This window comes from Diospyros lotus, chromosome 10, assembly GCF_014633365.1.
Source record: "Diospyros lotus cultivar Yz01 chromosome 10, ASM1463336v1, whole genome shotgun sequence".
Classification (NCBI taxonomy): Eukaryota; Viridiplantae; Streptophyta; class Magnoliopsida; order Ericales; family Ebenaceae; genus Diospyros; species Diospyros lotus.
The window spans coordinates 183,091-303,026 of NC_068347.1; the positions used below are offsets into that span (position 1 = coordinate 183,091).

The 119,936-nt window shown below is 37.7% G+C and overlaps 6 protein-coding genes and 1 long non-coding RNA gene across 12 annotated transcripts; 4 read left to right on the forward strand and 3 right to left on the reverse strand.

Annotated features, from left to right (window-relative positions):
- Nucleotides 1-14,515: 14,515 nt before the first annotated feature.
- Nucleotides 14,516-15,953, reverse strand: LOC127810842 (uncharacterized). The gene is made up of 5 exons (XR_008025598.1): nucleotides 15,876-15,953; nucleotides 15,593-15,769; nucleotides 15,362-15,480; nucleotides 14,980-15,278; nucleotides 14,516-14,813 (listed from the first exon to the last, which is right to left on the reverse strand). It is a non-coding gene; the product is annotated as an uncharacterized LOC127810842 (long non-coding RNA).
- A 3,407-nt stretch (nucleotides 15,954-19,360) lies between these two features.
- LOC127810843 (gamma aminobutyrate transaminase 3, chloroplastic) lies at nucleotides 19,361-38,637 on the forward strand. Its single transcript, XM_052350411.1, has 19 exons — nucleotides 19,361-19,543; nucleotides 27,001-27,143; nucleotides 27,365-27,449; nucleotides 27,583-27,655; nucleotides 32,503-32,600; nucleotides 32,687-32,779; nucleotides 33,534-33,607; nucleotides 33,697-33,735; nucleotides 33,819-33,907; nucleotides 33,992-34,068; nucleotides 34,160-34,234; nucleotides 35,235-35,282; nucleotides 35,380-35,463; nucleotides 35,547-35,634; nucleotides 35,736-35,814; nucleotides 36,160-36,250; nucleotides 36,348-36,426; nucleotides 36,522-36,637; nucleotides 38,349-38,637. Exons 1-19 carry the CDS (start codon nucleotides 19,481-19,483, stop codon nucleotides 38,421-38,423), a joined length of 1,569 nt encoding a protein of 522 aa, XP_052206371.1. The 5' UTR covers nucleotides 19,361-19,480; the 3' UTR covers nucleotides 38,424-38,637.
- Nucleotides 38,596-39,310, reverse strand: LOC127810845 (uncharacterized). Its single transcript, XM_052350412.1, has 2 exons — nucleotides 39,127-39,310; nucleotides 38,596-38,999 (listed from the first exon to the last, which is right to left on the reverse strand). Exons 1-2 carry the CDS (start codon nucleotides 39,220-39,222, stop codon nucleotides 38,883-38,885), a joined length of 213 nt encoding a protein of 70 aa, XP_052206372.1. The 5' UTR covers nucleotides 39,223-39,310; the 3' UTR covers nucleotides 38,596-38,882.
- Nucleotides 39,311-39,791: 481 nt separating this feature from the next.
- LOC127810846 (OVARIAN TUMOR DOMAIN-containing deubiquitinating enzyme 11) lies at nucleotides 39,792-79,880 on the forward strand. Of its 2 annotated transcripts, none has more exons than XM_052350413.1 (10): nucleotides 39,792-39,945; nucleotides 40,420-40,608; nucleotides 64,131-64,204; nucleotides 64,664-64,718; nucleotides 64,928-65,002; nucleotides 69,662-69,735; nucleotides 69,818-69,866; nucleotides 77,403-77,487; nucleotides 79,390-79,446; nucleotides 79,554-79,880. In XM_052350413.1, exons 2-10 carry the CDS (start codon nucleotides 40,441-40,443, stop codon nucleotides 79,595-79,597), a joined length of 681 nt encoding a protein of 226 aa, XP_052206373.1. In that variant the 5' UTR covers nucleotides 39,792-39,945; nucleotides 40,420-40,440; the 3' UTR covers nucleotides 79,598-79,880. The 2 variants fall into 2 exon arrangements, with proteins under 2 accessions (XP_052206373.1, XP_052206374.1); XM_052350414.1 differs by lacking the exon at nucleotides 39,792-39,945 and adding an exon at nucleotides 39,994-40,236.
- LOC127810847 (uncharacterized) lies at nucleotides 57,260-59,400 on the forward strand. The gene is made up of 2 exons (XM_052350416.1): nucleotides 57,260-58,826; nucleotides 58,919-59,400. The coding sequence occupies exons 1-2, from the start codon at nucleotides 58,232-58,234 to the stop codon at nucleotides 58,924-58,926; spliced, it is 603 nt and encodes a 200-aa protein (XP_052206376.1). The 5' UTR covers nucleotides 57,260-58,231; the 3' UTR covers nucleotides 58,927-59,400.
- A 2,879-nt stretch (nucleotides 79,881-82,759) lies between the features above and the next one.
- LOC127811622 (pentatricopeptide repeat-containing protein At4g02750-like) lies at nucleotides 82,760-86,075 on the forward strand. The gene has a single exon (XM_052351640.1). The coding sequence runs from the start codon at nucleotides 82,964-82,966 to the stop codon at nucleotides 85,205-85,207; it is 2,244 nt and encodes a 747-aa protein (XP_052207600.1). The 5' UTR covers nucleotides 82,760-82,963; the 3' UTR covers nucleotides 85,208-86,075.
- Nucleotides 85,428-117,282, reverse strand: LOC127811623 (uncharacterized). 5 transcript variants are annotated; one of them, XM_052351642.1, is made up of 8 exons: nucleotides 116,976-117,282; nucleotides 112,671-112,734; nucleotides 110,437-110,666; nucleotides 89,660-89,908; nucleotides 87,841-88,089; nucleotides 87,350-87,456; nucleotides 86,156-86,360; nucleotides 85,428-85,950 (listed from the first exon to the last, which is right to left on the reverse strand). In XM_052351642.1, exons 3-8 carry the CDS (start codon nucleotides 110,563-110,565, stop codon nucleotides 85,600-85,602), a joined length of 1,290 nt encoding a protein of 429 aa, XP_052207602.1. In that variant the 5' UTR covers nucleotides 110,566-110,666; nucleotides 112,671-112,734; nucleotides 116,976-117,282; the 3' UTR covers nucleotides 85,428-85,599. The 5 variants fall into 5 exon arrangements, with proteins under 5 accessions (XP_052207602.1, XP_052207603.1, XP_052207601.1 ...); XM_052351643.1 differs by lacking the exon at nucleotides 112,671-112,734 and having other exon boundaries at nucleotides 85,428-85,947; XM_052351641.1 differs by lacking the exon at nucleotides 112,671-112,734.
- Nucleotides 117,283-119,936: the final 2,654 nt, after the last annotated feature.

Here is a 119,936-nt window from a genome sequence, read left to right on the forward strand (position 1 = left end):
ACGACCTCCCAAAGATCTTGCCCTTGCATGTAAGACGTCATACATGTCGCCCATGTGTTGTAGTTTTGGTTGTTGAGTTTCTTCATTCCTTCAATTGCTTGAAGATCACTCATCATGTTGATAGTACCTCAGTAATACCAAACAGGCTTTATCTTAGATAACAAACTTTCAAAGTTCCTGACTACTCATGACACAAAGAAACTTCTTCAATAACTTTCTGAAGAAATCTTTTCTGATGTGGAAGTTTAGTCAAGGTTGCAACCATAGAGCATACTAAGAATTTCAAGAGAATTTACAACCAAAGCTTTAATACCAAATGTTGGAAATGAAGTATACAACTCTAATTTTACCACTCAAAGAAGAATAAATTTACAAAAAATTAATAGTAAATAGTGAATATTTCTAATGCACAAGTTCCACCTAAGTGGTAAGTACAAAACGTACTATATATCACTAAATTACTACTAACTTTTATACTATAAACTATTGCAACATTTGCTAGAACACTTCTAGCTCTCACTTAGAACTCTTCACTAATGAGTTCTCACACTCACTTGAATTGATAAAACTAGCAAACTAAACACACATATTTATACTAGTTCTTAAGCAATTACGTGTTAGTGTATGCCCTACAACTTAAGTATTAAGTTGTACTTGATACATTAAGATATGGTATATTTGTTGAGTAATATATCTAGTTGTTTTATGTTCATGTTATTTATTGGCAAGTTTTATTTTTTGTATTTATTTGTTTATTTAGTAATTATTTAAATACAAGATACCTAAAGATAAAGTTACTAGATTTACTTTGTGTAGAAAGGAATTGAGGTGTGACTTCAATTGTAAGGTCCTTAATACACCTAAGAGTACAACCTTAAACCTATCCCTAATCAAAAGTGTCATCGAGACGGGACATCAATGACACAAAGAAACCGATGTGTGCTATGTTGTTACCTTTAGGAAATGTAGTAGTTGATCTTATAAACTATGGGTATGAGATACCTAAGCTAGCACACGGGTGAGTACGACAGTGATTGGGTAGGCCATGAAGCATGTGAAGGCTGTGTGTAAGCCAAGACAGGATTCATCAACCCTTAATTTGAGGAGATATGTCTCATAGGCCATTTGGGGAAATATAACTTCTAAGTCTATGGTCATAGCATGATAGAGATCCTATGAAGATATACTTTCTGGGAACTAAAGAAATACCATAATCAGGCACTAAATGGGGATTGACGCACAATCTATGTCCCTGCTTGATTAAGACACTTGAAATCGATGAAATGATTGAATTGCATGAGAAGACCATCACTGAAAGGCAATGATCATAAATTGATCTTTCTACCAATTGGGGGCCATGATGGGTTGCTAGACCCCGCTCATGGTCTATGGCTTTATTTGATAAAGTCATGATCAACATATGTAGAAGCCTAATGGGTCACACACAAAGGGTTTTCAATTACAAGGTAATGGCGGGCTCGATTAGGATTGGGGAATCCTAATGAGAAGCTAGAGTTTTTAAATATTAATAGTTAATATTTTAGAATTTATAATAAATAAGTCTTTTAATTAAGTTTGTCATAATTCACCTAAAACCCTAGTTAGACTAGGCTACCCAAATTGAGGGGTTGGGTCTTGGTGGATTGTTACTTAATTAATATATGAGCTTATTTATGAAACTAACCTAAGGACATTGGGTGGATTAGGGAGCTTAATGGGCTTTTTTAAAGTGTTTAAAACTAAGGCCCAATGGGTTATTTTAAAGTGTTTAAAACATGGACTTAAAATACCATGTGGCCCAAAACCTCAATTAGGATTTTGTGCCTAAGGGTTAGAAATAGCTCTTATGTGGTTCCTTTTGGAATGAACCGTGTGCCTTTTCTAGCCATTTATGCCGTTTGACATGCATGAGAGAAAGCTCCCACGCTGCCCTCTTGAGCTAGCGCTCTTTTGTCCTTGCAGAAGCCGCGCCTGCAAAATTCTTGGATTGTAAGCTCGCATGGATATCGTTAGAGGCCAGACATTTGAACGGGTTCGTGATCACCACTTTTTAGAATTGGATCTTCACGTCAAGAGATAATCATTTGCCTTTCATTTGTAATCTATTCCTTTTTGGAGAGATCCTAAAGGTATTTACGGTTAAAATTTTTTATTTTCCGTTGTGTTATGATCTGTAAATACCTTCATTACAACCACACAATTTAAACCAAATATAGACCACACATTTAGCTAATGGTGTAAACTTAAAGATGATGACTACTTGGTGTCCCATAAATCAATTAGTGATGACTTTGAACACATAGCTGGAAGCAAAAGGAAATGTGCATTAGCTGGAAGCAATTAGGTAATTGTCTACAGTAATCACCTTTCGTGCAAAGAAAATGTACATAGCTGGAAGTAAAAAGAATACGAATTCTATAAAAATAACCAAGCAATTTGAATCTTGGGCTATGTTTACGAATTCTTCGGGCTGCATTTCGTTTGTCCTATGTTTGTCACGATTTATGATTCTGAACTACCACTGGGCTTTGCCGCGTCTACACTACTCGTAGTCATAAAAGATTCTCCACAGCCACACTGCCATTTAGAGTTTGAATTAATGAATATAAACTCGGATTTGCTCGGAGACCAAATATGTATCAGTGAGCAGTGAGAGACTGGAATCGCAAGAAGATCAAGCTGTAAGTAAAGCATCCAATGTTTCATTTGTGGCAGTGAAAGGCTTACAAGAATAATGTAGAAAAGAATAAGAAATACAAAATGCAAATGAAAGACACAATACAAAGGTGTACAAAGTGCATGTACAAGAATATTGATTCTATATCAATTATTATTATGAAACTACCATCTTCGGCAATGGTCCCTCACTGTAACCCATAGATATATAGATAACCAAATTCCACCACAGTTCATAGCCACAACCACCACTTCAACAATTACCTTCACCATTGGAACACCAATGTCTCTACTTAATCACATAAGAATTTCAACACAAAATCAGAACCAATGAAATGAAATTTAAATGCAAGAGGTAGAAGTAGAAATTAGATATAGGTATATGTGTGTGCAGGAATGTATAATTGAAAAGCAAAGGATTTTACCCGTGTGGTATGTGCAAACAACCTCTTGATGCAACTAAAGCCTTTTCCACAATCTATGGAGAGTTATCAAAATAACAAAATCAGTAGGTTCCAACACATTTCCAGGGATAGAAATTATATGCAATATATATATATATATCACTAAATTATAAAATTATGAGAGTAAATAAAAGAAATTAAGTAATGTACACGCATATATATATATACAAAATATATATACACATATAGTTACAGCAGACAGCCATAGTGATGGCAATGAAATTGAGTAACAAAAATATTTATCGCTAATTATTTAGCGACAAGCCAATTAGAGACGGATTTTAGTGACAGAATAATTTAGAGATAAAATGTTATAGATTTAGTGACGGGTTTTGTATATCTCTAAATTTAATTTTTTTTATTTTTTATTTTTTGTTATACCTTCACCTTATCAAAACCAATAACCTTTGTATTTATCACCTGAAAAAAACTAACTACTCGGCTAGGGGCATCAATTATATATTTTGTATTTATCAGACACTATTGATGTTGAATACTGTAAAATAAAATTGACATTAATATCAAAGACATACATTTTTTAAAATGAGTGATTGATTATTTATCAAAGGACATGGAACAATTCTAAATAGGTCAAGATTATAATTCTTACAGATAACGTTCATTTCTTACATAAAACGTTTATCCTCTTATAGAATTTTCGGATGTTGGAGGTTTTTCTTGTTGGGGATCTTTGATAAATTATAATTTTTTTCCATATTGGTATATTTTGTTTATTTCAGAACATGTTGAATAAAAATTGATTGAATATTTATTACAAGAATAGGAAAAGAAAATAATTTCTTTAATCAATATTATAATTTTTTTTTTTTTACTTTTGTTAATGGATTACATATCAAAATGAGTAAAAGTTTCAAAAAAATTTATTAGATTAATATGTAGATAATTAATTAAGTTTACAAAATATATGTCAATCTATATATATATAATTAAATAATAAACAAATGTATGTATAAATTAATTAAAAATTTAAACTTTAAAATGTGAAATTTCAAATGATTAACATTGACGCTGCCATCCCCAACCAAACGCAATCTTTACTAAATGGAAAGATAATAATAATTATGATCTTCTAATTACGTAAGAAAATAATTATGTATGCGTGGGGCGGGGTGGCAGTGGCTCATTATTTATTTATTTATTAATTTAGTTAGATGATTTCATTTTAACCATTTAAGTCAAGTACGATTTTGTTCACCCTCAAAAATGGGGGTGATGGTCACCCTCGTTATTTTTAGACTTAAAGATGACGGAGGGCAGGGCAGACAAATATTATCGCCCAAAATTTTACCCCCAGGCAGCCAAATATTACCACCCCCCTTCCCTCCATCTGGGTCTCTCTTTCTCACTCACTCTCCCGCTCCCCAGCAATAGCACCGGCGTCCTCACCAGCATCACCACCGACGTCGGACCTCCGACGTCCCCCTAGCAGCGGCGTCTCTCTGTTCTCGCCCTTCTTCAGGTAAATGTTACTTTAGTTTTTTGTTTGGAAATGCTCCGACGTCTCCCTGTTCTCTTTTAATGATTTGCTTTCGTGCATCTTTGATTTTTTGACGTTGTTTCACTCGTTTTTGTGCATCTCCGAAGTCCTATTCAATATTTAAGTTTACAGTTAAGAACATTGATTCAATTGGCTTACCAGTAGAATATTACTGAATATTTAGTTTTCATGTTTATTGGAGCAATTTCTCGGAGATGGAAGCCACTGTCTTTATATGTATAGCTCAAACTACTACTTATACTTTTGTCCGCTAAACTTGAACCATTATTTTCTGTTTGAAAAATTTTGTGGTTATTATGATTTTTTACTCTTTCTTGAAATATGATATATGTACCCTTAAAATTTTCAATTAATATATATTTAATAGGGAATGTAATGTTACAATTAAGACTCTAACCGTATAAAACTAATGTTACAATTAATGTTGATTAGTTGTTTGCTTTTGTGTTTTTGTTTCTTTTGTAATCAGAGATGGTCTTTTTCAAAACTAATTAGAACTATAATGAGAGAATAGATGGTGAGATAACAGGATCAGCAACTTTACATTTTCATACTTTCCACATTGTGAGATTCTTGATATGTTGTTAGTTACATGTTTATACTTGACAGGAGAGTTTCACCAAAGCAATCCAAACTTTTCTTGAACTACAGTAATGCAGAATTCACCATAATTTTATCTACCCTCACTTGAAAACAGGCAATCTGCATTATTCTTCACAAATGGGTAAAAGAGCATGTCAATAAGAGCTACTCCAACCTTGTTATAAATGAATGACCTTATTTTTAGTTTTATCTTTTCTTGTATTGCTACACCCCTACCGTAACATCTTCTTCTCTATTACGTTTATATTTTGCACATATGGATGCTTTACTGCTCAAAATGATGTTCAATATAACATAGCTGGCCTTGTAAGCATCTTATAAAATTTTCCTTTTAAAGGGTTTCTTTATTGAAATTTTTTGATAGCAATGATAATAACGCATAATTGATGGCTAAGATTGCCGATAAAAGTTTACTTTATTAGGGTACCCTACCATCACACATATTAAGTAGATGAAAACCTAGCAAAATTTTATTGCAAGTCAATCTAGTAATGCAATGATCTTCACTCAACCCTATTGACTTATGAAAGGATATTATAGATCATAGATTTATTTTACAAACAAACAGTAAAAAGAAATGCATGGGTAAAAATGCAAACACCTACCCAAAACTTGGAAATTATGCACAATTGGTTGTTACCTATGAACTGCATAGCACTGTTAACTAAAATAAAAGTGCAACTTACTTCTAAGGATGCAGTTCATATGAAGAACACATGTGCATCATCTGTCATTATTCTATTTTTGTAATCAGGATTCACTTGCACTTTGGTATGGAATTATTCTATTTTTTTATTCATTTGTCAGTAAAATTAGAACTTACTTCTAAGGAAATAAATTCAGACCAACTTTTATCTAATAAATCCACAAGATTAGCTTATTCACTTGTGAGTTAACTATATATGATTCGTCAACTATACATATTAACTGCTTTTAAGACCTAAAATTGATGTATTTATTTATTTATTTTTTTGTGTTCTGCAGAACATAAAGATGGAGTATGTAGTTGATGTTAAAGACAGGGTACGTGGCAAAATAACCAACCGATGTAGGATACAAATGATTCATGATGTGTATTGCAGTTTAGATGCCGAACACAAAGACCTTTTTACAAAATCATGCTTTGGACACTTATTAAATGTTGCAAACATGAAAATAGCTCTGCAAATGGTTCACCAGTTGATTCTTAGGTCGGTCAAGACCTCCAAACAGAATGAAGTATGGTTCAAATTTGGGAACCAGCTTGCAAGATTTGGGCTCGAAGAGTTCACTTTAGTTACAGGCCTTAAAGCTGGAGAATTGGAATTTGAGGATGAGAGCTTAGGACTACAATGCCATCTTTTGCAGAATCACTTCAAGAAGAATAAAGGAAAAATAACGAGAAAACAATTGTTGAGTGCGTTCTAAAAATGTAGTGATCAGCCTGACAAGTTCAAGCTGGGCCTTCTTTTAATTTTGGCATATGTTTTGTTGGCCACTGAAGAGAATACAAATTTGAACTTGTGGTGGTTTTATTTGGTTGATGATCTAAATCGATTCAACAACTACGCCTGGGGAAAGAGATCGTATAAATATACAATTGCGATATTCAAAAGTGATTTGGGGAAAAAGTTGAAGCAATGTGGAAAAAATGATCGATATCCATACAACTTTCACGAATTTCCATTTGCAATCATGGTAATGGTTTTCAAAATTCTTTTCTTGTATAATGTTCTAATTAACTTGTAAACTGTAAGAAATGTTTTCCTTTCTACAGATTTGGGCATTGGAAGCAATTCCCGGTCTTGGGGAGGAGTTTGCTCACAAACTAGAAGGTGATAGAATTCCAAGAATGTTGGGGTGGGAATTTGAGCAGCCTATGCGAGAGGGAGAAAAAGTTAATAGGTTTTTGGAATATGAAATTACAATGAGGAAGGTCAAGGTAAATCGCACATTAGTTCCTACATTGAAAGAAGCTGACGAAGAATTTTGGCAGGGAATGACCCCTCTTGATGATGTAGAAGATTCCAGAGTGGATAACAGCTTGAATGAAGATGGAGGAAAAGAGTCTAAGAAAGATGCACCATCTATTTCCATGCATCATCAGCCATGCGATCGACCATCCTCTTCTCATAATAATAATGTAACTCAGGTTGATAGACAAGAAATGAAAGAACTTGAGAGGAGGCTACTACGTGTGATAACAGATCGATTTGATCAGTTAACAGGCCGATGTGATCGGATAGAGACCAAAATTCATAGGTTACTCCAGTTGGTTGAAAAAGATGGGTTTCAGTCAGAAAGAGGCAATGTCCGTGAAGATTACAAGGGCCAAGAGGAAGAACGTGTGTTTGAGGGTTGGTTTATTTTTTCGTTTTGCAAAGTCTTGAAAATAATTAAATTTTGATTGATCTCATTTCACAAGCAAGCTCTCAAACCCTTCAACTGCCATAATTGTTTACTAACGAATGCCTCGTATGTTGATCACAGATTTTGAGCACAATTTGGATGAGCAAGTTCCTGTTGAGTTTGTGACGCCAAATCAACCAGAGTAGCCTGTAGAAAGCTGCACTAAATGTATGTAATTTGTAAATTGAATATGAAAGCAACTATTGATGTATGAAATGATTGTCGACTGAATATTGTTTTACCCAATTTATAGGTGAAGTGGGAGAATGTTGTGCTATTTTTGTTGAGGATGATATGGATGATAAATCACCTAAAGGAAGAGGGCATAGGAGAAAGAGGAGAGCACGTGCATTGTGTTCCCCATTCACCAATCCCTTAAAGAGAAGGAAGTTGTTGAATATGAAGGTGTTTGAACTGTTTCGAGAAGTGGATCCTGCAAAAGTCAGTGATCTCACAAAGTGGTTGGAAAAAGCTTCACCAAGGTAATGTATTCTCTTCTTAACCTTCTCCTAGTGCTCTTCGGTCTTCACTGAAGTTTTGATTTTTCTATTGTCTCTATTATATAGTGACAATATGCCATTAGCAATCTGTGACGTTAGGAGGAATTTTTTTGATGATTTGCTTAATGAGAACGGGTGGCTTATTGATGACGTAAGCAGAATTTTGTAAGTTTTATATGTTAATATTTGATTTCAAATTATTAATTGTGCTTTTACGTACAGCATGTGGATTCGGCATTATTTCATATAAGAGAGCGAGCAATGAAGTATGAAAAACTCTTTCGACAAGATTGTGCCATTATGGACTCTAGATTTTGGCAATTTGTGAAGAAGGCCTACCATGAAATGGGGAATCCTGGCAGGAAAAATTTGGAGTATGAATTTGGCAAAGAGTTGGTTAATTATGTCAAAGGGGTAATTCCTAGTCTAGGAAAACCTTGGAGTATTTGTCGTTATCTTTATCTTCCATATTGTATCCCGAGATCACATTGGTTTGCAATCGAGGTCTACCTGCAAGAGCGACAAATCAACATCTTGGATAGCTTACCGAGTAGTGTACATGATGCCCAGCTTAGCAATTACATGAAGCCCGTACGGATGGTCATACCATGGCTTATGAAACTACACGTAAATGAGAACTACAACACATCAATGCTAAAGTATAAAAGGGTTAGACCACTTCCTGAACAAAATAATGGGTAAGTATTTTTAGCGAAACATTGGTTTGTGTGCGTTGATTGTTTGACTAAAAATATCTCTCAATTGCTTTGCAGATCTGATTGTGGGCTTTTTACAGTGAAGTTCATCGAATTTTCGTTAGCAGGACTAGATCTGAGTCTTGTTCAGGCTGAACATATGATGATGTGGAGGGTAAAAATGGCAGCTGAAATTTTTGCATGGCATTTTGACCCTTAGCTCAGATAGTATGGTTGAATTTCTTTTGTAAAATTGCTTCTATCATTGCTAATGTAAAATTTGTCACATTGCTAGCCTTTTTTTGCCATAACTTAGCTGTTTTGTGGGTAATTTTGTGGATATATTTTTGGCACTTTGTTACATATTTATTTTGTAAAAAGTGAGAAGTAAGCTATATATATGACAATAATGGCACATAAGTCATTCTTGACGCTATCCTCGACGTGGGAAATGCATGTTTATGTATGGTACATAAGCTATATACATCATTTATTTTGTCTTATAAGTTATTTTGTAACTCATGTTTATGCATGGTTAAATGATAATGAATGCAATATCATTTGTGAAATGCATTATCTCAATTTTTGTTATGTCTAAAAAATAATAATAATGCATAGTTTTTGTTGTCTCAAAAATAATAATAATAATAATTTTTTTTTATAATATTTTTATTTGTCTCTTATGATATAATATGGGGTCTCCACTAGTGAAATGACTACATTTATGCCACTTAAGCAAGATATGATTGTTACAGCAGATAAGCCGTTTTAGTTTTATCATAACGTTGTCTATGTCGTTATGCGTCAAAACACTGTTAGAGGGGTTCTACATTGACAAAATCAGTAAATTTATTCCACTTAAGCAAAAGTTAGATGTCTTTAGGTGATGGAATCGAGTTGAAGGCTAGATATGACAATAACGGTACATAAGTCGTTTTAGTTTCACCATAACGCCGTCTATGTCGTAAGAGGCCGAAATGAGTGTTCTCGAGATCATGATCACGACTAAGCATCCAAACTCTATTAAAGATGTTATTATAACCAAATTAATATTTCTGGGGCAATGAATAATCGGAAACAACCAAGATATGACCATAACAGTAGATAAGCTGTTTTAGTTTGTAATAACGCCGTATGTGTCATTATGCATCAAAACACTATCGGATCGGTTCTACACTGGCAAAATCAGTACATTTATTCCACTAAGGCAAAAGTTAGATGTTTTCAGGTGATGGAATCGAGTAGAAGGCTATATATGACAATAACGGTACATAAGTCGTTTTAGTTTCACTATAACGCCGCCTATGTCGTAAGAGGCCGAAATGAGTGTTCTCGAGGTCATGATCACAACTAAGCATCTAAACTCCATTAAAGATGTTATTATAACCAAATTAATATTTTTTGGGGCAACGAATAATCGGAGACAAGGAAGATATGACCATAACAGCAGATAAGCCGTTTTAGTTTGTAATAACGCCGTATGTGTCATTATGCATCAAAACACTATCGGATCGGTTCTACACTGGAAAAATCAGTACATTTATTCCAATTAAGCAAAATTTAGATGTTTTCAGGTGATGGAATGGAGAAGAAGGCTAGATATGACAATAACGGTACATAAGTTGTTTTAGTTTCACCATAACGCCGCTTATGTCGTAAAAGGCCGAAATGAGTGTTGTCGAGATCATGATCACAACTAAGCATCCAAACTCCATTAAAGATGTTATTATAACCAAATTAATATTTTTAAAGGCAACAGATAATTGGAGACAAGCAAGATATGACCATAACAGCAGATAAGCCGTTTTAGTTTATAATAACGCCATATGTGTCATTACGCGTGAAAACACTATCGGATTGACCAACGAAAAATCGGAGCCCCTTCATAAATAAAATTTTGAATTCTTTAGAAGTTAATTATGATTAATTATGTCATGACTGATGGTCTCTAAGTTTGTATACTCTTCCAAAAATCATTTTTTTAAATGTTATATGTATTTAAATTGTTCCACGGCCAATTATCATAATTTGTCGTCAAAATAAGATAATTTGTCGACAAAGTGTTCATTGTCCAAGATTTTATATGATAAAACCATCTCTATGTGTCAACAAAACTTATAAGTTAGTCGACTAAATGTCATCTATCGGTCGACCAAGCATATGTTTTCTTTTCTGTTGGTCGACAAATAGCCTAGCATCGGTCGATCAAACGTGCGTTTTTTATTCTGTTGGTCGACAAAGACAGCATTGGTCGACCAAGTCTATATTTTGTATTCTGTTGGTCGACAAAGACAGCATTGGTCGACCAAGTCTATATTTTGTATTCTGTTGGTCGACAAAGAGCCTAGCATCGGTCGACCAAGTCTATATTTTTTATTCTGTTGGTCGACAGAATCCTAGCATCGGTCGACCAAGTCTATATTTTGTATTCTGTTGGTCAACAAAGAGCCTAGCATCGGTCAACCAAGTCTATATTTTTTATTCTGTTGGTCGACAAAATCCTAGCATCGGTCGACCAAGTCTATATTTTGTATTCTGTTGGTCGACAAAGAGTCTAGCATCGGTCGACCAAGTCTAAATTTTGTATTCTGTTGGTCGACAAAATCATAGCATCGGTCGACCATGTGTGCATTTTTAATGCTGTTGGTCGACAAAGCACTCGATATCGGTCGACCAAATGGGTCGATCTATTTAAGGGTTAGGCGACCATTCGCATTTGAAACCCTAGTTTTTCTTTTAAATTCGGCCGATTTTTCCTCTATCTGGCTCCCTTGATCGAACTCTGCCCACCCTTGTGTGATTTCTCTCCATTCTCGGCCATTTCATTTTCTTTGATTCCTTCTCCTTTCCCCTTCATCCTTCATCTCATCGGTGTTCCTTCGTACGATTGTCTCCGACAATCTGACGACACGTGCATCTATTTCATTTGTCATGGCCAGAACAAAGAATTCGGGCAAGGACAAACGGAAAGGCAAGGAAACTGCATCCTCGAGCCATCCACCGCCTCCATTTATGCCTCAAATCCATCCTTTCATCTCAGTAAGTCAACAAGAAAGGTATTCAATTAATTTTGAATCCAGGGAAATTATGGCAGGACGATATTTGGATATAGGGTTTTTGCAATCAACTGGTTTTCCATATATTGAAACCCTTAAGGAATTTGGTTGGTGGAATTTCTTGATTATCCATAGAAGTATATATGAGGATTTAGTTAGGGTTTTTTATTCAAATGCCAGCAATTCGTATCATAAACGTCAATCAGATAACAAATTCAAGACAAATATAGGGGATACGAAATTTGAAATTACTACTCTTGTGATCCATAACAAGTTTGGAATTCCTTTGGATGGTGAAGATTATGCTTCTTGGACCCAGGATTATGTCAAGGCTAGTCAAGAAGTCACTGGAGATGACACTCTCACTACTAGAATCACTGACACAAACCTGATGGATTTGAACACTAGGCTCTTACATCTTATTTGTTGCCAGATGATATATCCTAGAAATGGCAATTTTTCATTTGTCACTAGAATGGATTTATGGCTGTTACAATGCATTAAGGCAAAGAAAAGGCCAAATTTGTGTCTGTTAATGATCCATTTGATGATAGAATCATTTTCGAGAAAAAATAGAACTTTGCCCTATGGTATGGCTATTAGTGAATTGTTGGATAAAGATGTAGGCAATCTGGACAATGAGAGAAAAACCTACTTATCTCCATTTCAACACATCACCGGAAACACAGCTATTAGAATTGGATATCACAGGGTGAAAGAGGACTGGGTAAGATATGAGAAGGCAAAGAATAATGAGAAAAAGAAGAGAAAAACATCTGAAGGACCATCAGTGGATTCTCAAGATGAGACAGTCATTCAGGGGCTAGCAGATCTCAAATTGGATATTGTGAGAGTGGACCATAACTTCTCAGAATTCAGGGACGAAGTCAGAGCTAATTTGCAAAGCTTGCATCAGCAGCAGTAGGAGATGTCATCCCAGTTGGGCAGTTTAGTGCAAATGATGCACAGGCAGTTTCCTCATCCTACTTCATCCGCATCTCTACCGTCTGCTTCTCCTCATCCATCAGATTCATCCTCTCCTTCTTCCATTTCCCCTGATCCTTAGATATTGCTTTTGTCAGACATTTAGCTCTCGAGTATTTCTCTTTGGTACTTCAGCTTAATGTGTAATCTTAGAAATATTTTATTTTGTATGCATGTCTTCTGACTTTACATCATGCATAGTGCCTGTTTTCTATTTCATGCAATGAAGCATCTCTTGTTACCTTTATCCAGCCTTATCGTAAGGGGGAGTCTTTTCATTCATAGTTCTTGTTGATCATGACAAAAAGGGGGAGACACATTTAATTATGTGAAAAATGTAAATTGATTTTTTTTTTTGTGTTTTGTCATGACACATTTTTTGTTCTTGTTGATCATGACAAAAATGTAAAAGGGGGAAACACATTTAAGCTATATACATCTATAATCAATTTCATGAAGTTGTGAAAAACGAAATGAAGTTGACTTGGTCAACCAACAAGTTGAAAAGATCTCAAGTGTTTCTTAACAAGTGTGGTTTTCTAAGCATTATGATTATTTTCTGAAGAGGTTGACTTGGTCGACCAACATCAAGCCTTGGTCGACTAACAGTGTGTTTGTTTTTGTCTTGGTCGACTGATTATAAGCATTGGTCGACTAACAGTATATATGTTGCGGTCTTGGTCGACTAACCTTAAATCTTGGTCGACTAACCTTAACCCTTGGTCGACTAACTCTTTGAGTCTGTCGACAGATGGGTTCCCTTGGTCGACTAATTGCTTTCCCTATTATGGTCTTTGTTGACTAAGTGACATGTTCTCTTTATGACTTGGTCGACCAACATGTTTTATTTGTCGACCAATCAGAATGGGCAGGAAGCCCTTCAAAATTAAGATGGTTACGAGCAATCCAAATCTGATAAATGGTGCTGCCCAACACAATGCATTTAAGCCTGCTATGCCATATGTATTGTATTTTTTATTTTTTTTTGATCAACAGGTAAATATATAGATCAAAATGTACAATGTACACCGGGCATACCCGGGAAACAAAGCAATTGCCTCAAACTGAACTAAAACCTGAGGATACAAGGTAAACATGGCCCTGTATTGTATGTTTTTATTCACTGCGTCTTGCTGGCCATTGGCTTTTGCGTTGGGTCTTGTCATTGTATCAATACTCCTAGGTATGCCCAGTGATATCTTGTACACTTTTTGATCCATACACATTTACCTTTGATAAAAAAAAAAATTACACCATATGTCAAATTACTAATAATAAAGCAAAAAAGAAAGTTAACTCAATGTACACAAAATATTATATGAGATTTCAATTAACACGCTCAATGTTAACTTCCTTTTTGGGGCTATTGGCTTTGAAGGATCAACATCAGTTCCACTACAAATATTCTTACCCAAGTATTGGGAAGACAGATAACCAACTGTATCAGATTCTTGTTTTCTCCTTTTGGAGTTTGTAATTCCCCTGTTCTGTTCCAATAGAGGAAATAGAACACCAAAGTCACATTATAGATGAAAAAACACAGTGAATGCAGCATATTTTGTTTCTAAACCAAAGGTAGAAATGATCATCAATCTTATGCTTACTATATACATGGATAGTCCACCGAAAAAAGAAACTACAGTAGAGTAAAAGGAGTCCTCCCACCCCCATTTTTGGGTGAGTGGGGGCATACATTAATTAAACAAATAACTGGTTACACATATCTTAGTATCTTTTACAACCTCAAAAGAAAAAACTGAAAAACCTAAACTGTCCAAGAAAATTCACCATCAAGCTTCAAGGGCTTCTGCTTGTTCAGCATCAGGGTTTGGTTTATTTGACGCATTCGCCAATTGAGTACTCATTTTCGTTGCTTGTCTCAAAAATCTTCTGCTAGGAGCCACTCAAATTGGTCTTCCTATACATAACTGTTATAAAACAGGTGCTCAAGAATAAAGTTTTGCACAACAGACAAAGTCTAATATGCTTTGAACCGACAAATAAATAAATAAAAGAAGATAAGGAGCACAATATAGGGAAATGACATCTTATAGAACAAATTAGGCAAGCACGAGTAACTTCTCCAAAACATACCTTTCCTTCAAAAGCAGTGAGAGTAGCTTCAGCCTCCTTGGAATTGGAGAATACAAATCCATACCCAACAGACCTTGGATTTTCATGAAATATAATTTCCGCAAAAACAACATTGGCATTATCAGAATTGAAAAACTCCTTAAGATCCTCATCCGTGATTTCGTATGAAAAATTTGCAACAAACAAGTTGCGGATAGGCACGGACTTACGCTGCATGGCAGAAGAAGGTTTCTTTTTCCGTGGCCTCGCCCAATTAAGCTTAGGATGCGTTGTTTAGTTCACACTAGCAACTTCAAAATCTGAACAAAACCAAAGCTAAAGAAAGATTTTCCAAGGAATTTTTGAGTTTTCAAACAAACTAACCTTACACTTAGTAACTTACACTTAGTGAACCACTGCTTTTTACAATGTCGATTACTTCATAATGTTTGATGTTGACGAACTCACAACTTGTTGGCTTGTAGTTATTGTCGGAGATGCAAACATTTGTAATGAAGAAGCCTATATATGTATATATATCATGGGTTATGTTAACAAGTCTATTAGAAAAGTGTTCTCAATATAAAGACCTACAAGTTAAAATAGGTTATTAATACATCTAGAATTGATGTACCTCCTGTGACATTAAGAAATCATTTGAGAGGAATTCCCTTTGTTGAGACGTTGTAACATTCCACGGTTGAAACATGCCTTGAAGTGGTAAGCTCGCATGTGGATGTGTGTCTCTTAGATGCATCCATTGCCAACTATTATTGTTACAATATCCTTGTTGCGCCATTCCAAACACTCCCTACATAAATATAAAAGAAAAATATTGATCATTCACAAAAAATAGCATAATTAAAAGGAGAATTAACAACAAACATTTTCTTTATAAAAATAAGATCGTTGTTTACCGCCTCTACAACATGATTAGAGTTTAAGGCTCCTCCAGTCATGACATGGCCTGCATCCCTATTACCTGTCATGCCATCTTCAAAAGACATCGTGTTATTTTTCTTTATCACATACATAAATGAGTGTAAATGAATATATTAATGCAAGTATACAAGTAGGTTTGGTTAGCAACTGACCCATTACTTTTGGTGAATTATTCTTTCATGATTTGCTTTCCAATGGACCTTTAATTCTTTTGCTAGATTGGCCTTTCAAGCGTCTTTTTGTTGGCTCTCTCAATTGTGCCTCCTGCTGCATGTTTGATACCGATTTATGATGTGTGTCGATTCGAATACTCTTGTTCACATCTTCATCGGAGGCTATAAAGGCGTCAATCTTTGCTTCTACTTCTACCAATAGTGATTTGCTTAATGAAAAAACATCAATACACCTTGAACCCTTGGACACAATTCTTTGTGAAATATGTGATAACTCACTATAATGAGCTGTTAGCATTGGATCGTTGTCATTTGGAATTATCTCTCTCATGGGATCACAAATAACTTCATATGTAGCTGCCCGTGTCCATCTTTTCAAATAGTATTTAGGAGGTAAACTTTTGAACTCTAAGTGGCGGAACAACTTCAATGCATGCGAATAAAGGATTCCATCGAACTCAAATTTTTTACATGTGCATGACACTTTTTGTTCCAAGTGGTTGTATGTAAGTGTGCAAATCCTTTTTCGACCTTCAATCTCTTTAGCTTTATAGGTACGAATAGTTCTATCATCATTCTCCAATTCCAATGACAAATCAATGGTTTGCTTAATACATTCTTGAAACCAGTAAAATATTTTTTTTGTATATTTTTTTGCTACTTCACGCTCTACAGACCAATTACAAATAAAATTAGGTGTTGTTTGTTGTGTTAAATGTTTAGCCTCCCTTTCTTTTTCACGGCGATTATCCATGGCCCTAGAGTATAGACTTACAAACTCCCGAAGAACGATTCTACCATGATTAAAATAATCCTTCAAAAACTTATTGATACTTTCACTTCTCTATGAAGTAGTCATACCAGCACAAAAGTGAGCATGACTATACACTTGAGCCCATTTCTTTCTCAACTTATATGTTCTTTGCAACCACTCATTACCTCTTAGCCCATTATCTTCAAGCAATTTGTCCCAACTTTGTTCAAATTCTTCAACTGTTTCTAGATTGTAAATACAAGCTTTGAATTGTGGTGCAAATGTTTTATATCCATTATTACTCAAATTCTTTGCAGCATTTTGACATAAATGCCACAAGCACAATCCATGGTGGGCTTCAGGTAATACCGTATCAACAACACTTGATATAGCTGCAGATTGATCTGTAAATATGCTTTTCGATTTTTTTCCTCCCATAGCCTCAAAGAAAGTAGTAAACAACCACATTACCGCATCAATTGTTTCACCATCTAGTAAACCACACCCAAAAAGTGATGTTTGCCCATGATGGTTGATGCCAACAATTGGTGCACATAACATATCATAATTGTTTGTTCGAAATGTTGTATCAAAACATATCGCATCACCAAATATCCCATAATCTCGTCTAGATTTTGCATCACAAAAAAATACACCGCATATCTCACCATCTTCATGGGTTCGAAAAGAGTAAAAAAAATGTTTGTTTTCCCCTTTCTTTTGTTTGAAGTATTCAAGGAGACATTCGGCATCACTCATCTTGAAAAATTTAGCCCGTGTTCTTTGCAATAAATTGTTACAATCAGCTTTTGTGAAATTAAGGTTTTGGGCTCCACTAGCTTCTTCACACATGTAGGAGAAAATTTGTCCTTGTTTTATTCCAGAGGAACGCATTTTCTTCATAAGTTCAGCTTGTGAAAAATCGATTTTCCTTTGAGACCTCAAATAATGGGAATGCTGAAGTGGGACAAGATCATGAGTATGCTCCGATTTGAACTCAATTAGTCTATACTTATTGTCGGGAACCAGTTTAATCACAAATTTTGCCTTACAGTCAAATCGCCGAATATCTCTTTTTTTTTCAAGTGTCTTGATTTTTTTGGAAGTGCCCTCACATGAACAAACTAGTGCTTGCCGTTGGATTTTATTTTTGTCAGATCTATTCTTGTTTATTCTTAATATCCTAACACTGAAGCCAACTCGCCTTGCATATGTATTATAGAAATCATATGCTTCTTTTGTTGTGTCAAATGTCATTCCAATTTTTGGATCTACCTCGCAATTTATATCCTCTTCAAACTGATCATTTGAAACCCCATATCCTTCATCAACTATAGGAGATTTCTCATCATCACTAAAATTCAAGTCTTGAATACTCATTCCCTCACAAGAACTAGTGATATTTGCATCCATCACTAAAATCCAAGTCTTTAACTATGACAAACTAGGCTGTATGTTTTAAACAAATGAAAGAAAATAAAATAGTGAGATAAACTACATTTGTGACTTTTTAGCACTTGATACTTAAAAGAATAGCACTTCCATAATCACAAACAATCATACAATGTTGTCAGTGCTAGTGAAAGAAGATTGATAACAGTTAACAAATGTTTGTAAAGAGAATAAGTTATGAATTTGATATTCAGATGAAACATACTAAGGCGATGTTCGGAAGCAGAAAGAGAGAGAGGGTAGATAATATAAGCCCATACAATGGTAATCGAATGATAAATAGAAATTAAGAGGATATAGTTTAGGTTTTGGGCAAGTTCCACATTCTTTCTTATTTCTTATAATCTTTAAAAGTTTAATTAAGTACTCTGCTACATACATTCAAGTCAGCATCTTGTTACCCATTACTTCATTATACATCTGAAAATTTTAAGGGTACATATATCATATTTCAAGAAAGAGTAAAAAATCATAATAACCAAAAAAAATTTCAAACAGAAAATAATGGTTCGAGTTTAGTGGACAAAAGTATAAGTAGTAGTTTGAGTTATACATATAAGACAGTGGCTTCCATCTCCGAGAAATTGCTCCAATGAATATGAAAACTAAATATTCAGTAATATTCTACTGGTAAGCCAATTGAATCAATGTTCTTAACTGTAAACTTAAATATTGAATAGGACTTCGGAGATGCACGAAAACGAGTGAAACAACGTTAAAAAATCAAAAATGCACGAAAGCAAATCGTTAAAAGAGAACAGGGAGACGTCGGAGCATTTCCAAACAAAAAACTAAAGTAACATTTACCTGAAGAAGGGCGAGAACAGAGAGACGCCGCTGCTGGGGGGACGCCGGAGGTCCGACGTCGGTGGTGATGCTGGTGAGGACGCCGGTGCTATTGCTAGGGAGCGGGAGAGTGAGTGAGAGAGAGAGACCCAGATGGAGGGGGGAGGGGGGGGGGGGGGGGGGGGGGGCGGTAATATTTGGCTGCCTGAGGGGTAAAATTTTGGACAGTCATATTTGCCTGCTCTGCCCTCCGTCATCTTTAAGTCTAAAAATTTGAGGGTGAATCGCACTCATTTAAGTCAAGTGTATTGAGTCTATCCGCACCAGTGTTCGTAAGCACTCGCGGAGTAGAGCGAGGGAGCCATTAACTGAGAAAGACAGGCGAAGAAGACGGAAGAAAGGAGAAGGAGAAGAAATGAGGACGGTGACCAATTATCTCATTCGATCCACACCCAGAACAACCTCCGTTGCCAGAAAGGTGATAGTATTTTCGTTTTATGTCCCTCACCCAACTTCATTGTAAAAATATATGTGGGGTGCTTTGTATCTGTCTCCGATGATTTCCTTTGCGATAATGTTATGTGTGGCTCACGAACCGTCTAATCACTGGATCTAATTCTTTGTATAAGTACATGTGATGTAGTCTTTTTTTGCCAACTCTGAATTGGGCTTCCGAATTGCTTATGCGATTTCCATTCCTTGAAGTTTGTCAAATATTTCTAGGTCAACTTTTTTCCCTTCTGTAATCTGTTCTCTACTTCACCTAGTTTTACTTGGCGGTCCATATTTTGGAGAGTGATCTCTTGGAGCTCATTTTTTGTCCGTTTTATTCCATGCTATCAATTTTCGTTCGTTGCCTTTTGAAGATCTGTAGTTTTTTTTTGGCTCTTTGCTACTAAAGCTGAAGTGTTTAATCCGCAATGGAGCTCTCAACCCCTTCAAACAAAGCTAGAGATTTTCTCTCCCATAATGGCCTATGTGGGGTAGTTGAAGGTTTTGGTTTGGTGGTGCCTAATGTGATGGTGGCACCATCTTGGGTAGATCGCAAATGGGTAGTACTGACTAGTGCCAAAATTTACTTAAATGAAGCCTTCTGGCTGTTTGTCTTGCCTTTGGATAAAGAGGCTGATAGAGCCTTAGGTTCCTACTGGTCCTGTAGTGAGCATATGCTCCACTTATGCAATTGGTCCACGATTGGTAATTGTAAACAAGCATAATCCATACTCGAGGGAAGTTTGGGTGTGCCAATCCATCTTTAGTATTATGGAGTGTTAAAGAAACAGGCAATAGATGTGGTGGATTCATGGAGGTTGACAAAGAAATCTTGAAGAAATCCCACTTTCCATGGGCAAGGTTACAGGTGAAAGGTGATGACTGACCAGTGCACTTTGGTTTGCAGTGGGTGAGGGGTAGAATGTGGTTGCTTTGCATCCTACACAAGTGCATGGAGGATAGGTAGCAAGGAAGGATATCTTTGTGAAAGAATGTCAAAAAATTGACACCTAACCACCCATCAGTTGGGCACATTTCACAGGTCAAAGGTTTTTCAAATGCCATTTTGGTAGATCAGAGCTTCCTTTGGTAATGGCTTTATGATAAATGATGAAATAAATGGATCGGAAGTTCCGTAACTGGAAAACTTCTTCCGTTAATATTATTGGAGCATAAAGAACTAATTTATACACATGAACTCCTAAGAAATCTCCTAAAATATAGGACTAGATAATTTCCTACTTTTTAGGTATAGATAACAACCATAATCTCTAATTTTCAGATTAGTATTTCTCTTAAGATAGAGCACATCTCTATCTCTTCAAGCTTCTCGGCATATCCCTTATATTCTCAGCTGTTTTCCTTTATTTATTTTCTCCAACACTCCCCCTCAAGCTGGTGAATAGATATTTATCATTCCCAGCTTGCCTCTAATGGATTCAAACCCTTACTTATTCATGGCTTTAGTAAGGATATCTGCCTCTTGATTCTTGGTAGGTATATAGGTCAGGTTTACTTCTCCTTTTTCTATTTCTTCCTTGACAAAATGTCGGTCAATCCTTACATGTTTCATCTGGTCATGTTGGACCGGATTGTTGACAATGCTAATAGCTGATTTGCTGTCACAATATAGCATCTTTGGTGAGGATATTGGTAGCTGCAAATCTTTCATTATCTTTTCTACCCAAATCAGCTCACATATTCCTTGTGCAATGGCTCGAAACTCTGCCTCGGCACTACTTCTTGCTACTACCGATTGTTTTTTGCTCCTCCAGGTTACTAAATTTCCCCATAATTTTGTGCAAAACCCAGATGTAGACCTGCTGTCCTCTATAGCACCAGCCCAATCAGCATCCACAAATTTCTCTGTTTTGACTTTTTCTAAACAAGAGTCCAGTTCCTGGTGTCCCTTTGAGGTACCTCAGTATATGATAAGCTGTCTCTTGATGTCTTTTCTTGGGAGCATGCATGAATTGGCTTACTATGCTTACAGCATATGTAATGTTGGGTCTTGTAAGGGATAGATAGATCAGTTTTCCCACTAAATGCTGATATCTTCCCTTGTCTACTAGATAATCTTGCTTGTTGTCTTCCTTATTCTTCCAGTTAGGCTCTAATGGTGTACTGGTTGGTTTGCACCCTAACTTGCCCGTTTCTTTTAATAAGTCAAGTGTATATTTTCTTTGAGATATGCAGATACCAGCCTTGCTTCTGGCTACTTCCATGCCCAAAAAATACTTCAATTCCCCCAAATCTTTTACCTCAAACGCAGCTCTCATCCTGTTCTTTAACCGTTCAATTTCGGGATCATTGTTCCTTGTAATGATTATGTCGTCAACATATACAATAAGGACAGTCTTCTTGCCATCTTCTTCCACCTTTGTGAACATGGTATGATCGGCCTTTCCTTGTGTATATCCCAACTGAATAATAGTATCACTAAATCTTTTGAACCAAGCCCTAGGTGATTGCTTTAGACCATATAATGATTTATTCAATTTGCATACCTTCCCTTTTGTGTATTCTTTCTCAAAACCGGGGGGAATCCTCATATAGATCTCCTCTTCCAACTCTCCATGCAGGAATGCATTCTTGATGTCCAGCTGGTGCAATTTCCAATCTAGGTTAGCAGCTATTGAAATCAACACTCGAATAGAGTTTAGTTTGGCAACGGGGGCAAATGTCTCCTCATAATCGAGTCCTTGGGTTTAGGTAAACCCTTGGCTACTAATCTTGCCTTATACCTATCAATACTTCCATTTGAGTAATATTTAACTGTGAACACCCATTTGCTTCCCACAACTTTCTTTCCGGCCGATAATTCTACTATATCCCATGTGTTATTAGTTTCTAAGGCTTGCATCTCATTCATCACTGCTTCTTTGCATCTCTCATCTTGCAATGCATGATTTATGTCTTTTGGAATAACCACTTCCTCTATACTCATGCTAAATGCTTTGAATTGTGGAGAGAGTTTAGAATATCCCACATAGTTGGCAATTGGATGCTGTGTACATGACCTTACTCCCTTCCGTATAGCTATAGGAACATCAAGAAGAAGATCCTCCTCACTAGAAGTAGCCTCAGTCTCCTGTAAACTGTCAGAACTTTTTATTTTTGAACCAACTTCTGGATCAGATGTTGGATTTGACTGAGGGTCACGAGGCCTTCGAGAATATACAAAGAGTGGCTTATTTAAGGCTGGATGCTCTTGAATTCGGTCTACTTGATCTCCCCCTGAATTAGACACTGATTTTGGAGTTGGAAAACACGATTCAGGAACTGATTTAATGATAGAAGGAGGCGCAAGACTGTGAAACTGGTGAGGAGGGAAAAGAGAGTCCCATAGTTCTGCTCGAGTTGCGCTGGAATCAGAATGAGACATAGAAAAGAAATGTTGGTCTTCAAGAAAGGAGACATCACATGACACTATAAATCGTTTAGTTGAGGGATTATAGCATTTATACCCTTGTTGAGTGGGTGAATACCCAACAAACACACATTTAAGTGCCTTAGGATGAAGCTTGGATTGAGATATTGAGCTGCTGTGAACAAATACAGTACACCCAAAAATTTTTGGTGGGAGAGTGTTTAAGGTACGTTTGTAGTGAGGAAAGTAATCAAGGAGAATACTTAAAGGTGTTCCAAAGGAAAGGACTTTGGACGGAAGCCTATTAATGAGGTAAGAGGATGTGAGAACAACTTCTCCCTAATAGGTATTAGGAACAAAATTAGTAAATAGCAGTGCTCTAGCAGTTTCATGGAGATGGCGGTTCTTTCGTTCTGCCACACCATTCTGTTGAGGATTATAGGGGCAAGAACTTTGATGGATAATGCCATGGGTAGTTAGATAATTGGTAAATTCATTGGAAAAATATTCTCTACCATTATCGAAACGTAACACATGGATAGAGGACTGAAAAACATTTCTAACCATTTGATGAAACTGTTTGAATGTGGCATACGCTTCAGATTTATCTTTCATCAAGAATACCCAACTAACCCTTGTGTGTTCATCAATGAAAGTGATAAAGCACCTGGTGTTTGTTAAATTAGATATTCTTACGGGTCCCCAAATGTCACTATGAATCAAGTAGAATGGTTTTGTAGGCTTCTATGCATGAGAAGGATAAGCAATTCTAGTTTGTTTAGCAAGAATACACTGCTCACAATGAAAGGAATGATTGCTTTTATTGATGAAAAGGGAGGGATACAAAGTCTTGAGATAATGAGAACTAGGGTGCCCTAAACACTTATGCCATAGCATAAGTGCAGAATCTGAAACTGTAGTCAAAGAGGTTGGTGGTTGAGAGCTAGATCTAGTAGACTGACCATTCTTTGTAACATAATAAAGACCTCCTGCTTCCTCAGCATTGCCAATTATCTTCCTCGAAAATTGATCCTGAAATTCACAACCAGAAGAAGAAAAGGTTACCACACACTGATGCTGTTTTGTCAACTTACTTATAGACAGCAAGTTATACTTTAGATTGGGCGCAAATAATACTGATCTTAGGTTTAAGCCTGCTACTTTGGCTAAGCCTTTCCCTTTGGCCACAGCTATAGTACCATCTGCCATAGAGACTGGTATTTCTCGATCAAACGATTCATAAATTGACAGCAATTGTCTAAAACCGGTCATGTGGTCTGAGGCTCCCGTGTCAAGTATCCAGCAATCTATAGGGGGTTTAAATGAGATTAGTGAGTGTACAGTTATACCTTGCTTAGCAAGAGATGCTATCGGATTGGATCCTTCACTTGTCTTTGATTTTTTCTCCTTAGTTTGACATAAGAGTTGCTGTAGCATCTCCAATTGTTCTGTAGATATAGTAAAGTTTGCTGTTTTTCCAGCTTCTGACTCTCCTCCATAGGCTGATTGTGATCCCTTCCGTAGGTGCTTGGGCTTCCAATTTGATGGTTTCCTATGAATTTTCCAGCAAGTTTCCTTGGTATGATATGGCTTATGGCAATGATCGCACCAAGGTTTATCTTTCACTGGCTCACTGTTAGGTGGACCGAAAGTTCTTGGTTTCAATGTTACTAATGCTGATGACTGATCAGAATTAATAACTCCTGAGGAATTTAGCATCACCTTCTTCCGGCTTTCCTCTCTCCTTACTTCTGCGAACACTTCTTTTATCGTTGGGAAGGGTTTTGTTCCAAGTAATCTCCCCCTCACCTCATCAAGATCAGAGTTTAAACCATGTAAAAAATCAAAAACTCTCTTTTTTCTATCATCTTTTCATACTTCTTTCCATCATCAGAACACTTCCATTCAGTCTCATGAAATAAATCTATTTCTTGCCATAATTCGGTTAATGTATTGTAATACTCAGTCACCGAATTATTACCTTGTCGTGTTGTTCGGAGAGTGGAACGTAGCTGAAAACTTTGTGCAGTATTCTCCATGTTTGAGTAGATCTCCTTCACGGCTTCCCATATTTCTTGGGCTGTTTTGTAGAATAAATAAGTTCTTCCAATCTTAGGCTCCATGGAGTTGACCAGCCATGCCATAACAATCGAGTTTTCAGCTTCCCATATGTCGTACGTTTCTGAATCAGCACTTGGTGTAGAGATCATTCCATTGAGATATCCGATCTTGCCCTTGCCGCGGATTACCAGCAACACAGATTGGAACCACTCCCTGAAGTTGGTTCCATTTAGTTTATGCTGGGTGATTTGGAGAGCATGATTTTCAAGAGTGGTTGGATGTTGAGGAAACTGAGAGACTCAGGTAACAGTTGGTTGGGAAGTAGAAGTTCTACTAGCTGATGAATCTTCAGCCATATTGAGAACTTACAGAATTTAGACCAACTGAAAAGGAAAACCGAGAGGACCACCTTGATACGAAACCTAAAGCTCTGATACCATGATGAAATAAATGGATCGGAAGTTCCGGAACTGGAAAACTTCTTCCGTTAATATTATTGGAGCATAAAGAACTAATTTATACACATGAACTTCTAAGAAATCTCCTAAAATATAGGACTAGATAATTTCCTACTTTTTAGGTATAGATAACAACCATAATCTCTAATTTTCATATTAGTATTTCTCTTATGATAGAGCATATCTCTATCTCTTCAAGCTTCTCGGCATATCCCTTATCTTCTCAGCTGTTTTCCTTTATTTATTTTCTCCAACAATAAACAACTGTATATAAAAAGGAACAACTATACAGATTTCATGTCTGGTTGATAAAGCAGAGAACCAAAAAGGTTAAGGAAACTTGCCAGCAAAGAATGTAGGTATGGACATTATTTTATCATGCCAATTGCCAACTAAAAAAAAAATCACTTTTTTCCCACAAGCCCCAGCAAAGAATCAAAATAAGCAGTATTATTTTTCCTCCCACCTCTAAATTATTCCAAGTTTTTATTGTTTGACTGCAATTTTAGATGGAAAAAACAAACAATTTCTTCTGTTTCCTTGATTTGTACTGCAAGTAGCAACCCCACATGCTCTGCTTAGCTCTGTAGACAAAAAACACATTTCTTTACTTAGCTCCATACATCATTAAAATTGTTACTAATCAGACTAAATTCTCTATAAATCACTCCAAAATCCCTCAAAAATCACTCACAAGTGTCCAAATCACTCTATGAATCAAACTTCTGAATCACAATTTGCGTAATTAGGGCTTTTCTGATGACCCAGTTGTCCTCACTTACTAGTAGAGTGAGTAAGCAGTGTCAAATGATAGTGAAAACATCACTTGCACCCCGCTGACAACCTCACCTGTTGCTTGGGTGTGCTTCTCCTATTAGATTCTAGACGACAGAAGGTGGTATGACCAAAAATATGAGATTAGGGTTAAGATGACATAAATGTTAGGGACTAAAGACGGACTACATGTAAATTATAGAGGTTGAAATTTTAACTAACTGTAGATTATAATTATTACTCATTCCTCTTTTAGGCATTTAATTTTAGAATTTTAAAGTCCATTTCATTTTTTTTATGTATAAGGTTTCATAAATATATTTTAAGACTCTTATTACACATAAAATGCATATAATTTATTATCTGTTGTGTCCAGCTTTACTTTTGTCCTAATTATTTGGAAATTATTATGTTGAGGTTTCCAGGTTGTGTCCTTCTCTTGTGTTTGTATCTCTCCTTTTTATATTCTATAAATTGTGCTAGCTGCTAGGTGATGTTCCAGTTTTCTTGACAAATGACTGGATAGTGTCCATTTTTGTTGGCTGATGTGAAAGTGAGCCAGATTTCATATGCCATATACTTTCTTCAAAACAACACACATTACTGGTCCAGTTCATGTTGTTGGAATTGAAGAAGTGGTGATCTTAATAGTCAAATGAAGTATAATAAAATTTCAAGGGAACATACTAAAACATCCTTAATGTTCTACATATCATTCTATAGGATTTCTCCACTCACAAATTTAATCTTTGTTAACTCAATTTTCATTTATTCTGACAGGCTATTTTGTACACGAAGCATGTTGATGCTTCTGGAAATATGAAGGAACATTTGCTTGGTGCTCTTGCACTGTCCCGTTGGAGTAGTACAGGGGCATCTCTGCAGAATGATGTTTCAGCTACTAATTTGAAGAATGATAAAGTGTATGCAGTGTTTTTCAGTGTTCATACTTCTTTCTCTGTCCTTTGATTTTTGTATTTGTGTATATCTGTGTGCACATTCATGCAATCGCTGTCAATGCTCAATGGATTCTTTTGGAGGCATGCACAAGGTGGTACTAGGTTGACGTGTGCTACTAATTCCCTTTTGTTTTGTGTACATATACAAATTATGTGTCAGTTATTATAGATTCTTTCATTCTCAGGTTTAAGGGGCATTCTATGTTGGCGCCATTCACTGCAGGGTGGCAAACTACTGATTTGCATCCTCTAGTAATAGAAAAATCTGAGGTATATTTATGCAACTTTTGCCCCAGGTCCTTTAATATTGTGACTGGTCTAATAGCCACTTGGGTGTTCTGTTGGGGTTGGCACATTTTTATTTTATTTTTCTGTGTTAACTGTTCTTTATCAATTGTTATAGGGTTCCTATGTCTATGACATAAATGGGAAAAGGTATCTTGATTCACTTGCTGGTCTATGGTGCACAGCTTTAGGTACTATCCCCAATATGTTGCCCATGAATTTTCTAAATCTTTTATTATTCTTTTTGACACCGTGTTGGTGTTTCTTATACTTAGCTTGTACACTTCATACTAATGTATTTGATGATAACTGTTTCTTGCTGTTCTAAATTAATTATTTAAGGTGGCTTAATAATATCATTCAGATAGCAGTATAGTTGTTTCTCCAATGTAATTAGTGTTGGGAATACAACTTGTGAAGCCTTAATCCCATTATGTGGGGTTGATTACATGAATTCTTGCTCGTCAATCATTTTTGTTTATGGCCTAATCTTCTACAAGGCCCTTATAAGTCATATCATGTCTAGGAGTCTCTCACCAAGTTTTTTCTTAGTCTTCCTCTATCTTTTTTGCTGAAAATTTGTTCCATTCCATCCACTATTCTCATATGACTAAACAATCTTAATTTTGTGTCATTTCTTATCTTCAACAAGAGTCACTATGACCAATTTAAGATAACCCCATTTCTAATTTTATCTCTTCTTGTTTAGCCACACATTCATTTTCACATCCTCATTTTTGTTAAACTAATAATTTGCATGTGCTAGTGGTTTAGTACCTAACATTCTATGCCACACAACAAAACTAGTCTTGTGTCTGTCTTATAAAATTTTCCTTTTAGTTTTAACATAATGTTATTGTTACACCTAGAAAAATAAATTTATAGTGTGGATCGACGAAAAATCAGCTAAGGGTTTAGAGGAAGGAGGCCGCACCACATGGTCGCCTGAGCGGTCACCTCGGGCCCCCACGCACACACCACGCGGCCGCAAGGCCCCCCCCCCCCCCCCCCCCCCCCCCGGCTGGCTGCCAAGTGGGGGCCCCCCACACATGGTTGAGCCACGCGGCCACAAGGCGGGGGGCCCCTACGCACACGATCACGGCTTGCCACGCGGATGTGGTCGCACTCCCTAGTGAGGGTCACTCGGGGGTGCTACACGCGCGCTCGTGCCCACTCCCGTGCAAGACCTAGTCAAAACTACCTCTGAATTACTTGCCGAGAATAGTGGACCACCTAACACTTGTTGGCCTCTTCTATCACATTTGGTACACCATCTCTCCCATTGACATTTCCTTTTTGCATTCAAGTATTTTGTACTTTTGAAAGGCTAACTTAGGCATCGGAGGGTCTGCGCAGAGATTCTCACCCATGTCTTTAACCGATTTTCTTTCTCAATAGGTCATCCATTGTTATCACTCCACCCCGAGAGAGTCATCCATCGCTCCAAAGAATCACCCATTATCTGGATAAGCCACCCATGCCTAAATTCATTGTTGTAGTTGGGTAACAATAGTTACCATCAGATAAAAAGCAAATATACTTTCTTGTTTTAATCATGCTACTTTAGTTCTATGGGTAACATCCTCATTAATCTTTCATCCTATTTGATTATTGATCCAAGATAACCATCCCCTCTAAATCTTCCCCAAATTTTGTTTTTATCTCCCCTAACTCAAATTGTGGTCCATATGTACTAACAATATTTATAATCTTAATATCTTCTGCTACTAGGCCGCCTGTAAAAGGGTTGGATTTTAGTTGGAACTATCAAATTCGGACCTGGTTTCAATTATGTCTTGGAGACCTGATATCCTATCTGATTACTCAACGGGTCTCAATATGTAGATTCGTCTCTAGATCAGTCTAAAACTTGAGTTTTGATCCTTTACCTGGAATTGATTAACTGTAATTTATATTTATATACTATATTATATATAAAATATAATATATATTTTTTGTTGGGTAATATTATATACAGTATATTATAAATTATATATTTAACTCTAAACTGGTTTTGGTCCTAGTCATGTTGGAACTAATAAATCCATATTGGGACCATTAATTAAATTATATTTGTAATCAGATCTGGAACTGGGTCCATGTAATGAGATATTTATATATATATATCTATATATATAGTATTGGATCCTGTTAAATGGATTGGAATTGGACAAAATCCATCTTGTCTCTGGGAGGCACATCATATTAATTTTTCTTCTAGTCATCATATCCACTACTTCTATTTCTATAGATTTTTCTGTCAAAGTTCCAATATTCCATGATCCAATCCTTAATCTATGACCCTGGATTAACTTCTCTACTTGCATTTGTCCATGAAAATGTGAGAACTCTTGCAGATTTAACACTATATCTGGGTGTTGATGTGACAGAGTTAGCTAATTTTTCATTGCATTCAGGGAATACAACACATTGCTAAGAGGGTTATGCCCCAATGATTTTCTGGTTTTTCTAAAAGTCATGATGCTTGATATGATCTGACAAGTTTTACATTCACTGTTGACTACCTCATGCAACACTCCTCTTTTTCCAGCCTTGGGCACCAGCCTTAAATAGGAATCCACAGGTGGGGTTTCATTAAAAGAATACAATTGAGAATAAAAAATTCTTAAGATACATATTTTATGCCATTGTTATTGTCAACTATTTTCCTGTCCTGTGACTACTTACAACCTAAATTTTTTAGACAGGTGGTTTCTTTGGTCCCTAGATTATTTTAGGACACTGATAATCGGAGGAACTACAAGCTGGAAATTGAAAAGAAATGAAAAGAAAGTGGACTTTCGAGAGATCCACGCTCTCCCTCTATACCCTCCAGAAAATTCCCCCCATTCTACTCTATTTGCTTCTCTATTTAAAGGAATCTATTGTCCTCACATGCCTCCCCCTTTTTACTCTTCCCATTCTACCCCTTAACTAAATTTGTTGGCTGCACATGCACCACTTGCCTTCTCCTATTTCAATATCTCTATTCTGCCCTTATTTCTTAGGTTTTTGGTAGGGAAATGTTATGGGCTGCCTATCAATACTCCCCCCACGGAACTCACCTTGTCCTCAAGGTGAAGAACATGGAACTGTTGTAGGGTTCACAGGTGGTCCAGGACCAACTTGGGCTTAGAGTATGTGAATCTTCTCTTCAATTCGTTGGTTGTCTCCATGATTTGCGTTAGATTTGATGGCTGTAACACCCTAACCTCTGCCCTAATTTCTGGCTTCAACCCATTAATAAAGAGGCCCTCTAGTATAGCCTCTGAAGCTTCATCCACCGGAGCCGCCAAAGTCTCAAAGAGGAGGTGGTATTCCCGCACGGATTCATCCTGCCTGAGGGCTAAGAGCCTTTCCTCCAATGATCCCTCCTACGAAGACCGGAATCGTCTACGTAGATGGAACTTCAACTCTTCCCAGCTCCTGACTCTATGTCGCCTTTGTTCCCATTGAAACCAAGCGAGTGCAGGTCCATCGAAACAGAGAGCTGCTGTATCCATCTTCTTAGCCTCCGTTAACCCATTCACCAAGAAGTATCTCTCGACTCTGAAAACCCACCCATTAGGGTTGCCCCCTTCGAAGATCGGCATCTCTAGTCGCCAACTTCTACCATCTTGCCTCCCGAAAGCTTCGTGCTCTATTCTGACCTCATGGCTACGATTGCCCTGTGCTGGCAAACCTCCCAAAGCAAAGGATGACTCCGCCGGTATGTCCTTCTCGCCTCGTTTCCCTTTTCGTCCCCTCTCATGCTCTTCCCACTTCTTCGCCAGTAGGTTAAATTGCTCTAGCACCGTTGCTAAACTCTTCTCTATTCCTTGCATCCTCTGGAACTCGTTCTTTAGCAAGTCCATTCCCGCTTGCAGACCATCCATCCTCCCTTCCATTTGCTACTGGTAAGTTTCCAACCTCCGCTCTAGCTCGCCCACCCTCTCCGATACAAACCCCCCCATGGATCACATTCTGATACCAAATGTTAGGACATTGATAATCGAAGAAAGTACAAGCTGGAAATTGAAAAGAAATGAAAAGAAAGTGGACTTTTGAGAGGTCCACGCTCTCCCTCTATACTCTCCAGAAAATTCCCCCCATTCTACTCTATTTGCTTCTCTATTTAAAGGAATCTATTGTCCTTACATGCCTCCCCCTCTTTACTCTTCCCATTCTACCCCTTAACTGAATTTGTTGGCTGCACATGCACCACTTGCCTTCTCCCATTTCAATATCTCTATTCTGCCCTTATTTCTTAGGTTTTTGGTAAGGGAATGTTATGGGCTGCCTATCAGATTACTAGGACTGTTCTTTCAACCAAATAGATGTCTTCTTAGGTCAATGGGGGGTAGAAGGCAACCGTGGTGTAAGCATTGGACCTGATTTTATGGTGTTAACTAGGATGTGGGGTTCCTTGGCATTCCAGATCGCTCTATTTAAGCTCTGTTACACAATTTCCATCTCTTAGTTGCAACTTAGAACATAATAATTCTGCCCCTTTATGTTTGGCAAACTCAGATATGACATTCTGAAAGATGAGCGGGATTCTGCTTTCAGAGAATACCTTCCACTTAGATAAAATTATGTAGTGAATGGAATTTGTCATTATCGATAATCAAAAAAGAAAAGAAAAGAAAAGGAAAGGAAAGGAAAGGTCTGGTTTCATCATTATAAAGTGAATTTGCATTTGGGAGTCTGAGAGGCCAGTCTGTGTTACCTTTTTGACTAGGATAATGAGTGAGAGCCAAATGAGTCATGCTTGGTTCATGTGTCAAATGTATAATATCATTAAGAAGTTCTGGTAGAATTCATCTAAAGCAGTTTGTTTCTAGAGGGACACATCATGAGGCTGTAAGTGCCCCCTTAATGTTAATATTTCTACACAAAAAAGTTTCTTAGCTAATTCACAATTTCATAACATCAGAAGTTTTAGTCCTAAAGATTCAATTCTGCTAGTATGCCATGAAGTTCATATAACCATCTTGTGTGGAAGTCTTGAATTATATTCTCAATTTTCTGTCACTTATGTACTATTGGAAACTTGCAGGCGGGAATGAACCTCGTCTTGTCGCTGCTGCTATTGCACAGTTGAATACCCTGCCATTTTACCACTCATTTTGGAATCGTACTACAAAACCCTCTTTGGTATGATCAGCACATACTTGTTGACATGGCAACTATTGAGTTTGGGGCTCCATGCCACCATTCTAATTTCTTGGAAAATCATACAGGATCTTGCCAAGGAACTTCTTGAAACTTTCACTGCAAGCAAAATGGCAAAGGTCTTTTTCACAAATAGTGGTTCTGAAGCCAATGACACTCAGGTTTGCTTATGATCTTGATGCACTATTGTTTATTCATTTGTTCTTTTTTCATCTTTATGGACTCAAAGCCCCTCTCTCATGCTAGTGGGCCCCACCTTGGAAGAGGGAGGGCTGCAAGTGCATAAATAGGGTTGTGGATTTCATGAGCTCCTGTTTTCTTTCTTGCTTCTCAAATTGTGCGTTGGTTAGCAAAAGAAGCTATTGGAGATCATTCTAATGAATCACCCATTTGAACTTCATAAACATACTTAGATTTCAAAAGCTTTTATGAGGAAAAAGATGATGTAGTTTCTGAGCATAATACCAATAACATTCTGAATATTATTAGCATATATAATTTTCATACTTCTAAAATTCAATAATTGTCGGAATCATTTTTTCATTCTCATTTATTATGAGGAGATGCATCGCAGGTAGCATACTTCAAGTGAAAAACTTCATACGAAAAGCAATTTGATGTCATATGCTATATCCAGCAGCTGCTGGACAAATTTACTACCATTTCAATGAGAGAGAGAAACGAGATTTAGATCAAAACATGAATATCCTATTTCCAGTAAGGATCGGCCTCCCATGAGACCAATTGAGATTACCTTAACTCTAGGACATGAAGGTTTCAAAAACAATAATGGGAAATGAAAACAAAAGAACAATTAATTTAGTTGTGAAATCAATATTATATCTTGGTTCTTGAAGATAGAACTTCAGCTCAAACAATCACAATGAAATTTTCATCTTTTTTGTTTGCTTGCAGGTGAAGTTGGTGTGGTATTATAACAATGCACTTGGGAGGCCAAATAAAAAAAAGTTCATTGCTCGAGCAAAAGCGTAATTCAGTTTCTTAATGGCGGTGTCTTCTTGTATATTATCTTAGCACAACTCCTGGGTAATGTGTATTTATTTCTTCATTTGGACAGGTATCATGGGTCAACTCTTATATCAGCTAGTCTTTCAGGGTAGGATACTTACCCATAGTATAATAGAACCATTATTTATCAATAGGACACCTTGATTCCATTTAGAATTCTTTTACCTACAGTCTTACGCCGCTGCATCAAAAATTTGATCTACCAGCTCCATTCGTGTTGCACACTGACTGCCCTCACTATTGGCGCTATCATCTTCCAGGTTGTGATTTACCCTTCTTACATCTGATGTGACTGGTTGCATTTTGCATATTTAGAAAATAATTGGCATAGAATGGCATATCAGGTGAGACAGAGGAGGATTTTTCGACTAGATTAGCTAAGAACTTGGAGGATCTCATCCTCAAAGAAGGGCCAGAGACGGTACTTGAAATTAATATTATCTGTTTCTTAAAGAAAACTCATTTCAGAAATATATATGGTTGCTGTTGCTGACATCATGTGGTCATTTCAGATTGCTGCATTCATTGCAGAGCCAGTTATGGGAGCAGGAGGTGTGATTCCTCCCCCTGCAACTTATTTTGAGAAGGTGAGTTATTTGTACATCTTCATTTTCCTTTTAAATATAATGTTTAAAATTCGTTTATCAATGACAGGAAAATTAAGTTACTTATATACATGTAACTTTTACACACACATTAGGCAGTTTTTTTTTTTTTTTTTTCTTTTTTCATTTTCCTTTCACTACACACATCCAAGTTCCAAACATGAAATTGGAGAATTAGTGCCTGTAGTTGTTAATAAATTGATATTCCCTTCAGTCTCTTCTCTTAGGAGCTGGGAGAGATAATGATGCATATTTGCATTACTGAGAATAATGCATATGCTGAATTATGTTTTGTTGGTAAATACTTAATTGAATCTGTCAGAATTGGCATTAACATACAACTATTAGATATAGAAACTTCTGGGGCAGCTTTCGAATTTAGGTTAATTTATGTCAGGATGAGAGATATCTCCAGCACATATTAGGCATTAGCAGAGTGTTAAAGATCAAACCACCATGTCAATGTTGATTGCTTGGATATTAATGTATGTGAATCAAGAGTCAATTGATATTGGGCTATACAAGTTGAGTAACTGATGCATTGGAACAAAATGCTCTCTCCATGCTAACAAAGAAACTAGGTTAAGTCAGCAGTCCCAAACAAGATCTGAGCCTTGTTTTGATGGCTAACCATTGTTGAGGAATCTTTGATGTTATATTTTAGTAATCGACATACCTTACAACTCTCAGCTAGGTTTTCACTGGTCTCTTGACCCAGTGGATCTCAGGGTCTGCATTCTATCACATGTGAAAGAAATAGTATCAGCTTGTTTTAACAGGGATATCTTTAAGTAAAAGAATCGAAATGCTGCTGTGGAGTTTTCTTATAATTTTACTGTCCACTTTTTGTTATTTACCTTAATATTATGCTATGCAATTTCTTCAAGTTTGTGTAAATGAGCTGTGGATAATCTTGCACTCTTGTTTTACTTTATGTTAACTATGATTAGCATTTTTCCCCTTCCCCAAAATTGTGCTGCAGATACAGGCTGTACTGAAAAAGTATGGCGTTCTATTTATTGCAGATGAGGTACTGTTGAGGTTTTTTTTATATTTTCAATACTTTACCTATAAGCACTTTTGCTTTTGATCCAATGCAAGAATTTGCTCTTGCATATCTGTTGTAGGTTATTTGTGCATTTGGAAGGCTGGGGACAATGTTTGGTTGTGATAAATACAATATCAAACCAGATCTTGTGTCTGTGGCAAAGGTAATTAGATTGTATTCAAAAGACAACCTGCTTATTGCAGGATAATTGTTTTTCACCTTTTATGCTCAAATTGAGTTCCTCAGGCACTTTCTTCTGCATATATGCCTATTGGAGCCATCCTTGTGAGCCCTGAAATTTCAGATGTCGTATATTCTCAAAGCAACAAACTCGGTATATCATCATGGACCTTTTTCTCTCTTGAGTTTTTCAATATTCTTCTTTTCTTTTTGTTTTTCAACAGACTGCATCTTCTAAGTTTACTTTACCTCTAGGAACTTTCTCTCATGGATTTACTTATTCTGGGCATCCGGTGGCATGTGCTGTTGCACTGGAAACTCTCAAGATCTACAAGTATGTTCCTTGCATGTCAGCGACTGAGAATTATAAATACCATTCTCTGAGCATATTTATTTGAAACTTGTTACCCATGAGAGAATCAAGAGTCAAAAGGTTAATGTTTTGGGAATGTTTTTGGGCTGTTTGACTTATCTATTTGGAGTTTGTCCCCCCAACATTAGGCGGCACTTCTAACAGGGTTTTATGACTCTCATTCACTACAATAGTTATCTGGATATTGTGCTTGATGATCTGTCATTTAGGTCCTCAGTCGTAGAAGACTTAAAATAGAAACTTTTAACCTTGGACCAACATTGAACATTGTTACTCCCTTGCAAGTAAAGTGTTGTAATGTTTCAGGGAAAGAAATATTGTCGAGCAAGTCAACAGCATTTCCCCAAGATTTCAAGACGGTTTAAAAGCCTTTTCTAACAGCCCGATTGTAGGGGAGGTATCTCGTTAACGTTAGGCATTTGCTTTTCTCTTGACTAGGAGAGAGTAAATATGGCCACCAGTGGTTTACCTTTTAACACCACCCCATCTTGTAGATTCGGGGAATTGGCTTGATTCTCGGGACTGAGTTCACAGATAATAAGTCACCTAATGATCCATTTCCTTCTGAATGGGGTAAGTATGAGTAGTTCAGGTGGAGACTTGTGATTATGGTTTCTGAACTGTCATATCCTTCCCCTTTTGACTCCTCTTGGTTACATGTAAATCAGGGATAGGCCCATTTTTTGGAGCGCAGTGCGAGAAGCATGGGATGTTAGTGCGTGTTTCTGGTGATAATATAATGATGTCTCCTCCATTTATAATCACACCAGATGAAGTTGATGAGGTAAGTTTCTTTTATTTCTTTCTTTCTTTCTTTCCTTTTTGAAGATAACCAGGTACATTTTTTAAGGTAGTATTTGTTAAAATGAGTAAGATAAAATTGTATCAAGATAAGGTTGGAATGCTTTCTGAACCAAGATATGGAATGGTCAAGATAAGGTTAGAAAGCATTCTAAGATTTTTATCAAACCGTTCATTAAATTTGTTGGAATGCATTGAAGGACACAAATGCCATTTTTTCTTATTTATAAGGACCAACATATGTTTATCTTGAAGGAAAGGAGAGAAACATATCTTGAAAAACTTAGATAAGAAGTCACGTGGGTTTTTTTTTTTTAAGAGTTGTCAGATAAATTTAACAAATACATTAAAAATGATAAAAATTTGAAATGTTTTCCACATCTTTTTTTTTTTTTTTTTGAGTCTATATCTTACTTAACAAACACTACTTTAGTAAATTATGCCCAATATCATAGCTTACTTGATTTTGAGAGTTAAAGGTTGCAAGTATGTCATCTTATTTAGGGGGTGTTTGGCTTACTGGTTTGACCGCTTATAAGCTATTCATTTAGCTTATAAGTTGTCAAGTTTATTTTGTTAAGTGTTTGACAAGCACTCAATAGCGTAAACGCTTTTAGCTACTCCTCCCCCCCCCCCCCGCGTGCTTTTCCAAAAACTCTATGGAGAGCTTATTGCATTAATTAATGAAATGTCCATTTTACCCTCAAACAAAATACATAATTCCAACCATACTCCCATCTTTATCTTCTGCCTTCATTGTCACTGTCGCCGCCAAACCCATCTCTGGCCACCACTATCATCGTCGTCGTCCCCCCAGCCCCAACCTCTCGTCGTTGCCCCAACCGTTTGCCTATCGTCGTCACCCCAACCTCTCGTCGTCACTCCGCTGCCTCTTCCATTCATTGTCGCCTCCTCTATTTTGTGTGTGTATATATATATATATCATATATATTACATATATACATATATATATTTAGCATATATATTAATGTATATTAAATTAATATATTTAATTTTTTATTAAAAATTAATATTTTTATTAATTTTATTTGCATCATTCAACACCATGTCTATTTTGGTTTTTTTTGTCAAGTTTTGATAGTTTATTAGCTCTTCTAAATTAAATACATAATTATTAACTGATAGTTTAAAAGTATATTTATTCAAATATTTTATCAGTTTAAACGTTACACAATTTTTAAGTTTTATACAACTTAAAAGTTAAATAACTTAAAAGTTATGGAAAAAAAAAAAGGGTAAGCCAAACACCCCCTAATGGGTTTGAAAATTTTCCTCACGAGTGCAAGGTTCTTGGCAGTCACAAGGACCTGGTGGCTGTTGCCTGTGTCCAACGAAATCATATATGGTATAGCTTGCTTCTCTCGGAACGCCTAAACAACCCTCCTCAGAGATTGAAATTTCTGTTTACTTTATTCACTCGTGGCACATTTGCTTGCCAGAAAAAAGAGAATAATATAGAACATTTAATGGTCTGAGTAAAGCTCTGTGATTGCACATAGAATGAACACGTAGCTCTGACTCTGTAATTGGGAATTTTACTTTTTCATTAGGATAGAGTTCAATCGCGTCATTTCCATACACGAAAGAGGTGATCTTTTGAAGACTGTTTGAAGTTAACAAGCATTCTCTGAGAAGTTACTAATTGGGAACTATTTGTTTACTTTTACTTTCAGTTGATAAGCATATACGGAAAAGCATTGAAAGCCACTGAAGAAAGGGTCCAAGAACTCAAGTCTCAAAAGAAGTAGCATTGGCCAGCTGGGATGGTATTGCCAGAAAATTTGTTGGCTCCATTTCATGTAAATCCAAATAAGGCCTTGATCGTTTTCATTGTGTGCTTTGACCCTTAAAATGTAAACTGGTAATTTACCCGCCATATTATGGGTTTGAGTGAAAGATCACTCAGACAACTACCAGACATTACTCAGGCTTAAATTTATATTTATATTTATATTGGGGATTCGTGGATAATGTTACAGTATCTTAAGATGCGCATCAAAAGAAGAGGAGATAAGGCTATAAAGGCTCTTCACAATCTTCTAATCATTTTGCGGGCAAGGCAGTTGTGTAACGAGACAAGAAGATAGAACTGCTGAGATTTCCAGAGATGTTTAAGAAAAAAAAATTCTTAATTCATAATAGCTGGCAGCAAACCTAATTCGTAATTGATTCTTTTTCATGGAACAGCACAGCAGTCGTTTGATTGGTCAAGTCTTGGATTCTTTTTCAGCCTTTCTTCTGGCACGCCGCTCTCTTGAGCTGAGGGATGACTTGAATCCTCCATTCTCAGATTCTTCAGATTCCTCCAAATCTCTGAATGATTTCTGCACAAAACTTTGACGTAATTTGAGATGGCGGCTCTAAAGCAAAGATAAGTGTGGGTTATATATATATATATATATACAAATATCGAGAGAGAGAGAGAGAGAGAGGCCCATATCTAGCTGCTACCTCCCTAAGTTCCGCAAAGCTGACTGCGTAGAAGGTAACAGCGGCAGCTGCTACTATTCCCAGTACGGGAAGAGCAACTTCCATTCCAGCGCCCATTTTCTTCGCCGCTCCCACTCTTTCTCTCTCTAAGTTATAGTTTTGTCTTCCAGATAAGGCGAGTTGCCGCTGCAGGGGCTCAAATTTGTAGGAAATGTTTTGACCACTTCCCCATGATGTTGGGCCGAGTCATAGTTGGGCTATTTCATCAATGTACGAGTCAAGCTGCAGCTCTACAAAATAGTCTTTAGATTTTTCATTTACCCTCTTATAAATTTTAAGAAATAATAGTTTTATAAACATAAAAATACTCATATATTATGATATCCAATATTCAACTTAATTGACATGTGTACATTTTATTTAGAGTCACAATCATAGCCTCCTCTTTAGTTCAATTAGTCCAACCACCCTCAACTTCGATAATTTATATCATTCAAATATAAATTTTATAAATTTATTTTAATTTTAAAATGAGTAATTAAGACTCTATGACTTAAAACATGAATTTTTTATAATTATTTAAATTTTAAATAAATAGGATTAAGTTGTATGAATCTGTCAATTCGATCACCCTTGATTTGCAGACCGGAAACCGAGACGGACGGTAGAAGAAGAAAAGATCTTGTACACGGCTCTCTTGTCCCAAGTCTTGATGAAAGCAACTGCTGACTTTGAATTATAGCCCAATCAAAGCTTTCCCCACCCCTAAGCTTCCGCTGTTTCGTCCTCTTCGTCCTTGCCTTCATCCATCTTTCACCTCTGCCTCCGCCTCTGCCTCTGGTATATTCCTTACTGTCTGTCTATGTTTTATATATGCATATATTCTTTACCAACCTACCTTGCTCGTCTTGCTCATCTATGGCATATCTCTAATATAAGATTATTAAAGTCTCTAATATTGGTTATTCTCAAAATTTTATCGTTATTGGATAAGGGTATCTGCTCATTATACGTTCCGGTCGATAATTTCCCGAGTTGGGTCTTGATAACATCTTTAGTAATACACCTTTCGGTTTTGATGCCATCTGATGAATGAAAATCTCGACTGAGCGTAGATTCTACGCATTTTAGGTAGTCGACTTATTGTTGCACTAAAGTATTCCAGCTTCTGCGACTCATATTACAAACTTAGACCAGAAAACTCTCGTTACTTCTAGTTGTTGTTGTTGTTGTTCTCTTTCCTCTAGTTTCATTATTGGTCTACAAAGTTGTTTGCTTTTGGATGGAATAAATTCTCTGATTCGCTATCTGCAGTTGGTAAAGCATTGATCTAGTATGACCGAACATTGCTCCAGGGCAAGTGCGAGCTCCAGTTCAAGTCTAAACAGTAGTACCCATGATACAGAAGATGACCAAACTATTGCCAGAATATTAGCAGAAAACGAGAGTTCAAGGTCTGATGGCAAGCTTGGCAAAAGACTCTCTCATTTGGACTCAATACCGGTAACTTCATCTACCTCTTTATCTACAAATTTCATTCCATCCACTCACCTCGCAGGCATGTTTGTTGGTCTTCTCCTATTATGTCCAAATTATCTTAATTGTATATCTCCCATTTTATTTCCAACAACCTCATTACATATAATCTCGTTTCTATTATTTTTTGGTATTGCCATACATATACCATAACATTCTCATCTTATTTATTCTCACATTTTGCACGTGTTAGTATTAGAACCAGAGAAAAATAGTCCTGCAGCTATTCAATAAAAACCCCTTTTAGCCTAAAGGGAATTTACGATAGCATAAAATGCCATACACACTTTTCAACTTTAACCATCTTCCCTTGATTTCAATAACCTTCCTATCATTTTGGACAATTGATCCTAGATAGCTAAACTAATATTTTCTAAGAATAGCTTGATCTTCAAATCTCACCATGATATTATGCACACTTTTATTTTATTGAACTTACATTATATGTATTCAATTTTTGACATGCTTAACTTGAATCTTATTGATTCTAAGATCTACTTTATGAACTCATCGACTAGAAGAGTAAAGAGATAAGAGCTCAGAGTAAATCCTTGCTATAACCTTGTTGTAACTAGAAAGGCATTGTTTTCTCCTCCATAAGTCCTAATAAACATTTCTACTTGATTTACATGTCCTTTATAACTTTTATATAAACAATCCAATTCCTTTTCCCTCTAAAATCTTTATCAAGACTCATTTGGAAACTTTGCCAGAAGATTCTTCCAAATCTATATACTGAATGAAAATCTTTCCTCTTTTCCCTAGACCTGTCTGTCAGACCCTTCTTACGTGCATGGATTTTGTCTTCGGCCATTTTAAATATCTACTTTATTCTTGTAGATGGACACCGACTACTCTTTTTCCACTCATCACACGTCCTTTTCAATTTATAGGCGACATTAAATAATCCTGTTAACCAACAAATACACTCTTTTGTCATGACCCAAAGAACAATAGAAGGACATCATTATGATAGGGTTGCAATGGTTTGTTAGGATATTTTTACAAGTTGTTAGAAGCACATGGGTGCTGTTAGGAATCAGTTAACGGCTAACTAAAACCTATATAAAGGCTACTTGTAAGAGATTGGGGACTATGCTTGAATTGATAATGAATATTCTCATTTCTCTCTAAAATTCTCTCTCAATCTTCCTCACGTTTCTCTCTTGTTTCTCCCCTCGCCCCTTTCTCTCAATATCTCTCCCTCAATTCTATATGATATCTTTTCCCATTTCTGTCCAAATTCCCCTCTAAACATTTTGTTCTTAATCCTAAACTTCTCGGATCATTTCGATTTCCAATGTTAACCCTGTTATGAACCCTGCGGTTTCTTGGCCTATTGCTTTTCCAGCCAGTTAGATTTCGTCTAGGAGGAGTAGTGCACGAAAGAGACCAATGGAGTCTCAATTGCAGCAAAGGGATGCTGCATTTTTCGTAGGATGTCCTGCTCGTGAAGCCAAGGACAACGCTTTGAGTTCTTGGCATGTGGCTTGTCTTAACTCGTGACAATTCTTCCATGACGGGCAAAGCATGCATGAGACCATGGGAGCCTAATTTGCAGCAGAAGGATGCTGCGTTTTCAGTTGGAGATAGACATCAGGGGGAGTTTGGCCAGAAGCCTTATGCATGGGAAAAGAAGTTGGAGAAGGGGATTGACCAATTGGACAAGGAAACAAGAAGTCTTGTACATGATACGAGCAAGGAATTCGGCCATATGTTACATGAGCAATTGCAAGAGTTTGTAATGATACTAACTAAGAAGTATCATTACAGCTTTCTCGCGGAATTCTTTGATGATTATCGTGGAAATTCTAACCAAGAGGAGTCCCTTATAATGGGGCAGCCTAAGGAGAGGTTTGGAGATCGGGGCTTGTCTAATGTGGTGGAGGAGTTCAACAAAATCAGGCAGGTAGGGTCAGTAATGGAGTACCAATTGAGGTTAAGAGTTGAGGCCAATGGTGATGGTGTTTTAGCCCAAGACCCTCAAGCATGTTGTTGATAGGCTCCAAGAATTAACATTGGAAGCACTGAAGAAGAAATAAAGAGATAGAGATGATAATGGAACAACATGGGATCAGGAAAATCTGATTGAAGGATCTGAACAATCTTATATTGGCTCTACGAAAACTGACCCTAAAGTTGACGAACTTGGATTGACAGTAAGGAAGAACCTGGAGGTTGAGAAAAGGCATTCTTTCGATGGGATTTTGGTTTCGAAGCAGGCTGAATTGTCCTGAACTTGGGATAAAATAGGCAACGAGAAGGTGAAGACAGCACTAGCTGGAGGTAAGCTAAGGGATATAGCGGAAGAAGCCAAAGGTTTTGCCGAAGGGAACACAATTTCTACTGCTTTGTTGTTTTTTACTTCCATTGGCAAATCTAAGTTGTTGTCTATTGCATTGAGGGATGAATCGATGGCTGATCATATCCATAGATTGGAGATCAAGCTTGATTGGATAACTATTACCAAGAGTGGTTGTATTGGGCTTGAACTCGATGAAGTTTTCCCTATGGAAGTTTTGGGTCATCTTAAGACTGGAATTGATCTTGGAAACCTAAGAATGAAGATGAAGAGGCCTAGAAGGAGAAAGAAGGAAAATGAATGAAACAGATTGAGAGAGTTGGTATTGAGTAAGAGCAGTGACCAATTGCTGAAGTTCTTGGGGACAAGAACTCTCTCAATGGGGAGGAATTATCATGACCCAAGGAAAAATAGAAGGGCATCATTGTAATAGGGTTGCAATGGTTTGTTAGGATATTTTTACAAGTTATTAGAAGCACATGAGTGCTGTTAGGATGCTGTTAGGAATCAGTTAACAAATAGCTAAGCTGCTAAGGCCTATATAAAGGTTACTTCTAAGAGATTGGAGACCATGCTTGAATTGATAATGAATATTCTCATTTCTCTCTAAAATTCTCTCTCAATCTTCCTCACGTTTCTCTCTTGTTCCCCCCCTCCCCTTTTCTCCCAATATCTCTCCCTCAATTCTATATGATATCTTTCCCCATTTTTGTCCAAATTCCCCTTTAAACATTATGTTCTTAATCCTAAGCCTCTCGGATCCTTCTGATTGCCAATTCCAATCCTATTATGAACCCTAGGTTCATGGCATCTTCTAATGTCCATGTCAAAACCTAGGTCTTGAATCTAGGGTTTCTACCATAGAACAGGAAGGAAGAATGAAGAGAGAGAGGAACTGAGATAGGTATAACAAAGTTGAATCAAAGGACTCCAAATGTGGCCTTAAGGTGGTCAAGGTGCTGGGCAAAAGTTTTACTATACACAGGATATCGTCAAAGAATACAAGTATGAAGTCTCTCAAATATGGACTGAAAACATGGTTCATAGGGGTTTGAAAAGTGGTGGGAGCATTGCTTAGGCCAAAGGGTATGACTTTAAACTCATGGAGGCCTTGGTGGGTTCAGAATGCGGTTTTAGGAATGTCTTCTGGTTTCATTCTTATTTGATGGTATGCCATTTAGACAATTTGTACTAACTTTTGGAGATTTGTAGAAGCATATATAATTACCCAAATGCCCTTGATGATTAAGTGCTAGTAATATGTTGTGGTACAACCGCAAAAATGGCCTCAGCAGCCACTTTGGCTGTCAATTGTTGTGGCATTTTAATATTTGGCATTGCTGAATGACCAAAATACCCCTGGACTGGCTGTTGGAGCACTTCCAGTTTCAGTAGTAAGGCTTGCTCTGACAACCATTTTGACCTCACCTTTTTGTCCCTCTAAAAGATTTTTAGAATTTCTTAGGTTTTGCACACTTATTTTTGGTTCATCCCTGTAGTAATCAAATAAATTGAGTCATAGATATGAAAGCGTAAGAACTCAATGGGATTCCCTTCTTTCTTTGTGTGATTTGAGGGGGAACGCCCTTGTTGAGTTCTTAATAATTAAAAATAATCATATTTTTTTTCTTATAAATGATAAAACAGGTTTCTTTTTCTACTGTTTCAAAAAACTCTTAAAAACATATTTTTCCGTGTTTAACTTTTGAATGGGTTAAAAGTATCTAGAAGTAGGGTTTCAAAAGGAGCTGAACCCATAAAAGTTGAGCCTCATTTATTTAGAGTTTTGCAGGGCTCGGCTTGAGTTGAGCTTAAAATTGAGGTTAAAGTTCATTTCTTTAGAATTTTGCTGGACTTGGGCTTGAATTAGACTCGTTTATATATATTAAATGGGTCTTAAACAAGCCTTTTAATGAACTCTAAACTTAAAACTCATTTTAAGCTCCATTCTAAACTTGTTTATGTAGAACATATAAAACTATTGTATTTCAATAAACATTTAAATTTTAAATAATATGAATAATGTGATAAATATTTGAAAATTGTGAAAAACACACATTATTTTGGAATGAGCTACATATGAGCCTACAATCGAGCACATTAACGAGCCCCAACTAGCTGAGCACCCTCATACTCAAGTTTGGCTCATTTACCAATCAAGCTTAAAAACCATGCTCAAGCTGGTTTATATAACTAAATAAATGAACATGAACGAGCCAAAATCAAACCAAGCTTTGAGCTGCTCACAAGCAGCTCTATACACTTGCAGCCCTAAGGCTGGAAGTGGCTGCTGGACAAAGCCACACCAAAAACTAGACTTTCCTGGTTTAGAGTCACGTTTCACCATCTGTTAGGGTTTTACTGACTTTTTGTTTGGTCCAAAATTTTGCACATACTTGACCTATGTCACTGCTATGCTATGACAATAGCAACTCTTCTAATTCAGTGTGAATTAGAAGGGTGTGCTGGAGAACAGGGAAGAAGAAGAACGGAGGGAGAGTGAAGAAGAGAGTAAGAGAGAAAGATTGAAGAGAGAAAAGTAGGGAAAAGTTTGAGAGAAGAAGAAATCAGATTTCTTGATTGATTTTCGATAGCCTCTTACTGTAGGATTCAAGAGCTTATATAGTTTGCGCTAAGGGCGTTGCCACAACAGATCATCTCTCCTATAACCAACTATTTAGTCCTATTCTAGTCACCTTTACACCTGGCTATACTAGTTAACCAATTACCCAGTTGGAAAAGGAAAGTACAATTAAAAGCAGTAAAAAAATACAATTAATAGCAACAAAATCAGCAGCAAAATTCTGCCTCCTTTACATCTTGTGACAATACCCCTCCCTTTAGCAATTTCTTGTTCCCAAGAAATATTCAAGAGGCTGGCTGCCCTTGGAAACTTGTTGCAGCAATTAGGGAAGGTATTCCCAGGTGTCCTCCCTTGAAGATCCTCCTTGCCACCTGACCAACACTTGGATGAGAAGGGCTCCTTGGTGGTAGACTACTCTTCTTTCCATTATAGCCTCTGGCTCCTTTGTGGCTTCTTTCTCCTTAGGAAGTGCGAGTAGCTTCGGATTAACCCGCCCATTGCCAATTGTCTTATTTAGTAAAGAAACATGAAAGACCGGGTGGATTTTGGATCCCTCAAGTAGTTGCAAGCGGTAGGCCACTTTGCCTACCCTGACTGTTATGGGGAATGGGCCGAAGTACTTAGGGCTGAGCTTAGATACTTTCCCTTGGGAGATGCACTTTAGATGAGGATACTTGAGCCTTAGGTAAACATTTTCCCCCACTTTGAACTCCCAGACACTCCTCTTCCTATTTGCATATTACTTCATCCGGTTTTGAGTTGATGCTAGCTCCTGCTTAAGTTGCTGCAACACCCCCCTCCTCTACTGCAAATACTCCTTAATTGTTGTGGTCGTGGTATGCCCTTTAGTGGTTGGTAGGATAGGGGGTTCATACCCAAATACAGCCTCGAATGGCAACATTTTTGTAAAGGCATGGTGGCTGGAGTTATACCACCATTGTGCCAAAGCCAGCCACCTATGCCAACTCCTGGGCTGCAACAAACACATGCATTGGAGATAGATTTCTAGGCTTTGATTTACCCTTTCTGTCTGTCCATTAGATTGGGGATGGTAGGCTGTTGATAGGTTGAGTTCAGTGCCCATGTTCTTCATCAACTCCCTCCAAAAATAGCTCGTAAACACCTTATCCCAGTTAAATATAATGGACTTAGTAAACCCATGCAGAACTACCACCCGATCAATGAATGCCCTTGCCAGCTCTCCAGTTGTGTAGGGGTGGGCCAATCCTACAAAATGTGCATACTTAGTACGTCTGTCGACCACCACCATTACACAATCCTTTCCTTCGGATTTTGGCAAGCCTTTAATGAATCCATGGACACACTTGTCCATGACTATTTCAGAATTGGTAGGGGTTGTAGCAGCCCTGGATATGCTACATTTTCGTGTTTGCATCTCTTGCACGTATCACACCCCAAAACAAATTCCTTCATTGTCACTTTGAGCTTGGGCCAATAGAATAGTTGTCTCACCCTCAAATAAGTATTTTGGACACCTGAATGCCCCCTTAAAGGGGGCTCATGCAAGGTATTAGAATTATTAGTATAATTAGATATATTGCATTTACTTATTTATTTGTTGTAACTATGTATAATTAGGCTAAGCCCATAAGTTAAGTTCGTAGGTTATTAGGCCCGTTGTGCCTATTATGAATAACACACTAAGAGACTAATCTCTTAGGTTTTTCTCTCATAATTGTTTTCTCACATGGTATCAGAGCCACTGGTGAGAAAAACCCTAGCCACTGCTATGTATCTTTTTTCAACGGCCTTCAAACCTTAGTTTTCTCTCTTCACCGTCACTGTTCACGCCGAAACATCACTGTCCGGTCGTCGTTTGCTGGAACCGACCCCACCCTAGGGTTCACCGCCTTTAAGCTGAGTTGCTGCCAGAAAATCGCAGTTGCCAGAGCTCCCATGCTCCCCCATGCGTCGACACGTGAAGGAGCATCCGCCAGCCGTTTTCTCCCGGCTTCTCCAGATCAGCTCGCCTCCCTTTCCTAGGTTTATTCCTGGTGTCAAATCCTTGCTATGTCTGACCTTAGTGACACAGTTTCTGTTGGTGTTACTCCCGCAACCGCACCTGTTGCCCCTGCTGCCTCTCAGTCATTTACTGTCTCCAATCTCGAAATAGCCAATATCACCACTGTCAAGTTGATAGGGTCTGTCAATTATCTCTCATGGGCAGCCTCTATCAAAATGTGGTTCAAAGGGCAAGGCCAAGCCGATCGTCTTACCACAAAGGTTGAAAGTGTGCCAGAAGCCAATCAGGCTAGATGGGAACAAGTTGATGCCCAGTTATGCAGCCTCCTATGGCAATCTATTAATCCATCCATCATGCAGCTCTTTCACCCATTTGAAACTTGTGTTGACGTATGGAAGGAAGCTGAAGAATGTTATACGAATGACATACAGCGTTTGTACACTATGGTCTCTAATATCAAGAATCTGAAGCAAGAGTCGTCCATGGAATCTTATTTGGGACAGGTTCGGGCTCTCATGCAAGAATTTGATACTCTTCTTCCCATTACTACGACCAAGACCGAACAAGTTGCTCAAAGAGAAGTTTTTTATGGTTATTGCTATTTCCGGTCTAAAACCAGAATTTGACGCCATCAGGCATCAATTCTTGACTAGCTCCACTAATCCTACCATGAAGGACTCTTTTAAAAGGTTGTTGAACATGACTGGTGCACATGGTGTGTCCTCTTCTTCTCATGTTGTTCCTCCAGCCGAATCTTCAGCCCTTGTGTCTCAAGCTTTTCACTTAGGAGGAAATAGAGGCCGTAATAATAATCGGCCACATCCACAGCGTACCTTTTGTAAGAAATTGGGTCATCTTGAGGAAAGGTGTTAGAAGAAACATGGCCGGGCAACTATTCCACCTACATCATCTACCAATGCAGCTCATGCATTCTAGAGTGATCTTAGTTCTACCCAATCTGCACCAGGTTCACAGTTGATACCTATGTCTGCAGCTGAGTATGATATCTTTTTGAAGTTTCAGGCCACCCAACAATCTCATCCTAGTAATCTCATTGCTTGCGTTGCTAAAAGCCCATCTCTTGGTCCTTGGATTATAGATTCTAGCGCCACTAACCATATGTGTAGTAATGAACTACCTTGGATGATGGCACCAAAACTGCAGTTAAAGGGATAGGCCAAACCACACCTACTTCGTCTTTATCTTTAAATTTGGTTTTATATGTCCCTGGCAATCCTTTCAATTTGATTTCAGTTAGCTAGCTTACTAAAACCCTTAACTGCAGAGTCACTTTCACTCCTACCTCTGTTTGTGTACAGGACCAGGGTACGATTGGCGTCGGGCATGAATCACAGGGTCACTATCATCTTGTTGTGCCGATGGCTTGCACTAGTGTTGCTTCCCTAAATCTTCTCCATTCTCGTCTTGGTCATCCCAGCCTCTCCAAATTGAAGAAATTAGTTCCTAGTTTGTCATCGTTGTCTCTTTTTTATTGTGAGTCATGTTAGCATGGTAAACATGCACGTAGTTCTTTTTCCAATCGTGTCAATAATAGGGCTGAGGCTCCCTTTTCTCTTGTGCACTCTAATGTATGGGGGCCCAGTTGTGTTAATTCTACTCTTGGTTTCTCATATTTTGTTACCTTCATTGATTACTTTTCTCGCTGCACTTGGTTGTTTCTCATGAAGAGTCGGTCTGAGTTGTTTTCTGTCTTTCAGGCATTCACTACTAAAATAAAAACATAGCTTGGAGTTTCTATATGTGCTTTACGTAGTAATAATGCCCCTGAGTACTTTTCTTCTCAATTTACTACTTTCATGACTACTTGTGGCATTCTGCATCAATCTTCTTATCCTTGCACACCTTAACAAAATGGTGTTGCCGAGCGTAAAAATCATCATCTCATTGAAACTGCACGAACACTACTTTTACATCCCAATCTTCCCACCAAATTCTAGGGAGATGCTATTCTTATTGCGTGTTATTTGATCAATCGCATGCCATCTTCAGTGTTAAAGGATAACATTCCTCACTCTCTTTTGTTCCCCTCCCAGCCCCTTTATTTTGTTCCCCCTCGTGTATTTGGATGTATCTATTTTGTGTATTACTTTTCACCGGGACAGGATAAACTTGCTGCCAAATCCCTCAAACGTATTTTCCTCGGTTACTCTCGATTGCAGAAAGGCTATAAGTATTACTCTCCTGAGTTGAATAGCTATCTTATGTCTGATGATGTCACATTCTTTGAACAACAGTCCTTCTTCTCGGTTGCTCATCCCGATTCACAGCGTCTTGACCAGGTATTGCCCATTCCTTCTATCCCGTTGCCCTTATTAGATCCGTCTATCTCCTCCTCAGTGGACCCTCCACTTCCATCTTCGGGTCCACACTCTCCGAATCCTCCACTTCTTATTTATCACCGTTGTCCTCATCCTGCTCTTAGCACCGGCATTCCTCTTGACTGCGACTCTCCTGACTCATTTTCTCCGTCAGTGGTTATTCCTGCCATGAATCCTGAGCCCAACAGCCTTCCTATTGCACTCTACAAAGGTACACGATCTACTCACAATCCACATCCTCTTTATAACTTTTTGTATTATGACCATTTGTCACATGCTTATAGTGCTTTTGTTTCGAGCCTTTCTTTTGTTTCTATTCCTAAAACCACAGGTGAAGCCCTGTCCCATCCTGGTTGGCGCCATGCTATGTTAGATAAGATGGGTGCTTTGCATTCTACTGGCACTTGGGATTTGGTGCCTTTGCCACTAGGAAAGACTTCCGTTGGTTGTCGATGGGTGTTCACCCCTAAAGTGGGCCCCGGCGGACAGGTGGAACATCTTAAAGCCCACTTGGTTGCCAAAGGCTTTACACAGATCTATGGGTTAGATTACAATGATATCCTTTCTCCAATTGCTAAAATAGCCTCTGTTCGCCTATTTCTCTCTATAGCCACCACGCGTCATTGGCTGCTCTATCAATTGGACGTTAAGAATGCCTTTCTTCACTGTGATTTGCAAGAGGAGGTTTATATGGAGCAACCACCTGGTTTTGTTGCTCAGGGGGAGTCCAATGTAGTCTGCGAACTCAAAAAGTCTCTCTATAGCCTGAAACAATCTCCACGAGCATGGTTCAGTAGGTTCAGCACTGTGGTTCAAGCCTTTGGTCTTACTCAAAGTGAAGCTGATCATTCAGTTTTCTATCGATACTCTTCTTCTTTATGTATCTACCTCGTTGTTTATGTAAATGACTTTGTTATCACAGGTAGCAATCAGGTTGGTATACAAAATCTGAAGGAACATCTCTATCGGCACTTTCAAACTAAAGATCTAGGCAAATTCTCATATTTCTTGGGTATTGAAGTTGCTCAATCAAGAGATGGGATCTCAATCTCTTAGAGGAAGTATGCACTTGACATCTTAGAAAAAACTAATATGGTGAACTGCAAACCGATTAACACCCCAATGGACCCAAATGTCAAACTCTTGCCAGGATAGGGGGAGTCTTACTCAAATCCTAGAAGGTATAGAAGATTGGTAGGCAAACTAAACTATCTCACAGTCACTCGTCCCGACATTGCTTTTGCTGCGAGTGTGGTGAGTCAGTTTCTCAGTTCTCCATGTGAATCTCACTAGGATGCTGTTATCCGGATTCTGAGATATATCAAACGAGCACCGAGTAAAGGGCTACTCTATGAGGATAAGAGGCACACATATATTTGTTGTTATGCAGATGCAGATTAGGCCGGCTCTCCTTCTGATCGTCGGTTGACCTCTGGATATTGTGTTCTTGTGGGAGGAAATCTGATTTCTTGGAAAAGTAAGAAACAAAATGTAGTAGCTAGATCCAGTGCAGAGGTAGAGTATCAGACTATGGCTAATGCAACTTGTGAGCTCATCTGACTTAAGCAACTCCTAGAGGAACTCAAGTTTTGTGAAGTGTCCCTTATAAAGCTTGTTTGTGATAATCAGGTTACCTTGCACATTGCTTTCAATCCAGTGTTCCATGAGCGGACTAAGCATATTGAAATTGACTGTCACTTTATTAGAGAAAAATTGGTTGAAGGTGTTATTGTTACAAAGTTTGTTAACTCCAGTGATTAACTTGCTAATGTCTTCACCAAGTCTCTAAACGGTCCTCAAATAGAATATATTTGTAACAAGCTTGGCGCATACGATATCTATGCTCCAGCTTGAGGGAGAGTATTAGAATTATTAGTATAATTAGATATATTTCATATTGTTGTATGTGTTTTTATTTATTTATTTGTTATTACTATGTCTAATTAGGCTAAGCCTATAGGTTAAGCCCGTAGGTTATTAGGCCCATTGTTCCTATTATAAATAACACACTAAGAGACTAATCTCTTAGGTTTTTCTCTCATAATTGTTTTCTCACACAAGGATTGCAAAATTTTCCTCTTGAGTTCATCATTGTTGCCCACTACTATCCTGCCTTTGTATCTTAACAAACCATCCATCAAAGTGTACCCCTCTGCCTCCTTATTTCCGAGAGCCAATTTCTCCAGCATGCTTTTTATGTGTTCATCTCCCTCATAGCTATCCACCACTTCCTTGCACTACTCTAGAATTATCACAGTCAATGCGGTTGCACTCCCTTCTTCTTGGCATCTCGATAGGGCATTCACTGCCAAGTTTTCCTTGCCGTTCTTATATTGTATGGAGTGATCTAACCCCATTAACTTGGCCATTCCTTTCTTTTGCAATTGAGTTTGCATCTTTTTCTGTAGCAAAAACTTTAGAGACTCGTGATCAATTTTGATTACAAACCTCCCCATCTCCAAGTAATATCGCCACTCCACGGCCATGAGGATAACCAAGAATTTCTTCTCGTATATACTTAGGCCTAAGTGCCTTGGACTGAGGGTTTGGCTTAGAAAAGCCAATGGCTTACCATCTTGTATCAAAATGGCCCCAACACCCACTCCATATGCATTTGTTTCAAGCACAAAAGGCTTGTTGAAGTCAGGGAGCCCCAACGTTGGTACCCTACTCATTGCCACTTTCAACTTTTCAAAAGCCACTTCTACCTCGTCCCTAATGGAAGTTCCCCTTCTTCAATAAATTTGTGAGGGGTTTGCTAATAACTCCATAAACCCTAACAAATATGCGGTAGTACCCCGTGAGCCCAAGAAAACCCCTAAGGGCCCTTATTGTAGTGGGCTTAGGCCAATTCAACATAGCCTCCACCTTCCTTGGATCAATACTGACCCCTTTTCTCGAGATTAAGTGCCCCAAGTACTTCACCTGGTTCTGACCGAATGCACACTTAGACCTTTTGATAAATAATTGGTTGCTTCTAAGGACCTCAAAGGTGGCTCTTAGGTGGGTAAGGTGTTGGTCCAAAGTTGGGCTATAGACAAGAATATCGTCAAAGAAGACAAGTATGAATTTTCTTAGGTAGGGCTTAAATATTTGGTTCATTAGGGATTGAAAGGTGGCTGAGGCATTGGTGAGCCCAAAGGGCATCACCAAGAACTCAAAATGGCCATGGTGGGTTCTAAAGGCCATTTTGTGGATATCCTTAGGCTTCATCCTAATTTGTTAGTAGCCCGAGCGCAAGTCAAGTTTTGAAAATAATTTGGCTTGGTGTAACTCATCCATTATGTCTTCAACAAGGGGTATGGGGAGTTTATCCTTGATGGTCAAGGTGTTAAGTTGGTAATAATCCACACAAAAATGCCAGGAACCATCATTTTTCTTTACCAAAAGGACTGGGGAAGCAAAGAGGCTTTGGCTTGGTCTAATAAATGATTGGTTTAACATTTCTTTCACCATTCTTTCAATTTATGTTTTTTTTTAACAAGAGCATAACGGTAGGATCTGATATTGATCGATTCAACATTTGGTTTTAGGTTAATTGCATGGTCCAAGACACAGCTAGGAGGAAGGGTGTTTGTTTCCACAAAAGGTCCTTGAATTCTACCAATAGTTCATCAATAAGGGGTAGTGTGTATGCCTAGTTATGGCCACCTTATTGGTGGCTAACAGTTAATTGCAGCTTCCCATATTCTCCTTCATTGTGCTTCTCCTCTACTTTCACAATAGAAAATAGTTGAGTGAGTTGACTCCACTTACTCTTAAGGACTCTCTACAGCCTCTTACCTATAATCATTTTGCAGGTAGCAGTCTCCTTCCCACTTGTAAGAGTCATTCTTCTACCTTTCTTTTCAAAGGACATTTCCATCCAGTTGAAGTCAAAGCTTATGGGACTCATCCGTTTCATCCAATCCACCCCCTAAAACAAAATCACACACCCCTAGTTGGAGTAGCCTGAGATCTGCCTCAAACTTCTCCTCTTACATTTCCCACATGAATCTAAGGCAAGCCGAGTTACTCAATACTCGGTTCCCATTAGCAACAGCCACACTCAGAGGCGGTGTGCTTATGAGTGGACACTTGAGTTTCTTAGCTATGCTCTCATCTAGGAAACTGTGGGTGCTTCCACTGTCAATGAGGATTAACAAGCTACCCTTCTTCACCTTGCCCTCAACCTTGATTATCTTATTATTGGTGATTCCTTTGAGTGCATGGAGAGATATCTCTCCATCGTCCTCTCCTCCAGTTTCTCCTAAACCTTCTACCTCTTCTCCTTCTTCCTCCTCTAGTCCTTCCTCTTTATCTCCTTCTAACAGTAACAACTGGTGTTTGCATTAGTGCCTGGGATAGTATTTATCCCCGCACTTGTAACACACACCAGGTTGTCTCTTTGGTTCATTAGGCCTCCCCCTAGAATATGGACCTCCAAAATTTCTTCCCCCTGCATTTCCCTTGATTGAATCTCTGTTGAACCCCTTGTTGTTTCCCCCTTGCTTCCAATTCCCCATGGATACAACCTTTTGCTGATGTTTCTGTTTTTTCATCAGGGCCTCAACTACCAACTCTTACAATTTGGCACTCTCGACTGCTTGCTTCATTGTTTGCGGTCTTATCATCTTCACCATAGGCGTCAAATCCTCACTAAGGCCGCTAAGGAAGCTAGAAACAAAATATGTTTCAGACAAGTGAGGGTCATGATTATTCATTAATGACCTCAACTCTTCGAACCTCCTCAAGTATGACCCAACGTCCCTAACTTGCCTTAACTTGTTGAACTTTTCTGTGGTATCCGACATGCTCCTTTCTCCGAATCTCTCACATAGCTTTTCAGTAAATTCCCTCCATGTATAATTCTCCCTTGTTCGGGTCCATCCTTGGAACCATCATCCACCATGTCATTAAAGTAGGCAACAACTAAAGCTACCCTTCTCTCCCTAGGCACATTGTACCATTCAAACAATTGTTCACACTTCCTAACCCATCATCTAGGATTAGTTCCCTCAAACATAAGTATTTTCATCCGAGGCATGAGGAACCCTGGTTGAGGTGGATTAACCCGGTCCTCATGACCTCTTCTTGTCATAGTTTCAACCTCATCCTCCTATTCTACTTCAATTTCAGATGTCCCATTTCCCCGATTTACCCTCTCATTATGTAAAATTGATTATGTTCTAGTTCTAGGGGAAAGTCAGGGGCCATTCTTACTTGATTTTGCTGGGTAAACATCAACATGAACTGTTAAAGCTGATTTCCCATCTCTTCCCTCACTTGGTTGATGTCTTCCCTCATCTGATTTAGTCTGCCTTCTAACCTTTGCTCTAGTCCGCCTATCGCATCATAGTTCTTCTCGGAGCCCTATTCCAATCGGTCCACCCAGTTTTGGGACTCCCCCATGGCCAAATTAACTTGTTGGAGTTGTGACTCCATATTCTTCATGCGAGTCCCCTCAGCCATCTCCCACGTCGCTAACAAGCTTCTTGTTGGAATCAAATGCTATGACAATAGCAACTCTTCTAATTCAATGTGAATTAGAAGGGTGTGCTGGAGAACAGTGAAGAAGAACGGAGGGAGAGTGAAGAAGAGAGTAAGAGAGAAAGATTGAAGAGAGAAAAGTTTGAGAGAAGAAGAAATCTGATTTCTTGATTGATTTTCGATTGCCTCTTACTGTAGGATTCAAGAGCTTATATAGTTTGCTCTAGGGGTGCTGCCACAACAGATCATCTCTCCTATAACCAACTATTTAGTCCTATTATAGTCACCTTTACACCTGGCTATACTAGTTAACCAGTTACCCAGTTGGAAAAAGAAAGTACAATTAAAAGCAATAAAAGAATACAATTAATAGCAACAAAATCAGCAGCAAATTCAGCAAAGTTCGGCCTCCTTTACGTCGTTTGACAACCTAGTATGTTTAGGACTTATTGCTTATTTTTTGGAATTTTTCAAAAATGATCTAAACCTTGTATGAAGTGTAAAAAGCCCTTTCAGTCTATCTACCTCAAAACTCACTATAGGCCAAGCTGCCCATAGGGAAGTACCTTAGAGGATTTTTCTTCACTTCGGGCTTTGCCATCATATCAAAAATCACATTCAAGAGTTGTATACCAGTTTTGGAGCTTTTTCTCTAAACTGTTAGGAATCTTGACCCCTACAGAAGCTTTCTCTTCACTTGCATGTACATGTTTTATGTAGTTTATGTCTCCATTTCTTTTGAAAGCTTTCATCCCAAATCTCCTGCTCATTTGAACCTGTAGATTCCAAGTCAGACAACATAAAGGAGAACAGATAAACTGGCTGCCCCCGGTTAGAGCACTGCTTTTCCATTTCTTTGCTTTACCCCTGCTAGTCCACCATAGAACAAAGTTTAAGTAATTAAAGGAGCTCCAAATCATCAAATAAAGGCAATTTAAGGCAGTACATAACCATGGTTTCAGATGAATAACCTTAAACAACTCAAAACTTCAATCACAACAGCTTCAAGACAAAGTTTAATGCCTCAAGCAAACAGGCCTAAACCACTACATACCTGTCACCCTGGGGTTTAGCTAGGGTCTAGGAAGGAAATGGGAAGAATTCGGGAGAGAAATGGAAAAGAACTGGAGGGAGAGACAGACCATAAATCAAGAGAAAGGAGGGAAAACAAGGAAGAATGAGAGAGAGAAAGTGAGGGAAATATGAATTCACTATATCATTCTAACACATTTCTCTCCATACTAGGGCCTATTTATAGGTTGTTTAACTGGAAGTAGAGTCTAGGAACAGCACCCATGTGCACTACAACAGAACTAACAGCATTTCCTAACCAACAATGGTAATTAATTACAGCTTTGCCCCTATAATACCCCAAGGGTCGTGACAATACCTAGCTCACAAAGTCTCTTAGGCTTATATTAAGTCCCTCGACACAGGAATAATATCAGTTCATTAGTTCAAAAGCATAAAATTTGTAGAACTAAAGAAATACAATATCTATCCTCAAAGAACCTAAGCTGGTCCCACCTCCAAGAGCCCTACCATTCCCTTGCCAACTAGCTAGAATAGTCAATCTTGTATTCGACTTTCCAGGTTGGCTGTCCACATCTCAAATTCAGACATTCTCCACGGTTGATTCTTAGTCAACTACCATTTGTTTGGTCCATTCTATTTTCCACAATCCACCTCAATTGACTTTTAGTTCTACCTAGGCCTAGTTGATCTCAAAATTGACTTTCTACCATGGTTGTTCATCGATTTGGCCTTAAATCACTTCAAGAACATGCACATACACTCAGAATTGTAGAATATTTCAATTCTCTAACAAGTCTCTGGTATCTTCCAAGATCAGATAATAACTCCCCCTGTATGATAGAAGTTTGACATTTGGAACCATGGGAGTGTCCACAGTTTTAGAACCTGCTGGAAATATGCTAAAATCAAGGGAGATTTGTCCTTGATCCTAGAATATTCTAGGATCTAAGTTTTATGTAAATAATATGTAAATATAGTAAGTCAAGGATGTAGTTTAGGATGCTGTCAATATTTAGATTATTTCCTTCCTTTTTTGTTTATAATCCTCTCCTTAAAAGAGGATGTTGTTCTTGCTCATTTCAATAAATTAAGACAAATTGTCTTTGATTATTTCTAAGATGGTATCAGAGCTGGATTAAATCCCAGCCATCCATTCCGTGTGAGGCTCTTCGCACAACCGTCTACGCCTCCTCTATTGGCCTCTCGATTGGTCGCTGATGCCCGGATTCGGCAATTCCCAGCCATTGCCAAGCTTGAATCTACTGGTCGCGGCCACCCAAGATCGACTCAAGGTCATCTTCTCTGTCGCGTCCTCTATCGTCAACCGCCAGGTCTCTTTCTACCGCCTGCGAGTGCAAGCTTCCACTGGGCGAGTGCAAGCTCTTCATTTCGAACGGTGACACCCACTCCAATTGGGTTAGTTGTGTTCGCTTCAGCCACTGCCAATTGCTTACGACCTCTCTACCTTGACCAGCTTCAATCACTGTTACTTCACAGCGCAACGTAGCCGCACATCACAGCCACTGCAGTTGCAGCCACTAGAAAGCACTGCCGCAACTGTTTCTTTTGCACAACACAGCGGCCACAGTCATTCACAACATTACTGTTGCAACCGCTTATGCAAAGAACTACGACTGCCTTCTGCTTGCTGGCACCTTACATTGACAACAACCAATTTTGCAGCCATCTCCCACATCTTGGTAACCTTACTTGCTTCCTTTCCTTCTTGTTTTTTTCCTCTTCCAATGTGTAAGTTATGTCGGAAGTCACTTCCGAAACATCCTTAAATCCTGTCGCTACTATCCAAACAAAATATCCAGCGACCCATCCAAACCATTCAAGTACCCATTCTGTCCAAATCACCACCATTCGTTTAAATGGTGATAATTTTCTTCACTGGTCTCAATCTGTTCGAATGTAATATCCGCAGGCAAGGAAAAATTGGCTACATTACTGGCGACAAGAAGGAACCTGCAGTGGATGACCCAGCACACTCTGTTTGGGATGCTAAAAACTCTATGGTCATGACATGGCTGGTTAATTCCATAGATGAAGATATCAGTTCCAATTATATGTGTTATCCTACTACAAAGGAGTTATGGGATAATGTAAATCAGATGTACTCTGACCTAAGTAACCAATCTCAGGTTTTTGAGTTAACTCTGAAGCTGGGAGAGATTCGGCAAGGAGACGATTCTATTACTAAATACTTCCATTCCTTGAAGAGACTGTGGCAAGATCTTGACCTCTTCAACACTTATGAGTGGAAATCTACTGAAGATTGCAACCACCACAAGAAAATGGTTGAAGATGACCGTATTTACAAGTTTCTTGCTGGCCTTAATATTGAGTTTGATGAGGTGCAAGGGAGGATTATTGGCCGATCCCCCTTACCTCCCATTGGTGAAGTATTTGCTAAGGTTATAAGAGAAGAAAGCCGAAGGAGTGTCATGCTTGGCAAAAAAACTGCTGGTGAGTCAATTGAAAATTCTGTCTTGTTGGCTTGTTGCAATGGTCACACCAGACTCGAGACCGCTCATTACTTCTATGCTGGTAATGTGCAGCCTTGTAGGCAGCTGCCAATTGGAAGAGCAACAAGCAAGGAGATAAGAGTAGTAACCATGGGGTCCCTACTGCGAATGAGGTTGACACAGGTCACTTCAACAAAGAGCAGATTGATCAACTCTTGAAGCTGTTACAATCCAATTCCTCATCTGGTATTCCTAGTGTTTCCTTGGCACACACAGGTAGAAAACCTAAAGCTCTTTCTTGTCTACATTCCTCTCCATGGGTTATTGATTCTGGAGCCTCCGATCATATGACTAGTTCTCCTTATTTATTTAATACCTATTCTCCTATCTCTGGAAATGAAAAAATTAGAATTGCCGATGGTAGATTTTCATCTATTGCAGGAAAAGGTCTTATTTAACTAACCGAAAAAATTAATCTCCATTATGTTCTTCATGTTCCTAACTTGGCCTGCAATCATTTGTCAATTAGTAAACTTTGCAAAGACTCTAACTGTCGTGGTACTTTCTTTGAATCCTATTGTGAATTTCAGGACCAGAACTTGGGGACGATGATTAGGCGTGCTAGGATGATTGAAGGTCTTTACTACTTTGGTGAAAAGTCTTCTGGTAATAAAAAAGCTCAAGGCTTTAGTAGTACTAGTTCAATTCCTGTTCAAGACACAATTATGCTATGGCATCTTAGACTAGGACATCCTAGTTTTACCTATATGAAACATTTATTTCCTGAATTATTTAAAGGAATGGATTGTTCTTCTTTTCAATGTGAAAGTTGCATCTTGGCAAAAAATTATCGTTCTACATATTTACCAAAACACTACCAAGCATCCAAACCTTTTTATATAATTCATAGTGATGTTCGGGGCCCATCTAAAATTTCTACTCTATCTGGAAAGAAATGGTATGTTACCTTTATAGACGATCATACCCGTTTGTGTTGGGTTTATTTGATACACAAAAAATCTGAAGTGGAAACTTTATTAAAAAACTTTTACACTATGATTGAAAACCAATTTCAAACCAAAATTGACATTTTACACTTTGACAATGGCACCGAGTATTTCAATGAGCACTTGGGGGATTTTTTGAAAACCAAAGGTATTCACCACCAAACTACTTGTCGGTATACTCCTCAACAAAATGCCATTGCTGAACGTAAAAATCAACATTTACTCGAAGTAGCACGTGCCATCATGTTTTCTATGCATGTTCCAAAATATTTATGGGGCGAAGCTATTTTGACGGCGTCCTATTTGATAAATAGGATACCTACTAAAGTATTAAAGTACCAAACACCCCTTGAGTGCCTCAAAGACATTTTTCCCAACACTAGATTACATTCGGACCTTCCCAACAAAGTTTTTGGATGTACTGTGTATGTTCATATACCTACTCAATTTCGCTCAAAACTTGATCTTAGGGCTGTCAAATGTGTTTTCTTGGGTTATACCTCTCATAAAAAAGGCTATAAGTGTGATGATCCTCTCACAAAAAAGACTCACATGAGTATGGATGTCTCATTTGTTGAAAACAAACCCTATTTTATCAAAAATTCCCTTCGGGGGGAGAACCATGAAGCTGTAGACAATTTTTGGGATGTTTTTGTCCCCCTTCCAAATGCAATTTGGCCTACTTAGGAACCACATGTTTCTGATAATGGTCACCTAGGAGATTTTGGTTCTTTGATGCCAAGTAAAGGGGTTTCGTGGGTAGGGGGAGAATTACTACAAACTGATCATAATGATCTAAATTCTGAGCTTCAGGTTTATACCAAGAAGAGATTTCATCAAAAGAACAAAGACTTGAGTGTCAATTCTGCACAAAACCAGTCTGAAACCTGATAAATGGCACTGTAAGTTCAAGAACTCCCACTTCAACTTCTAGTCTACCTCCCTCTACTTTACCTAATAGTTCCAAAATTGATTCTTCAACTATTTCCAATCATTTATCTACTATTTCTGATCTTGATATTCCTATAGCAATTAGGAAAGGCGTCAGAAGTTGCACTAAATATCCTATTGCTAAATACCTCTCCTACCACATATTATCTAAGAATCATAAGGCTTTCACATCTAGGATTTCACACTTGTTTGTGCCAAGGAATATACAGGAAGCTTTGGATGATTCAAACTAGAAATTAGCAGTTATAGAGGAGATGAATGCTCTAAGGAGAAGTGGTACTTGGGAGATAGTTAACTTGTCCAGAGACAAAAAAATAGTAGGGTGTAAATGGGTGTTTACAATAAAATGTAAGGTTGACGGGAGTGTTGACAGGTACAAAGCCAGACTGGTGGTTAAAGGCTTCATCCAGACTTATGGGATTGATTATCAGGAGACCTTTGCTCCTGTGGCAAAAATAAACTCTATCAGAGTCCTGTTGTCTCTTGCAGTAAATTCAGATTGGCCTCTACACCAACTTGATGTCAAAAATGCGTTTCTTAACGGTGATCTTGAATATGAGGTCTTTATGAGTTTATCTCCTGGATTCGAAAATAAACTTGGGAGTGACAAAGTATGTAGACCGAAGAAATCTCTGTATGGTCTCAAACAGTCTCCAAGAGCATGGTTCGAACGCTTTGGAAAGGCAGTTACCAGTTATGGCTTCCTTCAAAGTCAGGCAGATCACACTATATTTTATAAACACTCAAAGGATGGTAAAGTTGCAATTTTGATTATTTATGTTAATGACATTATTTTAACCGGTAATAATAAGAGAGAGTTAGCAGTCCTCAAGCAGGAACTTGCAAATGAGTTCCAAATCAAAGACCTGGGAATCCTAAAATACTTCATTGGAATGGAGCTTGCAAGATCCAAAGAAGGCATCTTTGTCAATCAGAGAAAATATGCTCTTGACCTTCTTGGAGAAATAGGATTACTCAGCTGCAAGGTGTCAGAAACTCCCATTGAGCCCAATGTGAAACTATATGCTGTCAAAGTTGAAGAAGTAAAGGATAGGAAAAAATATCAGAGACTTGTGGACAGATTAATCTACTTGTCTCATACACGACCCGACATTGCTTTTGTAGTGAGTGTGGTGAGTCGATTTATGCACTCACTAGGGTCAGAGCATTTTGAAGCAGTCTACAGAATCCTAAGAAATCTGAAAGGGACTCCTGGAAGAGGCTTACTATTCAAGAAACATGGCCACCTACAAGTTGAGATCTACACTAATGCAGATTGGGCAAGAAGTGTTAATGATAGGAGATCTACTTCAAGCTATTGTTCGTTTGTTGGGGGAAACCTTGTCACCTGGCGAAGCAAAAAACAAAATGTGGTGGCTAGAAGTAGTGTAGAAGCAGAATTCAGAGCTGTTGCTCATGGAATCTGTGAGGGGATGTGGATCAAAAGGATACTTGAAGAGCTGAAATTTCCTCAATCAAAACCTATAAAAGTCTATTGTGACAACAAGGCTGCCATCTCTATTGCTCATAATCTGGTGTTGCATGATTGTACGAAACATATAGAAGTGGACAAACATTTCATCAAGGAGAAGCTCGATGCTAGAATAATATGCATGCCATATCTTCCAACAACTGAACAAATTGTTGATGTTCTAACTAAGGGTCTTCACAAGAAGCAATTTGATAAATTTATTGGCAAGCTAGCTATGGAAGACATCTACAAGCCAGATTGAGAGAGAGTGCTGGAAATATGCTAAAATCAAGGGAGATTTGTCCTTGATCCTAGAATATTCTAGGATCTGAGTTTTATGTAAATAATATGTAAATATAGTAAGTCAAAGATGTAGTTTAGGATGTTGTCAATATTTAGATTATTTCCTTCCTTTTTTGTTTATAATCCTCTCCTTAAAAGAGGATGTTGTTCTTGCTCATTTCAATAAATTAAGACAAATTGTCTTTGATTATTTCTAAGAGAACCCAACATACATGTTTCTTCAAGGATGTCTAAAACATATTTCCTCTATGGAAGGTAAACACCATCTTCTGAATTAGCTACCATTATTCACATAAACAAATGTTGTTTCAGTTGAGAAATACTGTCCTGATCATCCGCAGTAATGGCTATGCCATCCACACAGACATCAATAAATGCAGAGATGGGATAAAGTATGACAATAGAAAATAGAATGATTTGCCTCACTTGGAATCATGCCAAATTTTTGCATTAGCATACTAAAACCTGTCCAAACCAAGCACATAGAGACTGTTCCAGACCATAGATGATTACCTTCCTGATAAGTCAGCATCAGATACTGAAATAATCTTGCGATTATTGCCCACCTGATAAATCAGCAGTAGAATCAGATCCACATTATGACTACAACTGAGGGTCCCTCTAGTGTTGTTCTTGTTCCCAAATGTAGTGGTTCTAGTGTGTCTTCTCCTGTGTTCTTAGGAACTCCTACTATCACCACTGAGAAATTGATTGGAACTCAAAATTTTTTGTTGCATCTGTTGAGTTGTGGTTTATGGGACAGGGCCAAGGAGGCTATATGGAAGAAAGTTGATGCCCAACTCTGTAGTTTTCTCTGATACCATCTAGAAAAGCATTAATCAATCCGATTGTATGGTCCTAAGTATTATATATATATACACACACACACTAGGTTAAAGAATATAGGAATGAGAATATAAACATATTTACATAAATGCCTTTATGCTATACACTTTATACTAACAATAATCACTTAATTAAATGCCAATTACTGGAGCTAACTCACACACTATGGGATTCTCATCCTTGGACAAAATATACATGTTGTTACATTATCTATGCTCTGGTCTTCTTTTGATTGTCTCCTCTGTGAAGTCTAAGACCCTTCCAAGCCTATCCTATTACTGGGGAAGCTGTCGGTCTATGTCCACTGTGGTTGAAGAAGGAAAAAGGAAGTTGGGGCTGGGGTTATCATTTTATGATATGCACCACAACGAGATTGTGTGCATATACACAAACCTGAGCATTCATGGACCACAACAATTACAAGCCTAAATCCCACTAGGTGTGGTTGGCTAAGGAAAACATTTCTTCACATTCTACATTCCAAAACTTCTTGTAGAACCCCTTAATCTTTGTTCCCTTTGTTATGACTGTGGTGTTCTTTCTGGTGGTTGTGTATGTATTGTCACTGGAATTTATCAAAAATATCTGTATATGAAATATTTATATCGGCAGCAATAAATGATATAAAAGTTAGCAGTATATATGTATTAGAAATAATAGTCCTGTTTTTTTTTTTTTTTTGGAAATTATGGTTTTGCATTTACTTATTAGTTTACTGTCTTGGCAGCACAATCCCCGAGTTAATGGCGAAATACCTGATGTAAATGATGCAACATTAAACCATGAGAGGCTGTCTGAAAGGTTTTGATTTATATCTATTGCTTATATAGTTATATGCATTCTATTTGATTGTATATGCTTGCTGGTTTTCATACCTAATTGCTAACAACTTTATTTTTTTCTTTTTTCTTTTAATATAGCAGGGACCCCATGATTGAGCCTCTTTTTCCAATATTCTCTTGTACATTAGTTTGTTGAGTTTTTAGCATGGTTTTGAAAATTCATTAACTTAGAAATATCAATGCCACTATGCCTTTAAGTCCTCAATAGTTTTTGGTTGTTTTGTATTTTCTACTATAATCACGCTTCTATTCTATTGCCTCCAAATAATGCGGAATACTTTCTTTGCGATATTCTTGTTGCCACATCATAAGAAAGAAGTCATTGCTGAGGGACATGATTATAATAGTGTTAATGTTATGGGTTTTGTATTAATTTGTTCTGATTTAGTATAATCATGACAGCTTTATTGTCATTCAGGTTGACTACATATGACTTAGCAGAACTACAAATAGAGGGAGATGGAAATTGTCAGGTCAGGCACTTATGTAATTTTGTTTAGTTTTGCCACTTTTAGTGTACCCATTTGTGCATTGATACATCTTAATGCTTTTGGGGGCTAAATGATATTTCTTTTTGTTTTCTTACCAGTTTGTGCTTTCCATTCTAATAATATCATTATTACTAGTACTATTGTTTGTTCCCTTCTTGATATGCTTGTAATGTGTTCTATTTGACTTACAGTTTCGAGCCCTTGCCGATCAGCTGTTTGGCGATCCAGATTACCACAAACATGTAAGAAAGGATGTGATCAAGCAGGTATTTTTCAGATAACTCTTTCATGTACTTCCCTTAATATTGATCTATATACTACAAGGATCATGAGTTAATTATGTAAGCGGGTTGATTCATTGCTTCTACCTACAATAGTTTTGAGTTTGATTTGAATACAACAACAACATATCCAGTCTTTATCCCACTATGTGGGGTCGACTACATGAATTCTAGACTTCCATGTATTTCTGTCTTTTGTTATATCTTCATTGAGGTCCATACACTTCATATCAAACTTTAATGTCTCTCCCAAAGTCTTCTTAGGTCTGCCTCTATCTCTTTTTTTGACTAATTGTTTCATTTCATCAACTCTCTTCACAGGAGCGTCTCTTGGTCTCCTTTTCACATGACCAAACCATCTTAGTCTAGTCTCTCTCATCTTCTCCTCTATTGGCACTACTTCTACCTTATTACAAATAATTTCATTTCTAATTTTATCTTTTCTTATATGGCCGCACATCCATCTTAACATCCTCATCTCTGCTACGCTTGTCTTTTACTCATGTTGGTATTTGACTACCCAACATTCTAAGCCATACAACAAAACTGGTCTTATAGCTGTCCTATAAAATTTTCCTTTCAGTTTTAATGAAATTTTACCATCACATAACACCCCCGATGCATTTCTCCATTTTAGCCAACCTGCCTTAATTCTATGTGTGACATCCTTGTGAATTTCTCCATCTTTTTGAATCACTGATCCCAAATATCGAAAATGATCTTTTCTTTGTAAGATTTGGTCTTCCAATTTTATTATAACATCCTCCATTCTTGCATTCTTACTAAATTTACATTCTATATATTCTGTTTTCTTTCTGTTTAATTTAAATCCCTTAGATTCTAAATTGTTTCTCCATGACTCAAGCTTAGTGTTCACTCCTTCTTTTGTTTCATCTACCAACACTATGTCGTCTGCAAATAGCATACACCATGGCACCTCTGTCTAAATATCTTTAGTGAGTTCATCCATTACTAAAGCAAATAAGTATGGACTTAGTGCAGAACCTTGATGTAATCCTATTGTAATTTTAAACGGTTCAGTATCCCCTCCGCATGTTCTGACCCTTGTCTCTGCACCATGATACATGTCCTTAAGGGCTTGTATATAGGCTATTCGAACTCCTTTCTTCTCTAAAACCCTCCATAATACTTCTCTAGGGACCCTATCATAGGCCTTTTCTATATCTATAAACACCATATGTAGGTCCTTCTGATGCTCCCGATACCTTTCCATTAGGCGTCTTAGTAGGTATATTAGCTTCCATTGTTGACCTACCAGGCATGAAACCAAACTGATTTTCCGAGACCTCTGTTTCTTTTCTGAGCCTCTGCTCTATTACTCTCTCCCAGAGTTTCATGGTATGGCTCATTAACTTAATTCCTCTGTAATTTTCACAGTTTTGAACATCTCCTTTGTTCTTATATATAGGAACCAAAGTACTCTTCCTCCACCCATCTGGCATCTTTTTTAATTTAAGAATCGCGTTAAATAATTTCATTAGCCAAGAGATGCCCTCTTCTCCCATGCATTTCCATGCTTCTATTGGTATATTATCCGATCCCACCGTCTTATGATTTTTCATCTTTTTTAATGCTTATCTTATTTCATTTGGATTTATGCGTCGATAAAATGTATAGCTCACGTTCCCTTCGGAGTTACTAAGATGTCCCAACCTAACTCTTGTGTCGCCATCATCATTGAATAATTTTGTGAAATACTCCTTCCATCTCTCCTTAATCGCTCCCTCATTCACTAATACATTTTGATTTTCATCTTTTATGCATTTCACTTGATTTAAATCCCTTATTTTTCTTTCTCTTGCTTTAGCTAATTTATATATATCCCTTTCTCCATCTTTTGTATCAAGTCGTTTATATAGATTCTCGTATGCTTTTGACCTTGCTTCACTAATAGCTTTTTTTGCTGCCTTTTTTGATTCTTTGTAATTTTTTTTATTTTCTTCATTGTTGCACTAATATACAGCCTTATAGCAATTTTTCTTATTTTTAATTTTCAATTGTACTTCTTCATTCCACCACCAAGACTCCTTAAGGTTAGGGGCTCTACCATTTGTCTCTCCAAGCACTACCTTTACTGTGCTTCTCAGGGCATTAGCCATTTCTCTCCACATTTGGTTTGTTTGTCCTTCTCCATTCCATTCTCTTCTACCCATTAATTTTTTTTTGAAGATTAGTTGTTTCTCCCCTTTTAAATCCCACCACCTAATTCTTGGATTTTGTTTTATATGATTTTTTCTCTTCCAATTTCTTACTTGGACGTCAAGTACTAGAAGTCTATGTTGAGTAGTCAAACACTCTCCCGGTATCACCTTACATTCCCTACAACATACCCAGTCCTCTTGTCTCATGAGGAAATAATCTATTTGGGTGCTTGATGTGACATTTTTATATGTGATTAAGTGTTCATCCTGTTTTTTGAACCTAGTATTGGTTATGATGAGCCCATATGTCATTGCAAAATCTAGAATAGACTTACCCTCATTATTAATTTCCCCGAATCCATACCCTCCATGTACCTCTCTATAGCCGTTTCCGTCTCTACCCACGTGACCATTTAAGTCACCTCCTATAATCACTTTTTCTCCTCTTGGTATCATTTGTATGAGTCCCTCTAGGTCCTTCCAAAATTTTGTTTTTATCTCCTCACCTAACGCCGCTTGTGGTGCATATGTACTAAAGATATTAATAGTCATTCTTTCTAGAATAACCTTCACCATAATAATCCTATCCCCTATTCTCTTTACATCCACTACCTCATCTACTAAGATTTTATCCATAATAATCCCCACTCCATTTTTTGCTCGATCATTTCCTGTGTACCATATTTTATATTCATTTTCTGGCAAAATTTTTTCTTTTTTCCCTACCCATCTCATCTCTTGAAGGCACATAATATTAATCTTTCTCTTAATCATCACATCTACCACTTCCATAGCTTTGCTTGTTAATGTTCCTATGTTCCATGACCCAATCCTTAATCTATGATTTTGTTTTTGGCTTTGACTTTGAATTTGATTTTGTTTTTTATTTTGATTTTGTTTTTGTTTTTGTTTTTGTTTTTGGTTTTGATTTTGGACTAACTTCTTTACCCACATCCGTCCAAGCAAATGCGGGAACCCTTGCTCATTTGTCACTACATCCGGGCGCCGATGCAGCGGCCCTAGCTCACTTGACACTATACGCGGGCAGTGTAGCACCTCGCTATGAAGGGTTACGCCCACGCCCAAACGATTTTTCATAATTTGTCTAAAATTTATGTTTTGGATCCGACTAAATTTTACGTTGGCTGTCAGCTACCTAACACAACCCTCCTCCTCCATTTTGAGTTTGATTTGAATATTGTTCTAAAATTGGTTATGCTTAACAAATGTTCATGAAGCGTGGTTTTCTTGACAAGCAGCTAATGGATGACCTCAACTTTAAGGGTGATCTGTTTTGTGTCGACTGTAGAACTATGATATCAATACACATGTTCATATATTTATCGGGGATTATTCTATTGTAAAATTTCTAAAGGTTTATTTAAGAGTTTATGGCATGATAGAAACCTTGCTTCATCAGTCTCTAGTATGGGTTCACGTTTGAGCTGCCAAGAATAACTAATGATGTTTCAAATGTAAGTCGATCATAGTAGTGGAGTTCCTATGCAAAAACATAAGAACTGCAGGGAATTTCTTTGCAACAATATATGCTTTATTGTCAAGTGGGCCTAGTTAATTTTATGCATGGGCGCCTCAAATCATTTATTCAATTCAATGGAGCATTGCCTATACAGTTGTTTTTGACCTTTTGCTTAATTCACTACTATAATTTTTTTAAAATGACATCCGATGTAATATCCACATTCTCTTGGCTAATTCCTGTCCTGTCATATCCCATTATTGATGCCTCTTCAACTTGGATGTTGTAACTCCTTTTTAATGGGATTATTACTGTTTATTGCAGATAGTAATCCCATGCTAGTCTGTTGTCTTGTCTGTTTCTTATGAAGCCTTCTTGGTTGACATGATCTCATAATCATGGAGATGGACTCCTCAAATGTACCTCTGTCTTTGTAATTTACATGCCATTTCTCCTCAATATCCATCTCTATAAATAATTGAGCCTTGATACTTGGCATCTCTCTCTCTCTCTCTCTCTCTCTCTCTCCAGGTTATTAAGGGTACATTCAGATTTCTAATGGTAACTCTTAACTTTATGCTGGACAAAACATGTATCCTTGATATACCATATACATCTATCCTACTTCATCTAATTGTTCTTTACTATCATATGACAGTGTGTGATGCAGTTTGGTCACTGTATCCGCACTTGAGGCAGAGATGGGGGCTCCATCCTGACCCCAAAAGCAAACCATTTTTACCATCCACATTGTTCTCTTGGTAGATTGTCCACTAAACAGTATAACTAGACTTCTTCTTCAAAAATACACCAGTTGTCTTTGTACTCTATAGTTAGGGAGGATGTGGGAAGTGATTATTATAAAAAATAGTCTAATTAACATGTGCTAATAACCTTGAATTTAAAAACACATACAGCAATCCAGAATTTTCCTCTGTTGTTTATTAAAGTTTTATTGTTATGGCAATATTTGCTTACTTTAATCTCTCAAATTCTTTTCAGCTAAAGAAATTCAGAAAGTTATATGAAGGTTATGTGCCGTTGAAGTACAAAAGCTACCTAAAGAAGATGAAAAAGTCAGAACTGTTTATAGCATGTTTTCATGGTTCTTGATTAGTGTGTAATCCTATCCTTATCCAAGTTTTTCTCTGGCACTAGATTGGGGGAATGGGGGGATCATATTACCTTACAAGCAGCAGCAGACCGTGTAAGTCAATTATTATTATTATTTTCTTGTTACTATTCGAGGAACAATTTTTATGTCTGTTTCTATTCTACTCTACAAATTTCTTATCATAGTGCATTCTTCATTGCATGGATGATGTCTGGCTATGAGAGAAAAAATGGTAGAAATAGTGAGGTGGTGAATATATTTCAACATTACTTATTAAAAGGGGGGGGGGGGGGGGGGGGGGGGGCGCATGAGAAAGGCTGATTTTCCAGCATTTGTAAACTCCACATATACTGTTTGGTAAGTTTTATTGTAACCTTTGTCAATAATGTCAAATAAACTTTTTCTTTGTATACCTTACCTAGCAAAGCACCAAAGGGGCAGTCTTCTTTTTCCTCACCCAATTAATATAAACTCTTCCACTTGGATTTTAATAAAAAGAATAGACCAGCACCAATATATTCTAAATCCTACAATGGAAATTTCTAGACATTCTCTTACATCTGACTACTTGCTCTATTCTATCACTAAAAAAAAAGAGATAAAAAGACCACCTCTAATTCCATTCAAAGACTAATCAATAGTAAGAAACAACAATGGAAAGATTACAAGGAATATATAAAAGATCCGTAAATATTCTAGTAACATCCTCTCCTCAATTATGCTCATATTTTGCATATGCTGGTAGTTATCTACCTAAACTTTTTGCCTTTGTGCCATATAACAAAATTGTTTGTATGGCCATCTTGTAGAACATTTATTTTTAACTTTTTAAGGGATTCTACAATCACATAAAATATTGAAAGCACTTCTCTCTTTGACCATCTTGCTCTGATTACTTAGTATCTTTAATAATCTCATGTTTTTGCAGAATTGATTTTGAGTCATCTGAATGGATCTTTTTTTTTTTTTTCTTGAATAACTTGATCTTTAAAACTCACACAAGCACTACACTTCTATTTTTACTAAACTTAAATGCCATATAGATAGTTTTTGACTGCTCAACTTGAAATCTCTAGATTTTAATGTATCAATCTGTAACTCACAGCGTAGTATTTACTTTTCTTTGTTGCATCCACCAAGATAAGGCCATCTGGAAATAATATACACCTGGGAACCTTATATTAGATATGCTTGAAGAGTTCATTCATTGCTAGAATAAAGAGGAAAGAGTTAAGTATAATTGGTAATCTAACATTCATAAAAAACCCCAATAAAGTATTTCTGTACTTTCAACTTTCAAATAGGACCAATTTTCAACTAACTATTTTTTATTGGACACACTAGACGACGTGTCACATGTATCTTGCTGCATTCCATGAGTATTCAGCAAATAGAAATGCAATTTGTCATGCCCACTACACATTTCCCATTTTGGAGTTTCCATGCTTCAATAATATGATGTAGGAAAAAAGAAGGGTTGTTGCATAATATGGAATTAGGAAGAGACTAACTAAAAAATTGTGCTAGTGGAAATTTTAGTACATAAAGAACATGTGAAGAGAATTGGAGGAAGAACATGTCGAGACCCTATGTGGAACCTGGGGAAAATTTGTATTTTTGTTTTTCCTATGATTGTATTAGTAGGTGGTTAGAGCTATTATATTGTAACAAGAGACGGTTAACGCTATTAGTGGCAGTTAGGAGGTTGTAGTAGCTGTTAGTTCTGTTAGAGGGTGTAATCATCAAGTTGTTAAGGATTGTAACCATAGGAGGTTGGCGGGAAGGAGGGGCTATATAGAGCTCCCAATTCAATAAGAGAACCTAACGAATTTCATAACCAAATTGACATCCTTCTCTCTCTTTGACTTCTCTCCCCCAGAACTCTCTGCTTTCGTTTCTCTCTTCCTTCGTTCTTCCCTCCTTTCTCCCTTTCTTAACCCTAATTTTCCTCTCGAGGAGAAATCCCCCCCTGTCAGGACACGAGGTCCTGACAAATTGGTATCAGAGCTCGAACCTTGGCCTATAGCAGTTTACTTCAAAGCAAGAAACGATGGCAAATGGCACAAGAATGAAGTAGATGGAGGCGCAACTTCAACAAGTGAATGCAGCGATGTCCGACGTGCGAGGGAGGATTGGAGCCATCGACGAAGCGATTGATCGGAAGCTGGACTAGGCATTCTCACATATGTGTGAGGAAGTGACGAGCCAGATCCGAGAAGTTCGGGAACAGATGCAAAGCTTTATGCTAATGTTCGCAGGACAAAATCAAGTACAACTGTCTCCTGATTTTCCTCCGAAGGAACGATCTGAGCTGGTTTCGCCTAGGCTCGGACTAAGCCCTAGGACGGTGGGAATGATGGATCTAGAAGCAAAAACAATAGCAATGGAAGAGGTGCTTGAGGATTGAGCAACAAGCAAGAGGCTGGGAGTGCAAGCCACACTGTTCCATCCTCAATTCCCTATGCCAAAATTGGATTTGCCTATGTTTGAAGGACAGAATCCACGGTGGTGGATCCGAGGGTGTGAAAAGGTATTTGTTCTTTATCAAACTCCGGAGCATCAGAAGATCACTTTGGCGGGCAACCTACCCAAATGACGTGGCTGACTCTTGGTTTCAGGATTGGTATGAGTCGCAAGAAGGTAGTAACTAGTCAGATTTCATTGAGGAATTCTATACTAGGTTTGGGGACCAGAATAATAAGTTGAAATAGGTGGGGATGGTTCAGCAATATCAAGAGAAGTTTGAAGAACTTAAGTCCATTATGCATATGTTGAATCCTGGTTTGAGTGAGGCCTATTTTGTTTCAAGTTTCATTAGCGTTTTGAACGATGAACTTAGGCTGGTGGTCAAGATGCAATGACCAAAATCAGTCAAATAGGGGGTGCTCGGTTACAGAAGATGTTGGTGAAAGCCTTGTTGAAGAAACATAAGTTTTTTTCCAAAGCAATCAAGTGGCTTTCAGTCGTGGGGGTGGTAAGGAGACAGTAAAAGTTGGCCAAGGCGTGAAAGCCAATGTTATCTCTCTTTTGACAGTGGGGAATCAGTCATTCGGGGGCCGATTGGAGACCTTTGATCAACGGAGGCAGGCTGGCCTTGTTACAAGTGTGTAAATTGGTACATACCAGGACACCAATGTCGAAAACAGCTGCTGATGTTGGAAGGAGACGAGGAAATATTCACGTCAGATGAAGCTCCGGATGAGGAAGAGATTCTGGAAGAAGAAGCAGGAGATGGAGAGATCTCCTTAGATGCATTGAGGGGGTTGGTGAACAGTAAAATTATCAAAGTGGAAGGAAAGGCTAGAAACCATAAACTGATGGTTTTGATCGATAGTGGAAGCACGCATAGTCTTTTTTAGACGAAAAGACAACCAAGGAGTTGGGGTGTACAACCACTAATGTGCAGCCATTGACGGTAACGGTGGCCAATGGGGAAAAGATGGCAAGTAGATTGGTTTGTATGAATTTTCACTGGGAAATGCAAGGGGAGATGTTTGTGACAGATCTAAGGCTATTGAAGCTTGGAGGCTGCGATGTGGTATTGGGAGTGGATTGGATGCGGACGATTAGTCCCATCAGCTTCAATTTCAATAAGTTGGAAGTGACTATCACTAAAGACAGAAGAGCAGTGACTTTGATTGGAAGTATGGACAACGGGTCATGCAAGATAATAACTGGGAAGAAGTTGGGAAGGCTATTAAAATCAAGGCTGAACCAGGTGGCGCAGCTGTTTTCATTGCAAACCACTGGAGAAGAGGAGGAGATTCAACCGCAGAGGGGACAGTTGCTGGTAACAGTCAGCAGCCCGGTTCAATCCTCGTGGCAAGTACAAAAATCTGACTCTTTACAAGCAACCCGGTTCAATCCTCGTGGCAAGTACAAAAATCTGACTCTTTACATAATCTGTTGGAAGAATTAAGGATCTCTTCGGAACCCTTATCTTTACCTGCCCAACGTGCATTTGATCATGCCATTCCACTTAAACCTAATTCGGAACCTGTCAATGTTCGTTCCTATAGGTATCTACCCAAACAAAAAACTGGAATCAAAAACCTTGTCAAGGATATGTTACAACAGTCTATTATCCAACCTAGCCATAGTCCATTCACTTCTCCTGTCCTTCTTGTCAAAAAGAAAGACGGTTCGTGGTGGTTTTGTATTGATTACTACCAATTAAACTTTATAACACCATCAAAGATAAATTCCCTATACCCATAATTGAAGGCCTCCTAGATGAACTTAAACATACAACCATTTTATCCAAACTTGACCTGCGGGTTGGTTACCATCAAATCCGAATGAGGCCGAAAGACATTTATAGAACAGCCTTTCAAACACACCAAGGGCACTATGAGTTCAATGTTATGCCCTTTGGTTTAACAAACACCCCCACAACCTTCCAATCATTGATAAACCAAATCTTTGAGCCTTTTTTACGCAAATTCGTCATGGTTTTCTTTGATGACATACTGATTTACAGCCCAACTTTTGACCAACATCTCAGCCATCTCCGAACTGCATTTGAGATCCTTAGGTTCAACCAATTATATGTGAAGAAATCAGAAGTGTGCTTTTGCCCAAAGGCAGGTTGAGTACTTGGGGCACATCATCTCAACCCAAGGAGTTAAGTACAAACCCAAAAAAGGTGGTTGCTATGCAGCATTGGCCTCAGCCTGCAAATGTGAAGGCGGTGCGAGGATTTCTGGGGTTGACAAGGTTTTACCGATGTTTTGGGCAGAATTATGGGATCATCAGCAAACCATTAACGGAATTGTTGAAAAAGGATAGCTTCCAATTGAATTCTCAAGCAGAAGAGGCATTTGAGAAGTTGAAAAAGGCAATGAGTGAGGCTGTGAGGCTCCTATTTTGGCCTTACTTGATTTTAGTCAGCCTTTTGTATTGGAGACTGATGTGAGTAGTGTCAGAGTAAGGGTTGTTCTTATACAAGGGGGTTGACCTATAGCTTAGCTGGTCCAAGCCTTAGCTCCTAAACATGTAGGGCTAAGCATCTACAATAAGGAATTGTTGGCGGTATTGATAGCGGTTGAGAAATGGCGGCATTATTTGGAAGGTGGGACCTTTGTCATATGCACCGATAACAAGAGTTTAAAGTTTCTTTTACAGCAGAAATTATAAACTCAACTACAGATGAGGGGAATGGGTAAATTGATGGGGTTAGATTATACAATTCAATATAGACATGGAAAAGAAAATGCAGCCGGAGATGCGTTGTCTCAGTGTTTCGAGGAAGGGTTGGTTGCAACCATTACTACCATCGTCCCAGACTGGATGCAAGAGGTGATAACGAGTTATTCGTTAGCTAGGTGGACGAAGGAGTTCTAGGAGCAGTTATTACTCAACCCCTCTTGTAAACTGGGGTATACTATATCTAAAGGATGATCAAATTTCATGGTAGAATCGTGATTGGGGACTACAGTCAGCTTAAATCCAAAATTTTACAGGCCTTACATGGATCACTAGTGGGAGGACATTCAGGCATAAGAAACACATACCACAAAGTCAAGCAGTTGTTCTATTGGTCTGGCCTTAAGAGGAGTGTACAGGAATATGTGATGTCATGTGACGGGTGCCAGCATTGTAAGCATGAGTCTCTGGCAACCCTAGGGTTGTTGCAGCCCTTAGAAAGATCGGAGCAGGCATGGGCCTATCTTTCCATGGACTTTGTAGAAGGATTGCCAAGGTTGGAGAGAAAAATTTGCATGTCGGTAGTGGTAGATCAGTTCACTAAGTTTGCTCACTTTATAGGTCTCTCTCATCCCCTTACAACGCAAGAAGTGGCTCGAATATTTTTGGATCAGGTAGTCAACCTACATGAGGTGCCAAAGATTATAGTCTCGGATCGGGACAAGGTTTTTACTAGCCTTAGGTGGCAGGACCTGTTCAAGTCATTGGCAGTTCGTCTACAAATGTCCACAGCCTACCATCCAGAGACGGACAGCCAAACGGAGAGGGTAAAGCAATGCCTTGAAACCTATTTACGTTGTCTTTGCATCGCTCAGCCTCGGACCTGGCACTGGTGGCTTTCCTTAGCGCAATGGTGGTACAATTCGTGCTACCATAGCTCCATCAGGATGTCTCCTTTTCATGCCCTATATGGCTATAATAAGCATTCCTACTTGCCTTCCACATTGCCACCCTCATCAGTAGTTGCAGTTGATGATTATTTACAGCAACAGCAGGAGGTATTGAAGGTCCTAAGGAAGGAGTTGGCTTCAGCCCAACACTGGATGAAGCAACTTGCTAATCACCGACGCAGTGAGAAGGTATTTTCAATCAAGGACATGGCTTATTTGAAGTTTAGGCACTCTTACCAGCGAGCCCTCGCTAACAGCCAAGTATCTAAGCTTAGTTGCAAGTTCTTTGGGCCCTTTCCAATTGTAGCAAAATTTGGAACCGTTGCTTATCAACTGCAGTTACTAGCCAATTCCCATATACATCCAGTTTTGCATGCCTCGTTGCTCAAGAAGTTTGTAGGAGCACAACTGGTTTCCTCTACTTTGTCAGATATGGGTTTCAATGCTTCTTCTCTGGCGGAACCAGCTTTGATATTGGATAAGCGGGTGATCTACAGGCAAGGAGCTCCTATTACTCAAGTGTTGGTTCAATGGACTCATCTCCACCCCGACAACAGTACGTGGGAATACCTCCCTGATCTATTACAACAGTTTCCTCAATTGGCCATGCTTCTCTCTCTTTCTTGAGGGCAAGAAAGTTCTCAACAGGGGGGTAATTGTCAGGACCCTATGTGGAACCCGGGGCTAATTGTTAGGACCCTATGTGAAACCTGGGACAAAGTTGTATTTTTGTTTTCCTATGATTGTAACAGTAGGCAGTTAGTGCTGTTATATTGTAACGAGAGACTGTTAACGCTGTTAGTGGCAGTTAGGAGGTTGTAGTAGCTGTTAGTTCTGTTGGAGGGTGTAATCATCAGGTTGTTAAGGATTGTAACCATCGGAGGTTGGCAGGAAGGAGGGGCTATATAGAGCTCCCGATTCAATAAGAGAAACTAACGAATTTCATAACCAAATTGATATCCTTCTCTCTCTTCGACTTCTCTCGCCCATAACTCCATTTTTGTCTCTCTCTTTCTCTGTTCTTCCCTTTTTTCTTCCTTTCTTAACCCTAATTTTCCTTTCAAGAGGAGAAATCCCATCTGGACACGAGGTCCTGACAGAACAATGGTTAAGTTTCTTTTAATCCATCTCTAAGATTCTTCCCTCTTGTGGTATCTTCTCTATTTGTTTCTTCCTCGTCTTCCCTCTTTTCTTCAAATTTCTTCTTCTTCATCTCGTTTTGTACCATGCTCATGCGTTCTATAGCTAGCCTACACTGACCAATTTTAAAGTTAATGCACATTCTCTCTTCAAAAACTTCTACTAATGCAATTCATGACTAAAATTTAAGCAAGCATGGAATTTAGCTGTTTCAAAACTATATCAATAGGCAAGATGTTTTGTCACGGGATATGCCTACACATAGATTGAGCTTCAAAATTTTTTGTTGCTCTCTTAGTCCATGAGGTGATTGATTCCACTTATACTGCAACATTTGTGTTTAGTAAATATATCTTTTTGTAGTGATCTGACTTATTTATTGAATTTCTTGCAGTTTGGTGCCAAGATTTGCTTAGTCACTTCTTTTCGAGATACCTGCTACATTGAGATCCTTCCCAAGGACAGGAATCCTACCAAAGGTAGCATATGATAAATCTTTAAAATTTGCTAAACCATCTGAAAGAGCATGAAGAACAGAGAGAATTCTGAGCACAGAGGTGTGTGTGTGAGAGAGAGAGAGACTGTGTTTCAGTCAGGAAACTTGATTCTCTTAATGAAAAATAAAAACCTAATAGAATGCAAATACTACTGAACTTATATACTGATGCCACGAACTGAAACTAAATCCTAACTGAATAACAAGAATTACAACGGAAGCCAGCTGTCGATACAGCCAATACAAAAATGCCATGTGGATAAGCTGGATTCTTATAAGCTATCCAGCTGCTATCAGCTTAGCTATTTAACATTTCTTCTCAACACCACCAAAACAACTCCTTGATACAGAATTCATAATAAAAGAGCTGATGATTTTATTCTGGTTGCAGACACTTAATGGCAACCTCCTTTAGCTGAGTTTGGGACTGACTGTGAATAGAAAAATACCTGAAATACTTGGAAGTGTTAAAGAAATTGCTCAATTCGCGTGATGTTGAATATTTGTTAACCATGTTTGATAACTTTTTGAACTTATCTGAGTTGAATTTGTACCTTTTCTTGTGAGAATTCACTAATAGAGCTTAGTTCTAACAACCATTTATTTAGTCCTGTCAGTTCTTTATGAAAAAAGCATAAAATGAAGGGACCTCCTTTTGTTTTTGAAAGTGTGGATTATAGTTAGTAGATGTCATGGTAATGAAAAGGGCTAATCTTATACAAATACACATTCTTCTTTCTTTCTCATCCTTCCCTTCACATGCACATTCATGATTTTAACTTTTTTCTTCTGCAATCTAACAATGAAATGATGAGATCCAATGACATTCAACTAGTAGGGTCATATTTCCCATGTTACAAAAAGAACTTGAGATGTCAAAATGCTAGAACTATTTGGTGGGATTAATAGGTTTAGGGTTTGGATGTCAAGCTGGAGATGGAAATGGGGCTAGGTAAAGCAGTGAGGTAGAGATATCTTGGTTTTAATTGCTTTAGTGATTTGGGTGTTTTTGGAGAAATGGGAATATAGAGGAGAAGGTAATAGATTATTTGATGGTTTACATAAAAGGATCGGAGAAAGAGAAGGAGAAATGAGGGCAACGAGGCATTGGAATGCATGTCTTTCTTACTAGAGATGGAAGAAGAGGAAAGATTAGCTGCATGTGGATCTGATGGACATTCGCAGTTATATTTCTTGAGAATGACATAAGGTTATTGATTTCAGTTTCAGAGATCCTAGGTCAAACAAATTCTTGCAGCCATAGTTCTTAAGAATAGCACAAGGGTATTGATTCATAATTTGAGAGAATCCAAATTCCTAGTTAAGTTTCTGAATCAATGAGCATAATTCTCCAGATAAGCTTTTGAATTCTCATGAATGTCATTTACTAGGAGATTAAATATTATCTTGGATCAATTGTTTGAAAAGAATGGAAGAGTATTGGGATATTACTTAGAATCAAGGCAAAGTGAAAGAGTACTTGAATTTTATGCACTTGTAAAATTCTTTTAAAGTTAAAAGGAAAGTTTTATGGAATGGCTGCTTGACCAACTTTCTTATATGGCACAAAAGGTTGGCAATTAAGTACCACCATGTGCAAAATATTAGGCTAACATGAAAATGTTAAAGTGGATGTGCAACAATACAAAAAAGAAAAGAAAAGAATTAGAAACATGATTATCCCTAATAAAGTTGGAGTGGACAAATTGAAAATAAGATGCACAAAATGCAATTAAGATGGTTTGGACTTTGGACATTGAGAAGACCAATAAATGCATGAGTTAGGAGAGTACATGTAATGAAGAAGTTTATATTTGGTGTTTTTCTTTTTCTTTTTACCTTTTTCTGAATGAGCTATTTGTTTATGATTTTTTGTTCTCTGTAGAGCTGTGGCTGAGCTTTTGGAGCGAAGTTCACTACAATTCATTGTATGCAAATGGAGGTAATGAATCTATCTTTCCTTTATTTCTTCATCATCCTAAATTTGCAGTGCAGTTTTGTCTACTTATAGACTTCTTATTTCCATTCTTTGTTCTTGACATGTTACAGATGTTCCAACTAGAGCACCCAAGAAAAAGTATTGGCTATTCTAGAGACTCCAGCATGTTATATAATTGAATTTGTGGGTTATTCTCCTATGGTCTGCCCCCAGTATGATAACTTGATGCTTTGGTGAGCTAGCCTAAAAGTTTCTGAGAACTTGTATAGAAGTGAGATTCATTTGTTCCCTTGACTTTTGGTTCCATGAGCAGTGAAACCGGGCGATGGTCATCTGAACTGCCCCTGGTTAACTGACTTCCTTCTGTGACATTAATAAGATATAGAGGTGATACTAGAGTGAATGAGACAATAAAATAGTATTTGCTCTTCCGGATACTTGTTCCCTCCCCCCTCCCCAATTTTCGTATCGATTGAATTGAATGGCCGATGCATATATGTCTATCCAGATGCATTTGATATCCTCAAGGATTGGATTGACTGCCCATGATACTTACGACAACCTAGTTAGTTGTTTGCTTGCTGTTGAAATAGCTAGGATGGCAATTTGTACTAGGGTTTATGTGCCAAAAAGATTTATACTAGATTTTCACCGATTGAGTTAGTTCAGATTTTATATGAATTCATATTCAATCATAATCAAAGTTTAGAATTTTAGACCCATAACCAACTCAATCACAAGGAATAACGAAACCAACTCGATAAAAATCATCCATGATCGTCAAAGGTTTTGATTTCAAGGCTTGTACAATCACGTAAAAAATTATCTTTTAATAAAAATGTCTTTTCCCAAAATTATGCAAATCATTTGAAAACCCACCTAAATATGTATAACAAATCTATATGAGCAAATCAAAAGAACTGTCAATGACTTTTCAAGCGAAGGAGTCATAAAAGGTTTATTCCAATCAAATTTAGTTTAAATTTTTTTTATTTATATAGATTGACTCACTCTTTACATTGTATTTAGAATTATATTTATATAAATAGGTAGACCTTTATTATTTATATAGGTTGATCCTTATTGTGAGTTGCATTTAGAATATATAGTCTTTTTTAGTCTCATTTTACTAACAATATTATACTTCTCTTCATTTTATGAAAGCCCAATTCACTTTTACTTTCTAAACCACACCAAAAAAAAAAAAAAAATGAGTTCTAACCTTTCAAAAACAAATGACTAGATTTCAGACTTCCACCCATCAAAAATAAAATATTTAACTATACATTTTACAACCTTGTGGTAGTAAAGGGACAAGTTGGTCACAAGACATTTAAACTCAAAGAACCAACTCTCAAGCCATTTGAATTGCAATTAATTTTTTTTCTTAATAAAGTTACAACTAATTGGGACCTTTGTTTTTTTGTTATTATATTAGCAAAACTAATCCGCCGTTAGGAAGCGGATGAAGAAATAATTTGAATAATTTAGTGTGAGCAAAAGAGAATATTCTTCTTTTTTTTAGATAATATTTGTTAAAATAAGTAACATAAAACTCTATTAAGATAACCGATCAATAAAGTTCAAAATAAATTATTAGAAAAATAAATTTACCGTGAAAGTTCAAAATAAGAAGTTATATGACTTCTTTTTAAAAAATTTAACAAATATAATAGAAAACACTTTTGTCCAACATGTTTTCATAATCTACATTTTTTCGGTTTATATCTTAGTTAACAAATATAATCTTAAGGTTTAGGTTACCCCTAATGTTTGAAAAAAATATAAAGTATCCTTGAGATTTAATGTTAGGTTTTAATTTTTTTTATTAAATATTGAAAAATGACCAAAATATATTTATACTTAAATTCATTTTTCTCATTTTTTTATTTTTATTTATTTCTCTTCTCAAATCATTTCTCTATTTTTCCTTTCAAATCGTTAGTAGCAATAAAAATGACAATAGTAGTAAATCTATCTCTCTTCTCAAACTTAGATCTAAGTTCATTGCTATACATATGCCATAAACTCAAAGTTGGGTTCATTATCCATTTCTTCTTTTATCATATTCTTTTTTTTTTTCTCTTCTTAAATCTATATCTAGATTCATCATCAACTCATTTTTCTTCTTTTATTTTTGTACTTCTTCTTTTACTCTTTTCTTGAATTTAGATTTGAGTTTTTCTTTTTCAAACGGATCTAGATTTATCACAACACACTAACTAGATTTGTCATCGATTTTTTCTTCTTCTCTTTCTCTTCTTAAATCTAATGGCGTTAAATTTAATGGGTTCTAACTAAATTATTTATGTTCTTTGATTTTTGGGAAATTTGCAAAAATAGGACGGCCGATAAAGAACTTTGCAAAAATAAGACTCTTAATTTTTTTTTTGCAAAACTATGACTTTTGAGAGTTAAATTGATTAAAATGCCCCCGATTTAAATCAGCCTACAATCCCTCTTCGTCTTCTTTTTTTTCAATAGATATTTTTCTTTCTCTCTCTATTACTCTCTCTCTCTCTCTCTCTCTCTCTCTCTCTATATATATATATATATATATATCTATCATTTTTTTATTCTTTTACCATTCTCTATAACCTAAATACATGTGTATATATTGTTTATGATTCAAGAGATATGAGTCTCTCTCATTCTCTCTCCATTACGTATCATATATTATACATATACTATGTGTATTTGCATTGATGGGAGAGAAAAAGAGACAAATGACGGTCATGTACAAGAAAATGAGAAAAACGATTGCAATAGGGCCATGGCATCGTTGATTGCGGTCGTGACTGATATATTCACTGCGACTGTTTTAGTTTCTTGTCGTGGTCATGATAGATATCTTTAACAGATAAGTGTTAAGGATATCTGTTAAGGATATCTAATATTTGTTAAAGATATCTGTTAAGTATATCGGTAACAGATATCGATTACCGATATCGATATCTATTAACCGATATCCTTAACAGATATCTTTAACAAATATCAGATATTCTTAAATTACCTATAATGGTTTTGAAGGCAAAGACCGACGAAAAAGCAACAACCTTAGATGCTTAGAACAGAGAATGAGCGAGAGAGATGTTCTGATCGACGGGGTGATTGGGGATGTGCGTGTGAGAGGAAGAAGACGAAGGGGATCGTAAGCTTATTTAAATCATGAGCATTTTACTCCATTCAACTCTCAAAAGTCCTAGTTTTGTAAAAAAAAATTAGGAGTCCTATTTTTACAAAGTTCTTCGCCGGCATTGCTATTTTTGCAAATTTCCCTTCGTTTTTCAATCTAATGAGATAGACTAAAGAATAACTTAGTCATTTTACCAAGGGTGGTCACTGGTCATTATCATTCTTTAAACCTGAAACAACTACTTGCAATTTCATTTACTCTTAATTTAAACAAAATAAACTTTCAGTTGTTGGATCACTCTGCGTGTTAGTTTGGGGCAGTACGAGGATCTGAAAGATCTACGAGAGCTGAACACTACAATCTTTCTGTTATGGTTCCCAACTGATGTCATCAAAGCTCAAATCAATTGGTGAAAAGGGAAGTCATGTTTTTAACCTAAATTCGAAGATAACCCAATTGGGAAAGTCAGGTCGGATCGAAGATGCAGTTAAGCTATTTAACCAAATGCCCCATCGCAACACCGTCACCTACAATTCCATGATCTCAGCCTATGCTAAGAACGGCAGAATCAATGATGCAAGACGGCTTTTCGATGTCATCCCCCGTAAAAATTTGGTTTCCTGGAACTCCATGATGGCTGGGTACATGAACAATGATGAAGTTGGGAAAGCCCATGAGCTGTTCGATAAAATGCCCCAAAGAGACATCTTTTCTTGGACTTTGATGATAACATGTTACATACGTAGAGGCGAGCTTGAAAAGGCAAGACACTTGTTTAATCTGCTCCCTGATAAAGGAAACCCGGTTTGCTGGAATGCAATGATAGCGGGTTATGCCAAGAACCGGCAGCTGGACAAATCCGTGGAAATTTTTGAAGAAATGCCGCAGAAAAATTTGATTTCATGGAACTCCATGCTCGCTGGATATACTCAAAATGGGGAAATGCGTCTGGGTTTAAAATTTTTTGACAAAATGCCCGAGAGGAATGTGGTTTCGTGGAATCTAATGGTGGATGGGTTTGTTGGGGTGGGTGACCTGGATTTAGCATGGCAGCTCTTTCAGAGAATTCCTAACCCAAACAGTGTCTCCCAGGTCACAATGTTAACTGGGTTTGCTAGGAATGGTGAAATTGACAAGGCGCGGCTACTGTTTGACCAGATGACCAATAAAACTGTGGTTTCTTGGAATGCTATGATTGCTGCTTATGTCCAGAACAGCCAAATTGGCGACGCTATGAAGCTATTCATAGAAATGCCCGAGAAAAATGCTGTATCATGGACTACCATGATTGATGGATATGTTCGCATAAATAATCTTCAAGAAGCGAAGCAATTATTGGACAGAATGCCCTGCAAAGATGTCGCAGCTCAAACTGCAATGATCTCTGGATATGTGCAGAATAAAAGGATGGAGGAAGCACTAGAAATTTTCAACAAGGTAGGAAACCGTGATCTTGTCTGTTGGAATACAATGATTGCAGGCTATTCACAGTGTGGAAGAATGGACGAAGCTTTAAATCTGTTCGAACAAATGATCAAAAGGAACATAGTTTCATGGAATATAATGATTGCTGGATATGCTCAAGCCGGTCATATGAACAGAGCACTGCAGCTATTTGAGGAAATGGGCGAGACTAATATAGTTTCCTGGAACACCCTAATTTCAGGTTTTGCCCAAAATGGTTTATTTCTTGAGTCACTCGGGTTCTTTTCTTTGGTGATGCAGGATGGTAAGAAACCTGATCAATCAACATTCGTTTCTGGACTGAGTTCTTGTGCAAATCTTGCAGCTCTTCAAGTTGGAGAGCAACTTCACCAGATTGTTGTGAAGAGTGGTTATGTGAATGATCTATTTGTCAGTAATGCATTGATCTCTATGTATGCCAAGTGCGGAGTGGTCTCGAGTGCCGAATACGTGTTCGGTGATATTAACAGTGTTGATGTCGTTTCATGGAATTCCCTGATCGTTGGGTATGCCATAAATGGGTACGGGCACGAGGCAGTTAAAGTCTTCCAGGACATGCGGATCAAAGGGGTGGCACCTGATCAGGTTACCTTTGTCGGGGTGTTGTCGGCATGTAGTCACGCGGGGTTAATAGATTGGGGTCTGAATTTGTTCAAGTCCATGACCCATGAGTATCATATCGAACCTCTGCCTGAACACTTTGCTTGCGTGGTAGACATGCTTGGCCGAGTGGGGAGGTTGGAAGAAGCCTTTCTACTAGCACGAGAAAGGAAAATTGAGGCCAATGCAAAAATATGGGGTGCTCTACTTGGCGCATGCCGGGTGCACAAAAATTTAGAGCTTGGTCAGCTTGCTGCTGAGGAACTATCAAAGCTTGAACCTCATAAAACTTCGAACTATGTGCTTGTAGCAAACATACATGCGGAGGCAAGAAATTGGCGTGAAGTGGAAAGAGTGAGGGCGTTAATGAAAGAGAGGGGAGCTGAGAAACAGCCAGGGTCTAGCTGGATAGAGTATAAACATCAGCTACATGTCTTTCTCTCTGGTGACAAAGCGCGGCCCCAGACATCAGATATTTGCAATACTTTGAAGACTCTGACTGCGCTGATGAAAAACTGCAGTTACATGCCTGATGCTAAAGCTTCCGTTATTGACCTTTCATAAAAAGATTCGATTTTTGTTTGACGAGAACACTCATTTTAGCCCTAGACCAGCCGCCAACTTGCTAAATCACCTTTGTTCGAATTTTTTGCAAGTATAACCGGGCCGATCCTATTGGTTACCACCAGACATGTTTTGAAATGTCACCAAGAACCACTGGTCAAAGCCGTGGTGGTCCCTGCTGCTAAGTAGTAGAAAGTGGAGGTAAATTAAGAAAGAGCAGTATTAGAAACCTTTTGCTGCCCATCTATAGAAACTTTTAAAGCATTCTACCAGGTACTTAAAGTTCACTTTCCGGCCAAAATTTCATCCATAATTCACTTAATACAAAAGAGCAGGCTGGCCCCCTTTACACAAATTAGAAGCAGCAACTAGGAGCTCTTTATGCCTAATGGTCAATCGGAAATGGTTCCCTCGGAAGATACTTCTTTTTCCACATGCCAATCCTTCAGAGAGAGTTCTGATTCAGTATCGCTGAAGTCATCAGTTGTACCTACTTTGTCTGTTCCAGCATCACAAAGCCCATGTAACTGGTTTTCCTTAGCTCTGGATGTTGCATCTATGGGATTCTCGCTATCGGAAGGAAATACACTGAAAGCAGGATCGCTTGAAATGCATTCTGAATGAAACTCATTGACTTCCGTACCGTCTGGAGATTGCACCAGTGATGTTTGTGGTGTGTGGATCTTTACTGTACCACCTGGCCTTGCTTCCTGAAGATTGGCACCCGCTGAAACCATCACCTGCTGCAATTCAAATTCGGGCAGCATCATAGGAGGGTTAGCAGTTTGCCTAAAACCAATTGTAAAGAACACTTAATGAAGGGCTACCTGTTAAATTAAATAATTAATCGAAAGCAAGCTTCTTTCTATTGCATGTGTAAAGTACAATAAAGAATGATTAGTCTCAGAACCAGTGCATCAGTTATCAAATTCGTGTAGACTTCAGTACCTGAAAATTCTCAAGGTAGATAATTCTCTCTCTCTCTATCTTCCACCTCTCTGATAGAGCATCTGAAGTTCTTAACTCCAAAATTTTTGACATAGGGTCCTTGAGCATCGCCAACCAGTTTCCTGGGCCATACCTGCGTACTCCAATCCAGAGAGCATCAAGCTCTTCCTCAGACCAGGCCTCCATAGTCATGGGAAGTTCAGGTCTGCCAGAAAATCATCGCAGAAAAATGTGCGCCTTAACCCAATACTTCATAAATAATTATAATCATAATATGACATACCAAGCTTACATCTAGTCACTATTCATTATGACCTTGGCCTGAAGAAATTAGGTCTATGTCTGAAATGCTTTCAGTGTTCCTTCTTTTCATAGCTGTGCTAATTTAGCGTATCAATCATCATGACCACACTAAGCAAAACACTATTTGCTGCATAATTGTATTTTGATGAGGTTTATACTTGCATTTATAAACTTTTGGTTGCCTGTAACTGCATCCTTGGCAACAATACTAGATTTCAACTTTTCTTCTCCCTACTCAGCAATATCAATTTTTAGAAAGATATTTAAGTACTTTAGCTAAGTTTGTTTGCAAGAATAATTAGAGAGAGAGAAAGGGGGGGAGGGGGACACTATTCATCATGATATTGTGCATAAGAAGAATATTTCAAGAAATTTGAAATTTCATGCATCATGGTCATCTAATAACCGCTCAAGGAAAAGAGAAATGGAATATTCTCTCTTAATCACAAAACAGGTAAGCATTAATCACAAAACAGGTAAGCAAGAATGTTTACCTTTAACCAAAGAATTGAACCCTATGGACCACTAAAAATAGGGTAAATTCCACCCAAACCCTTCCACTTAGAGCCATTTTCAAGGAGACACCATGTGGTTTACTTTAAGATTTAAGGTCCTTGTGCTTTTTTTTTTTTTTTTTTCCTGAAAACACCTTTTCCACTTGAAGTAAAGTGTAGGGAATGAATGCCTCTGGGAAAAAAGTAAAGCACAGGGATTGATTGATCCATTTTGAATGAAAAATGGAGATTTTTTCTTGCTGAAATCTTTCCCTCTCCACGGAAAGCTTGTGGTAAGAAAAATGACAGCAGAAAAATCATGATAAATAGACACAAAAAATGATGCAAAAGCTTTCTTTTTTAGGACTTGGAAACCCCCTGACAAATAGATACTTACCTTTCAGAAATATCTTGCACCTGTTCATATTGTGGAGGAAATATAGGGCAGACATCATCTTGAGGGACTATGGTTCCTGCTGATTCTTTTCTGGCAATCTCTTCTTGCTGTAATGAGTGGTCAGTATAAAGTGAGAAGGAAAATAATCAAAAATGGAGTTACAATGTCAGTTTTTTTCCCTTTACATCTTTTTTCCTTTTTTTTCCCAAGGGGTTGGGGATTGGAAGGGGGGGGGGGGCAAGAAGATGGTATACTTATGCCACTGAACCTTGAAGCATTATTTTAATTTGACAACAATTCAAAGCTTTGATAGTTACATTTTATTTTGCAAACATCTTTTCTTTTCTCTACTCAAATTGCAGTTGCTTCAAAATGATTGAGGCAAGAATTGTTAGGATTCTGTAAAATCTTTCCAAATAAAATGACTGGTATAATTGAAAGGGAAAGGAGGTGGGGGGAGGGGGGAGAAAGGAAAGACATCGCAGTTTTACCTGTGCTGAACCAAAATCATCTTCCTTTAGTTCCCTCTTCACCTGTTCAGAGGATCCAGATATATTTTCACCTATTAACTTCTTGTGTATACCAGGTTCATCTTGAAGTTCAATATTGTTTTCTGTAAGACCATGGACATCATATGATGCTGATGAGTAAATATTTCTGCCTTTGGTCAAATCTCTCTTGAACCTGGATCTTCTATAAACTTTAATTTGCTCTGTTTTGTCAGCCTGGGTTTCCTCTACCTAATCATTTTGATTAGAACAGTTCTAAAAATAAATAAATTGAAATATAGCTTATCAAGAAGAAAAGGAAAAATAAATAAATAAAACATAAAGTAAGATACAAGAGTTGCTTCACAATTAATATTTATGCATATCTGAATAATTTACTTTCATGAAAGAAATTAAAATAGAGCAAGAAAAAAGCATATGGGATAAGAGTTTAGTTAGTGAAGAAAATCATAATAACCCCATGACTTAACAAGAAGCATGGTACAGAAATTAGAGAACATGAGAAACACCAAAAAGGTAAGACTTTAGGTAGTGAAAAAAATTGAAGTAGCTGTACATTGTTTTCTTCCACCCCCCCTCTCTTTTTCCAACACAGCTTCAGAAACTGCCATATAATAAAACAAGAGGTTCTGTAACTAATGATAAAATACAGAGATTTTTTTTTTCTTTTTTTGCATGGTGAAAAATAAAGGTTTTGTTGATTTAAATGCAGACTAATGCCATCGTGCTAGTTAACTATTACAGCAAGATTTGCAGGCTAGCACGACAGAAGGTAATTCCTAAAGTTCAAATTCTTATGCATCAGGAATCCATAATTTCCTTTTTTACATTCTATAGGAGGTCGAATTTGTACAACAATCAGAGGTGCTATTATTTGGTTCAATCACTCAGAACCTGGGATCATAAAACACGAGAACACCAACTCCACATCCATCACCACCCCCCCCCCCCCAAAAAAAAAAAAAAACCAGGCTGTCTCTGCATCTACCACTGTGACATAATGTCTGTACAAAATGAGAGTAGTGAAGTTCTCCTCTTCTTTTCTTTTTTGTTTTTCCCCTTGTCATAAGAAATGACAGTAAGACTGAAAAAATGATGCATAAATTATATCAAACAGTGATAACTAATTTAAGGGCCCATTTTCGGTTACCTAACAGATTAGACAAGAATAAGAAAGGAAACACACGGTTCTCAAATGCTAGAATAGAAAACAGGAATGTAAGATATAATTTAAGAGGCTGGCAGTTAAACCAAGATACTTGCTGATATTGTGGAGGAAACAATGGACAGATATCATCTTGAGGGACTATGGTTCCTGCTCATTCTTTTCTGGCAATATCTTATTGCTATAATGAGTGGTCAGGATAAAGTGAGAAAGTGAGAAGGAAAAGAGTCAAAAATGGAATTACAATGTCAGTTTTTATCCCTTTACGTCTTTTATTTTTTCAGGGGAGTGGAGGAGGCCGGGGGGGGGGGGGGGGGGGGGGGGGGGGGGGGGGGGGGGGGGGGGGGGGGGGGGGGGGGGGGTGGGGCGGGTGCAGGGTGCAAGAAGATGGTATACTTATGCCACTGAACCTTGAAGCATTATTTTAATTTGTCAACAATTATTCAAAGCTTTGATAGTTACATTTTAATTTGCAAACATCTTTTCTTTTCTCTACTCAAATTGCAGTTGCTTCAAAATGATTGAGGAATGAATTGTTAGGATTCTGTAAAATCTTTCCAAATAAAATGACTGGTATAATTGAAAGGGAAAGGAGGTGGGGGGAGGGGGGAGAAAGGAAAGACATCGCAGTTTTACCTGTGCTGAACCAAAATCATCTTCCTTTAGTTCCCTCTTCACCTGTTCAGAAGATCCAGATATATTTTCATTTTGTAACTTCTTGTGTATACCAGGTTCATCTTGAAGTTCAATATTGTTTTCTGTAAGACCATGGACATCATACGATGCTGAGGAGTAAATATTTCTCCCTTTGGTCAAATCTCTCTTGAACCTGGATCTTCTATAGACTTTAATTTGCTCTGTTTTGTCAGCCTGGGTTTCCTCTACCTAATCATTTTGATTACAACAGTTCTAAAAATAAATAAATTGAAATATAGCTTATCAAGAAGAAAAGAAAAAAGAAAATAAATAAAACATAAATTAATATACAAGAGTTGCTTCACAATTAATATTTATGCATATCTGAATAATTTACTTTCATAAAAGAAATTAAAATAGAGCAAGAAAAAAGCATATGGGATAAGAGTTTAGTTAGTGAAGAAAATCATAATAACCCCATGACTTAACAAGAAGCATGGTACAGAAATTAGAGAACAAGAAAAACACCAAAAAGGTATGACTTTGGGTAGTGAAAAAAGTTGAAGTAGCTGTACGTTGTTTTCCCCCCCCCCCCCCCCCCCCCCCCCCCCGCCCCTCCTCTTCCCCTCCCTCTTCCAACACAGCTTCAGAAACTGCAATATAATAAAACAAGAGGTTCTGTAACTAATGATAAAATACAGAGAAATGTTTTTTCTTTTTTTTTGCTGTACGTTGAAAAACAAAGGTTTTGTCGATTTAAATGCAGACTAATGCCATCATGCTGGTTAACTATTACAGCAAGATTTACAGGCTAGCACAACAGAAGGTAATTCTTAAAGTTCAAATTCTTATGCATCAAGAATCCATAATTGCCTTTTTACATTCTATAGGAGGTCGAATTTGTACAACAATCAGAAGTGCTATTATTTGGTTCAATCACTCAGAACTTGGGATCATAAAACATGAGAACACCAACTCCACATCCATCTCCCCCAACCCCCCCCCCCCCCCCAAAAAAAAAAAAAAAAAAAACCCTGGCATCCCTGCATCTACCACTGTGAATAACGGCTATACAAAATGAGGGTAGTGAACTTCTCTTCTTTTTCTTTTTTATTTTTCCCCTTGTCATAAGAAATATGACAGTAAGACTGAAAAAATGATATCAAACAATGATAACTAATTTAAGGGCCCATTTTCAGTTACCTAACAGATTAGACTAGTATAAGAAAGGAAACGGTTCTCAAATTCTAGAATAGAAAACAGGAATGGAAGATATAATTTAAGAGGCTGGCAGTTAACCAAGATACTTGTTGATATTCTAACTTGTAAAGTTGGCTTGCCACTGACTTCTTAGAACTCCTTTAGGTTCCAAGTATCAGTCCAAACTGGTGGGCGATGGGGTTGTGGAGAAGTACAAAAAGAAGCTTGCTTCATAGAAGAGACAATATCTTCCAAAAGGGGTTGGTTATTATTGATCAAAAGTATAATATCTCTGCACCATATCCCTCTTTTTGGTCCCCAGTCGGTCATTAATAGATTAGAGAAGCTTCAAAGAGACTTTTTTTCTGGTGGTTGTTCAGATATGATTTTTAGATTAGGCAACTTTATATCTTGTATTTATTCTTAGATGTTTTATATATCTTTAGAATATATTCTTTCCTTTCATTAGAGTAGGATACAAGCATATAATCCTTCTACACCCCATTTAAGATATATAAACAATACATGCATTCTTTCATACTTCTACATAGTATCAAAGCCTAACCTTATTTTTAATCAGAAAACCTATTTCCAAAACAGAAAGCCTAACCCTAATTTCACGTAGCCGCCGCCATCGTAAATCACTGGATGTGCTCCTCTCTCAGACTGTTTCACCTTCCATCTTTGGTAACCCTCATGGTGTTTTACTCTGTTCGTGTTTGCATCATCAGATTGTGAGGTAATCCAGTTTCGATTAACAATATGAGGCAACCTAGTTCCACAATGTTGAAACCTCTATTTCGAGTTCTCTCCTTCATCTTGCATTCGCCTCTACGTTGCTTTTGCATTCGAGTTTGTTGTCTTCTGGTGACTCAGATCCAACATAAGGCAACTCATTCCTGCTCTCCTGATCTCGATATGATTTTGGCCAAGCCTATAGATCACAAAGCCACTCAGTTCGCCACCTTGTTCTTGGCCATGCCTCTCTCAGTTCATGTTCACAATCAACCTCATCCAATCTTGGGATGGGAAACCATTAAATACAGGTTTCCCATCCCAAGATTGGATGATATGCTTGACATGTGGGCTAAATCTTGAGTTTATTCCAAAATTGACTTGAAGAGTTATCACCAAATCAGAATAAGACCTGGAGGTGAATGGAAAACAGCTTTTAAGACCAAGGAAGGGCTCTACGAGTGGCTGGTAATGCCTTTGGATTGTCTAATGCACCTAGTACCTTCATGACATTTATGAATCAAGTGCTGAAACCTTTATTGGTAATTTTGTTGTTGTGTATTTCGATAATATTTTGGTGTATAGAAAGGACAAAGACAGTTTCATTGAACACCTTAAGGCTATTTTGCAACTTATGAGGCATAATCAATTATATGCTAATGCCAAGAAATGCAGCTATGTAGTGGACAGATTCAATTTTTTAGGGGTATATTATCTCTGCAAAAGGAAATGAAGTTGATCCATTGAAGATTGAAGCTATAACCAGCTGGGCTACTCCCAAAACTTTCACAGAGATAGAAGCTTCCACGATTTAGCAACATTTTAAAGGAGATCTATAAAAAATTGTAGCACCATTATAGCTCCTATCATAGAATATCTCAAAAGGAGGAAAGCTTTCATGGACCTTGGATGCTGAAAAAAGCTGAGGAGATAAATAGACAGATGACTGAAGCACCAAATTTGGCCCTACCAGATTTTGAAAAACTCTTTGAAGTTGATTGTGAATGCATCAAAGATTGGAGTAGGAGCTGTTTTGAGTCAATAAGGAAGACCAGTAGCTTATTTTAGTGAAAACATTAACAAGGCTAATCAAGATTACTCCACCTATGACCTAGAGTTTTATACTATTGTTAATCTTTAAAATTCTGGTGTCATTATCTTATTCAAAGGAAGTTTATCCCAAATTCTGATCATGAGACCTTAAAATACCTCAACTCCCAGAAAAAGCTAAGTTGAAGACATGAGATGTGGGTAGCATTCTTGCAAGAGTATACATTTTCACTAAGACATAAAGCTGGTTTGCAAAATATAGTAGCAGATGCATTGAACCGAAGGGATTGCTATCATTGGGAGGTCTACTAGGGAGGTCATGGGTGTAAGTCATCTTCAGCTAGCACTTTTGGTGAGGACCCATGGTGTTACAACTAACCACATGTCTAGTAACAGTTCTCTATTCTCTCATATCCAAAGTTTGAGGTATTTACCTAATGTTACACTAGTTGATGGTTCTCAAGCATCAATCAAGGGTATCGGGAGTGCTAAACCCCTTTCTACTTTGCCCCTATCATCTGTTCTACATTAACCACATTGCCCCTTTAATTTACTTTCTATCAATCAACTGTTATGAGCCTTAGCGTAGGATCTAGTCACAGGTCTAGACACGAGAGAATCTTTTTTTGGAGCTATGGTGAATTGGTGAAGGCAAACTCGTCCTTGACAGAGCCCCCACCTAAGAGAAACTAATTTCTTTTGAGAGAATCGATCTCTTATTCCATAGTAAAGCCCTTTATATAGGCAGCTTAATAACAATGGAAAGATAAATCCTAAATAATATGCAGCTAATTACCAAGGAAAAACATATCCTGAATTATAGGATCTGATTTAGGATCTTGGCTATCAAAATAAAACAAGAAAGGAATCAAAAATAAACTTTTAATTGGCAAGCAATCACTATGGATTCACTGCTGTTGACTTCCTTTTTTGATAATGCCTTCCAATAAAAGCATCCATATCATCACTTCCCCTCTAGAACTTGAGCTTGTCCTCAAGCTCAAAGTCTGGATAAGCTGCCTGGAAGTGTTCAACCGGTTCCCATGTCGCATCCTCATGAGCGCATCCTGACCACTGGACTAACAGCTCCCGGTTGCCTCTATTGAGTCTGCTTCGAATAATAGCATGGGGGTTGGCTAAAACCTTGCCATCTTGTATTGGTGGTAAATTGCCCATCGCAGCTAGTGGAGGTCCTTTATACTCCTTGAGGAGAGAGACGTGGAACACATCATGTATTCGACTGCCCACTGGAAGTTCAAGCTTGTAAGCAACAGGGCCTACTTTGGCCAGGATTCGGAAGGGTCCAAAATACTTTGGAAAAAGTTTATGATACTTTTGTCTTGCTATAGTAAGCCGACGATATGGTTGAAGTCGCAACCATACCCATTCTCCAACTGTAAAACTCAACTCTCGATGCCCAGAATCATAAGTGTTCTTCATCCTCTGTTGGGCATGCAAAAGCCTATCACGAGCAGCTGTAAGTACTGCATCTCGCTCCTAGAGAGCTTGATCAACTGCTTCAACCCTCGTAGAACCCGCTGAATAAGAAAGAAGCCGAGGAGGCTCCCTACCATAAACCAACCAAAACGGGGTGGTGCCAAGAGCAGTGTAATAAAAGGTGTTGTAGCATTTTTCAGCCCAGGGTATCCAATCAACCCATTGTTTCGGTCGATCTCCTGTGAGACATTGTAAGTACATCTCTATAGTTGAAGATGGTAAGCTGAAGAGAAGACCAGTTTGGAACCACTAAGGCGAAATAGCTCCTTCCAAAACGTACTAAGGAAAACCTTGTCTCGATCCGAGACTATGGATTCCGACAACCCATGGAGTCTAAACACTTCTGCAAAGAAAGTAGTAGCAACAGATATAGCAGTGAATGGATGAGCTAAGGGTAAAAAATGGGCATACTTTGAAAGTCAATCAACCACCACCATAAGAACTGATTTACCCCGAACCTTAGGTAACCCCTCCACGAAATCCATAGAAATGTCAGCCCAAACCTATTGTGGCACCATAAGAGGCTGAAGTAGTCCAGCAGGCAGCAAGTTTTTCCATTTATAACGCTGGCACACTATACAGTGCTGCACAAATTCGAATACAGCCCGCTTCATACCCTTCCAATAAAAATCCGAACGAAGACGTTGTATGGTCTTTTGCCCACCCTCATGAGTCATATCATGGATGGCTGAAATAATGGTGGAAACAAGTGGGGAGGTAGGCAGAAGATATGCCTTGCCCTTAAAAAAAATCAGCCCATCGCGTACAATCCAATCGGACCCCAACTCCCCGTGTTCAATGCATTGTTGCAGCTGTAACAATTCCTGAGAGGCTGCTACTTCTTGTCGAACTGCCTCAAAGATCTCAGCTTGAGGAAAGGAGACTGCCATGAGTTGGAGGGAGTCTTCATCTCGTCTAGACAAGGCATCCGCAGCTTTGTTTAATTTTCCAGCCTTAAATTCCACTCGAAATTCAAAGCCCAGCAGTTTGCTTTTCCAGTGTTGCTGCGGGGATGTGGTGAGACGCTGTTCTAACAGATACTTAAGGCTAAAATGATTAGTATGAATAAGGAAGAGTCGCCCCCATAGATAGGCCCGCCAATGAGAAACTGCCTTGGCCAATCCTATCAATTCCTATTCGTACGTAGCCAATTTGAGGTGCCGTTCAGCAATCTTACGGTTGAAAAAAGCGAAGGGATGGCTGTTCTGTTGCAAGACCGCCCCAATCCTGTTGCCCGAAGCATCACATTCTACCACAAACTCTTCCTCGAAGTTGGGTAACTGTAAAACTGGAGCTGCTGACAGAGAAGCCTTTAATTTTTTTGAAAGCAGCATCAGCTTCTGCGCGCCACTAGAAGGCATTTTTCTTCAAGAGACTTGTTAAAGGGGCTGCCACTTGCCCATAATCTTTGATGAATTTTCTATAGTAACCTGCTAAGCCAAGAAAACCCCGTAAAGCCTTGACAGATTGCGGTGTCAGCCAATCAATGATGGCCTTAATTTTTGTCACATCAACTTCCACTCCAGCGCCATGGATGACATGTCCTAGATAGGTCACTTGTGACTCACCAAAAGAACACTTGGACTTCTTTAAGAACAACATATTAGTGCGTAAGAGTTCAAAAACTATTCTCACATGTTGCCTATGCTCAACCCATGTTTTGCTATAAATTAATATGTCGTCAAAGAAGACCAAGACAAACTTACGCAAATCAGGCTTGAAAACTTCATTCATTAAACTCTGAAAGGTAGAAGGGGCATTAGCCAGCCCGAAGGGCATGACTAGGAATTCAAAGTGTCCATGGTGAGTTCTAAAAGCTATTTTCTCCACATCCAATGGTGCCATCCTGACTTGGTGGTATCCCAATCGCAAATCTAACTTCGTAAAATGTTGTGCCCCATGCAGTTCATCTAGTAACTCATCCACCACGGGTATCGAGAATTTATCTTTGACAGTGTGTGCATAAAACTCGCGGTAAACTACACAGAAACGCCAAAAGCCATCCTGCTTCTTGACTAAAAGTACTGGAGAAGAGAATGGAGATCTACTAGGTCGAATGATCCCTTGTTGTAGCATTTGTGCACACTGTTTCTCAATCTCATCCTTCTGTAGATGTGGGTACTAGTAAGGTCGTACCACAACTGGTCCCGACCCAGGTACAAGAGGTATGCGATGGTCGCACTCACGATTAGGCGGCAAACCCAAAGGTTCCATAAACAGGTCTGAAAATTCAGCCAGTAAGCTATCAAGGATTGCAGTAACTGAATGTTGTGTTTGCAGCAAACTAAGTCATGGTTCTGCCTTTGACGGTTGTCCTTGCCACAAGATCTGCTTCCCTTCTTGGACAAATTTCATTGTCAAGGAATTGAAATCCCATAAAATTGGTCCAAGAGTGCACAGCCATTTTACTCCCAAAATCACATCGAACTCTTCTAATGGGATAGTATAGAAATCAGCATGGAAGATGTCATCTCCAACCTGCAATGGTACCAATTTACAAATGCCCATACTAGGTACACGTTCTCCATTTGCCACACAAACTTTGAGCCCTAGTTTTTTCCTCACTTCTAGACCCAAACTTGATATTAAAACTTCACGCAAAAAGTTATGTGTGCTACCGGAGTCGATTAATACTAAAACAGTAACTCCCAACACTTTGGCTAACAACTGCATGGTGGGGGAATTGCATGTTCCACTAATGGCATTCAAAGAAATCTCAAGATCTTCCGTCTTGTCTTCGTCTGATTCACTATCAGCATCTGGGACCTCAGTCCAAAATAACCTTTTACATTTGTGTCCCAGCGTGTAGGATTCATCACAGTTATAGCAAAGTCCTTTGGCCCTCCTTTCGGCCATCTCTGCTCGTGTCAATCTCTCAACAAAAGGTGCGGAAGAAGTCGTTTGATTGTTGTTCCCCACTGGTTTTGCTATATGTCCTCCACCCTTAGTAATCGGACTCTTATTCGAGGAGATCAGAGATACATTGCTGTTGGGTTTTGAAGTGTGCCAACTTATGTTAGTTCGCGAGGATAAGGTTCCTTGCGAAACCCTTTGCTTACGCTCTAGTGCTCTAGCCATATTCATGGCAATTCCAAGGTTCCCTGGGTGTTGTAACTCAATGTCAATTCTGAGTTCTTCCTTCAACCCAGCTGTAAAAAGATCCATTTTTTGGCGTGGTTTAAGATCCAAAGTCCTGGCCAATAACAACTGGAAGTGGCGTTGATATTCTTCGACAGATCTGGTCTGTTTGAAATTGGCTAGTTCTCCCAAGGAGTTATTACTCATGGGTGGCCCAAATCTCACTTGACAATACTCCTTAAATCGCTCCCAGTTCAGATCCAACTCCTCTTGTTCTACTTGATCAAACCATAGTTGAGCCTCACCGAACAGATGGAATGTAGCTAGGCCTACCTTATCTCCTTCAGCAATCCTTTGATTGGCAAAAAATTTCTCGCACCTTTTCAGCCATCCTAAAGGATCATCAGTGCCATCATAAGTAGGAAATTCAATCCTGGAGTATCAAGGCGCCATAGATCCGCCTAACTGCAACTCCGATTTGTTTCCTGGACCTGAACTATCGCTGCTACCATGGATCCCACTATCTAGTCCTTCTCCGATATCTCTTCCAGGTCCCTTCCCTTTTTCCCTAACCGAGATTGAAAGTTCTGCCATCTGTTCTTCTAGTGCGCGTTGCCGTGAAGACATTTGTTCCATAAAGGCATCCAGCTTGGCTACCCAATTCTTCGTATCACCCATGACCCTAGGCTCTAATACCAAGTTATTATGAGCCTTGGCGTAGGACCTAGTCACAGGTCTAGACACGAGAGAATCTTTTTTTGGAGCTATGGTGAATTGGTGAAGGCAGACTCGTCCTTGACAGAGCCCCCTCCTAAGAGAAACTAATTTCTTTTGAGAGAATCGATATCTCTTATTCCATAGTAAAGCCCTTTATATAGGCAACTTAATAACAATGGAAAGATAAATCCTAAATAACAGGCAGCTAATTACCAAGGAAAAACATATCCTGAATTATAGGATCTAATTTAGGATCTTGGCTATCAAAATAAAACAAGAAAGGGAATCAAAAATAAACTTTTAATTGGCAAGCAATCACTATGGATTCATCAAGTAGAGTTCTTTTGATGCGGTCACCAATCAAGACTCGGCCCAAGGCCGACCCAACCAAACCGGAACAGTATCACCAAAATAGTAGTGCTATAATGTTATTTTAATACTTCTTAGGTTTTAAAATTCTACTTGATTTAGAATTCTACTTCATGTTTGATTAGGATTTTATTTTATTAGGATTCTAGTTAATTTTTATTTATGATTTATTTCTATTATGATTCTAGTTGGATTTTGTTTTCCAAATATTAGATGGATTTGGATTAGCTAAATACTATAAATATGCCTAAGATCTAAAGTTTGTAATCAAGTTTTAATCAATCAAATTTCAGCAACCTATTTGGGTTTTCTTAGCAAAACAATCTTGTTTTTGCGTCTTCTTGAAAGTCAAGCTTCGGCCATTGAAGTTTACTCTTTCAAGGGTTTATTTTAGTGTGTTTTCTTCACACTCGCGCTACACGATGCGTCAGGTGGTATCAGAGAGGTTTATAAACCAATCAGATGGCCAATCTTGAAGGTAACGGTAGCAACCAGCCTCGTGACGGTGATCAAGGGTTGTCCGCAGTTTGGAGAGCAATTGAAGAACAGCGGGAAATAACTCATACTATCCAGCAGCAATTGGAGCAACATAGCAACCAATTTGGCACCTTACTACGAGTTGATGATGACAGGAACCTGAATAATGGGGTGAATCAAGCCAGAGCGGGAAGACCACCCATTAATCATGTCCTTGTTAATCCTAGAAGACCAATGATTGAAGATAGCGATGAAGAGGATGATTTTGGTCGAGCAATAGCTAACCCTGGTGGTAGAGAGGTTAGAAGGAATGCGCATCAGCACAACCACTGGGGCAACGATGAGTATAAACTAAAAGTTGATATTCCTACCTTTAGTGGAGATCTTGATATTGAGGGGTTCCTAGATTGGATCACTGAGGTTGACCGTTTTTTTGAATACATGGAGATCCCAGATGAACGACAAGTAAAGTTAGTGGCTTACAGGTTGAAGGGCGATGCATCTGTTTGGTGTGAGCGATTAAGAGAAACGAGATTGAGGGAAGGCCGACAGCCGGTTCAAACATGGAGACGAATGAAGCAGCTGTTAAGAGGTAGGTTTTTGCCCCCTGACTATGAACAATATATGTTTGAAGCTTATCAAAGATGTGCACAGGGAATGAAGAGTCTGAATGAATATAACTTTGACTTTCTGCGATTGGCGAAGAGAAACAAATTGTTAGAAAGTGACAATCAACAAGCAGCTCGTTACTTGAATGGATTGAAGCCTGCTATTCGTGATGAAATTGGGGTTCAGATAGTTCTGAGTGTGCAAGAAGCAAGGAACTTAGCTTTAAAGGCTGAGTTAATGTTGAGTAAGAGATCTCGTAATGACAACTATCGTCAGTATAGTGGGAATGAAAATAAACAACCAGCTTTTGATAAAGGCAAGTCGGTTCAGGGAGCGCAACCCTCCAATCCACCCCATACAATCAACCCTAATAAGGCTACAACGGGGGGAAACATTCGAGGTACTACTTCTAATCTTCCAAAATCCCCTAATCCTTATGCAAAGCCTATTCTTTTAAAATGTTTCAAGTGCAATGAGGTTGGGCATCAATCTAGTGATTGTCCAAGGAGAAAAACAGTTAACATTGTAGAAAAAGAAGAGGAAGATGTTGCTGAAGAGGAAGTATATTGCGGGCCTGATGGGGAGGATGATGAAAAAGATTATGGACACAGGCAATATACCTGTGTAGTGAGGAAGTTAATGCTATCTCAAAAGAATGAAGATACTACTCAATGGCATAAGCTTTTTCGCACGGGGTGTACGGTGAAAGGAAAAATCTTTGAGTTGATTATTGATAGTGGAAGTCAGGAGAACATCATAGGAAGAGACGTGGTGGCAAAGATGCAGTTAACTCCTGAAAAACATCCAAGCCCTTACATGATTGGATGGATCAAAGAAGTTGGTGGCATACATGTGGATGAACGTTGCAGGGTGCCTTTCTCTATTGGTAAGTACTCCAACGAAGTCTATTGTGATATTGTTGATATGGATGCTTGCCATATTTTATTTGGGAGGCCTTGGCAATTTGATGTGGATGCTAAGCACTCGGGTAGGAAGAACACATATCAGCTTGAGAAAGAAGATGTGCGTTATACTTTGTTACCCATAGTGGAAAAGAATCAAACCAAAGCTTCTAAAGTGGAGCTTGATTTCGAAGATTATATTGTCCCAGCAACCTCAACGTTTGCAAACTCAGGTCTGATTTATGCTGCTAACACGACAAAAACTCCAAGATTATTGACTCATACTGGGGTATTTTCCAGTCCTGATGGCTCAAGCATTGCTTCGCAACCCAAGGATGGTGGTGTTTCCTCTGATCGACTTGCGACTGTAAAGGAGATAGAGGTCATGGTAGCAAATCCTTTTACAATTTATTTAAGCTCTAGCATGGTTGAATCTAAGGCAATAAGAACATATTCACCTTTGCAATTGCAAAAGCAAGATGATCACATGGGTCTCTTTATGGATAGGGGTGTTGGATCTCCTAGGCTAGTTAACTCAACTGCTGTTATAGCTGATCAAGTGCTTAGACCAAAGGAGGATTCAAGCATCAATATTTTAAGTGATGGAGAGACTGCTGGTAGTCATGGAATAAGCTTTTATTTGAAACAGTTGCAAAATAATACTTCTCCAGGCAAGAAAAATCTACAAATGAATTCGGAAGCTGTTGAGGAGTCAAAATCGAGAAAGCTGATGAAAAGTGAAGGACCTATGATAAAATTTACCATATTAGAAAAGCACTCAAGATGGAATGTTCAACGTCCTCAATCTAACAGTAATAATACAGTGGAGGCAGATGGAAACAAACATGGCGATGGTTGGACCCATGCCAACCCAGATATGGCTAAGAAGGGGAGAAATGTCTTTGCTCATGTTCCCTTAGCAAAAAAGTTCAAGCGGTTCAGGAAAATGTCAAGCAACGGTTGCACAAATAAAAAGTACAAGGCGACAGCTGACAAGCATAGGAAGCACAAGTTATTTAAGGTTGAAGATGAAGTCATGATATTCTTGAAGAAGGAACGGATTCCAGCAGGAAAGCAAAACAAGTTCAAATCAAAGAAATATGGTCATTACAAGATTACGAAGAAGACCAATGATAATGCTTATATTGTGGATTTGACTAATCATATGGGTATTTCCAAACATTCAATGTGGCTAATCTCTCTTCGTACTTACCAGATGTGGATTTGTCCAAACAGAATCAAAATTCGAGGTCGAATTTTTTCTCAAGTGAAGGTGAATGATGCGGTCACCAATCAAGACTCGGCCCAAGGCTGACCCAACCAAACCGGAACAGTATCACCAAAATAGTAGTGCTATAATGTTATTTTAATACTTCTTAGGTTTTAGAATTCTACTTGATTTAAGATTCTACTTCATGTTTGATTAGGATTTTATTTTTATTAGGATTCTAGTTAATTTTTATTTATGATTTATTTCTATTATGATTCGAGTTGGATTTTGTTTTCCAAATATTAGATGGATTTGGATTAGCTAAATACTATAAATATGCCTAAAATCTAGAGTTTGTAATCAAGTTTTAATCAATCAAATTTCAGCAACCTATTTGGATTTTCTTAGCAAAACAGTCTTGTTTTTGCGTCTTCTTGAAAGTCAAGCTTCGGCCATTGAAATTGCTCATTCAAGAGTTTATTTTGGTGTGTTTTCTTCACACTCGCGCTACACGCTGCGTCAACTTCCTTTTTTGATAATGTCTTCCAATAAAAGCATCCATATCATCAACTCACTTGTGATCTTAATTGTTCCATAACCTTTTTGTCTAATTCTCTCTTTGTTTAGGATTGAAGGACTGGATAGATGATTGGGTATGAGTCTAGGGGATAATACTTCCCCTCTTGATTTGCTCCATCTATGGGTTCCACTACTACTACTTCACCCCTACAAGTACATTGTTGGTTAGGGAACCCATCTCTGTCTAATTTGAAGAAGATAGTTCTCAGTTTGTCCATTCTTCCTACCTTAATAGTGTGAATCATGTTAACTTAGGGAACATAGTTGTAGTCCATTCCCATGTAGAGTCAATAAGCATGTCAATTCTCCCTTTTTAGTTGTTCATTCCAATGTGGGTTCCTAGTCATATTCCTTCAAAACAAGGAATTCATTATTTTGCCGCCTTTATTAATGATTTTTTACAAACTATCTAGATATATCAAATAAAAAATCTTCAAGAATTATTTTCCATCTTCACCACTTTTGTGTTGAAATTTACACTCAATCTGATGTGCCAATTCGGGTTCTTCATAGTGATAATGCCCTTGAATACTTGTTTGCACCTTTTAAATCTTGCATGGCATCCAAAAGGATTCTTCAACAAACTTCTTGTCCCGGCAGCCCACAACAAAATGGGGTTGTTGAAAGGAAGAATCATTATATATTAGAAACTACATGCACTATACTTCTTTAGACGCATGTCCCTTTCCAATATTGGGATGATGTTGGTTTAACAACGTGTTATTTGATTAATCAGATGCCCTCATTTGTCCTTAACAGCCAAGCCCTTTATTTTATAATTTTTCCTTAGGCTAACTTATAATCCATTCCTCCTCGTATATTTGGATGTACATGATTTGTCCATTAGCTTGCTCTTGATTGTGATAAGTTATTGTCATGACCTCAAGGAATCCCCAAGGATATAATAGTTATACGAATTATATGTTTCTTATTTTAATTGTATTTTCTATTATAGACGTTAGTATATTCAGTTGTAAGCCTATAAATAGGTTGGAGTAATTAGTGGATGGTATGTTTTGAATAATAATTGAATCCCATTTCCCTCTCTCAATTCTCCTAGCTCTCCCTCGGCTTTCTCTCTTCTCCCTCAATTCTTTTTGTTCTGTCTTTCTCTCCCTCCCTTTCTACTCTTTCTTTCCCGCGCTCTTACCAATTTACTTCTGAAACCCTAGCCAAATCCTAAGGTTGTAACATTTGGTATCAAAGCCAGTCATCATCGGCTATGATCTAGAAATTGTAGCAATTGACCAAGGTCATTCCAAGCAACAAATTCTGGCAAAGGTTGATTCTCAAAATTTGAAGGCTACTACAGAATCCGGTAGCAGCAAGCGAGTTCAAGCACTAGGTTGCGGAACTGATCGAGGCGGTAGGTGTTTCCAAAAGCAGCGATAATTCTGATGAAGCAATGGGTTTGGGAGTTGAAGCAATGATTTCCGATGACACAGGCTTAAAGTGGATGGTGATTGGGTGGCGATCGTGAATCACTTCAATCTGGCAAGCAATGAAGGGCGATTGAGACAGATTCTTGAGCGATTGAGATCAAAAATTGTCCACAACGATTTTCGCAAGTGACTATTTAAGCGATCTTGTTCAGCCTAAGGATTTGATCAGTTCAACTGCAGCTGAGCGACAATCCTCAGCTGTTGAATTGGTTCTGGACGATTCAAGAAGCCGCGGATTTCGGTTACTACGAAACCATTGGATGGTGATTGGGTGAATGATTCCCCTGGGTAACTGATGTGAGGCGATTGTTACCTGTGAATCTAGGCTATGAATCTAGGCACTCCTGTTCGAATCTTGAGGGGGAAGCAAGTGGTAGCCTCGTGGCTAGAATTTCAGTTGTTGAAATTAATAGTGGCGATATTTAAAGGCTGTTTCTTTGCTATTAGCTGAAACAATGCAAAACAATTTTTGACAAGCCAGATTAGCGGTGATCGAACGAGGAGGTAATTTCCATCACCAATCCAATTAATCAAGGTCCATCGCTGATCTAGTTAATCGGAATTGAACTTGGATTTCAAAGGCATAGCCGAGCAAAGCAGCTTTGGGTCGGAATTGAAGACGACGCAAGCCAGGAGAGTGTTGACAGTGATACCGAGTCGAATTTGAAGCCAAATCAGAGTGGCGCAACAAGTATTAGATTGAAAATGGGTCCAAGAAGTGAAACTAAGAGTCCACGATTCACAGGCAATGGCAACGAGAGCCAATTGAACTCTCAAGAAGCTGAGATTAGGAAGGCGAAAGTCCTTAGCTACTACAACATAATTAAGGTGGAGGATTCGCGAATTGGGAAGCAAATTCGTAAGCGACTGCGATCTAGGCAATCCAAAGTGATTCATCGAGAGCAACCAACCCTAGGTTGCTGGCTGGTGTGGCAATCAATACTCAGGGAATTGTTCATGGTAAATCAAATCTTGAGAGTGGTCGATTCTCAGCAAAATCTCAAACTATGACAGATCTGGAGGTCCTCAGATGCTAAATTGAGGTTGAGGTGAGAAGGAAGGTGCGGTGAAGTGTTGAGAAGAGAATCGATTTCTTTTTTTTCAGGAAGTAGTTTGTGGTCTTTGGAAGCTATTATAGAGGTCAAGCTATTGCTGATCTACAGCAATTCTGATCAAATTGGCAATCAGGCCAAGGAGCAACTTCGGTCATTCATTACACAGTGCTAGGTCCAGATCGGGAATTATCTAAAGAAGTAAGACACATTTGGAAATAACAGGCAAAGCAGATTCTTTGAGGGCATATTCGTAGTAGCTGACAATATTGATTGAGTAGTGATTCTTGCAATTCCAGCAAATTCAAGAAGTTCAATGAGGAAGAATCAGACCCAAAGATTGGTCTAGGTGGCGATTCAAGCAATTACTAGCCGTTGTACGATCTGATTTTGAAGGAGGCTCAAGGAGCTGATCGATTCTCAACTGTCTGCATTTTGTGTCAAGCAATTATTGGAGGATGTCAGCAACAGCTGAAATTTGGAGGTTGTTTTTGAATCAAAGATTAAGGAAGCTAAGGTTAATGCAGAGAGAATTGGAGAGGCATCGAGAGACGATAGAGCAGCATGGCCAGTGGATCCACAACATGTTCAACATGTTGTCTTCGCTACCTCAATTTCGATTTGTTAGGATTAGGAGCACACAGATCTCTCAATTCTCAGCCAAACACACAGCACTCCCTTACCCAGATTCAAACCAATGCACAGAAATAAAACCAGAATGAAAACAGTAATGAAATAGGAAAGAAACAACCAAACCAATAAAGAAGACGCGCGCGAATTATCTTAGTTCGGATTGCTTGCATGCAACCCTACATCCAGCCTCTTCGATCCAAGAGCAATCCACTAGAAATCTTGATAAATCAGTATACAAGAGTCCCTCTCTCTCACGAGTACAATTCCCAACAGAGATTACAAAGTACTAATTGATTTAGACTTTCCTCTCAATTGCATTGCACTTGTAAACAATCAGAATGATCTCTCAAGCAACTGCCCCAGCCCTATATTTATAGATATTTGAGGCGGATACATAAAGGAATATAAGAGACATGACAATACCTAATATACCCATATACTCAAGTTACTATTAGAATAAAAGCTAACTAACTAAACCTTCGCTTGAGATTGATCATGGCTCTATTGATTTTTTCTAGATCTTCTATACTCGATGCAAAACATAACACGATTATCACAAGAATTCCCTCCTCGGGCAGTAGTTGATCCTATTCTGCCCAACCATGGCACCCTCCCTATGACCCATGGCTTGCAAGAGGCAGAGGAACTACCGGCCTGGGAACTGGAAATTCAGGTAAGAGGTTCATCTTTCCACACTCCACATCATACCCCAGTTTCTAGAGAAAGGGAGGCTAAGCGGACTGATTTTGCTGGAAATTGACATGACCGATTTAGGGAGAAGAACATGATTGATGCAATTGAGGAGTTCAACAAATTAAGATAGAAGGGATCGGTGACAGATTATCAGGTTAGATTTAAGAAGCTAAGGTCCCTAATGTGAACCTTTCAACCAGCCCTAGCAGAGCATTATTTTATATCAAGATTCATTAATGGTTTTGACGATGCGCTAAGGCTCAGTGTGAAAATGTTCTACCCTACTACGATGGAACAAGCGACGGAGAAAGCAAGGCTACAAGAATTGGCACTAGAAACCATTTGCAGAAAGCATGGACTGCCACCGGAAAGTTATCGTAAGAGCAACTCGCAAGTTTGTAACAGACCACATATAGCTAAGGGAGAGTTGATGGAACAATCCGAACCAGAACAAGTTTACAATGGCTCTAAGGAAGTTGATACTGAACCTGTGAAGTGTGGACAGGCAACCGATAAGGACTCATACTAGAGAAAAAAACTAGAGGCTGAGGGCAAGAATGGTTCTGAGGCAACAGATTCTAAGAGTATGCTTCTTTGCCTTTGGTTTTGAAAAAGACTGAGGAGTCACATGTTAAGATGATTCCAGCTGAAGAAAATCTTCCTACGGTTTTGAGCAATTCTGATCTTGGGCAATATGACAATATTGCTTTCATGTCACTCGGTGTAAACCACATTTGGAAGATGAAGGAAAAGAAGAGTGCTGCCATTTGGTTCGAGAGTTTTGATATTATGGAAGAGGAGGTTACTGCCATTTGCTTTGGAAGATTTGACATTGGAGAAGGGAGCATTGACATAGCAATCCTTGGAGTCTACATTTTATTTTTGCAAGAAAAACAAAAGCAACAGAACGTAAGAGAAGAAAGACGGGGCAAAGCTTAGAAGGAGAAGAAAGCAAGGAGAAAGAGGAGAAGGATAAACTAGATTGTTAAGGCTGGAATTGGCTGAAGAACAGGGTTAGCAGCTATCAGTTCTTAGGGACAAGAATTGTTTGAAGGGAAGGGGAATGTCACGACCCCAAGAATATAATAGTCATACAAATTATATGTATTTTATTTTGATTGTATTTTCTATTATAGCTGTTAGTATATTCAGTTTAAGCCTATAAATAGGCTGGAGTAATTAGAGGATGGTATGTTTTGAATGATAATTGAATCCCATTTCCCTCTCTTAATTCTCCTAGATCTCCCTCGGCTCTCTCTCTTCTCCTTCAATTCTTTCTGTTTTGTCTTTCTTTCCCGCACTCTTACCAATTTACTTCCTAAACCCTAGCCAAACCCTAGGGTCGTAACAGTTATATGTTGATATTACCTTTTTTGAGTCATCCTCTTATTTTTCCCCATCATTTGAGTTGTTCAAGTCGGTGTTGCGTGCTTTCTTTGTTTATCCCCTTCTCGATCTTCCATCTTCTACTCCACCTCCATCTTCCTCTCGCCTAGATAGATTGCCCCAATCTTTAGGCTTACCAACGTCATCCTCGACATGTGGACCCACTGGCTATGCTAGTAGTAGACAACCCAATAGAGCAACATGCCGATTCATCCTTTGTGTTGGTTAAGCTTCCTCCCTCACCTCATGATCTTGACTTGCCTATAGCTCTTTGTAAAGGTACACATCGATGTACTACTTAGCATCACATTTCAAATTTTGTTAGTTATCATTCTTTGTCTTGGATATACTACTTTTGTCTCTTCTTTCTCTTGTGTCTATTCCTAAGACTATTACAGAACCTTATTTGAGGTGGCGAGCTACTATGGTTGAAGAAATGTTTATCTTGAATTCCAGTGGGACTTAGGAAGTATCTCTCCCTCCAGGTTAAGTCTACTATTGCAAAATGGTACACTCAAATTTTTTGCCTTGATTAGGGGGACACTCTCTCTTGTGGCTAAGATCACCTCTATTTGATTAGTCTTGTCTCTTGCTACTATGTTCCACAGACCTCTTAATTAGTTGGATATCAAGAATGCCTTTCTTCATAATAGCTTAGAGGAGGAGGTTTATATGGAGCAACCTCTTGGTTTCATTGCTCAAGAGGAGTCTAGGATGATGTGTTGCCTTCAAAAATCTTTTTATGGCCTAAAACAATCTCCTTGAGCTTGTTTTGGTAAAGCTATCCTAGAATTTGGATTAACTTAGAGGGGTTAATTATTTAATTTTTTATCACTTTAAGTTTGGTTGTCACATTCTTCTAGTGGTGTATGTTGATGATATAGTTATCACCAAGGATGATGATGTTGGTGTTGCTGAATTGAAGACATATCTTTAACAAAAATCTTAAACCAGTAAATTGAAATATTTTCTTGGCATTGAGGTGGTAAGATCAAAGCAGTGCATCTATTTTTCTCAGAGGAAGTATGCTTCAGATATGCTAAAAGAGACAAGGATTCTTGGATGCAAGCCAATAGATACTCACTTCTATGGATCCGGATATCAAATTGTTAATGGGAGAGGGGGGGAGCCTATTTTTGATATTGGGTGCTATTATCAATTGGTTGGCAAACTTAACTACCTCATAGTTACTCGAGATATCTCATTCATTGTGAGTGTGGTAAGATAGTTTCTAGATTTATATTGTGATAACCACTGTGATGTAGTGATTCATGTCATTCAGTACATTAAAGATACATTAAAGGTACACACTGCGATGCAGTGTGTTATAGCAAAATCGTGGGCATAGTCAAATTGTGAGATATATAGATCCTAATTGGTAGGATCTCCTAATGATAGATGATCCACATCTAGATATTATGTATTTGTCGATAGCAACTTGGTCTCTTGGAAAAGTAAGAAACAGAGTGTGGTTACAAGGTCTAGTGAAAAGGTTGAGTATAGGGCAATGACCCTAACAACATGTCAATTAATGTGGTTGAAACAATTGGTTGAGTTAGGAATCATTTAAGTCCATTCTATGCAATTAATTTGTGACAAACAGGCTACACTACATATTGCTACTAATACTTAGTTCCATGAAAGAACCAAACACATTGAGATTGGTTGTCCCTTTATCAGGAAAAAGTTGCCATCTAGAAATATTGTCACATTTGTGAGTTCTAATGATCACTTAGCTGACATGTTCACTAAATCACTCATAGGTCCTCATGTGAGCTACATATGTTCCAAGCTGAGCAGGTTCAACATTTATGCTCAAACTTGAGGAAATATGATCTTTAAATTAGGCAATTATATATCTTGTATATATTCTTAAAAGTTTTCTATATCTTTACTTTCCTTTCACTAGAATAGGATACAAGTATATAATCCTTGTGCATCTCATTCAAGTAACATCAAATACACATTTTACATTCTTTTATTTTACAATATTAATGTTGTTAAACTAGGGTTAAAGTTACTATTTTGAGTATTTTCTTCATGTTACAGGGATAAATATTTTAGATTGTATTTTTTAAGCTATTTATCAAATTGCTATTGTATTTTATGATATGATACAGGATTCAAGATTTGAAAATTAGGCCCTCCATTTCATGATATGTATCTTGATTTGACAACTATGATCTGAAATGATTTGCAATACTTTCATTTGACATGATACCCAAACTGTATTTAGATCATCATAGGTTTGAGTTGAGAAAACAATTCCTTTGCAAAGCAAGGATAAAGCTGCATTCAAGAGAGAACCAGAACACCCTTTTTTGTTCGTAAGATTCTCATATTCAGACTATCCTTTGTTCTACTTTTGCATGGAATCAGTAGATAAAAAGCCACTATCTTGAATTGATTGGTGGCCATCTGTATTTCTTGAATTAAAGGAAAGACCACCAAACTGCACTGAAATACTAGATTGTTAAGCATTAACCCTATGAACACATTTCTATCTGTAAAGATAGTAGCCTCATTTCATAAAAAGATCTCGTCAAGAAACTGTACAGCAATTTTTCCTTTTGCCGACTGAAAATTGTCTAGGGAATAGAAAAGACCAACACCGCAGGATGATTATTTTATTTAGTACCCCAAAACCATGTCTCTATACATAAAAAGATTAGCATCATCCGTAATGATGATTACAATAATTACAATAATAATATCATGATATTATATTAGTTTACCTTCCACAACAATTAATATGAACTACCCAAAAAACAGAAAAACTTCTGGCTACTTCTACTCAAGAAAATCATCTCCAATATGGCAGGCATCAGAAAAGATAAAGGCAACTAAAGCAGAAAATATAAGGAGAAAAAGGAAGTTCAAGACAAGCACGACCAATTTCAAATTATAAATGATTCCTAACAGTGACTATATAACACCACGACCTTAGATTTTGTTTATTATTTTGATTCATATCATGATTCAGATCCTTAGAGATTGATAAATCAAACTGGAAAAGGAGGAACAACATCATACATGATAATGTGTGAAACCTTCAAAAAACAAGCTTTGTAACTGGGAAAAAATTAATAAATCTCAATCAATGAAAGAAAGACTACTATCAACAGTTAAATGGACAAGGGAAGCTCACTCCATCTCCCATTTTTCCAGAAGAGACTAGTAGATTTCCATCATAATCACTTTCCTCATGATTCGGAGCATTTGCTTCATGAGGAAGGTTTTCCCATTTGCGTTTCTGGACCTGATCTTTATCATCCATTTTTGCATTCACAGAAGATGGAATTGTGCTCAAAAAACCTTATCAGAAATGCAAGCCTTTGGGTGCCAACCAGTTCAGCATAGAGCCCACTAGTATTAATCCTGCAGTCATACAGAAAGGTTATACAAATTTCAGAACAGGAAAGAAACAAAAATATTCAACCAGACCTACAGAAAGCTAGAGATAGAGCAGCTTCTAAACCATATTGATTCTCCACTATGTACATACACCCAAAATGTATAAGGTATTTACAGCCAAGGATGACAGCAGACTTCCAGCAAAGTTTAAACAGAGAAAGGACATGTAAAACACCTAAAAATGGACCAGAAAGAAAGAGGGTAACCTAAGGGGAGTAGAAACTTCAGCATAAAAAGATGAAATAAAGGAACATGTCAATCCATGGATAACTAAACAATGATACACTGCACTAGTTCACTTATCCACCAAGTACAAATGTTTCAGCTGTAGACCTTTTTTTTCTTTCTAACGGGTAGATGAACCTTTATCTAGCAAATTAAAATCAAACTGCAGAGAGAAGACAAAACAAAGGTTTCTACAATCATTATAAAGTTCCATTGGAATAAAAGAAAGGAGTGATCAGCCTGGAAAGAATTGTTCTGAAGCACTTCGATGTTAAGATCATGCATTCATAAAATTTATCAATTGTCACCTACAACTTTTATCATCATTGGCATTCCTCAAAAATCTCTAGTCTTTTTGTTGGAAAGCAAAAATCCAACTAGATGATACTCATAGAGAGCACAATCAAGGAGAAGGATAAAAAACATAATTCCACGAGCAGAATATGTAAGTGTTGCTAAGCTTTCCATTAATCAAAAACAAGTATAAATAACAGTTTATTATAATTCAGTTGACCTTTTTAATCATCGATATGCAAAAAGAAAAGGGACCAAAGAAACTGAGAGAGAGAGAACAGGAAAGAAATGAGAATATCCAGGGTGTTTCCCGATACTCTGTACTTGAGAAAGATCATTACACTTGATGTCATGAATCAAATAATGGACTAAAATACATCATTTTCAAATAATCTCACCAACCAAAATGCAAATCTCCAAACATAATTTAATATCTAGATCCACAAATTCTAATTGATTTTGTATGTGTAAAAAGACTTAAAAAACATAAAATAGATTTTATCAACTCTCCTATCTATATGCTATCCTAAGCCACAGACAAACATCAACCCAAGAATCAAATCCAGAAAACAGAAAACTGTGATTGAGGAGATGAGGAGTGATAAATCAACCTAGGGTCTTAACTTCAATGAAATGTTCAATATGTTTAAGCTAGCATGTGATAAGACACAAATTGATATGTGTGTGTGTGTGTGTGTGTGTGTGAGAGAGAGAGAGAGAGAGAGCAAAATGTACAAGCAGAATAGACGGGCATAAGATCATAACTTTACTGAAATTTTTGCCTCCAAATTTGACCTCAGACATAAAGTTAAATGAAGTAGTGATAATAATGCCCTTTTTTTGGTTGATAAAGAAGTCTTTACGTATAGTGTTCATATTACATATGGTGTTGACAGAATTAAAAAGGACTTGTAATAAAGTTCCTAGAGAAGAAAGGAGTCCAAGTTGCATATATACAGGTTATTAAAGACATTTATCATGGAGCAAAAACATATATTAGACTTGTGAGAAGAGATTGAGGCTTTTCCAATTAAAATTTGATTACATGAAGGATTTGAACTGAGCCCTTATATCTTTTATTTATTTAATCCTCCATACAAATGAACACAGAGACAGAGACATGCATCCATACAAAAAGAAAAAACAACCAACATTTCAATCCAAGAAATAATAATTGGGTGAGAAACAACATAACAATAATAAAAAACCTAGAGAGTTGACTAAAACAATAGAATGGCATGACAAACAATGGAATTATAGCAAATAACCCAGCATAACAACTTAAAAAAGTTCAATATGCAAGCATTGGTAACATCAAATCCAATTTTGTTCAATTTCTAGCCACCAAGTTTCCCTGATCAGAAGTGAATAAAATAGTGCTTTAATATACCATGAAGTTCCTCATCTAGACATTAAAATTGATGGGAGAGCTTAAGTGAAAGTGCTAACCAGAATTTTGTATTATTTGCAGAATTTATGGTGACTCTCTTAACAGAGATCATAGAGTTGACACCTATAGAAGAATACGAAGAAACGTAATTACTAAGGCCCATTTCTACATTATACAGAACCGTAACAATCTCACAAGGTACAACAAAATTAATCAAACCTTAACACAAAACACCACGTGTTCAAATAATCTCATAAAATGCAATGGATATTCAGATGTACCAAATCAATAATCTCTCTCTTTCTTTCTTCTTTCTCGTCTGTCAACTAGAAACCCAAGATTTGAAACCTAGGGTCATGACAGTGAGATCCATTACATAAATTGTATCTCACCTATCATTTCTATTTATGGCCATATCTTTTGTAAGGCCTATATAATTCATATCATAACTAATAGTTTCCAACCAAATTTCTTGGTCTTCCTTTGCCTCTTTGCTAAAAACTTGTTCAATTCCATCCAATCTACTCAGACAATCTTCTATTAGTCTTCCTCTCACATGACCAAACCATCTTAATCATATTTCATGCATCTTACCTTCAACAGAAATCACTCAATCCTTATTACAAATAACCTAATTTCTGATTCTATCTTTTCTTATTACAAATCGCGCATCTTACCTCTCACATGACCAAACCATCTTAATATCCTTATCTGTGTGGCGTCATATTTTGCACATAGTGGTCTTTACAACCTAACATTTTGTGTCATATAGCACAGCTAATCTTATAGCCCTCTTATAAAAATTTTATTTTAGCATTAACGAAATCTTACTCAAAAAAGAAGGTGAATCCAATGCACAAGGCTCCCTCATTGCAGGCTTTAGGGAAGGTTAACTATACACAACCTTACCTTGCTTAGCAAAGAAGCTATTTCCTAACATGTACCTATGACTTCCAGATTACAATGGATCAACCTTACTGTTGCTCCAAGGCCCACCTTTAAAACTATCAGTCTTTACAACTGGGTAAGCACACAGAAATCTGTGTATGGGCTCAGCCTAAGTCTTTACATCCTTATTAATCCCTCCATCTTTTTGGATGATCGATTCAAGATTCAACTTATCTTTTTCTGTTTATTTTTTTGGACAACTTGATCTTTAAGTTGTAACATAATATAATCCAACACTTATATTTTCACTAAACTTACACTTCATACTTTCAATTTTAATCTGCTAAATTCAAAAAGTCTAAATTCAAAAGTGTTCCTCCATTCTCAAACTTAGTATTCAAGTCTTCTTTTGTCTCATCTACCAAGACAATGTCATTTGCAAATAGAAAATACCAAGGCACATCCATGTAGATATGTTTAGTGAGTTCATCCATTACTGGGGCAAAGAGAAGGGCTTAATGCAAACCCTTGAGGTAATCCAATTGAAATTGGAAAGGACTTAGTATTCCTCCACTTGTTCCTGTACATATATTTAATAACCTGTACATAAGCATTTGGGACTCCTTCTCTAAGACCCTTCATAAGTGTGGGAAAATGATTAAATTAATGAGTTGGAAACCAACAGGCTTGGACACCCAAAAGACATAAGGCATACATTAACTAGAGAAGTTATGTATTAACTAGGGATGCCAAAAGACATTTAGAAATTAAGAAGGCATTCCAAAAAGACATAAGTAAGAAGCTCAAAGAATTTCCCTTAAATATTAAAACATTCATAGTGAAAATATAAAAGACTCTTACTTGGGCATCTAGATATGAGGTTGAGAACTACTTGGTTCCCATTGGTTAGAGCAAAACTACAAGGAAATGAGATCAAATCCAAGCTAAGTTAAACCCAAGAGATAAAGTTGCTAGATCCCTTGCATAGTGGGAGCCACCAACTATCTTCAAGAAGTGTCATCACACCTCTTAGCAAGAGATTTGATATTTGTTACAATTCAGGTTTCTCTAACTACACTAATAAATATTATGGTATTCTAACAAGAAGATTTCTCTAGGGACTTCATCATAAATTTGTTCTAAATCTATAAACAACATTTTGATTATCTAAATATCTTTCCATCAAGTACCTCAACAAATATATAGCTTCCATTTTTGACCTACCATGCATAGTAACTAAAAAATGCCATCTTCTTGCATGCATTTAGATCCTTCTATTGAGATATTATTTGCGGTCCAACTGTTTTCCTATTCTACATCTTTTTTAATGTTCAACTTATGTCATTTGGACAAATAAGTATATAAAACATGTAATTCCCATATTCTTCAAAGTTACTAAGACGTCCCAAGAAAGCACTTGTTTCTCCACCTTCATTGAACAACTTGAAGAAACAATCATAGTCTTTTTCTTTGGCGGCCCCCCATTACTAGTACCTTTTGGTTTTTGACTTTTATGTGCTCCACTTGACTCAAATATCTTGTTTTTCACTTCTTACCTTAGCTAGTTTATGTATATCTCTTTCCCCATCTTTTATATAGAGTCATAATTTCATAAGCTTCTAACTTTTCTTCACTAGTTGTCGTGTTTTGCCAGAATATACATATTTAGGTTTTCTTTACCATGCATGAATGTAAAGCCTTGTATCAAGCTCTCATAGTTTTGATTTTTTTTTTTTTTCATATACCTCTTCATTCTACCATCAAGACTCCATTTGGTTGGGAACTTTTCCCTTCAAGTCTCCTAGAACCTCTATTTTTTTTTTTTTTTTTGGGTAGTATTTTGAATAGCAATAGCCATTTCAATCCACATTTGGTTAGCCTCTCCTTCTACAATCCAATCTCTTCAACCACACACTTTTTCCTTGAAAATAGCTTGTTTTCACATTTTAAATCTCATCATCTAATTCTTCAGGTTTGTTTTGTATAATTTTTTCTCCTCCACTGTGTGATATGAACGTCAAGGACCATAAGTCTATGTTGAATAGTTAGGCATCATTTTTCCTTTATAACTTTACAATCCTTACAACATAAGCAGTCCTCTTGTCTCATAAGATAATAGTCTATTTGGGTAGTTGATAAGCCATTTCTATATGTGACCACATGCTCATTCCGTTTTTTAAACCTAGTATTGGCTATGGCGAGATCATATGCCACATCAAAATTCAGAATAGCTTTGCCGTTTTCCCTCATTATTTCTTTCTCCAAATCCATAACCTCCATATACATCTATATACTAAATCACTTCTTTTCCCATATGACCATTTAAATTACCTCCTATAATAATCTTCTCTTCTCTAAGTGTTTCTTCTACCAACCCCTCTAAATTTTCTCAAAATTCCATCTTCATCTCTTCTCCTAACCCAACTTGTGTTGGATATGTACTAACAAATTAACAATATTCATAGTTTCTTCTCCTAGAACAACTTTAGGTACAACAATCCTGTCTTCTATTCTCATAAGAAAGTAGTCTATTTGTGTTAGGTAACTAACAAGCAACACTTATTTGCTGTCGTTTTTGTACTTGTTTGGAACTTAGAATTATGAATTATAGATAACATAATAAAAAAGCATTGAGTAAAATTCCAAATTCAAATTCCGGTCCAAAATGTATCTGGGTTCATAATGATAAAAACTACCAAATAAAGTTACGAGAACTCTAGATGTTTCTAAGATAAGCATGTCATAGTTATGGAAGTTCGTTTTTCGGTTATACAACATAACAGGAAACCGTTAAAATCGAAAATTCAAGTTCTTGACCAAAATGTGTCTGGGTTCATAACAGTAAAAACCACTAGATATCTCTAGATATTTTGAAGGATAAGAGTGCTGAAGTTATGGAAGTCAGTTTTTTCGGATACACAACATAAAAAAGGGCCTTACTTGAAATTCCAAAATTCAGTTTCCAAAACAAAATTTGTCGGGTTCGAAACGATAAAAACCGCCAAATATAGACAGTGTCCATAGAGATTTTTAAGGATAAGTGCACTTTAGTTATGGGAGTCTTTTTTTTTTTAGGTTAAACAACATAAGGGAAAAGTGTTACGTAAATTCCAAAATTCAAATCTGGTCCAAAATGCCTAAGCATCAAATTGTCTAGTTGTCAAGATTATAGTATCGAAAGTGTGAACAATCCTAAACGCAGAAAATGTAGAGAATTTCAGGAATGTATAAAATCTAGTAAAGTACATCCGATTAAAAAATAAAAAATAAGAGGCGGAACGTATCATATCAATAGTCATAGCACCGGCACCTTTACCCTCTGTAAAAAGGGGCATGCGAAAATTGAAGATATACAGAAAAGGACCAGAAGCAATGATCAAAATGGAAGAAATACTCGATATCTACATAAATTGAACGAAGGTACCAGCAAAACTAGAAATAAAATTACTGAAATGAAATGAGCGGGACATGAGTACCTGAACCGGGAGGAGGATGAGGGCACGAAAGAAGAGGCGTATGGAGTGAGGGAAGCAAGTAGAAGAAAAGGGGAAAGTAGAAAGAAAGAAAGAGAGAGAATGGGTTTTGGACGGATTTGCATTGCGGTTGGGCGAGAGAGAGTTGTTGGTTGGGGAGAAGAGGAGGAGCGCCACTTCCTTAACTCCCAGCAGACACTTGGCATGGCATTGGCAAACCAAACCCTTTTCCTCCCCTTCTAAGTTTCCTCCCCCGCCCCGCCACCCAGTCTTCCCCAGAGGCCAACAGCTACTATTGCTGCTTATGCAGACTGATGATTTATTAACTTGCCATATAAAAACAAAAAACCGTCAGAACCACTTGGTATTGAGTTTAATGGCTCTCAACCACATTTGATATATTATTTATAACACAACCATCAACAACACACCAAATCTTTATTTAAGATAATAACTCGCTTAATCTTCTCATTTAAAATGATAAAAAAAAAAAATCTCTTCAATTTCTTAAATGCAAAGTCTAGTAATAGAGTTTATGTACTCAATAATAGTCTAAAGAGTAATTCTATTAATAAGTGGTGTCAAAATTATTTTTAGAGATAAATAATTAATTAGAGACAAATATTATTTTGTTTTTTAAAATATAGGCATTTGAAACAAAAACAATAGATATTTTTAACTATAATAAGTGCCTTTAATTCATTTAATTTTTTTGAGTGAGAAAAATAGTATAAAAAATTTTAAATTTAGTAACAGCTGCCAGGTTCGCCCATGATGCAAATTGAAAGGTTGTACTCTTGGCTTCACAGTTTGATTCACAAAGATGAATCTCTATCAAGGTTTTCTTGGAGCCATGACTATAATGTCCTCTACAAAAACATTAACCAACCAAGGAAGGATTTTTGAGTCAGTTTTAAACATAATAGCATCTTGTTTAAGATCCTCCACTAGAAAATTTTGCTTCAATTAACGCAAATACCTCAAAACATAAAGAAGAGGAGTAACCCACACTAGTTTTTTCTTGCAGGACCTTGCCCTCTAGGTTCCTTACGGCGACCCTCTCATAAAGCCCGCATCAGTATTGCAGATTGGGCACTTGTTGGATGCTCCTGGGATCCTCTCTCCACCAGTCCACCTCCATCCTTGCCGACAGGGATCCCACTGTGATCCTCCACAAAACAAGCTTCAATCCATTTTCAAGTCCATGGGCCTTGAGAGTGGAGAACTGAGTATTAATTATCCTTATCAATCCATATATGTCCATAAATACTCCCTCCCCTGGCATCTGGGAATCTGAAGTTAGTGAGAAGAGCTCCTCTAGAAGATCCTTCCTCCAATGTCTTTAACATTCCAGTCCACCAAATCTTGAACCATCAAAGGTGGTCTGCGCTCTTGATGTTATCCATTTTCCATTCATCAATATGTTTCCTTAATTCTGTGCTCTCTCATTGCCTCATAGTAGTCAGATATCACCTTCCATAATTGTTTCTCACACCGTGTGTCCATAATTTTCAAGTCCTTTGTTTCCATATGCATGTTCCATCCCAAAGAGTTATCGACATTTGTCCGTCATCTTTATCTTCTGTCATCTAAGTGTGACTGGAGTGACAATTGCACAAATAGGCATCCTCCTACCTAGATTAATGTTTACACTAGTACTTCCTACATTTTGCCACGCCCTTTTAGAGTAAATCTAGATCCTTCCCTCACCTTGTTTGCCATCCTCCTTCTATGTTCCCCCTAATTGCCAAAGATTGAGGCAATTAATTAATGGCATCAACGTTGTTTCTACGCTACGCCATTTTCATTTTTTCTACTGTTTCCTCTGTAATTGTTTCTCAGGTAATATGCTTCATCTCTACATAGTTCCCAAGTGATGAACCACTTCCATCTCTGGTCACTAGAATCATCAAAAGCCTAGCTTGAAATACGTTCGCTGATATATATATATATATATGGTTTGTCTAGTAGAAATACTAAAAGAATTGAAAGTAGAATATTAACAAAATAATGATAATAAAAATAATTAAGGATGTCACTTTTCTAAAGTTAAATTTTGTCACACACAATAATGATTATATCAAAGCACCTATTTTGAGGACACAAATATTACTAGTTATAGAGTAATAGTAGTACAAGGTAGTGGGAACAATAAAGAAATAAAATTCAACAAATATTGATACAAAAAATAAAGTAATATTAGAGAGGAAAAGTTAATAAAATTGAAGATATATTATAGGCTGGACGAGATCTTCTATTTATAAAAGAAAAGTAAACAATCTCAATTTGATAAATTCAACCATAACAGTAAATTGAGTTTGTCTAATTTCACCAATGCAATCGTAATTTCAATAGTAAATTGAAAAGTCACGGGGAAGAAGGTGATAGAAATTATAAAGAAGCAAAAGGAAGAAAACAATTCTGGTGCCAGCAAGCAAGAAGGATCTGGAGAGGAATACAAAATTCAAATAAGTTGAAATATTCTTTTGAAATATTATTTTATAACATTGTCAGGATCCGAAACTACATCGCGCTTTTCTGATAAATTTGATTTGTAATGTATCACCCCTAAGTTCCCCACTTCTTCTTGAACCATCCCTTTCTGTTGTTTCTTATGGATCTTACTCTTAAATCTCTAGAGTATTGATCGAGGCCCTCCTCCACTTCTTCACTGTTAGCTAGGATGTGGTCTATTTCCCCACCCCAAAAAGACACTCGGAAGGGAGTGATGTAGATCCTCTGTCTGATAGTTGCAAGCAATGGCTTGTTTATTTCAACCCCCATCCTTATTCTCAAACATTCGAACCATCTGTTTTGTTACCCACTGTGAAAGATTCATCCATCAATATCGGGACCCCCAGTGCCACTGCTATATGAAAGATATTTTCTTTGGTAATTTTGTTACATTAATTAAGCCCCTCCCTTGAGTCCAGACTTTGAGCTTTGAGAAATTAATCCATCTGG

What these genes read in the sequence shown, in the direction of transcription:
- LOC127810847 (XM_052350416.1), top strand. Translation starts at nt 58,232, where the DNA reads ATGGTGATAATTTTCTTCACTGGTCTCAATCTGTTCGAATGTAATATC.
- LOC127810845 (XM_052350412.1), bottom strand. Translation starts at nt 39,222, where the DNA reads ATGGGCGCTGGAATGGAAGTTGCTCTTCCCGTACTGGGAATAGTAGCA. An exon ending in GCTTTGCGGAACTTAGGGAG is followed by an intron (nt 39,000 to 39,126) that starts GTAGCAGCTAGA and finishes AGTTTTGTGCAG; the next exon opens with AAATCATTCAGAGATTTGGA.
- LOC127810846 (XM_052350413.1), top strand. Translation starts at nt 40,441, where the DNA reads ATGACCGAACATTGCTCCAGGGCAAGTGCGAGCTCCAGTTCAAGTCTA. An exon ending in CTCATTTGGACTCAATACCG is followed by an intron (nt 40,609 to 64,130) that starts GTAACTTCATCT and finishes CTGTCTTGGCAG; the next exon opens with CACAATCCCCGAGTTAATGG. An exon ending in GGACAGGAATCCTACCAAAG is followed by an intron (nt 77,488 to 79,389) that starts GTAGCATATGAT and finishes TGTTCTCTGTAG; the next exon opens with AGCTGTGGCTGAGCTTTTGG.
- LOC127811622 (XM_052351640.1), top strand. Translation starts at nt 82,964, where the DNA reads ATGTCATCAAAGCTCAAATCAATTGGTGAAAAGGGAAGTCATGTTTTT.
- LOC127811623 (XM_052351641.1), bottom strand. Translation starts at nt 110,565, where the DNA reads ATGGATGATAAAGATCAGGTCCAGAAACGCAAATGGGAAAACCTTCCT. An exon ending in CTGGAAAAATGGGAGATGGA is followed by an intron (nt 89,909 to 110,436) that starts GTGAGCTTCCCT and finishes CAAAATGATTAG; the next exon opens with GTAGAGGAAACCCAGGCTGA. An exon ending in ATGATTTTGGTTCAGCACAG is followed by an intron (nt 88,090 to 89,659) that starts GTAAAACTGCGA and finishes CAAAATGATTAG; the next exon opens with GTAGAGGAAACCCAGGCTGA.
- LOC127810843 (XM_052350411.1), top strand. Translation starts at nt 19,481, where the DNA reads ATGAGGACGGTGACCAATTATCTCATTCGATCCACACCCAGAACAACC. An exon ending in GTACTACAAAACCCTCTTTG is followed by an intron (nt 32,601 to 32,686) that starts GTATGATCAGCA and finishes AAAATCATACAG; the next exon opens with GATCTTGCCAAGGAACTTCT. An exon ending in CACCAGATGAAGTTGATGAG is followed by an intron (nt 36,638 to 38,348) that starts GTAAGTTTCTTT and finishes TTTTACTTTCAG; the next exon opens with TTGATAAGCATATACGGAAA.